The 128,837-nt window shown below is 48.4% G+C and overlaps 1 protein-coding gene across 1 annotated transcript; it reads left to right on the top strand.

Moving 5' to 3' along the window:
- The first annotated feature begins 28,192 nt into the window (after window positions 1-28,192).
- On the top strand, window positions 28,193-118,529 carry PDIA5 (protein disulfide isomerase family A member 5). The gene is made up of 17 exons (XM_028091322.2): window positions 28,193-28,372; window positions 49,205-49,331; window positions 52,281-52,368; window positions 62,068-62,151; window positions 62,401-62,446; window positions 66,481-66,573; window positions 70,506-70,566; window positions 78,424-78,491; window positions 86,061-86,152; window positions 86,246-86,317; window positions 92,426-92,562; window positions 105,070-105,140; window positions 105,665-105,825; window positions 107,300-107,430; window positions 111,544-111,614; window positions 117,781-117,915; window positions 118,298-118,529. The coding sequence occupies exons 1-17, from the start codon at window positions 28,328-28,330 to the stop codon at window positions 118,376-118,378; spliced, it is 1,563 nt and encodes a 520-aa protein (XP_027947123.1). The 5' UTR covers window positions 28,193-28,327; the 3' UTR covers window positions 118,379-118,529.
- Window positions 118,530-128,837: the final 10,308 nt, after the last annotated feature.

A 128,837-nucleotide genomic window follows, 5' to 3' on the forward strand; every position in this document is an offset into this window, starting at 1 on the left:
TCTCCTCTGGTGTTCAGTGACCTCGGAAATCCTTCTGCTGGGGAACAATAGGTTGGCATAATTGCCTTATCTAGACAAGTAACCCGTAAATTAACGGCTCTTTTGCAGGGGTGGGGATAAACAGTAATTCCTTTCATAATATCTACTGAGCACACCACTGTACTGGACCACACAAGGCCCCCCCAGAGCCCTAGCCCAAGGAGAAGAATCATTCCATACATTGTTACTCATTGACTCTAGGAGGGATATAGTAGGGGGTGATGCCCGAATGGACTGTGAGCGGGGCCACATTGGAGAGGCCTTGGATGCCGTGGAAAGGAGTTGGATTTAGTCCTACAAGCCAGGTGAGGAGCATCATCTGAGGTTTGGAGCAGGAGCCTGATGAGTTGAGATGGGTGGCAGTGGGTGGATGAGGGAGGGAGGCCAGCTAAGAGACTGTTATAACAGCCCCTGCAACCCGCTGAGACTTTGACTAGGGCTGAGATGACAAAAAGCATGAAAACCCATGTCTACCTTTGCTGCATGAGGTAGGAAGCTAAGGGATTAGAGTGCAGCATGGAGAACGGAGACAGAGAGGGGTGAAATGAATAGGAGCAGGAATGTAGGTGCCCAGGAAAGCTGGGAGCAGGAGCCAAGTGAATAATAAGGGAAGGTCTGATGAAGAGAACTTTGCCACCCCCACCTCACCCCCAGTATGGCTTAGCGTTGGCTCTTCCCCAAGTCTGGGAAATGCAGGGGGTTAGGATGTGCCCTTAATGCATCCTGGTGACACTGCAGGCAGCTAGGATCTCAGACATTGGCTGAGAGGCACTGATTCTCAGGGAGGGGCAGCAAACACCTTCATTTCAATTAAATAAGAGTTTTTCCCCCTCTGTTATTTGCTCAGTTCCACAGCGAGGCTAGAGAAGACAACAGAGGATGAGCAATACTTAGGGGATGATCACGTTATTGGGAATGCGAGGTGTATGCAAGAAGTAAATAGCAGGTAAATGCCAGACTGCAGGCAGTAAACACCAGACAAGCTCAAGAGAGAAGGAGCCTGTGGAGCTGTGTCTGGGAAGGCTTCCTGAAGATGGGAATTGCCCTGGACCACACAGAAAATGTAGGAGTGGGCAGACACCGGGGAGGGAAGAAACACACTTAGTGGAGTTCTTTGAGACAGTAAAAACAGTAAATATAAAGGAGAAATAACAATAATCTACTTAGACTTTTTCAAAACTTTTGACCAGCTTCTCTAAGAAAGGCTCTTTTAAAAGGTTAAGTCACCCTGTGGCTACAGGAGGGAATGAGGTCTATTTTCTTAAGATTAGTGAATGACTTAGACTCAGAAAACAAAATTAGGAGCAAATTTTGGTCTCTCCAAATGGTGCACTGTTCAAACTCCCTCCTCAAGTATCGATGCAATGCATGGATAGATAAAATGTGGTATAGACATACAGTAGAATAGCATTCTGCTTTAAGAAGGAAGGAAATTCGGTCACACGCTGCAACATGGGTGAACCCTGAGGATATTACGCTAAGTGAAATAAGCCAGACACAGAAGGACGAAGATTGTATGATTCCAATAATATGAGGTACCTAGAATGGTAGAGCAGAATGGTGGTTGCCAGGGACTGGGATGATGGGGAAATAGGGAGTTAGTACTTAATGGTATAGAGTTTCAGTTTGGGATGATGAAAGAGTTCTGGAGATGGATGGTGGCGATGGTTGTACAACAGTATGAATGTACTTAATGCCACTCCACTGTGCATTAAAAAATCATGAAGATGGTGAATTTTATGTCATGTGTATTTCACCACAATTAAAAATGGGGGAAGAAACCCTATATATATACATATATATATAGGGTTATATATATATATATATATAATGATCCAGTTTATACTTTAAAAAGGAAATATAGGGCGCCTAGGTGGCTCAGTCGTTAAACGTCTGCCTTTGGCTCAGGTCATGGTCCCAGGGTCCTGGGATTGAGCCCCGCATCAGGCTCCCTGCTTGGCAGGAAGCCTGCTTCTCCCTCTCTCACTCCCCTTGCTTGTGTTCCCGCTCTCGCTTTCTCTGTCTCTGTCAAAATAATAAATAAAATCTTTTAAAAAATAAAAATAATTAAAAGGAAATATATTTTTTAAAGATTTTATTTTTATCTTTTTAAAGTTTTATTTACTTAAGCAATCTCTACACCAAATGCAGGGCTCAAACCCACAATCCCGAGATCAAGAGTCACGCACTCTACCTACTGAGCCAGCCAGGAGCCCCTAAAAAGGAAATATTAAAAAAAAAAAAGTTAACATGCCAAATTTTATATTACATATACTTTACCACCAACACCTCCACCACCACAACAAAAGAATCTATGCCGACATTGACCAGATTTAACGTGTGTATACGTGTTCTGGAGGGAGGAAAAGTCACAGGACAGACCTCCACATAGCAGATGACTAAATGTAATCTTCTGGCTATGGTAGAAATAAACTAACAGGCTTTGTCAGTAGAAGGCCCCAGAGCAATGGTCCTCAATCCGGAACTGAGGATGGAATTGCCTGGGGGAGGTTTTAAAGATAGCTATATCCTGGACCCCAGCCCCCAGAGAGTGGGGGGAAACACCAAAAAAGAAACACCAAAAAATTGGTGTTTTTTCAAAGCTCCTGGATGATTCTAACCTACAGCCAGGGTTAACTGCATAGAGCATTCAGGCTGAAAAATCTCAGCCTCTCTGGGTTTGAGCCCAGGCTCTGCCATTTGCCAGCTGTGCAATGACCAATTACTTTTTCTCAATATTTCTTAACACTCTCATTTCTCAATGTTCTCAATATTTTGCTTCTCAGTAGTCTCGTCTTCAGAATTGGGTGATAATAATCCCTACCTCAGAGGGTTGCAGAGAGGATTAAGAAAGATGCTGCACGGGGCGCCTGGGTGGCTCAGTTGGTTAAGCAACTGCCTTCAGCTCAGGTCATGATCCTGGAGTCCCGGGATCGAGTCCCGCATCGGGCTCCCTGCTCGGCGAGGAGCCTGCTTCTCCCTCTAACCCTCCCCTCTCATGTACTCTCTCTCTCTCATTCTCACTCTCTCAAAATAAATAAATAAACCTTTAAAAAAAAAGATAAACATTATATAAAGAAAAAGAAAGATGCTGCACATTTAGCATGGGGCCTGGGGCATTTTCAGAGCTCACTAAAAGTTAATTATTATTGTTATTGACTGACTTTGTATAAATTGGCAGAAAAGGGGCAGATGAATGTAACATGGCATGTGTAAATATGTTTAAAAATAAACAAATCCAAACTTTGTGACTAACACCTCTGTCAAAAGCCAGGAAAGAGCCTGTGTCTCTGGAAGACACGAATTTGAAAGCCTGCTTTGTTCCCAAGGCCAAGAAAACACAGATCGGGCATCCTGAAGGCATGGGGGGAGACTGAGAATGACTGAGTTCACACCCTTGCGTTTCTCTAAACACCATACATTCTCCCCTCATTGATTTGTGGCAAGTTCTAGTCAGCAAACCTCCAAAGGGATGTTCTCACCCCAGAGAAGGAAAGGACATAGAACAATTGAGGTTTGCAGAGGGAAGATAGGCCATAAAGGTAAGAATTCTCCAGCCTGGAAAAGGACATGATGGAAATCAGTAAACTCATCAATAATCAGGAGAAGGTGAACAAGGACTTATTCAACCCAAACACTCGCTGGAGGGGAAGATGAGTGAAGAACAGTTAGAACAAATAAAGGCAATGGGTAATAAATTCGTGGAACACATTACTCCAAGATGTAGCACATGAGGGAAATATAAATGAATTCACAACGGATCGGGACAAATTAATGTCAGAGATGTAAACGGATGCCCAGGGGAGCTGACATATGCCCACTTTGAAGGTCAGCACTGGGGAAGGCAATGAGCTTGTCCTTTCCAACAATGGCTGCAGAGACGGTGGTCTGACCAGGATGTATACTGCAATTTTCTTAACGTCCCTATGGAGGGATTTGGCAAAGGGTCAAGAATGAATATGAATGTGCTATGTACAGCGACAGTGAGAAAACTGGTTTGGCTAGAGTAAAGGGGCTGTTTTAGGAAGTGAGGGGGGTTTGTCTGGATATACATGGCGGGGTCAGATTATCGAGAGTGCCCAGAGTGGAGCCGAGGGGCTAAAAGTAGTTCCAGAACCACAGAATGTTGTAGCTCTTCTAGTCTATCCCTTTCCTTTATAGGATGAAAAACCTGAGCTCAAAGAGATAAATTCACTTGCTCAATGTCCAACAGTGTGTTAACAGCAGAGCAGAGATGAGAATCCTGAGGCTTTTGTACTAAACCACATGGTGGACTGGGTCTGGGAAGGACTTTGGAGAAAGAGCATTACTAAATCAATAATCTTTAGCAAGGGTTTTACCTCCTCTGAGCCTCTGTGAAATAACATAACCCTCCCCAGGCTGCATTAGCCTGGGGCTATAAGCAGAGACTTGGCAGAAGTCACAAAGCTGTATTTCTCCGACTCCACCCTCAACAGCTTGTGGGAATTGTAACTTTCCCCAAATTCCCTCCCAGTTAGTCCTTGCACACTCCAGCAGAGATCTGAGTCAAGTCCTGGGCTCTAGATGTATTAGCTCTTGCTTTATCCCTCCTCCTTGCTTTGGTTGTTGGGGCTGATGTCCTCAAACTCTACTGATGTCCCATCTTGGTGTCCAACAGTATCTACAAGTCCTGTCTTGATGCTGGTGTAGAGAACATTGTCCCACAGGGCGCAGAAAGCACTGTTTTCCTCCCACTGCCCTTTTGTATGGTTTTTCAAAATGGAACCAAAGTGATTTTTGGTGTTCGTTTACGTTGTACGTCAGCTGTCATACCTTGGGAGTGGGGTGTGGATGACAGGACAATCTGCGTGGTTCACTCCCTGCTGCACTCAGAGTTCATGCTCCCCTCCAAAACTGGCTCATTGCCCCTTTAATTTCTCACAATTGTATCTGTGGTGCCCAGCATATTGTAAGGGCTCACCAAATATTTGTCCAGTGAATTAGTGTGCAAATTTCTCTTCCAGTGGATTCTCTCTTTAAACTTAGAGAATTAATTTTTTTTCCCCAGGAGGTTCAAACCAGCCCCTGAATACTTGTTCACCTCATTCTCTCTTCAGACTCCAGATGGGCTTGTCTGAACCTTAGGGTAAACATGGCTTAGGCTTCAGCGAGGACCCTATAAATCTAGGGTGCATGCAATGAGATAATGTAGATAAACGTGTCCAGCATAGAGTCTGGGATATCATAGATAACTCAACATTGTTATTCCTTTTCTTTCTTTTGCCTAACTAGGATCACTGACTCAGAAGGGGGGAAAACATCAAAGGCTTCACACAAAGAAACTGATTCAAAATGAAAGCAATTTGGAATCAGGAAAATTATGGTGCATCCACATATGACATAATGTGGGTAGTTCTACTCATTGAACCTTAAAAAGGCTACATGGATTTTATTTATTACAATTTTACTTTAGATGCTCATCTATTTCCGAAGAGGACTGAAGGCAAGTAAAAAAGTTGGAAAACAAATGCATATATAAGAAAAGAAGGGAAAGAAGAATGACTATGTCACTATGTCAGTGGGGTAAGGTTATATGATAAAGGAATGGCAAGAGTGATGCTGGGGACAGAATGCAGGTGCAGGGCCCAGTGGCTGGGGAGGGCAGAGATGGTTGTCAGTGGATGAACCCATCATCCACTGGGGCTGACACTATAGAGGTATATCTGTGGGAGCTCCTGGGTGAGGGGAAAGTGCTCAGTGTTTCTTTGGTCAATCTAAGAACGAAGTAGGAATCTGGCTAAAAGGCAACAAAAAAGGGCACCTGGGTGGCTCAGTCAGTTAAGCATATGCCTTTGGCTCAAGTCATGATCCCAGTTAAGCCTCTGCCTTCGGCTCGGGTCATGATCCCAGAGTCCTGGGATGGAGCCCCGCATCGGGCTCCCTGCTCCTTCCTCTCCTGCCGCTCCCCCTGCTTGTGCTCTCTCTCTCTTTCAAATAAATAAATAAAATCTTTTAAAAAAAAGTAAAGGGCAACAAAAAAGGTATGTTGACCGATTTGAACTTGGAAATGAAAAATACTACTTCTTGGAAGAAGACAATTTGTGCAGATGCAACAGAATGATATTTGAGATGTTAACCACCGTGTTCTTTTCTTCTCCTCTTTTTTCTCTTCTCCATCTCATTCTGGCCTCAAGGCAAGAGAAGAGAAAGCCCCCTGGATTTTCTAGACCTTGGGAGTGGCGTGAGAGGGCATGTCTAGTTCCTATGAGTGGGGCAAGAGAGTTAATTGAGAGAGTGCCAGAGAGCACTCCAGAGAAAGCTGGAACCGTGGGGCAGAGTGTCTCAGGATGAAGAGACAGGCATCAGAGGGATGTGATCTGGACAGTCTCCACAGAGAATCTGATGAGGCCATGACCACAAGTCAGGGAGCCCCAGCACCAGGACAGTGCTGGGGAGGACCATTCAAAGGAGGACCAAACACTACCCCAGCCAAGCCCAACTATAAGGGCCTTAGAAGCTACAGAAGGACATCATCATCGGCCTCACAACCCCACTGAAGGGGGAGCATTTGCAGAATCCCATCTTCCTCCAGGAACTCAATACCATCCCCAAGGGGAAAGGGGAAGTCATCTTAAATTGACTAAATGTTAAATTAAAAATGGCAGAGAAATCTGAATTTTATTGAGTTTACTTCAAACTGACTAGAATACATTTCTTGCATCAAGCAGAAAATGAGAGCAGAAATTAACCTGAGTTATAAGAAAATGAAGTTCCGTGTTTGCACATCCTAATCTGTGGATGTGAAATTTGTACCTGCTATTTTGGTTTTTATTGTCGCTGTTGCTATAGTAACACTTCAGTTAACCAGAGAGCAGCCTTCCAGGCTTTTAAACTTCAGGCATAGCCCCAAAGTGGAGATTAAAGCTATTTCTAATGACAAATGTCCCTGGATGTGGAGTGACAATGAAATGGTAAAAGTAGGAAAGGTCTGAAGGGCTCACGCTGAGGTGGTTGATTTGTATGCCAGAAGCCTTCATGGTCTCGTCTCTCTTCCACCACATCTTAGTTGTGTGACCTTGGACAAGTCATCTAACCTCTCGGAGACCAAGAACTGCAGTGGGAGATGTGTGAGCGCACTTGGGAAACCGTGATGAGCTATACATGTGCAATGAGTACTTTCCCTGTCAGATGATGACTTCCAGGTCCCACTGGGCGGCATTTGCCTCTCAGCCCCTGATCCAGTGCTCAGCATGGCTACATGCTCACTGTATGTAGCTTGAACTGAACTGAACAGGTTGCCCACAACTAGTAAGGCCAGAATGCTCCTTGGGAAAATGAAGAATACAAGAAGAGGGGTAAGGAGAGGAAGGAAAAGAGAAAGGGGAGGAAGCAGAGCTGAATGAACAGAGCAAGAAACAGTGGAAAAGTCTGGCAGGAGCACTCCGGAGCCAGACCCACTAGCCATGTGACCTTGGCCAAGTTAGCTCACCATGCTGGACCTCATCTGTCAAATGCGAATAATAATAGTACCTATTAAAATAAATAAGATAAAATCTTTAAAAAGAGGGTGGCGGTGCCTGGGTGGCTCAGTTGGTTAAGCGTCTGACTCTTGGTTTTTGGCTCAGGTAATGGGCTCCTTGCTCAGTGGGGAGTCTTCTTCTCCTTTCCCTTTGCCCCTTCCCCCTGATCACACTACACACACACACACACACACACACACACACACACTCTCTCTCTCTCTCTCTCTCTCTCAAAAAAATAAAATAAAATCTTTAAAAAAATAATAGTACCTATTGCATAGGGTCTATGTGAGGCTTACATGAGTTAGCAGAAGCAAAGTAACTAGTGTATAATAAGAGCTCTGTTAATTATTTTGATTATTAAACACATCCACAGGGCATATGAAAAATGGGTACTTATTAATAATTAAAGAAATGCAAATGAAAACAAAATACCATTGTCACCTGTTGGCAAAGATTATTTTAAAAAAGTAATTCTTGAACCCTTCACATTCTATGAAGATATAAATGAAGTACAGGGGATGGTGATTGGGGAGGAAATAATTATTTTAAGAGGATTTCTTGGAAAGTGTGCTGAGAATCACACACACACACACACACACACACACACACACACACACACACACACTGTCAAGGGTAGGATGCCAGTGCCTACCCATCAACTCAAGCATAGGGAAGGGGATTTCAACAGGATGGCTCAGAAAACTAGGTATGTGACCCCTACAGTTGGAGGAGGGGAGTGCGGGAGGCTGGTACCTGTTCCCATGAACCTAGACGGCAAGCGAGATGGATGGACCGCTTGGGAGGCTGAGAGCAGGAAAGTTGCAGTCAAGGAGACCCAGCAGGGAAGCCTCAGAAAGATACATGAAAATTCCCCTAGGAGAGTCGGCTTTAAATATTTGCTGTGCTATGAGGGGCACAAGGCCAGTTCATGATAGTACCAGTTAAATAAAAACTTTCTTTTCCTCCTTCCCACTCCCTCTTCCCCTGCTGTGACCACGGAGAGATGAGAAACAGCAGGTAGTGAGAAGGAGAGAAAATAGGCTGACCACTCTCATTGCCAAAGGCAGACAGCTTGCCAGCAAGTGATCCCAGCTGGGCAATGGGGGAGAAGTCTTATCTTTGAATGAAGATTAAAGGGCTAATAGCATTAACATTCTATTACTGAATTTAAGACTATGCTTGCCTCTTCCAGTGATCACAGGCTGTTTCGCTCTTTAAAAATGAGTAAAGTTTATACATTCAGGGACAGAAAGTCGATTTCCTCTGCTAAGAAAGATTAAAGAGACATGGGAAGTAGGAAAAAAATGTTGTTTTATTATTACATCCTGTGATTCCTTTTTCCTGGGTATGTATTGTTTTGGGGCGGCGATCCTCTGTTGCTGTGGATGGCTGTATTTGCCTGCCCAGCATCCACCCGCTCGGGTAGCAGCTCCTTGATTTCCCTGTGGGGAATGCCTTCCTCCAGGTGGTAGTTTGGGAAGACATGTTAATCAAGGCGCCCCCTCGCTCTGGCTAATAGAAGGGCATGTACCCAAGCTAAGTCTGTTGGACTTTCTCTTCAGAATCTTGGACCTTGAAGGCAGGAGGACTGGTATGCTGGAGTTACTTCATCCCTGCCACTCTGACTAGATCCTCTACCCAGGTCTCTGGAACTTTCCCTCCCCTCACTCTAAGGGCCACCCCATGTCCCTCAAATATATTTCTTTCCCACATATATTCGTCATTGCCAGTTTCTACTGCTTGCAATGGAAAGATCCTAAATGTCAAACCGGAGAGAAATCATACGTGTCAGAACAGAGCTGGCGATGAGACGAGTGTCCTCCTATGAGGGGGATTCCCAAGTTCCTCCAATGAAAATGTCACAGAGCACATCTCAGCTTTTGTGTCATAAAAGGTGGCAGGAAGGGAGGGAGGTAGCCACACATATATGTAGATATGGATAAAATTTTTATTTCATTTATCGTATAGCCATCTCTCTAGCCCCGTGCTAATGGAAATGACATATGGATGTGAACCAGCAAATGTGGTTGATGGAGTCATGTACTTCCTGAAGAGCTGCTTTGGCATTTCAAAATAAGGCACATAGTTAGAAGGTTTTACCAAGTTAGTGAAAAGTAATCACTTCGTCATGAAGCTATAGACCAGTTTTGTGGCTTTTTCAAGAAACTGTTTTCTAAATACTGTCTCTCTTGAGCAGTTTTATAGTGTTTCTGAAACTGGTTTGTTATTATGTGAGGCTTAATGATCTCTGTCCCAGTAGGTGTCAGTGAATCAAATGCCCTGAGTTTTAAGCAGAATAAAATAGATTAAAATTAAGAAACGTGTTGAACCCTGTGGCAGACATTGTCGGTGCCCCGCTAATAGCCATCCCCCTATCGTCACTTCTTTGCTAATGGAATATGTGTGTTGATCAGATGTTAGACAGTCATGTATTTCAGAGATATGTCACCCCGGCCCCAGTCCAACAGGCAATCTCAGTCCTTTAAACTAATTCTACTTATTTTGTTAGTGATCAGCTTTGAAAAGGACATGTGACTGAATTTGCTGAGTAGAACATTTCAAGAGAGATTGCTGAGTCTCAACCAAAAACGCCAGAAAGAGATTGCCCCTCTTCTGCCTCTGGATGGTGGTGTGTGAGGATGTGATGCCTAGAGATAGTGCAGCTACCTTGTGCCTGTGAGGAAAGCTAGGTAAAAATCCTTGGATAACAGGAAAGGTAGACAGAACTTGGATCACCGATAATGTTAAGTCAATTAATTGACCGACCCTAAAACTGTCTTACCTTTAGACTTCTGTGAATTAATGCTAAATCTTTTTATTTTTTCCAGTCATTTGGAGTTGTTTTCTGTATTTGGAAGCCTTGTTCCTTGAGGATTTTATAATCTCTTTTAAAATGTTTGCAGTTGCTGTCAGAAGAAGTTATTTTTCCTAACTGGTACTAACATCCTTTGAACTTTATATGAAAGATTACTTGAGAACCACAGAATTCCCTAGGTAAGCAAAGCTATCCTATTACTAGATAATTATAAAATGCTCCCTGAGGTTATGGTCTGATAATATTTTACCAGCTTCCTGCCATCCCCCATCACCCTCCCCACTCCATGTTACTTTCCTGATCTGGCCCATGGACCAGGGGATATGCTGAATATGAAATATTATTACAAAACAAATGTCATGAGCAAGCTGCTTTATCATGTAGACACTATAGAGGATTTCTTCTGTCTTGTGACAATATTAAAGATATGGCTTTCATATTGCTTGTGCCTGAGAGTCTGTCAGAAGTCAAACATTTAAGAAAAACTTGAGGAAATCATGATCAGTGGCGTATTTGGAGAAAAGTGCCACCTGATGAGAAAGAGGATGATAATATCAATGATATTTTGAATAAATTGGTGTCAAAACACTCTTGCACAACTTCTTGGCGATGGCAAAATATAATCTTCCTTCACATCCCAACACAAACCTCCCACACATGTGAAGGCATAGTGGGTCCCAGTGTAGCTCACTAGGTAGAGATGCAGAATAACTGATGTGGTTTCCATGCCTGCCAGAAGGTTAAAAGTCATGGATGGCTATTCTGGAGGACCAAGCAATCATAGGGGGGGAGGCAGCTCTGACCTTTGAGTCGCTAATTAATTTTGCAGAAAAGCAACGTGCAGTACATTGTCCCCAAGAGCAGGCAGGATATAACCTTCACCTAGCTTCATGAGAGAGAAGCAAATAGCCAAAAAGCAAGTTGACTTTGGGATTTTCCAGGAGAGCAATTTGCAGGGTTTCTTGGGGTCAGTGATCATTTAGGCCTATGGCCATCGTGTCTGCCACAATTATCGCAGTGCAAAGTGATGGCCAGGGTTTGAGAGGCTGACGGAGACTGCATGGCATGGGGGGGGGGTGGGCACCCCAGGCTTTGATGTCACCTATCTCCTACCACTCCTGTCTGCAGTCTCCACCCATCCCCAGCTGTGTGACCTCTGGCAAATTCTTGACCTTCTTTTAAACCTTATTTTTTCCCCTTGTAAAGTACAGATAACAGGCTCACCTGCCTGCAAAGTTTATTATAAAGATTGAAAGAGATAATCTGAATGTTGTGGATGCCTGTTGTTTCGTGGATCCATACCCCTTTGTCTTGGGACACTCCCCTCCACCTACAAGGTTTTCAGAACGTTCATCTTACTGGTACCAGGACCCCACGGCCATGGTTCACTGGCGCCAGATACACAGGAACCTAATGGAAGTTTAGGAACTGAAACAACCCAGAAAGAAAGGCTCGTCTCATTCTGAAACTGAGAACCAATACACTGCAAAGAAGGTAGCCGTATTCTGCAGGGCAGAAAAACATTGTCAGCCATGAGAGAGAATAAGGAAGGAGAAGCCCAAGGCTAAGTAGAGATGAGAAGAAGGAATTTCCCCTGCTCTCCCCAACTTTTCCCACCCCCACCCCCAGCCCCGGGGCAGGGTCCAGCCTGGTCTCAGTCAATTCCTGGTGCTCAGACTGCAATTAGAGACCCCATAAATCACTCTGATCATCTCCATTTTTACCTAGCTTAGCAACAGTCATTTTCTGATAGTAGCAACGGAGTCCTTCACAATAAGGCGTATTATAAAATAGTGGGTTCTCACTCATTCAGCACGTATGTCTCTGTGCCCACTCTGTGCCAGGCACGACTTTAGGGATGGGATATACCATCCCAAACTTCATGGAACTCTCTGTTTAATGGGGAATACAGTCATTCACAGATAATCACCCAAATAGATATCTAATATACTCTTGGTGCTTTTCCCTTGTGTTATTAGAAAAAGGCTAAATTATGCCCCAAACAGACACTGATAAGATGGAGGAACATCTTAATGGGGTTAAAGGTCAAGTCCTGGCACTTCAACAGTTAAACATCAGTCATGTGGAAAATGTACTAATCCGAACAGAGTATCCCCTCCTGCCAGATGAGTGAGGACTCCTGTTTCCCATCATCACCTTTATTGCTCTCTTTAAATCCCGGGTTTCAATTTCCCTTCCCAACAGAATGATTCTTCTTTTAACAACCCCAGACCTTTCTCCCTGTTATTCTGTAGCCCCAGGCTGGTGCATCCACATCATATAAGAGAGCCATCTCTCCCGAGCAAAGGGTTGCACAGACCCCAAGGAGCTGTATTGTCACTGATTTATGACTCCCTGTCCTCTGCCTGTTGAGGGAAATCACTTTATCAAGATGAAAAGTCAGGGGTGGGGGTGGAGCATGGTTTCCTGTTTGGCTCCACACACTCTCCTGCATGTTCCAGAAGCACTTATATTTACAAGTCATCAGGACTGCATGTGAGTGATGGGGAGAGAAATTACCAAATATTGAACAGAGGTGTGTGATTTGCCTTACATTTATTCAGTTATGCTTTTAAGGATTCCAACACAGGATGGGGAGGGACAGTGATTCTGAATGTAGAAATAAGGAGCAAAGGCATCTGGTCTGCAGACATTTTAAGGAAGATTCTTTTCTGTCTCCTTAGTCTCCCATTCAACGAATCCGAATGCACCTGTGGCTCATGAGCATCATCTGCATTGTCACATTTCAGAACCAGGCATTTCTTGTGCATCCTCCTCGTTAAACCCATTGTTTCACAGATGAGAAAACTGAGGCTCAGAATGGAGGAACGATTTGCTCACGGTCATCCTGTAAAATGCAGGCAGGGACTAAAAAGCAGATCCTTTGACCTCTGACCCATTATTATCAGGACTTTTGTGCTGGGTGAAGGTGCTGTACAGTGGCCTCAGCATGGTGTGTAGCGACTTCATCATTAGGGTGTTCCCAGTCTCAGACCGACATGTGAAAATACACACAAGGCAGAATTTTCTTACTATTTGTTTCCATCGAAGTAGCGATGCAATCACATTATAAAATCTTGGGGAGTAAGGAAGAGAAAAAATGATCCCATCATCATCATCATCACACAATCTATGTTAGCATTTTGTTCCTTTCCTTCCTAATTTGTTTCTTTTACATTTAGTTTTCCCTGTATGCAGTTGTGAATACCGTCTATCTGCACAACCTTGTGTCCTGCGTTTTCATTTAACTTTATGGCACAAGCATTTTCCATGTTATTTGTTTCTCTTCATAGCCATAATTTTAATGATTACTTAATATTTTACCAAATAGACATGCCACAGTTTACTTACCCATTCCTGTATAGCTATTCACCTCAGGTCCTTCTCTCCTGCTTGTATTGTGTGTCTCAAGCATGTGTTACTTTTTTAAAAAAAAGAACATGTGTTACTTCTAATTGTAGGTTTAAGAAAATATTATAAGGTTTTCCAGTAACGAAGGGGCAGGAAAAAGAGACAATAGTAATAATAATTTTGTACATCCTTCATAGCAGTACATTAGAGTTCTAAAAGAACTACTACTATCTCTGATGAGATGAGTTGGGTCAGTATTTTTCCTGTTTTAAAGACAAAGAAACTGAAGCTCAAAGAAGTAAAGAGCATTGGGACAGCCAAGAGTAGAGTTCAAGGCTCCGGACTTTCAGCTTCTGACCCCAGCATCCTTTTTACAATTCCATACTTCAGAAATAAATTCCAGAGGAGCAGGATTCCGAGGTCCCAGAAAACACTAATTTTCATTTGCCATAGCTTCTCCTGCCCCCGCCCCATACACTGTGGAACCCCGCGTAGCATCGGGAGTTGCCAAGGGCCTGGCTCCCGGAGGAGATGGGAGGTGAAGAAGAGCTCAGTAGCTCATCTTCCAGGAGGTCAATGGCAGAGATGAGACCTAAGAGGCAAGCAGGGCTTCCCCTGGAGGGTCTACTGTGATAGGTCCTCTGCTCCCAGCCTGTGGGTTGAACGAAGGAGAGAGGCAGTCTGAGGGTGAGCTGGCTGGAAGGGTGTGAGGGGAGAGGAGGAAATACGATCATTGACAACTGAAAAGGCAACGCATGACATGAAGCTTACCGGCAGCTCTGCAAGCAGCCAAGACCTGGTTTCCAGCCCAACCCTCTCCAACCTGGCCAGAAACGGTTAACCGTCAGTCACCACCTGAGCCTGGGCCTGAATTCCCCCGGGCCTGGGCAGAGCCCTCCTGAGTAGGAGAGAGAGACCGAGTGATACAGAGAGAGAGGGAGAGAGAGAGAGAGAGAGAAGCAGAGAGAAGAGAGAGGGGAAGACAGAGACACACAGAGACACACAGAGACAGAGAGACAGAGGAGAGACAGAGAGACAGAAAATAGCTCCAACTCTGTCAGAGCCCCATAACACACCACAGCCCCAGAGAGTATGTTCTAAAGGTCATCTGTGTACCTGGCTTCCATGCGGTACCCTTTCCCCCTCTCCCTGCTACATCTGGAGTGCTGACGGTGGAGGGGGAGGAATGCCTGAGGCCACCAAAGCTCGGAGGGCGTCCTGGACCAGATTCTCCTTCACAGCCCTCAGGAGGACCACCCTGCTGACACCTTCACTTCAGATTTCCAACCTCCAGAACTGAGACAACAAATTTCTGTTCAAGCCACCGGTTTGTGGAACTTTGTTATGGCAGTCATAGAAAACTTATCCACACCCCTTTTGGTGAAGGGCTCCTCCTCTCGCAAGCCTGTGGTTTGAGGAAAGGTTACTCTTCTCCTTTCGGGTCCCGCTCGCTCCTCAGGGCCGTCGCTGTCATGATAACACAAAGCGAGCCGTAGGTCCTTTGTGGTAAGCGCCGTTCTAAGCACTCTAAATGTAATCTTACTAACAATCTGTGAGGTGGGTCCTATTGTTATCCCTATTTTACAGGCAAGGAAACCGAGGCAGAGAGATCATAAGTGCCAAGTGTCACACTGCTAATTAATCGCAGCACCAGGATTTAAATGCAGGCAGCCTGACTCCAGCATCTGTGTTCGATCCTCCACCCTGGTCTGGCACCCGTCCCACCTGGCCCAGGAATGACAAGACATGCCCCAAACTGGATCAATTCGAGTGCCCTCTAAGGATTTTCTTAAATTGGATTTTGTGGAGAAGAGCCAACCTTCTCAGGAGCCAAGATTTATCGGGTGCCATTCGTGTCCTTTACCATGTGGAAGGACGAGGTGTACATTAAGGAAAGGACACTCACGGGCAGAGACGAGAATTGGAGAGATGAACGACATCCAGTCCTGTTACCCTCTGTCCAGGAGGCCTCGTCTCGGCCCTGCCCGTCCTGAAGCTTGTTTATCGGAGCCATAAATTATGCTGTTGTCCAAGCTAGTTATGTTGGGCATCCATCATTTGCAAGCAGAAGATCCCTGACTAGCACACCTGCAGACTGGAACCCGGGACTGAGAGACTCCATTTCCACTGGGGCATAGTCGCTTGAGTGGTGGGGATAAAAATCAACCTTGGCTCCTGTGAGGCAGCAACCAGACCAGAGAGAGCTCGGTCTGCGGGGGAGATGCAGAAGCGGAGGCTGAGAAAGGCAGAGAGGGGATGGAGAGCAAACCCCACGGACTCCCGAGAGTGATCCAGTTGAGATTTGGCTGCATTCCTGCCCTTAGGTTCTAGGAGGTCTCTCCTTATCTGAGTAATCAACTCCTGTTCTTAGTTTAAGCTGTCACACGACCATTTTAGTAGGCTGCATGCAAAGAATCGTAAGTAATACACACACAGTAGGAACTCAATACTTCGGCTATAACTGAGAGGCTGAGTAGGATGCGGACTATTCCTTAGGAATCTCGTTCTGGAGCCTGTGTGTGGAGATTACTTGGGGGAGCAAGGATCAGAAGCAGGGGGAGCAGTGGAGAGGTGCCTGCAGAGGCCAGCTTGAGAGGGGGGCTGGGCCTCAGTGACCCGAGAGACATGGGGGATGCCAAGGGAAAGGACATGGGATGTGAGGGTAAAGGACAAGGAATGTTAAAGAGGACAGGGAATTGGAGCCTGGTTTCCAGGACAAAAGATGGTGCCATTAACAGAAAGAGGGAGGCAGATAAGAAGATGAGCAGGCTTTCACACCCTGATGAGCTGAGCCTCCAGGGACAGAGTTAACTAACTGAGCCACTGAACAGAAAGAAGTGTGTCCTGCCATTCGGGAGAGGGATCGGCAGTAGAAGCAGAGACCCAGGGTCACCCTCAGCTGAGAGGCCAAAGCAGCTTAAGGAGAGCCTACCAAAGAAAAGACAGAGGCACCTTGCTCAGGAAGCCAGAGAAAAAAAAACAGAGCAGCTGAGGGGCAGGGCAGGCCCATGGCACGCGCAGTGTGGAAGAGATGGGGGAAGGAGACAGTTTCCAGAAGCAGTTCTCAGGGGCCAGAGACCAGGCGCTCTAACTCACCGGGGAAGAGAGCATGGGAACCCCCAGGGAGCAGTGAGGCAATGATGAGGGTGGAAGACAGATGGCAGGGCACTGGGGAGAGGCGGGCCGTAAGTAATTTAATGCCACAGCAGTCCGCACCTGCTTTTGCCTTCTCAGGGAGTGGTGGGAAAATATCTGGACAGTCCGCTTGAGCGAGAAAGGTGAAGCCTTCAGGACAGAACCTGGATATGCCTGCGAGATCACGGGAAACCTGAGTCTGTACTACCCCGCCTGATAAAGGGGGAGGGGCAAGAGCCTGGGGCTGTGGACTGGGGGCGGAGGGGGATGATGTGAAGAAGTGGTACCAGCCAGCACTCTTGGTTGCAAACAGCAGAAATGGACCCTAGCTAACTTCCACAAAAAAATAATTTATTGGAAGGTTTTTGGGTGGCTTACAGAATCCACAAGTGCATAAGCTATTTATGCTACATAACAAAATGATCTCAAAAGTCAGAGGCTAAAAACAATGCACATTTATTATCTCATAGTTTCTGGAGTCAGGCATTCAGGAGCAGCTTAGTGGGGTGGTTCAGGTTTGGGGTCTCTCAGTAGGCTGTAGTCAAGATCTGGGGGTGGGGGGCTTCAGTCATCTGAAGTTTGACTGGAGCTGAAGGAGCTGCTTCCAAATTGGCTCACTCACTTAAATGTTGGCAGGAAACGCCAGTACTTCATTGGCTATTGGCAGGAGGCCCTTTTCCCTTGCGTATGGGTCTCTCCAGAAGGCTGCCTGAGTGTCCCTACGACAAGGTAGCTGGCCCTCTTCAAGAGTGAGTGATCTAAGAGAGAGTGTAAGGAGGGAGCTGCCATGCCTTTCATGACCTAGTCTTGCAAGTCATACATTGTCGCTTCCACCATATTCTGTTCATGAGAAGCGGGTCACAAAATCTAGCCCATCCTCAATGGGAGGGGAATGAAGCCCCAGCTCTTGAAGAGAGGAGTATCAAAGAATTTGTTGACATATTTTTAAGTGAAAACCATTTCAGGAAAGTTGGAGAACTAGACTTGAAAAACAGGCTGGAAGGAGTGCCACAAATGGAGTCCTCAGATGACCCACACTTCTGCCTGGCTGACTATAATCTTGGGGGTTCCCACAATTCCTCTCCTTTGATGGGTCACTAGAATGACACATGGAACACAGGAAAACACTTATGTTTACTGGCTTATTATAGAGGATATCCTTCAGAAACAGCCAAAGGAGCGCAGTACGTGGGGGGAGGGCAAACAGAGCTGTCATGTCTTCTCCAGGGGCACCACCTCTCCAGAACATCAGTGGGTTCCCCAACCCAGAAGGGCTTCCAAGTGTTATTATTCGAGAGTGTTTATTATATCTCAATCTCCAGCTTCCTATGCCTCCCTGGAGGTTAGGATGGTGGCTTGGTGGCTGTAAGTTCCCACCCTCTAATCAGGTGTTGGGTCTTTTGGTGATAGGTCCCATCTGGAAGCTATCTAGGGTCCCTACCCTGAGTCACTACTCCTTAGCATAAGCTCAGATATAGTCAAAAGAGGCTCTTTATGACAAAAGACACTCCTGTCACCACTTGGGAAATCCCGAGGATTTCAGAAGCTGTGTGCCAGGAACCAGGAACAGAAACGGAACCAGGAACAGAAATATATATATATATATATATATAATTATAATATAATTATATATATTCATAATTATATTATATATAATTATATTATAATTTATTTATATATATTTATATAAATATTTATTTATTTATTTATTTATTTATTTATTTATTTTTGTGGGGCTTGAATCCAGACCCTGAGATCAAGACCTGAGCTAAGATCAAGAGTCAGATGCTTAACCGACTGAGCCACCCAGATATATTTTGATTATACCGTAGTTCCAGACAGAGGGGATGTTGCAGCATGGTGAGGGGGACGGTAGGGGGTCTGAGGAGAAACCCCAGCCCGTGAGGATTTCCCGGGGACAGATGTCACAGGCTTTTATTATTTATTCCATTTAGGTCATTTGCCATTTGTGGTGTTGCCTGCTAGTTGCATAATGCAGCTCTCCTCCATAATCAGTAAAGCTTTCAATAAAACTCTGCTGTATCCTTGTGTTCATGCTTGCCTCAGAGAATGGGAGGAAAAGGGGCTACATCACGTTTGTGCCAGCACAGGGTGGAGAGAAACCAAGGTGGCAGTGAGATTCAAATGCTTCAGCGGAAACCAGATTTGAGTTTTCATCCCTGAGATTTCTCAGAATCCCATCCTTGATTGTCCCCGAACCCTCCAGAGGTACTTGGTGGGGGAGGCTCTTGGGTTTTCCACCCTCTTTGGGATGAGGTTTTTGAGTCTGTTACATGTAACTATTAACAGAATGGTGACCACAACAAGGTAGAGGATATGAGGACATCCTGGCTTTTGATACTGGGCTTTAAATGTAGACTTGAAGTCTTCAGTAATGTGAATACCGTTGTTAAGGAAGAAAATGGCATCATCGAAGGTCAATTTGGGATTTAGTTTTAACAAGCCAAAAAAATTTTTTTAAATGACCTAGAGCCTCAGGCCCTGTAGGCGAAGTCATTTAGAGAGCGAAGTTCTGAGAAGAAAGGAGAAAGTGAAAAACAGAGAGGTCAGGGACATGACTCTCTAGGACATCTTCTGACCAGGACAAAGGAATCGGGGTGCACAATTTCAGGGTGCTATGGTCTCACCCGGGTCCAGGCCTCTAAAAAGGCCTAAAAGCTCAGGCTGGAGGACAGTCACATGGGAAGGAAGACTGTTCCAGCCGAGGGCCAAGGGGTCAACTTGAGGGGCCTCGGGTTTAGGCAGGAGCCTGCTAGCCATAAAGAGAGGCAGGTGGGATGGAGGGTGAGGCAGTCAGAAAAGAGGGATCAGTCTCCTAGAGGACAAGCAGAAAAGGGCTCTCACTAACTTGAGAACTGGGCCTTTTAATGTGATTTTTTTTTTATTTTTTTATTTTTTTTAAACTTTTTTTTTAAAGATTTTATTTATTTATTTGAGAGAGAGAGAGAGAGAGAGAATGAGAGATAGAAAGCACGAGAGGGAAGAGGGTCAGAGGGAGAAGCAGACTCCCTGCTGAGCAGGAAGCCCTATGCGGGACTCGATCCCGGGACTCCAGGATCATGACCTGAGCCGAAGGCAGTCGCTTAACCAACTGAGCCACCCAGGCACCCGTGATTTTTTTTTTTAAATGAAATGTCAGAGGGAGACCCTGCAAATGAGTCTATGATGAATGTTCAGTCAATGTCCAGTAATGAGTTACTAATTATCATTCGATGAACAAGCACACTCTTTCAAGGCCTGCCGTGGAAATGGGGGGCTGACCATCTTAACCATTTTTAAGTGTGCATTCTGTAGTGTTCAGTACATTTACACTGTTGTGCAACCCATCTCTAGAACTCTTTTCACCTCACAGAACTGAAACTCTAACTACGAAACAACTGCCCATTTCCCCCTTCCCCCAAGCCCCGATAACCACCATTCCACTTTCTGTGTCCATGAGCTTGACTACTCTAGGTATCTCATATAAAGGGACTCACAATATTTGTCTTTTTTGTGACCGACTTATTTCACTTAGCACAATGTCCTTAAGATTCATCCATGTTGTTCACATGTTACGATTTCCTTCCTTTTTAAGGTGGGTCATACTCCATTGTATATACAATTGAGTCTTGAACAACACATGGGTTCTTCTGCCACAGTCAAAAATCCATATATGGGGGCCCCTGGGTGGCTCAGTCGGTTAAGCATTGGCCTTTGGCTCGGTCATGAACTCGGGGTCCTGGGATTAAGCCCTGGGTTGGACTCCCTGCTCAGCAGGGAGCCTGCTTCTCCCTCTCCCTCTGCTCCTCCCCACCGCTCGTGCTCTCTCTCTCAAACAAGTAAATCTTTAAAAACAATCATAGAGAAGAGAAAACACATTTATAGTACTGTCTTGTAAAAAATCTGCATGTGAGTGGACCCTTGCAGTTCAAACCCATGTAGTTCAAGGATCAACTACATATCCCACATTTGATTTATCCATTCATCTGTTGATGGACACCTGGGTTGCTTCCACCTTTTGGCTACTGTGCTGCTATGAACACCTATGTACAAATATCTCTGAGATCCTACTTTCTATTCTTTTGGGTATATACCCAGAAGTGGAATTGCTGGATCATATGGCAATTCTATTTTTAATTTTTGAGGAATCACTATACTATTTTATATAGCGGCTGCAACATTTTACATTCCCACCAACTGTGTGTAAGAATTCCAAATTCTCTACATCCTTGCCAACACCTATTTTGTTGTTGTTGTTGTTTTTTAAAAAATAGTAGCATCCTAATGGGTGTGAGATAGTAGCTCACTGTAGTTTTGATTTGCATTTCCCTGATGATTAGTGATGTTGCGCATGTTTTCATGGGCTTGTTGGCCATTTGTATTTCTTCTTTCGAGAAATGTCTATTCAAGTTCTTTGCTTATTTTTTAATTGTTGTTATTGAGTTGTAGGAGTTCTTTATAATTCTGGATATTTACTCTTCTCGAAAGAAACATTCAGAAAGCTTTACTTGGTATGAATATTTTATTGAGCAAGAAACAAACTGTTCAAAAACAAGGGCTTCAAACCCAAAGTGGTTAGAAGCTTGCTTTCAGCAGTTTCAGCTCAGTTTTTAAAGCATGAATGAAGGGGCACCTTCTTTTCTATTGCGATTGATTACTAGAATCTTATATTCCTTCTCATGGCATAAGCTTGCTTATTTGTAGCTGATTGGCCAGGAAGCTAGAAGATCATACTGATCTGAAGAAAGCTTAAGTTTTAAGGTCAGAGTCAGCATTTGGGGAAAATGAGGCCAGTTTTAAGTTGGTTACGAGATTACGAGTGCTGGGTCTCGGAGTATATTCAAACTGTGTCCTCTGTTCTGGTTTTTCTTTAATACCTTCTTGGATACATGATTTGCAAATATTTTGTTCTATTCTGCAGGCTGCCTTTTCACTCTATTAATGTCCTTTGATGCAAAATTGAAATTTTAAATTTTGATGTTGCCTAATTTTTTACTTTTGTTGTTTGTGGTTTTGGTTTCATATATAAGAGATCATTGTCAAATCCAATGTCATGAAGATATGTTTTCTTCTAAGAGTTTTATGGTTTTAGTTCTTACGTTTAGCTCTCTGACCCATTTTGGGTTGATTTTTGTATATGGTATAAGTAAGGCTCTAACGTCATACTTTTGCGCGCGGATATCCGGTTTTCCCAACACCATTTATTGAGAAGACTATCCTCCATTTTTAACCATTTTTAAATATACAGTTCAGCCATAGTAAGCACATTCACACTGTAGGGCAAACATCATCACTATCCATCTCCAGAACTTTTTCATCATCTGACTGAAATTCTGTACCCATTAAACAAAAACTTCTCATCCCCCTCTCCCCCTCAGCCCCTGGAAATTACTGTCCTACTTTTTTTTTTGTCTAGGAATTTGTCACAGTCCATGCTCTTAAGGACCACACTCCAACAGGATGGAATTAAGTGCTCTGTGCTCTGTGGGAGCACAGAGAAGAGACACTTAGGCCCAGACTGGTGGGGGTATTGGTGGGAGGCTGGTGAATGTCCCAAGAGGCGTTTGGAGGAGGGGGTGCCCAACCTGGGTGGGTACCAGCCCAGCAGAGGAGCGTGGGGGGAGCGGCGCATCAGCAGAAATGATAAGCAGAGGCAGAGCCCGGTGAGCAGCCCCAGGTGCTCTGGGCACTAGGAGTCGTCATGTTCAATCTCTCTTTGGGGGGACGAGCTGCTCACCCAGGTGTAGGGATTACTGAATGATTTCCCAGCTATCTCTTCTTTAGAAGCCCCCTTCTTTTCACCTTTCCTTTTCAGAGCTGACTTTTCTTTCCCTCCATCTCGTGCCTCCTCTTTTTTTGTTTTTAATTGTAAACTTAATGAAATAGAACATATATACAGCATCATCCACGAATGGGTGTGATGAATTTTCACCACGTTAGCATCCCCAGGTACTCCGTACTCAGAATCACAGAACTCAGCACGCCAAGAGACCCCTTCCGGGGATTCCCCACACCCTTCCCTCAAAGGTGACCACTACTTTGACTTCTCACAAAATAGGTAACTTTTGCCCTCTTTGTACCTTATATACGTGGCATCATATAGAATATACTCTTTGTGTCTGGCTTTTTTGGCTCAATATTCCTCCTATTTTGTTCTGGCCAATTCTCATTTGTGCTTGAATGTCAGAAAAATGGTCATTGTGCTAGTCCTCATCCCAGCCGAGATGATGGAGAAGAACTAACTACACAAATTTAAGGTGACAACACAATTCACAATAAACCGCAGAACAAGAAGTTTCCCTGGCCTGGCCCTGTGGGGCCGCTGCTAGAAAATGGATGGCTCCCACTGAGGGCTGTAATGGAGGAGGGACTGCACTTGCCCTGTGCTACTCTCCTAATATTTCAAGGAGAGTGGAGCTTAGAATTGTTAAATATTCCCAGAAGGGCCATAAATCTCATTTTAGTTAGTTTCAGTTGCAGAATGAAATGGCCTGTTTTTACTTGGCAATTTTTATTTTCCCCTCTCAGTCCCTTGCCCTCTGGTTCTCTGGCTCACAGACTCATGACTTCCTTCCTTCCTTCCTCTCCCGGACTCTTTCCCTTTTGGCAGTTACATTGCTGCAGAGTTCAGCCCTCCTCCCAACCCGGGAGCTTTTAGACAGCCCTGGACTCCGGAGATACAAGAGTTACAAGGGATAATCAACATTAGCCGATTTGTCCTAGCCTTTTTTTTTTTTTTTTTGACTTTTAAAAAATTGAGCATGATTTACATAAAGTGCACAAATCTTAGAGTACAGCTCAAATAATCCAGCTCAATTAATGAGTTAATTTTGACATGTGCAGACTGTTATGTTACTATTATTTAATCAAAACATGGAACATTTCTAAGCACCCAGATTTGCTAATACTTTTTCCCACTTGATCTCCCCTCCTCCCCCTCCCTCTCCACTCCACCTTCCCCCACATTGGTAATTCCTATTTCTCTTCTAACACCATAGATCGCGCTTGCCTGTTGAACTTCTGATAAACGGAATGATACAGTGTGTGCTTTTTGTCTGGCTACTTTCATTCAACATCATGCTTTTGAGGTTCGTCCACGTTGTATACCTGTCCATTGTTCTCTTTGATCGCAGAATATGCTATCATTTATTTATCTATTTCTCAAGGGCATTTGGACTGAGTCCAGTTTTGGTTACTGTATTAGTTTGTTAGAGTTGCCATAACAAAGTACCACAGACAGGGTTGCTTAAACAAGAGAAATTTACTCTCTCACAATTCTGGAGGCTAGAAGTCCAAGATCAAGGTGTCAGCAGGGCTGGCTTCTTTTTTTTTGAGTGGGAGAAGAAACTTTTTAAATTTTTTTTATTGAGGAATAGTTGACATACAATGTTATATTAGTTTCAGGTGATTCCACAATTCTATACATTACATAATGCTCACCATGATGATTGTAATTACCATCTGTCACCATACGAGGTTATCACAATATTATTAATTATATTTTCTATGCTGTACTGTTCATCCTCATGTCTTACTTATTTTATAGCTGGAAGTTTGTACCTCTTAATCCCCTTCTCTGTTTTGCCAGTATTCCCTATGCTGTACTTTTTATCCCTGTGACTTATTTGTTTTATAACTGGAAGTTTGTGCCTCTTAATCCCTTTCACCTAGTTCATCTGCTCCCTTTCCTCTGACAACCAATGGATTGTTCCTGTATTTATGTTCTATGTATTTATGGTTTTGTTTGCTTGTTTTGTTTTTTAGGTTCCACATATAAGTGAAATCATACGGTATTTGTCTTTTTTTTTGCCTGGCTTATTTCACTTTACATAATACTCTCTAGGTCCATTCATTTTGTCACAAATGGCAAGATCTCATTTTTTTAAAAAGATTTTATTTATTAGAGAGAGAGAGAGAGAGAGAGAGAGAAAGCACAAGCAGCGGGAGTGGCAGGCAAAGGGAGAAGTAGGCTCCTCGCTGAGCAAGGAGCCTGATGCGGGACTCGATCCCAGGACCCTGGGATCATGACCTGAGCCGAAGGCAGATGCTTAACGGACTGAGCCACACAGGGGTCCCAAGATCTCATTTTTTTCTTAAGATTTTATTTATTTATTTGAGAGAGAGAGAGAGAAAGTGAGTGAGACAGAGCTCGAGCAGGGGTGGGGGGAAGGGCAGAGAGAGTGGGAGAGGGAGCAGCAGACTCTCCACTGAGCAGGGAGCCTTATGCGGGCCTCGATCCCAGGACCCCAGGATCATGACCTGAGTCAAAGGCAGATTCTTAACCAACCAAGCCACCCATGTGCCCCAAGATCTCATTCTTTTTTTATGGCAGAGTAATATTCCATTGTATATTATGTGTGTGTGTATGTGTATGTGTGTGTATCACATCTATCAATAGGCATTTAGATTGCTTCCATATCTTGGCTATTATAAATAATGCTGCACTAAACAAAGGGGCACATATATCTTCTCCAATTAGTGTTTTCATTTTCTTTGGGTAAATACCCAGCAACGGAATTACTGGATTGTGTGGTAGTTCCATTTTAATTTTTTAAGGACCCTTCATACTGTTCCACAGTGGCTGCCCCAATTTACATTCCCACCAATAGTGCACGAGGGTTCCCTTTCCTCCACAGGGTTGGTTTCTCCTGAGGATTTCTCTTCTTGGTTTGTAGTTGGCTGTCTATCTCTGCGCCTTCACATAGTCTTCCCTTCTGTGTGTATGTTCTACTGTCCCTTTTTTATAAGGACACCAGTCATACTAGATAAGGGCCCACCCAATGAATCCATTTAACCTTAATTACTTCTTTAAAGACCTTTTCTCCAAATAGTCACATTCCAAGGTACTGGGGGTTAAGATTTCAATATATGAACTTTGGGGGACACAACCCACAGTAGCTACTATGAATATAACTGCTATGAACATTCTGGTACATATTGTGTACCGTTGCCCAAAGTAGTTGAGCCAGTTTTCACTCCTATTAGCAATGTATGAGAGTACGGCTGTTCTAACATCCTCACCAGCCCCTTCATCGTATAGATGAGAAACAGAGACCCACAGAGCTGAAAGGCTCGCTTTCCCATATGTAGATCATGAGCTTGAGGTTGCAGAGCAGAGCATGCAGAGGAAGCCCTGTTCCCAACCTGCTTCAGAATTTTTTGAAAGTCCCCAACATATCACCTCATTTAATCATTCAGTCACTCATCAAGAACTTGGAGAAACACCAGAGGCTCAGGCCCTGTGCTAGGCTCTGAAGGTAGGTGGCAAACAAGAGAGATGTGAAACTTACATTTCAGTTGTAGCAATAGACAATGCAACTAAGTAAGTACTTGCAAATTGTGGTAAGTGCTGGGCAAGGGATGAACAGAACCTGAGCTAGAGGATAAAGGGCTTAGGAGTGGGGAGGGAAAAATCTCCGGGAGATGGGTGGCTCTAACGGACTCTCTGAGGGGAGAGAGCCATGAAGGATTTGAAGAAGCCTAGCCGACCAAAGGCCAGGGAAAATGTTGAGGCAGAGGGATATAGGAAGAGTATTGGCCCGGAAGCAGGAACAGCTCCCAGGGGTGGGAGATGGGCAGGAAAATGATGGTCTGTGTAACTGGAACCAAGTGCACAGGGGTAGGGGAGGGGCAGGAGATGAGGTCTAGAGGCCTGGGCCCAGACGATGCAGGGCTTACAGGTCGTGAGGAGGAGTTTGAATTTCATTCTAAGGGCAATGGGAAGCCACTGGAGGGTTTCAGGCAAGTGACAGGTAAGCTCCAACTAACATTAACAAATGCATTATAGGAGGTATGAGAAGGAAGAGGCAGGAAATGCATCAGGAGATTTTACCCTTGCTTAGGTAAGACATGTTAGTGACTTAGACTCAGGAGGTGGCAGAAGAGATAGACTGTAGAGGTAGAAATGACAGGACATGGTGATGGGTTGGATAGGCCTGTTGAGAAGTGACGGTGAGTCAAGGATGACTTCTAGGTTTTGAGCTTTGAACCTCTAGACAGTAAGCAAAGATCTTTCACCTATAACCTACTAAGCCCAGTCTGTGCACTTCCTCGTCCATCTCACTATGGTATATATTGAACCTCAGGATGTAGTAGATGTTCAATGAACATTTTTTAATGTGTTTTAGCACATGGAATGAGTTCAATAGAGTTTTTTTTTAAAGATTTTATTTATTTATTTATTTGACAGAGAGAGCAAGCCCAAACAGGGGAAGTGGCAGGCAGAGGGAGAAGCAGGCTCCCCGCTGAGCAAGGAGCCCAGTGTGAGGCTGATCCCAGGACCCTGGGATGATGACCTGAGTCAAAGGCAGATGCTTAACTGACTGAACCATCCAGATGTCCCAATAGAGTTTTGTGGGGTTTTTTTGAATTTTGAGGTAAAATTCACATGATATAAAAGTAACCATTTTAAAATGGACAATTCAATGACGTTTAGTACATTCACAATTTTGTCCAACCATTACCTCTTCCCAAAATATTTTTATCACTCTCAAAGGAGATCCTGTACCCACTGAGCATTCACTTCACAAACCCTCCTCCCCACCAGCCCTAGGCAATCTCTAATCTGCTTTCTGTCCCTATGGATTTACCTATTTCTGGATATTTCATATAAATGTGATCATATAATATGCAATCTTTTGTGTCTGGCTTCTTTCTTAGCATAATATTGCAATAAATAATATTATCTAGGTTCACCCACATTATAGCCCACATCAGTACTTGCTTTTTATGCCTGAGTAATATACCATTGTATGGATGTACCATATTTTGTTAACCATTAATCCCTCAATGAACACCTGAGTTGGAAAACTCTTGGCTATTGTGAATAATGGTGCTAGGAACATTTGTGTACAAACATTTGTTTGAATACCTATTTCCAATTCTTTTACGTATATGCTTAGAAGCAGAATTTTTAGGTCATATGGTAATCCATGTAACTTTTTGAGGAAATGCCAAACTCTTTTCCAGTAGCTCAATAAAGTGTTTCTGAATGAACAAAAGACAGGGTAGGTGTGAGCTTTTCCTACCCTCCACAAGCAGCACTGGACTCTCCCTTTTGCAAACTGTGTGATTTGGGTCAAATTACTTAAATTCTCTGGGCTGCCTCTTCGTCATCAAAGTGGGGAAAATGAAACTGACTTTTGTGAGTTGAATGAGGTCTTGTTTCTGAGACTTCAGGCACAGCCTTAGCCCTGCAAATCAATTGCCTTCCCTTACTGGCTGACTTTGCTATTTCGCGCTCCACTCACGCGCCTCTGTGCGCTTAGGGCCAAGTCCACGCTAGAGGCCCCCAGCCCAGCCTTGCAGCAAACTACGACTCCCAGCAAGCACCTCTTCCCGGCCGCCTCTCCCAGCCCGGTGCGCATGCTTTGGCAGACGTGGCACCGGGAACTCGGAGGCGGGGAGAGGCTGGGAAGTGGCCGTGGCTTGTTGGACCCGACGGAGCTGCGGGCGCGGGAGCCTGAGTGCAGAGCGGAGCCCGCCGTAGGCAGCGGCGGCAGGGATGGCGCGGGTCGCGCGGGCATGGCTGCTGCTGCTGGCGATCTCGGTGAGGCTGCGGAGCTGGGGTCCGGGCGGGGGCGGCTCGTGAGCCCCGCGTTGGGGTCCGCGCTCACTGCTCCCGGCCCTCGCGGGACGTGCGGGGAGAAGCCTCCAAGTCCCGGGGTGGGGGCGTGCGGGGCAGGCGGGGAGCCGGTGGCCGTGGGGGAGGCAGCGGGGCGGCCCTCGTGCCCTCCTGGCGGAGCGCTCCAGGGCGCGGGGGTTGGAGGGAGCCGCGCTGCATGCTTGCGCCGCTGGCACAACTTTGCGGGGGTGCAAGTCAGGGGGCAGCCGCCGCCCAGGGCGGGACACCCGCGGATTGGGAGGTGCGCCGCGCCCAGACTCTGGGCCCTGCACCTGTGTGATTGCGGGGTGGCATGGGGGTGCTTTATACCTGCACTGCCGGAAACCTTGCTTTAGGGCCACCTTGTTCTTGGTTCCCACCCCGAGCAGCCGGGAAACTGCCGGTCACCGCCTGGGTCCCCGCCTGCAGGCGCCCTGGGCGGGCTGGGTGGGGTCCGCGGAGGAGTTCTGCTCCTACACCCAACTGCCGTTGGCTCTTCCCTCAGCCACTTTTCTAGCTTGTGACACGGGGTATCATTTAATATATCTGACTTAGTCTCCTCATCCTTGAAATGGGGACGGTAAAGGCACCCCCCTCACAAGGCCATTTAAGGGGGTCGGATGGAGGAAGTTCTGTGAATTGCACCATCATACAAGAGTAAAAGACGGGTGGGCCAGTGTGCTGGGAGTGGTGGACCCTGAGAGGAGTTTGCTACACTTGGAAGGGCGGGGTTGGGGGTGGGGGTGGCTCCAGGGCATCCCTAGAAGTGGCCAGAATGTGTGCGGCCACAGTGCCCTGGGCGCTCCGGGTTTGGCGGTGGTGTTACTGTGGGTGTGTGATGGGATAGTGTGGCCTGTTTCCACATGTCTCCGTAACTTCTGGTCTCCCTTGTTTTAGGACAATCTTGGTTCCTTTTTTTCTTTTTTCCTGAAGTTTCAGGGAAAAACTTTCTGCTGCTAGCACCCTCTCCAGCCCAGATTTTTCAGTTTTTTTCTTTTGGGTGTGGCAAGGATGCTGGGCAACATGAGGAGGAAAACTGGAGTGTGGATTTAGTTACTTTGAACACTTCCATCTCCAGATACCCTGGCTTCCATCTCCAGATACCCTCCAGATCACCAGTGAGGAATGGCCCTGTCTTTTCTGGTTGTCTGGAAGTGGGTGGGAAAGGAAGCTCCCTGTCCCCTAGCTCTGACCTTTCTCCCTCTGGGAGAGAACTAGTCTGGAGCGGGACAGTGTCCCTTCACCTGCGTCTGTGTGTGGATGATCTCTTTTGCATTCTGTTTTCCGGAGCCAGCTGGCCTGGGCTGGTCTCTAGGCCAGGTGGTCCTGCAGAACTGGGCAGAGGGGGCCAGCTCCAGCGGGAGCCCTTATCAGGCCTTTGCACTTGGCCTGTTTTAGGGGGTCCTGCTTTCCTCTTTTCTTCTCCCCCTCCCCGCCTCCTGTAAAAATACAGGACTTGGGAATCTGACTGGGAAGAAGTTTCATTCAGCAAACATTTATTTATCAGCCACATTGTTTGGCGCTGGATTGGATTTTGGATGGAGAGCAAAGCACAGATTGTCCCTACCTTCCATGGTGTTGCCCTGGTTTGGGCAGAGGAGTCAGTCCTGTGAGCAAATAAAGACAGGACAGTGAGCACTAATACGCGAAGGGCTGGGAGCCTCCATTGAAGGGGGCCCACACATTAATTTGGCAGGAATGTCCGCCCTGGCTTTCTTGAGGCAGTGGGTTGTACAGTCTGGAGGGAGTGTGGGGGAGCCAGTAAGGCCTTTGAGGTCTGCTGATGCCCTCCACCTGTAGGTACAGAAGGGTGGGTAGGTTTGCCCAGAGCACTAGAGCTGGGAATCTGCAGCATGAAGTTGACATTGTCCTTTCCCCACTCCCTAGCTCGGCTCAGCAGGTGTCATTGGTGCAGTCTCCTTAATGAGTGGGTGGTGGATACCAGGGTGGGCCTCTGTAAATTTAAACTCTATGTCCATCTGATAAGGGCTCCCCAGGTCCTTGGGAGCGTATTGGGTTTCCTTGTTCACTCAATATTTACTGAGAGCTGATATGTGCAGAGCACCAGGCTGTGACCCAAGGGACATGAAGCAGTATAAAGGGGTCTACAGAGATTCATGGACAGTGATACATACCTACCACATTTTTTACAATAGCAAAAATTTGGAAATGTCTTTTTTTTTTTTTTAAAGATTTTATTTATTTATTCATGAGAGACAGAGAGAGAGAGAGAGAGAGAGGCAGAGGGAGAAGCAGGCTCCCAAGGAGCAGGGAGCCCGATGCGGGACTCGATCCCAGGACCCCGGGATCATGACCTGAGCCGAAGGCAGATGCTTAACCATCTGAGCCACCCAGGCGCCCCAGCAAAAATTTGGAAATGTCTTAAATGCTCAACAATAACGGCATGGTTTAAATGACTTTTGGTCCTGTCCATGCCATGGAAAGTGATGTTTATAAAGAATGTTTATATTTACTAGAATGCCATGATTATCAAAATATTTTATGATGCTTATGAAGACAATCTAGGGATGTGGAAAGGTGCTTGAGTGTGATAATTAGGGGAGAAGCAGGGTACAACATGAATCCCAGGGTGGCTGAAGATACAGCTACATAAGTGGTTGAGGAATTTTGGATGATGTCAACAAAGATTGTTCAGGAAGGCACAGCTGTGGGGGATGTTTGTTTACTTCTTTTGTTAAAATGTTTATTTTTTTTAAAGATTTTTATTTATTTATTTGACAGAGAAACACAGCGAGAGAGGGGAACACAAGCAGGGGGAGCGGGAGAGGGAGAAGTAGGCTTCCCGCCGAGCAGGGAGCCCGATACGGGGCTCGATCCCAGGACCCTGGGATCACGACCTGAGCCGAAGGCAGACGTTTTAACTGACTGAGCCACCCAGGCGCCCCGTTTGTTTACTTCTTTGCTTGTGCTTTTTTTTTTTTTTCCTGTTTCCCCAAGTTTTCTGTATGAGTATGTATTAGTTTTTGTTCAGAAAAGTTAATAAAGGAAAAAATGTTCCTTTGGGGCCGGACTCTCAGCCTCCCACAAAAATATGGGGATGAAAAGAGTCACAGTCAACTCTTGGGACAAGGCGGTTCTAGCCCCTCCCTCCCCACTGGCTGTCTCTGCCCTCAGCCTGGGGAGGCTGTGTCCTGCCCGTGCCCCTGCGGCTGACTGCCCCTTCCTGCTGCCCAGCTCATCTCCTCTCTGCGGCTGCCCCTTCCCCAGACCATCCTCGCTGCCTGTGGTGTAGTCTACCTCCAGTTCTCAGAGTGGAGACTTGTCGGAGCCCGAGAGCACGTGAAGTCACCCAGCTCAGTTGGTTGAGAACTAATGATGTAATAACTCAGCTCTTTCATTTTAGAAAAGTGAGGCTTAGAGAGAGGGAAGGGTCTCAAGGCCACTGTGTTTGTTAAGGCAGAGCTGGGCCTGGTGCCAGGCTCCTGAATTATAAATCAGGTTTCTTCCTGCTCCATCTCTGCCATCCCAGTCCCCCCATCTTCCACCTGCTTCCCTCCTCCCTAGTCACTGCTCTGGCCTCTGCCCTTGACCGTGGCTTGACGCTTGCCACCTGGTGGGACGGTGGGGGAGGGGGCGGTGCAGGAAGCAGGAGATGTTGGTCCCTGGTCTCTCCCACAGAGCTTTTAATGTGCACGTATTTAGGTTCTACACCATTATATATTTAATAGGCTTTTGTGGGCTGGCCTGGGGACCTAATTGCCATTTATAATGCTTTTTGGAACCTGGAGTACACTTTTCCCACAGAAATAAACACATTACAGAGGAAGTTTTAAAACGGAGCTGACATGTGAGCTGGAGGAATCCCTGGGGGCCGTAAGGGTGGCAGACACTGGGCGCTGGGGATTTGGGCAGGGGTGGGGCCGAGGGGCACCTAGTCACAGAGAAGGGTCCTAGCTCATGCCTCACAACGAGGGCCGACTCTGAGCTCTGAGATGGGGGGTGGGGGGGTGTCCTCCCTGTTCTGTCCATTGTGTCCTCAGCACCTAGCCCGGGCCCTGGCACACAGTCGTCCCCAGTCCATGAACCAGTGTTGCAGGCAGAGAAAGGAAACTGTCTGAGACAGAAATACAGGCAATGAGGAGTTATGGGCCAGGCTGGGTGGAAGGAAAGATTTGAGTCTGGGGAGGGGGAATAAGATTGGAAAAGTGGATTGTAAAGAACCTTACATGACTAGCAAAGCTTTGGGGACTTGCTTCTATAGGTAATGGAGAGACATGATGAGAGCTGCTCTTTTAATAATAAGAGCAGTCAGTCCACGGTGTAGGCTTGGGTTGGAGTGGAAGAGACTGGACTAATTTTCCCAGAACAATACTTTCTTCTCTGTAATCTAGGAGATAAAGTCAAGTGTGATGCCGTGGATAGAACATGGGTTTTTAACCAGCCTGACACTCAGGAGCTGTGTGACCTTGGGCCCTGCCTCCGTTTTCTTGTCTGTTAGTGGTGCTATTGATATCCATTTGCCTCTTTGAAAGCATCCAAGATAATACAGGAAGCACCCAGCACAGTGCCGGCCTGCGGGAGGGCCCAATAAATGGGAGTCATGACGGTTACCTCAAGCTGAAGGAGAGGTGCTGGGGGAGCCAGTTGGAAGGTGGTGGCAGTAGAGGGCTAGAGGGGGTGTGAGCAGAGGCTTCAGGCTGGGAGTTGGGGGGCTCTGCTGCTGGTACTCTCCCGGTCACAGTTCCTCTGAGCTGGGCTCTGGACTCTGTCTCGCCCAGTGGGTCCCTGCAGAGCCTCTGGATGAGGGGGTGGGGGCTGCCGAGGGGCTAAAGATTTAGGTGCTCTGTGTTTCTCTTCCCTTTCTTCTGGAAGTGGATCCTCTCTTGAGAATGATGAGAGTAACCACACTGTCTCCCTTGAGGGTTTGCCCCAGCTTTGTGGTTTTGTTCTGTGGGGCTCTCGGGTCTCATTTGGTGGTGGTGGCAGGTTTTGGAGGCTAAGTCAAAGAGTGATGCATGGGATGTAAGGAGCCTAAGTTCTCTTATGTTACTAGGACTTCCACGGTTTCTTTGACTCCCACCCTCCCCAGACCTAGCATCTTAGGTCCCAGTGGGAGAAGGGAGGAGCAGCGATGCCCACCCATGGCTGGGCTGTCTGGCGCATCCTGCAGCACTGAATAGAGCCTCTGGCTACCCAGTTGATCTGCTGATGAGAATTACACAACACTCGGCACATTTGTAGAGGGCTTTAGAGTTTGCAAAACATTTCCACGTATTCTGTGTTGGTGAAACCACTTCTGAATATTAGCTTTTAATCATGTGGTGGGGGGTTAAATACACTCAGATGGACTGTAGGGTTAGAATACCCTTTTGGTGTCTCTTATTCTCCAGGGTCATCCTGAGCCCCCAGTTTGACGTGCACTCTGTTTCCAGATGGCCTGATGGCGAGCCTGTGCCTGATTTCATTGTAGCTGTTTGGGGTCGGGGTAGAGTGTCCACTTCCCCCTCCAACCCTTTGGCTTGAGCAGATGCCTTTAACGTATGAGCAGATGCCTTTTACTTATGAGCAGATGCTTTAATCCTTGCTTTAGAAGGTATTAATGGAGATCTAGGTTGAGGGCCCTCTGCTGGGGCTGAAACATAGAGGTGATCTAGTATCTGAGCTGAGAAGTGGGGTTGGCTGGAAAGTTCTGTTGTTGGGCCAAGTAGGGCAGGCTTGTGAAGAACAAGTGAGTTTGCTTTTGTCAAGGGGTCTGACTTTGTTAGGTCCTGGGCAGAGTATGGTACATGCTCTGTATCTCTAAGGAATGTGGACAAGCATCTGCATGCTACCCATGTCACAGATGTTCATTCATCCCACAGGTCTTTCTTTTTTCTTTTTTTTTTTTAAACAGATATTTCTTGACAGTCTTACGAGTCAGATATACCATGCTGAGGCAGTAGGAACATAATGATAAATAAGATGGACACCATCCCTTCCTCCCATTGCCTAGTGGGACAGCCACTAATTTATTAATTCAGGTAGTAAAATGCTGGAAAGAGGAAATACAAGGTGATAAAAGAATGTGTAACACAGGTCCCTAACTAATGCAGAGAGTCAGGAAAGGCTTCTCTGAGGACTTATGGACAGACCCTTTCTTAGAATAATGTTTTTAAATGTATAAAACAATGCATAAGATTACAAAGCAAACCGATGATGCTGAAATACAGTTATCAAAATATTATAACAAGTATATGATAAAAATAATATTTATATTCATAAATGCATCATTTAGGAAGATCTAATGGCAGGTTTGGTATTTTCTGTAATATTTAGTGATGAGCATAAACAGTGTTTCAAGATATCTGCACCTTTTGTTATGAAAAAATGTGGCTTCTGGGGGATAAGGGCAAAAAAATACATATGATTTCTGCTGGTGGCAAAGTCACAGACACCTGCCAGTGCTTCTGTAGTTTGTTACCTACATTTGTAATAAAGGTAAGGCTAAATTTCATTTAGAGCTTAGTGAAAATAAACATAACTTTTCCCCACCCAAGTTCACAGACCTCAGTGTAAAGAAGAATTATCCCAAAACTTGGAAAGAAAAGCTGATTTAGTGTCTTTTTAATGTCATACTAGAGCATTGTGTAAGAAGGCCACCTAAGGGCCACCTGGTGCTCTAGGAAATATACCTTTGTGTATTATTCTTTAGGACCCATACTCTACAGAAAGATAGGATACAAATGATTTCTCTTTGGTGGAGAAGAGAGACCCAGAGGTGATTGCCTTGCAGGACGTTAACCAGTTTTATATCGAATTTAGCAGTCTTCTAACAGGATTCTTCCCCCCCTCCACCCGGAACTATATGCATATTAGTTTCTTATAACTTCTTTTTTTGACATATTTTTAAAGTCTTTTTTTTCTTATATCCTTTTTTTTCCCCTAAAGATTTTATTTATTCATTTGAGAGAGAGAGAGAGCACAGGCAGGGGGAGAGGCAGAGGGAGAGGGATAAGCAGGCTCCCCGCTGAGCTGGGAGCCCGATGTGATCCCAGGCCCCTGGGATCATGACCTGAGCAGAAGGCAGATGCTTAACTGACTGAGCCACCCAGGCGCCCCCTTATATCCTTTTTTGACGTAACTATTTTAGTGGGTCCCTTATTAAGAGCTCAGTAACACTTTGAAAGAGGCTCAGTATCTCTTTGTATGAGATTTAGGTTTTTAGCATTTGAGAAGTCTATGTGACCCCAGTTTAAGAAGCACTGAGTAAGCAGGATGTGAGGATATGGTGCCGAAGAGGGAGGTCTGAGCTGGACATGTTAATTTAGGGGTGCTCCTCTGTAGGTGGGTGAGACCCCCATGGAGAGTGTAGAGAAGGAAAATAAGGTGGAGCAAGTGAGCCCTGGGGAACTTCAACGTTTAAAGGCTGGGGACAAAGGATTGCAAAGAAGATAGGAGGTGTGGCTGGAGAGGTAGGAGGGAGGCCAGGAGTGTCCCGCTGGGGTTCAAGAAGTTGAGGCACAGGAGAACAGGACATGCCTGTAGGGTCATCCGTGTGGAAGTCACTGCGAGTCCTCCCTCAGCATCTTCTTGGTGTGGTGGTAGGGGAAGATCTGAGGGGGCTGGGGAATGGATGGGGGCTGAGCGGAAATGGAAAATTCTGGCTGTGAAGGAGAGCAGAGTGACGTGGAGCCCAAAGATGGGTGGGTGGCAGAGGTTTCCCAACCTGGCTGTGGATCCAAATCCCCTTCAAGGGGATATGTGTACAGTTGGATTCCCAGCCTCCCCGGATCTGTGGGATGATGTTCTTCAAGGATATGGCTCAGGAGTCTATTTCTAAAAAACCTATACTTAGAGCTGTTGTGCCTACAAAGCAGGCAGATTTACAAGTTTTTGTGCCTGGTGTTTTGCCAGCCGAGGCCATGGGTCTGGGCTGAGTGGTGTGGCATATGCTCTCCCGTGTCATGGCCCATGTACACTGGGGACGCTGCAAGGTGGCACTGGGCTGGAGCATGCACTGCTCTGCTTTCCTCTGAAGGCGTGTGGGGAACTGTGGGCAAGCAGGAAGCAGGGGACGATGGATCAGGTTGTTGCTGCAGCTCTTTTCAGTTGGTTGCGCTTGATGGCTGCACCGGAGGGGAAAGCGGACTTGCTGGACTCTCCAGTCTTGTTTTCGGTGGAGCTCATGGGAGCCAAGAGGGCTGGAGGGATACCACTGGGAAATGTTCATATTAACTTGCACGCTCAGAAGTCAAGCAAGTCTTAGGCTTCCCCTGAAGGCTGTCCCTTCGCTTCTGTGAGCCTCAGTTTTCATGTCTCTAAAGTGGGGATAGCATGACCTCCCACGCAGATTGTTTATGAGTTTTTCAGGTATTTTTACTGTGACTGCTGCAAATACAACTGTACATTTCACATTATAGCCAAGTATATATGTACATCAGTACAAAAGATATAAATGTTTTACTGAACACTTAGTCTTGCTATTTATGGTACATACTGAGGTTTTCTAGTTAATGTCATTTTAAAAATGCTGGTGGTAATCCACTGAGTTGATTTTGTGACTCGGCTCGTGGGTGACGCCTGAAGTGGGTGGGAAACACTGGTTTAAACCCTCAACGTTAGAGAACTGCGAGAGATAACGTATGTAAAAGCATGGATGTACACCATGGGTCGTGAATTGTTATTTTCTTATCAATTAACTGAGCTTTGAGGTAGAGTTGGATTTCCAGAGTAGGAATTTACCTGCTCTCCCTTCCTGCCTGCTGCCTGATTCACTGTTCCCCCAACCAGCTCTTGCTTGTTAGCAGGCCTGGCACACCAGGCTGGCAGGCAGCCCAAAGCCCTCTTGGCGCTCGGAGAGGTTTTTCAAAACATTAAAAGCTTTAGGGACTTAAGTCCTGGTTAAATGCACTGCAGTTGCAATCTCAGGATAAGAAAACCTGTTTTTATAAGCTCTCGGATCAGTTGTCCTGACCCTGAGTTGTCCCTTGTTGACAGCCACATGCTGTGGGGAACGCAAGGGAGGAACCCTGTACTGCGTGGCCCACGTGTAAGGTGTAGCTTTTAAAGGCAGCAACGCAGAAGAAACGTACCAGGCTTTGTATTTAGAAGAGCAAGCAGTGAGGTGTGTGTGGCTCCAGGAATCTGTGGTCTCTGTGCTCCAGCCGGGGCACCTGAGCCTGTGGGACTGGGCTCTGGGTCACTGCACTCTCACCTATTTGCTGTGTGATGCTCAGCAAGTTTCTTAGCTCCTCCTTGTCTCAGTTTCCTTACCTATAAAATAGATATACCAAAAGGACTTACTGAGTTCTCTTGCCAAGATAATTAAATGAGATAGGCATGTGGATTGCTTAGCTGCTCCTGGTCACAGAGTAGGCACTCTGTACTTGGAGGATTGTCATGATCATGGGCTCATCTCTGGGCCCTGGATTTGGGGACTGAAGAATTCGTTCTTGGGTTCTGTTCCTTGCCAGTGCTTTCCCATCTCTCTCTCATTTTTAATAAGCACATTTAGCTCCTCAGCTGCAGCTAGTCAGGGGTGCACAACTCAGGGCCAGGCCCTCTCTGTGTGTCTGACACACACACACATGCACGCACGCACGCGCGCGCACACACTGCATTCAGGGACTCACAGTGCTTGTTTTTATTTCAAAGGCTGCTGGGTAGACATTTGCACGTTGGGAAGGATCAGTGGTGAAATTCCCAAACTTGGTTTGTGGTAAGGCCTTCATTCCTGGCAAAGAGTGCCATTTAGCCATGGTGGTTGGTGACAGATGCTTAAAATTTGTCTTATTAAGGGGCATACATTTCCCATATTTAAAAATGAATGTTCTTTTGTATTTCTCTCTCTCTCTCTCTATCTCTCATCAAAGCCATTCTAGGTATGTGCCGCATGCAGAGTGCTTTGCAGATTTCATATAATAGATCCTATAAAAAACTACAGTGTCAGGTAAGCAGAGGAGTAGAGTCAGCGGGAAGGGAAGAAGGGCAGAGCAGCAGTCTCCTTACATGGGAAAGTACCACCAGTGTGTGCTGGCTGGCCTGCCGAGGGTTTCAGGAAGAGGTGGGGACAGTATCTTGTTGTGTTCTGGGCATCTTTTTTTTTTTTTTTCTTTTTTTAGGTAAGTTTTTTTTTTTCTAATTTCAGACTTACAGAGGAGTTGCAAGAAGAATACAAAGGATTCCCATCTGCTCTGTACCCAGATTCCACACATATTAACATTTTATCACATTTGTTTTATCACATTCTCCCTCAACATTTATAAAGTTCAGATACATGATGCTCCTTTGCCCCCTAAATACTTCAGTATTTCCTAAAAGGCAAGGATATTCTCTTACATAACCACAGTACAATGATCACAATCAGGAATGTGGCATTTGGCTCAGAACCCAGTTCAGAATCACACGTTGAATTTAATTGTCCTATCTCTTTAGTTTCCTTTAATCTGGACCGGTTTCTCAGTCTTTGTCTTTTGTGACCTTGATAATTTTTAAGAATGTCCTTCAACTTTTTTTTTTTAAGATTTTATTTATTTATTTGACAGAGAGAGAGAGCACAAGTAGGCAGAGTGGTATACAGAAGGAGAGGGAGAAGCAGGCTCCCCGCTGAGCAGGGAGCCCGATGCGGGGCTCGATCCCAGGACCCTGAGATCATGACCTGAGCCGAAGACAGACGCTTCACCAACTGAGCCACCCAGGTGCCCCTCAACTGGAGTTTGGGTGATGTTTCCATTCAGTGTGTTCTGTCTGGAGGCATAGGATGTCAATTTTACCCATTACCAGTGTTGCTAGCATTGGTCCCTTAGTTAAGGACGTTTCTGCCAGGCTTCTGCCCTCTGAAGTTATATTTGCTTGTAGGGTGATACTTTGAGATTGTTAATTGTTTCCATGTTGGTGTCCAAATGATGATAATTTCTTTTTTCTTTAAAGATTTAAATTGGACATGCATATTATGGTGACTGAGAAAAATAGATAAAGGGGAAGAAGAATAAAATCTATCCAAGGATATAGTTTTAGTTTGGTGCGTTTTTTCTTCCAGTCTTTTTCTGAGCATAACTTTGTGTATGGTTGTAATCATACCATGTACATTTGAATTGTTTTTAATTTAATTTTTATTTTAAAAAAATTTGTATTTCTGTTATTTGAGAGAGCAAGTGCCCGCACACAAGTGGTGGGGAGCGGCAGAAGGAGAAGCAGACTCCCTGCTGAGCAGGCAGTCCAACACGGGGGCTCCATCCCAGGACCCTGGGATCACGACCTGAGCCGAAGGCAGACCCTTAACTGACTGAGCCACCCAGGTGCCTCCCTGAATTTTGTTTTTTAATACTTAATATTAAAACAAATATTTTTCATTGTGCAGTCTTTGAAAACATCATCTGAATAGCTATGTTATTCTGTTGAGTGGTTTCCTCTAAATAACCATTCCCCTGCTCTTGAGTATTAGGTTGTTTACAATTTTTGACTCTTACGAGTAGGACGCTGTGAGTCATCTGTCAGAACCTCTGCTAATTTCCTCAGGACAGAGTCCCAAAAGTGGAATTACCAAGTCAAGGAGCATAAGCACTTTTAAGATACTTGATACATGGTGCCAAATAGCTTTCCAAGAGAATTGTACTTTTGCCAGCACTGTATGACATTTGGGCACCGTAATTTAAGAGATTCATTAATGATGTGTCTCAGCTTTTTTCTTTTTAACTGTGACCCACCAGTCAAGATTTGTGTTGAGATTAATTTTGAATTATGAAAGCAGAGGTATTTATTTCCCAAAATAACTTCTAGTAATATAGCACATTATTCTTTCCAAGCTCTAAAAGTCTGCTGCCAGCCTGGGATAGCTCTGAGAGTCATGAGCACAGCTGTGTCTAAGGTAGATCATTCAGGACAGCGAGGGACTTGAGGGTACAGGTGAGGAACTGAGGTATTTCACTTACAGAATCCTAAGAAGGAACGTGTTTACCACCTTCAGAGTGTGGTGGGCTGCTAGAGTGGCCTGGGATGGGGGGCAGTTTATGCTTTCTAATGACCGAAGCTATCCAGGATTAGATGGTAGTGTGGAGGACATGGACATATAAACATTTAGTTCTTAACAGCCTTTTGGGCCCACTATGTTGAACAGCCTCCGGCGTTTTGAATCCTTGGCTCTGGAGGGCTACCTGGAGGCTGCAGATGGCAGGAATGTGGAGAGGAGTCCTGTATCAGGGAAACCAACCAGCCCAGCTCAAGCCTGGGAACTGCAAGGCCTTTTGGTCTCCTGCAGTGTCCCCCCTTCCCCCCCCCCCCACACTTAGTAGTAAAGGGCTGAGGTTGCAGGGAAACTGAAGAGCCACCAGCTAATTTTCCTTTCATTTGTGGTTAGTTGTCACCAAGTGACCAAGATACCTGATGAGAACAGGCATAGTGAAGCTCGGGTAATTGGGAAGAACACAGTAGATCAAGGCTTTGATAGTCCCTCTGTCTCCTTCCTTATAGCAATTTATCTGAAGTACAACACATGATTTAATGCCTTACACACTTTGAAATATCCCAACTGGAGCAGGTGTTAATATTTCTTTCTAGTTTTTGTTCCAGTAGGTGCTTAAGATCTATTTGTATGTCTGCCAGAACACCCAGAATGATAGTACCTTACAAAGATCATATATTTCACTCATGTTGAAGGCTAGAAAGCAGTGTTCTAGGGCCAGTATATACCCCTGTGGGTCAGGGACCCAGGTACCTTCTATCTTACTACTCTACATCTTTTAACAGGTCCATTCTCCCCATTGTCTGAAGGTGGCTGCTTGAGTTCCAGCCATCTTGTCCTGATTCCATCTGGCAGGGGAGGAGGGGACTAATACCCAGATGTTTTATCAGGAACAGTTCCTAAAAGTTGCACATCACACTTCTGCTTATATTCTAGGGACCAGAATTTAGTTACATAGCCACACTTGCTGTAAGGGAGACTGAAAGGAGTGGCTTTTAATGAGGGTGGCCACTTATTCAGAGAAAATCAGCAGTTTTTTTCACAAGGTATAATTACCTTGCGGTACTTCTCTGGTAGTGGTCATGAGGATGGATTTGCCAAAATGTCACAGTTGCAAAGCACTTTGGAAAAATCATTTAGGCCCCTTCATTTTACAGACACTTAGAGAAGAGAGAGGACTTGTCCAAGGTCACACAACCAGTCAATAAAGCCAGGTACAACTTGGGTTTCTGGCTGTTTTCCCCGAACCTCCAGCTCTATATTCTCAGCCAGCTTGAGTTCTCTGACCTTTGGTTCAGGTCATCTGTTTTTAACATTTTTCCTGGATCCCTTTACCACCAGCTTCTTAAGAGTCTAGACTTTTAGATTCTGACATTTGAAAACTATTTTGAGCAAAATGTGGGTTACACTAAATTAAACCGGTTTCTTCACAGCTCCCAACATAAGAAGGGTATCTTTTTTCAGGTGACAGAGCAAAAAAGGTCAAGTCCCACCTCCACCCTTTTTCCTAAATACTAAACTTCTGTCTTCAAATCCTCTTCCTTTAGCAAGCTGCTTTTACATAACTAAATACCTCTGGCTTCGTGGTCTGCATTGAAAAGTGAATCTGTAACACCAGCCTCCCCGGCTACGGAGAACATGAGGGTGCTGGCATGCACCCCGGAGATCTGGAGCTTTTTCAAGCCGAGGATGTAGTGTGACAAGGAGTGTTCTCCCTATTATTTTCTAGAATTGTACCACTCTTTATCTCGTTAGTCAGGTGGGGATGGTGGGGGAGGTTAAGTGAAAAGAGATGAGCTTGGGGCGCCTGGCTGGCTCAGTTGGTTGAGCAACTGCCTTTGGCTCAGGTCACGATCCCAGGGTCCTGGGATCGAGCCCTGCATTGGACTCCCTGCTCGGCAGGGAGCCTGCTTCTCCCTCTGACCCTCTCCCCTCTCATGCTGTTTCTCTCTCTCTCTCTCAAATAAATAAAATCTTTGTTTATTTATTTTTTTTCAAGGGGAAAAAATCTTTAAAAAAAGAAAAGAGATGAGCTTATGTGTGCCATGTGTTAGAGAGGGAGAGAAGGAGCTAGAAAGGGGCATAGTCCCGTACATGAGCTCTGATTAACAGCGCATCTGGGCCAGTTGCCCCAGTATCCTGAGAACTGGGGCAGACAACAGGGCACTGTGGCCTTACAGGAAGCAGAGGGTTAGAAATCCCTTCTTGCCATGGGATTCTGGAAGTTTGGGGTTTTTCCAGCCTCTCTGAAGGCCCCTGCCTGGGAAAGAGGTGCTCCTTTTCCACTTGGGTCCAGGGAGCTTGTGGGGTTGAGAGAAATAGACTGCCTCTGGCCAGGAGCTAGGAGACCCGAGGTCTAGTCCTAGCTCCGCCGCTTACCTACTGTGTGATCTTGGTAAGTGATATAACCTCTCTGAGCCTCAATTTCCTTTTCTGTGGAATGAGGCTAGCCCCACTTGTTGGGTTTGGTGAGGGGCAAATGGGCATGAAATCTGCAAGGAGTGTTGTACATGTGCTGTGTGGCCTCTTGGTCTGGGTTGCCATGCGGATGGGTGATTATTTCAGGTTTTATATCCTGAATGTGTGTACGTGCATGCTCCTTCCTGCCTGGACGTGCTGTTTTGCCTGATTGCAGCCAGGGCCCTGGAGAGGAAGAGGTGGTGCCTGTTTCACTGTTCTTGCTCTGTGATTTGTCTCACTAATAGTACTAATAAGGGTAATTACGATTATTATGTACTTCTGTATGCCAAGCATTATGTTAGGTTCTCTATGTACTTTCTCCCCCTCATTTAATCCTCAGCCAGCCTCACAGGGGAGGTATCAGTACTATCCTCCCCACTTTATGGGTGGGGAGATGCCACCCCGAGAGGGCTGCTAACATCTGAGGTCATGTTGTCAATGATGGCGCCTGGGTTTGACCCCAGGTCTGTTGGGCTCCAGAAGCAGTGCTCTTTCCCTGGTGTCTGAGGGGTGGGAATCGCTCAAAGCGGGAGGATGAGGGCGGGCTCCTAGGCTGGCCCTGATACGAGGGGCAGGGCAGGAGAGCACTCGGGGCGTCTGGAAGATGAGAGGACACATTGCTTCCAGCTGTGGTGGAGGTGGGGCAAGGGCTCCCGCGCTCGGAAGAGGGGCTGGGGCGGAGGGCCAAGGCGGCTCTGATGGAGGGGCCTGGTGTTCTGAGGGGTATGCACTGTGACGGGGTTGAGGGTGGCATTGGGGACCTGGATTCCCTGGCAGCAGAAATAGGGGCAGCCGTCCTTCCTGACAGTGGTCTGCTGTGCATGGGGTGTGTGTGTGGGGGGTGCGTTATGGGCCTCAACCCAGCCCATGGGGCAGCTCAGACCTGATGTAAATACTGTTGAAGCTGAGGGTTGGTGAGCAGAAAGAAAGCAATCATTGGGAAAGGTCAGAAGGAGTTTGGATGGTGGACAAAGGGGATATTTTTTTTCTCTCCTCTAACACCAAAGCTAGTAACTTAGAATGTAAAGAGGCTGCCATACCCAGGGACAGTTCCATGGCTGGCTGGGAAGGTGGCTGGCTTCTCAAACGCTGCCTTCTCCCTGCTGAGGGTTTGACAAAGCAGAGAGTGTGTGCATCATTACCTGTTATTCTTGTTATCAGGGTTTGTGGGTTGTGACTTAGGAAGTCTGCAGGAAGGTGCTTCGCAAGGCGATCCGAGGCTCACTGGAGCTGCATCTTAAGGAAAGGAAGTAGCATGCACACTGCAAAGGTTAAAATAGACGGACGTGGAGGAGAAGGGAGAATGTTAAGTGGCTGGAGGTGAGGCTTAGGGGAGGGAGGAAAGGGCTGTCCTCCTGGCCGCCCTGTGGTTGTGAGCTAAGGGGATAGTCCGTCTGAGGCCAGGCACCAAGGGGCCTTTCATCCTTCCCCGTCTCAGCGATGCCAAGCCTGCCATCTTAGCTCTTAGCACACCAAGCCTTCTGGTGCCCCAGGATCTGGCTCTCCTGACTGTTTTCTCTCTTGCTCCCAAATCTCCTCATCCTGCCTCTCCAGGCCAGTCCTGCTCTCCCATGCCCACACGCGTCCCTCTGCGGTGGAGACCGCCCATCCTTCTCCTGACCGGCTGGGCCACCTCTGCTGCTGCCTCTTGTCACTCCAGCTCCCAGGCTGGGTGTGCTTTCTCTGCCAGGCAGCTCGGCTTCCGGCCGCCCTCCCCGCATGCTGCTAGGATTCGCTCATTATGTCCCTGGGGACTTTGCCATGGCCTTGCCTGCAGATCCCTCACCCGATTTTCTGTGTGTCTCCTCCCCGGTCTGTGTTGATGCAGCACTTCCCACCTTCTCCTTCCTGACCTTCCTCCCGGTCCTTCTTCCTCCTCTCAACTGAGGTGTTCCCTTGTCTTCTCCCTCTGAACGCCGACCCTGGAGCCTTCACTGGCCTCAGGGCTCACTCTCCAGCCTGGAGGATGCCTGTACTGTCCGCATGTCCACATCTGAGCATATTATCTACCACCTTCCTCAACAGAAGACGAGAGCCTTTCTGCCACTGCTGCTCAGTTCTTCCATTTTGACTTTCGTTCTGCACACCTAGCCAGAACCCTTGGGATCATTTTAGCCTCTTCTCTCTTCCCTCCTTGCTTACATAGGAATAATCACTGAGTTCTCTTGTTTTCCCCCTGAGGCTCTTGGATAGACCCATTTCTTTCCCCTTGGGCAGCCACCCAGCTGGTTCTTCCACCCCCAGCCTCCCTGGTGGCTGCCCAGTCTAAGGGCATGGCCAGAGGAGGCTCTTGAGCCAGGCTTTCCAGACCCCTAGGTTGGCTCCACCCACACTCTCCCACGACACTTGAATCCAGATGATCACTGTGCTGTTGTCTGTCTGCTTTCAGTGGTCCCTCTCGGGTCTCCCAAGAGCTGCCACGGACTCACTTTATGACATGCTCCTAGTGGGTGAACTCTGTAGAGGTCAGCAGTGTGGTAACCAGTGTGATTCATCGTGGTTATGATGCTCAGCAGACATTTCCTGGGGGCTTTCAAGGGGCTAGGCACTGTGCTGGGCCCTGCCCTCCAGGGCTCTTAGTCAGTCTAGGGTTGGGGTAGGGATGGGTACAGGGGGGAAGGAGACACCTCCATAGGGAGTTGTAAACCAGGGTGGCTGCAGGCAGTGCCCAGTTGAACCCTAGCATCATACTGGGTGATAGTGTGCAAGCAGTCAGTTTGCTCCGGCGTTCCTTATTGTAAGCTTAAGTTCTCTGCTGTGTGAGGGTGAACGCCGGGTCAGAGACTTTGGTGGCTGGCTGGAAAGTGGTTTGGTTACTGTGAGGGTGGCTGTTGGTTAGATGATCTAAGGGATTTACTGGGTTTGATAGAAAGGAAGCTGAAGACTTGATGCTTGAGGTTTCTGCTGTAGACACTTTGCTGTCAGTGGCCCAACGGCATGCCACTGCACTGCACAGGCAGGTGGGCACTGGGCCTGGCCTCGTTCCTTTCCCCTTCCCTTCTCCCCAGTTCCAGAAGTGTAGGTGCCTGCCAGTCTCAGGAGGGCTGGTCTACAGGTCAAAGTACTGAGGCACTGGGCAAGGGCAGTTGTTTTTCCTGATTGACCGTATTATCTGAGGATTAAAACCGGAGCAACATCAGTGTGTTTTTTCAACAGATTCTTTTCTTTTTTTCCTTCAATCATGTGCATTGAGCTATGGACTTTTTAGTCTGAAGTCCATTAGTTGCCTGAGAGCAGGAGAATAACATGTAATAATATAATGGAATGAACTTTTTGGTGAGCTCTCAAGGTGGGTTACGTAAGGGCAGTGGGTCCTCGGGTATTGTACCCAGCTCTGGCAGGGCAGGATGAGGGATCCTCAGCTCCGCCTCCTGGATTGTTTTACCCTGGGGAGAAGGAACGTTTGCATTCCAGTGGCAGATTATATTCAGAAACACTAGAATATGGCCACGTTTCTATCTTCTACTCTGTGGGGATGGAACATCGTATTATATATTATGGTAACTGGTGCTGTTGGAGTGCTTTATGATTTATAAAGCATGTTCAGTAAGGTACCCCATTTCATCCTCACAGCAGTCCCACTAGGGAGGTATCATTATTTCCATGTCAGATGCAAGGCACTAAGCCGTAGAAGGTTGAGTGATGCTGGCTAGGCATCTTAGCTACTGAGTGGTAGAGCTCAGCTGCAGCTCAAGACTTCTGGCTGTAAAGAGGCAATGGACTGAGAGGGCATCAGGTCAAATAGACTAGGGTTCCGGTTCTGGCCCTGTTACTTATTAGCTATGTAACTTTGGTCAGATTGTTTAACTGATCAGTATAATCAAGCATATCAGATAATCTACAGTTACCTCATTTTATTGACCAAATTCATCCATAGCTCTTTGTCCTTGCTCCATTATGGGCTGGTTGCTCTGTAGACTACGGGGTATATGTCCTGGACTCCTGTTCACCATCAACATGATAATTCTCCTTGCCTCTCTTTGTGGGATCCTTTGTTTCCTAAGTTCCATGTCTTTCTGATTTTTTTACTCATTTGTTTTGCTAGAGCATGACTTCCAGTATTTTCCTTAGAAAGGGTGTATTGGTAAGTTTTTCACATCTGAGCTCTTAAGCCTAAGTAAATCTGTACTCACAATTGACAGTTTGGCTGGATATAGAATTCCAGCTAGAGATCATGTTGCATGAGAGTCATGAAGGCAACACTTCATTGTCCTCCGCTGTGCTGATGAGCAGTCTTAGGTCAGTTTTGACACCTGATCTTTTTGTATGTGGTCGGTTTTTTTTCTTTGAAACTTTCAGAATCTCCTCTTTGTCAGCAGTGTTCTGAAAGTTTTCGGAGTTGTACTTTGGTGAGAGTCTTTCTTTATTCATTGTGTGGGACCTTCTCTCTTTAAGTCTGGGGTATTTTCTTGAAGTATTTTTTTTTTTTTAAGTTTCTTTTCCTCTGTTTATTTCTTTTTCTGGAGTTACTTTAATTTGACTCTTGCACTTAATGGATACATTTTCTTATTTTTCTTACCTTTTTCTTCTATTTTTTATTTCTTGATTTTCTTTTATTTTCTAGGAGTTTTTTAAAATTTTACATTCAACAGTATCGAAATTTTTTAGTTCTGTGAGAGTTTTTACTTTCCAAGAATTTTTCCTGATCCTCTTTGACTATTCCTTTCTCGTAGCATTTTATTCTTTTTTTTTTTTTTAAGATTTTATTTATTTATTTATTTATTTTTTAAGATTTTATTTATTTATTGATGAGAGACAGAGGGAGAGAGAGAGGGAGAGAGAGAGAAAGAAGCAGAGGGAGAAGCAGGCTCCCAAGGAGCAGGGAGCCCGATGCGGGACTCGATCCCAGGACCCCGGGATCATGACCTGAGCCGAAGGCAGACGCTCAACCATCTGAGCCACCCAGGCGCCCATTTTATTCTTTTTTTTAATTTAATTTTTAAATTTTATTTGACAGAGAGAGAGAGCACAAGCAAGAGCACAAGCAGGGGGAGGGGCAGAGGGAGAAGCAGGCTGCCTGTGGAGCAGGGAGCCCGATGTGGGGCTAGATCCCAGGACCCTGGGATCATGACCTGAGCTGAAGGCAGACGCTTAACCGACTGAGCCACCCAGGCACCCCACTTTCTATTCTTGTTTTATGGATGCAGCATTTCATTTCTCTGAGAATAATAATTATAGTTTTGCTGTTTTCTGTTCCTTTTCTTCTGTCATCCTTTTTTAGTTTGTTTTCATCCCTTTCTTTTGTGTTGAGGGCTTTCCTCAAATATCTGGGGAACTTGGGTTATCTGTATTGAATAGCAAGGCACTGGCACATGCATTGGAGACTGTGAGAGTGAGGAGGAGGTGGAGGGTGCTTGTTTACTGAGAGGGCCTCACAGTGGGCATTTCAATGGGAACTCAGTTGTTTCATTGGAGGATCTCCAAATCACCATCTTTAGGCTGTTTTTCTTGTGCTTCTCAGTTTCCACAGAGAAAAATTCTCTAATCTCCTGCCTGGGGGAATAAGACTGGCAGCATTCTGGAAAATGGAGGGGAGATGTCAGGGAAGAGTGGGGGCTCAGAGGGATGGGTGATCTCAATGTTCAGTTTGTAGACTTTCCGTTAATCCCCTTGTTTTCTCTCAGGGCCATACTTCTGCTGTCTGCCTGGTGTCTCCCAGCAGAACTTTTCTTAGTCTCTCCATATAGTAGCCCCATGTTTTCTGCCAGCTAGGCAAGGAGCTGCTGGCTAGCTCTGTGGGCTGGGTGAGGGGATCTGCTGTGTGACTGTTCCTTATTCAGACTTTTAACACACCTCCTCCCCAGCCTGCTTCCAGCCCACCCCTCCTTGTGCCTGCAGAGGTGCTTGGGGCCTCCAGTATCCAAGGCTGGTCTCCAGGTTATCTGGGAAGAATTGCTCGTTTCTTGTTGGCTGGCCTCCTGAGATCATTGGCTGAGTGGGAAAAGCTGAAAACCTTCCATTCCCAACCTAAATATGAGAAGTGATCTTACTTCTCTGTGGCTTTGTGCTTCAGTGCTTCTAGGTGGGATGGAGTTTTCACATTGCCCTGGTGTGTGGTGTTGGAGTGCAGTGTGGGGTACAGGCACTGACTTCCCAGAGGGGCCTGGAGTGAGTAGGTGACTAGTGCCTCCATGCAGCCTGCTTGTGTGGTCTGCAGCTCATGCAGCTTTGTAAAAGGGCCTGAAGACGAGTGGCGAGTTGGAGACTGGGAATGGGCTGGGCAGTGTCCTGGGGGAGGGTTGTTGGTGATTTGGGGAGGGGATAAGGTGGAAAAGTTGGTGCAGTGTCCTGAGAAGTGTTGGTGTGCCCTTCTCCCTCTGATGTAAAGTGTGTTCTAGGCAGTGTGTCTGCAGGCAACCACTCTTCCTTGGGCCTGGCAGGAAGCTGGGGCTCATGGTCCTTGGCTTCTTGATCCCCAGGTGGTCCTGCCGATGTGGCTGTCCTCCACAAAGGTCTCCTCACTCATCGAGAGAATTTCTGACCCCAAGGACTTGAAAAAACTTCTCAGGACCCGGAATAATGTGCTGGTGCTCTACTCCAAATCTGGTGAGTGCCCAACCTGGCCTTGGGGGTCATCCATCGGGGATGAGACGGTTTGAGTTCGGGGCACAGATGGGAGGCAGAGACCTCAGGACCACCCACGGAGGGCCTGAGGGTCATCAGGCTTGTCAGCTTTCCCCAGAAAATGAGGTAGAGGCACCAAGGAGTGTGCATTCTGTCTCTTTTGGGTCCCTGAGAGGCTATTTCAGTTCCCTGTAATCAGTCTTTCTTAGGAAGAGCCTCTGGAGCCCTCACTACGTCAGGAGGGAGAGGGTGTACGTGAAGGGGGATGGAGGATGGTGGTCACTGGGGATGGATGTTCTGGCTTCCTGGACAGGCACGGTCTGGCCATGATAGGGCATGCTTCGCCAGAGCTGTTGATTAACTGACGGGGCTGGCCTGTTGCCAGCTGAATTGGTCCCAAGCTTGGGAGCACGCACCCAGGCTGGCAGCCCTGGCCCTGCCTGGTCCCCATCTGTCCTACTCTGGGGTCAGAACATGGGGCTGAGTTGGCATTGGGCTCCAAGAGCAGGACAGAGCAGTTTCAGTGGGGGTAGGAGCCGTGGGCAGTTTCAGTGGGGGTAGGAGCCGTGGCTTGCCTCTTGTGACCTTGAGGCTGGCAAGGGCATAGTGGATGGAGAGAGGTTTGCTTAGCTCTTGGCTGCGACTTTGAACATCTGACTGTTGATGTTGTTCCAGCAGAGTTAAGTGTTTTCACTGCTCCTAAGGATGCCAAGTTTTCTGTGCCCTGGAGAAGCAACCAGTGGCTGGGCCAGTTCCGGGCATAGTTCTCCCTGGCAGCTCATCCTCAACACTCATTGGCACTGGGGCTGATGGATGTTTTGGATGTGTGTCTCTCCTGAAGCCTGCATCCTTTAAGCACCCTGGCACTTGCTACTTCTTGCCCTTTTGAGGGCTTGGCACACATTTCCTGAGGTGGTTGTTAGGAGCCCGGCATGTGTCTAGCATTCTCCGTTGTCAAGAGTAGGGGGAAATTGAGGCAAGGGAGAAGCAGAGTTGCTCCTGAGGCCCGGGGTGCAGGGCCCTGAATAAGCATGGCTCACTCCCTCGGATGCTCGTGGAGCCAGGCGGTTGCCAGTGCAGAAACCCTCAATTCCTTCTCTGGCTCGGTCCCATCATAGAAGCTCATCATCTTACACGGACTCTGCAAGGAACTCCTGGGACACACTCCTGTTTGCTCCTTGCCATGAGGGAGGCAGTGCAGGTTGTCAGAGAGCTTCCTGTTTACCCGTGGGGAAGCTGAGGCAGAGGGAGACTAGCTGACTTGTCTGACGGCCACTGGCTGGTAGATGATAGAGCTGGCCCTCTCTGCTGCCCCCACTTTGTTTCCTCTGCTGGAGGGTAGGAGGAAATGTGTTAATCCTGCAATGACGGAAGGGCTCTGAGATCAGGAAATGATTATGGTAGTTGTGGGGCAGGACACCGGGCCCGGACCACTCTTACTTTCTCTTCTGCCCCTCACCTGGCCACTGGCTCACTCATCGGCAGTGGGGTTCCAGTGCTTCCTGGGGTCCTCTCTGCCTGGACTGCTGGGCGGCAGGACCCACGTGATGGTTTTACCTTCCTGCCCCTTTGCCTGGACCTGCTGCAGATGTGTGACCCTCAGTGGGCTGTAGAGTAGTGCAGTAACTGGATTTTCTCCGTTCCTATCCTCCCAAGCAGGGGGGATTCCTCTCCCCTGCTGAAAGGTGGGGTTCAGAGGGGAAGTGCTTCATATAGCTCAACTTCAGCTTCCGCCCCCTGCCCCAGCGAGCCCTGTCTGAGCCCCAGTGCATGGTGGGGTGATGGCTTTCTCCCCCTCTGCTGCCCGCCCCTCCAGTTGGGCTTGTGGGGGTTCCCGGGAGTGCCTCCTTCGGGTGGCTCCGTGCAGCTCTCTAGAAAGATGCTTTTTGTTCACTTCCATAAAAGGCTCAGCATGCTTTGTATTCACACACAGCTACCATTATCCACGCTAGAAAAGGAGATCTGTGGAGCCAGATAATTCAGACATCATTTCTGCTCGGCTTTGGGATGTATCTTACGGTTTTTGGTGGGGGAGGCAGCAGACCTGCTCTCCTTCCCAGTGTCTGCATGGGGGGCCCTTCAAGTGAGCTCCCAGGTGTGATGAGGAGAGGTGATGCATGGGCCACAGCCCCTCTGCAGCAGTGTTGGAATCCTGGCCGGGAGCCTCTGCCCCCAAGCTCCTGCCCTCCCACAGTAGTTTCCCATGCTTTGCCCAGATGCCTGGACCCATGGAGAACTTCCTTTCTCGTGCTCACTCCACCCTACCCCAAGGCATGGTGTGTGTTTTTGCAGCTGACCCTCCAGGTACCGCGAGGGCCGTCTCTTCTGTCGCTGCTGGGGAAATGGATTGTGAAATGTGACTTGGGTCCACTTGACAGTGGTCCGTCTGAGTCTAGTGTCACATATAAACCTCATTTAACCACCAGGTTGTACTGAGCCCCTGCCAAGATGAGGATGTGATGCACAAGTAAAGGAAGGGTCTGGTCCCTGCTCTTGTCAGCTCCCAGCTTGGGCTCCAAGTCAGAGGAGTGTGGAATTGGCAAACTTGTTCCCTACGTTAGTTACAGAATTGTAATCGTTTGGTTATAGAACTTTCACAGTTTGTCCCAGAAAAGTAATGAGTCAGAGATTCTACCGAGAGTTGAGCATCTGGCCGAGAGATTCTTGGAAGAGCGGGGCGTGAGGTGTGGCGTAAAGGAGGGGTGAGTTGGGGGCTCGGTGTCTGTGAGGAGGGCTCCGGAGGCTGGCGGAGATCAGGGATTCTGAAAAGCATTCTCACCGAACTATAGAGCTCAGGGTCAGTGTTGTTACTGGTGCCCCGGACCTCCCCTCTGGGACGGGTCTCCATCCTTCCTTACCCCTGAGGGAAGATGGCAAGAGGTGGTCCTGGGGTGCTCGGACACAGATGTTTACCGTTTTATTTTTTTACAGAGGCTGCAGCTGAAAGTCATCTCAGGTTATTATCCACTGTGGCCCAGGCCGTGAAAGGACAAGGCACCATCTGCTGGGTAGACTGTGGGTATGTCCTGGGGACATGGGGCATGGTGGCTGGAGGGCAGGGCCTCCTTCGGGGCTTTGGAGGGTGGGGTAGGGAAGCGTCCCTGAGGAATGCTCTGGGAGAGAGGGTGTGCTGGAGAGGTGGCAGTAGGCGAGCCTCTCTCACCTTACTGCAGGGTCCCCTGTGGCCTGGAGAGGGGGCAGTTCGGGCTTCCCGCCTGTTCTGTCCGGTCCCACCACTCTTCCTACCTTTTTCTGTAGCGTTTTTACTTTTTACTCTGTTGTCACGTGTCACGTGATTTTTTTCTTCCCAGTAGGTGGGAGAGGGGGCCTTGATGCTCAGAGGCAAGGTTATTTTCAGGGTCACCCAGTGGGCTTGCTTGGGGGAGGGGTCTGCAGCAAGAACCATGGGCTTTACCCCCAGCCCAGGTCATTCATAGAGCTCTCCACCGCCCACAGCGTGAAGGTGGTGGAACCAGCTGGTCCGACGGCCTGCTGCCTTGCCTTCTGAGGTGGCTCCGTTAGATCAGGCCTAGACAGGTGGCTTTGTCCTTCCAGCGCTCTCTTCTGACCCGTGTCTCCCTGCCCGCCCCTGCCTGTCCCGGTGCCAGGGCTGCCCGTTCCTCCTCCTCCTTCTCCTCCTTCCCGACCTCCCCCTGCCCAGAGACGTCCTTGCCCGTGTTAAGGTGACAGGACCGAACACAGCCCACAGGCAGGTGTCTGTAGGAAGGGGGGCTACTTCTTAGGGTGGGGAAGCGGTTGCTTGATGGAATTCTCGGATTCTTCTAACTGTGGGAGTTTGAATCCAGGGTGTGCTCAGCTTCCCTTTCCTTTCAGTCATTAGGAATAATTTCTACACCTGTCTGTGCACGTGTGTGTGCATGCACATATGCACACACCTTCATCATATAATTAACTCCCAATTTGGTATAGATTGGCCCAAGTACAGAACAGGCACAGAGAGTGAATGAACGTAGGAAGAAAGGTAACGAAGAGCAGGTTTGTCCTTTGTCTGTTTGAGCACCTACTGTATGCAAGGCTCTGTGTTGCACTTGGTGGATACCAGCATTTACATCCGCTTCCGACTGAGGACAGGAAGTGTTTCCAGAGTCACTGTGTCCAGCCACTTCTCACCTGGACTTCGGGTCTGTCAGGGGTATGGGCTTGGGAAGAGGAGGGGAAAGGAGAATATTGCATCGTTGTTAGTACGGGGAAGAGGTGGGGCTCTGCTGGGAAAAGAGGCAGTTCTTTTCCTGGACGGCCCGCCAAGGGCTTTGTAACCTTTCCTGTAGCTGTTCTTGCCCGAGCCACAGCCTGGCTGCTAGCCTGTGGGTTAGCTAAGCTTCTCGGGCTCAGCTCCAGTGCAGTCTTCTTCCCTTCCAGTCGGAATTCTAGATGGCCGTTTTGTGAATAAACTTCTGGGACACCCTGATTTATAAGTTTATGGCCTCAAGTTTGTCCTGCCCATGATTGGAGAGAAGTGATGGGAGATTTATATTTTGACAAAGCCCTGGATGAGACTAGCAGAAGTCGTAGGTGAGTGGTGTTTGCTGGAGGGGTGTGTGTGCACGTGCACGCTCCTGTCTCTGGCCTCACATCTCCTGATTTATCTGACATGTGGTGAGATCTTGGCTACCAGTTAATTCTAGTTCATAGTTGGTCCAAAAGTGTTGTCTCCTAGGTGTGTCTCAGTCTCCCGCGTTTTCCCAGGAGTGCACCATGTGACTGGCAGAACGACAGAGCCTCTTTGAGGGGACAGGGCACTTTGGAATCTCCATATCTGGAGATGACACTGGTCGGCCAAGCTGGTAGAGCCTATCACAGGGAGTTCATAGACTTGCAGGTGGCAGAAGTGGGAAGGAGAGCTTTGATGTAGTAGCTGCCTTCTCCTGCAACATTCCTAAGCACTTACTGTATGCCTTGAGGTACACAGACGGAGAATAGCGTCCTCAGGAGCTCAGCGTGCAAGGCGGAAGCAGACACTGAACCCGGTAATTACAGTCCATGTGAGAAATGCAATCGATGGAAGCTGTGGGTGCGAGGGGTACCCCTTTAATCTGCCTGGAAAGGTTGAGAAAAGCTTCATGGTGAAAGTCGAGTTACAATTTGGGGGAAAGACCTTTAAGTACCAGGTCTTTAAAGTGCCCTGGGTTTCCCTGCAGGCAGCTCCCCGTGGTGTGGGCCCCGAGCACTGCCTGGGGTCCTCTGCTGCTGGGTGTGGAGCCGGCAGTCCTGCTCTGCTCCCTGCAGAGGCAGGACTAAAGAGGGGGAGGCCAGGGTTAGAACATTAGAATCCAGGGCTTTTTCGGAGACATGACGTCTGGAGTCAATAAAAGTGCCAATGGGAGAAATAATCCTGTGACTTTTGATGTGCTATGATGAAAATCTAGGGGGGCTCCTTAGAGCCCAAAGAGGTAACCTTAAGACAAAAGGACAGACCGTTCCACATAGTCGCCACTCAGTTCATCCCTCTAAGAGAGGAAGTATAAACTGAAATGTTACGTGGCTTTTAAAATAGTTTAGATAAGTAGATGGATTATGGAGCTCTAATGGGTTGTGTTGGAAGCAGGAGTATCTGGGTCCAAGTTTGAAGTCAGAGGCAGGGTGCAGGGAGATCTTCCCAGCGCAGCCCAAGGGACAGAACTTGGGGCTCTAGTCCACGCGGGCCACTGGGGGTGGCAGTTCTCATGGACAAGCATTACACAGGGAACTCCCCAAGGGCGTGAGCTGGTTCTGCCCTGCTGGTCCTAGACTTCTGAAAGTGCCCTGTAAATCACTGGAGGAACCCACCACGTTAACCCTAGGGCCCGGTATGACAGCTCTCATTGTGTCCTAAATGTGATCAGTCTGTGTTTATGAATCTGAATGAGATGCTTCCAGGGATGGGCAGAAGCGCTCTTGGGAACACTTTCTCTTGCTGTCTGCAGTGGAGTGAGCAGGTGGAACAGAGCCAACGTCTACTCACTTTTTATCCTTGCAGCTATTAAATAGCAGGTAGTCAGCCAGAGTGTGTCTCCTCTCGCACGGGCCCTCCTGAGGTTCCCCGTCTCTCATCCTTTCCAGCTGTGCTTCCTGCCTTGCCAGCAGAGGGTTGGAGGCTAGAATGAGGATGCCAGGGCTTGGGGGGGGGGGGCGACAGGAAGGCCTCGAGTGAAGAGCCCACGCTGCTTTTCTCCCTTGAAGGGCAGGTGAAGGGAACAGGGGGCATTCTAGGGCAAGAGAAGACAGTGCTGTGGTGCGAAGTGTCCACTTTGAAGGTATGCGGGATAAAGGCAGAGGCCTGGGTTGAAGGGTCAGCTCTGCTACTTAGGAGCCCTGTGACATCGGACAGGTCTGTTTCCTCAGACAGGTCTGTTTCCTCATCTGTAAATGGGACAATAGTACATATTCTGCTGCCTTTCCAGGTCTGTGGTGAGGAGCCAGCAAATGGAAGTTCTTTCTAGAATATAATTTAAATGTGAGATCCCATTTTTACTGTTACTTTTCAACTGAGCAGGATTGTTCAGGCCATTGCCAGAAGAAGCCGAGGGGGAGAAATGGTGCGTGCATTCTTCAACGGTACTTTCTTGGGGGTGGGTGTTGAGAGGATGCCCCTGAAGAAAGTTCTGAGCATGAGAGTCAGCCCCAGTGCACAGGCTGTTTTGCTCTGACCCTTAAGAAGTTTGGGGGTACAGTGGGACTTGTAGGACTATAGGTCATGGGGCCAGGCTTTGAGTCTAGACGGACAGCTAATAGCTGCCTTACCTTTGGCAAGTCACTGCCCCTCTCTGGGCTGCAGCGTAATCTTGTGTGAACCATGGAGTTCAGTCTTCCAGTTTGTTCTCATCCCTGAATAGCCTGGTTCAGAAAATCCTGGAAGCTGCCAGGTTTGGGGTGTGTGTGTGTATGCATGTGAGTAGGTGGCAGTCTTTTTTTGGGGGGGGTCTTTCTCTGTGTCTCCCCCCGTTCTGGGTGTCTGCTCCTTAGGTCTCTCCTGTCCTTCCCTCAGAGCTGCTGGCCTCTCTTCTGCTTTGTTCCCTCCTCCTTACTAGTTTCTGTCGCCTCTCCCCCATCACTGGGTCCCTGCCTCCCCAAGTTTTTTAGTTTTTCTCCTCCTCTCTTCTCTCTCTGGCTGCTGCTCTTCCCCCCTTTTCTCGATTTTCTGGCTCTTCCCTCCCTACCCTTGCACGTGTGGCTGCAGGCACACGCACCCCTCTGTGTCGGTTTTCTCCCAGGTCCCAGGCCCTGTAGCTCGTAGCTGTGAGGTGTCTGTAGGGTGTCTGGCGTCTGTCCAGGGATTTGTCAGCTCTCCCTTTCCCCTCACTCCACCTCCTGGCTCAAACCTCAGCAGCCACGCTCGGGTTGGCTGGTGGTGGTTGTCCGGCTGTGAAGGGGGTTGTGTGTGAGGCAGTTGGTATGCCCCTCGTGCCCCCCAGCCTGGCATCGGGCTCAGCCCTGGCGCGGAGTGCTGCTGTCGGGGCAGCTGAGCTGGAGCCAGCATGCGGGAGCCGTGCCTGGTATGCTAATTCCTGAGGCTGATTCTCACTGGGCCGACACTGCATATCGGGAGCTCACGGCTTGCTTTTCCTGAGGGTGTAAGGTCATTACCTAGCCACGGTTTCCTTCTTTCCTGCTCTCTTTCTCCCATCTGCTTTGCTTTCCCCGGGGCAGTGCTGCCTTCCCTGATCCAAGACGTGGGGCCTTCCAGGGCAGGCATCACGTATTTTGAAGTCTTAAATGTTTTCTTCTAAAAATTCTTTGAGTTTAGCATTTGCTTCTTCATATGTAAGCATGTTTAACATTACTTACCAGGGGATAAAGCAGACTCCCAGGAGAAGTGCCGTGTTTATGTTGAGGCTTCAGATGCCTCCCGGCACATTGCCCCATGCTCAAGGGGGGGGGCCATGACCCTGCTGGGGAGCACAGCCTAAGAATCTCCAGGCTGGGGGGGGCGGGCAGGAGGGGGAGGAGAGGGCACGGCCCCCTCTCTTATTCCTATCCCTTTTATTAACTACGTTGTGTACATTTTCCTTCATCCTGTGCCTTCTGGAGATAGGTGCCCTACAGAACAGCCAAACCCGGGAGGATCCCTGTTGTCCCAAGTCCCTCATCAGAGGGTGCTCCTTGGCCCACCAAGGCTGGTCCAGGTTTAAGACCCCGCTGTTCCAGGCTGTTCTCTGTCTCCCGCCTCATGCCCTCCCCCTGTTCTTTCAGGTTGTCCTGGGTACGTGGCACCTAGCAGTCACTCTGTCAGCGTTTTCTTGCTCACTCGCTCCTCGTCCTCTCCCATCTTCTTCATGTCTCAGGAGTGAGGCCCTTCCTACATTTTCTGACCTGCCCACCCTCAGGGGCCACAGGTCCATCTGCTCAGAATCCCACCATGTTGGGTTGGACCTAGCAGATGGGAGAAAGAGATTTATTGCTGCTTTGATGGGGCAACAGAACCTGGAAAGGCCAGGTCAGCCAGGGGCACGCCGTGGCCAGGACAGTGTGCTCCGCGTCCTGCCCGGCTGCAGGAAGCTGCCCCCAGCTTGTGTGGCTCTAAGGATGCCAACTTGCTGAGCGAGGACCAAGTTGGGGGGCTGGAGGGAGATGCCTGAGGCTCTGCTCTCTCTGAGTCTCCCATCTTCTTTCCTGGGGTCTGGCTCCTGATTCACCTGTCAGGATATAGGCAGCGTGCTTTATGTTTTAGGAGTACTGGGCTCTGTAGAGGAATTGAAAGCTCCATTCACCTCGTGTGGACAGCTCCTGCATTTTGCAGCTCGGGAAACCACGGCACCCACCTGAAGTGACAGGCTGGCTGATTGCAGAGCTGGGTCTAGAAGCCGTCGGTCCCTCCAGCTGGCAGCTGGACCTTCCTCCAGGGAGGGTGTGATTCCATAGGCTGTGATTTGAGAAAGGCACAGCTCCCCTCCCTGAGCCTCCAGCACCTTGGTTTTTCTCTTCCTTCCTGCTCTCGCCCCCCACCTTTCATCCCTGGGTCTGATTCCCTGGAGCGGGGGTGGCCAGCCTCTTGGACGACTGTGACCACACATGAAGATCTAGTAAACACGGCGGCACGCGCGGTAGCAGTCACCATGCTGCTTGCCGGCCAGCCCACAACACCTAGAAATACACGTGTGTGTGTCTTTGTCTCTCTCGCCTGGGGGTGGCGAGGGGCGTGTGTACAGGCCTCTGGAATCTTTCCCCCACATTCTCTGTAGAGGAGGGCCGAGGGGGGGTGGGGCAGGACAGGATGTAGCAGGTCTGGGTGAGTCAACAGCCGAGGGAGGCAGGGCTCCAGCCTCCCGAGCACACAGACCGGCTGGACAGTCCGCTCTTGCAGGACAGTCAGGGAAGTGGCAGGTGAGGGCCTTTGCACGGCAGTCCACTCTCTGATCCATGGTGGTTTTCTCCCTCTCTCTGCATCCCAACAAAGCCTCTCATTTCCCTGATTGCTGCCTTTGTCTTCCTGCCTTTTTCCGCCAGAGCCTCACTCATTGGATGGGGAAGGGAGGCAGAGAGGGAGGTAGCCAATAAATCAATTAATTGTGCTTAATCTATCAACCCAGATCCTTTTAAGGTCCCGAGCTTGGGTAATTTCTCTTCCCTTCTTGAACTCGTTAAGACTTTTATTGTCTGTACTGAATGATTAGCACGTGCATGTGCATGCACACACACACACATACACACACACGTTCTCTGAGAAACGGGAGGAAGGGGAGCCAGTCGGAGAAAGTACTATTAGGAATTGTCACCTGGCAGGACTCCTGGAGCTCAGGAGACAGAGCCCCGAGAGCTAGAAGTGTAGAGCCTTACCCCAGGAGTGACAGGACACCATCATTCACTCCCTCACTCGCTCAGGCTATGTAGAGTACCTGGTACATGCCAGTTGCAGAGTCAGCTGTGAGCCAAACAAAGGCCTTCCTGGAGCAGACATTTCCGACGGGGGTGACAGTGGACACGGTCGGATGTGGAGCTGCACCGCCATGGACAGAAAGACTGCGGGGAAGGGTGTGCAGGACTGCGGAAGGTGCGTGGCTGAGGCTCTGGGGTCTGGGCCAGAGGTGCTCAGATAGGCTGGGACGCCGCCTCCCCACACACCCCTCTGAGCATACATGCACTGGCATTCGTGCACAGCTGTGTGTGAGTGTAGGGAGCAGGGGCGAGGTGGCAATCCTCGCAGAGTTTCAGAACCCGAGGAGGGAAGTGGGTTGCACCGAGTCTGCACCAAGGAATCCTGTGGCAGAGACAGCTGTGACTGGCTTAACTAGAGCGGGGGCCGCAGGCTGGGCCAGACCTGCAGCTGGGGGTCCATGCTGAGGAGTAGGCAGGGGCAACCTCTGTGCCCTCTGGGCTCCACTTAGCCCAGTCAGCTGTGTTAGAGCATTAGCCCCTATGCCTGTCCTGAGCTCACCAGGGACCTACGGCTGCAGCAGCAAGACTTTTCCTTGGAGCAGGTTCTGCCAGATCAAGGCAGGGACTGGGGTTGGAGTGATTCTGAGCCCTGTCCCACCTCTCTGCTTTGTGGAAGTCACAGGAAGCAGCTGCCAGCCAGGTTCGATGGAAGAGAGCCAGCATGGGGTGGCGCTTCTCCCCTCCTTTGGCTGCCTGGTGAAGTCTGAGCGGCGCCCGCAGGTGTGGCAGTGGAAGCAGGCAGGTTCGGTGGTGTGGGATGGGGCTGAGGGAGGCCTGAGCTGCTCAAGATCGCTTCCTGCTCCGGCTGCTGTTTCTTGTTGCAGTTGAGTGAACAGCAGGTGGTCACCCAGGAACAGTTGAGCCCGGCAGAACAAAGCTGGACAGGGCAAGTGCCAAGTGAATGCTTGTAAACACCCCGAGTGGAGCCCTCTCTCCTGGGGGATGAGCTCAGGTAGGGAAAGGGCACCTTAGATGCAGTCGTTTACAAACAAACCTACCACCCGTAGGCCTGGCTTCACCACGGAGCCCCTGCGGGAAGGGCAGGCCCAAGCTGTTAAAGCTCTTGTCAGTGGAGGTGTGTACGGCATCCCCACAGGGCTTTAGCGGACCGGTTTCCAACTCCAGGGATCCCGTGGGCGGCCCTTCTCGGGGGCTTCCTGCTGTATCCTCTCTGTCCTTCTGCATCTCCTCACCGTCCCTGCTGATCCCTTCTCTCTGGATTCCCTGTCTCGAGGTGTCCTTGCCACGTTGCCATGGGATTAGCCTTTCCTTTTGGAATTCATCATGCATTTTGTTTGAGTCCTGCTATTTGCCAGGCCCGGGGCTGGAAGCTGCGGTGGCTGCAGTGATGGCTGCTCCAGGTAGGACTAGATAGGGAGGGAAGAGCCGGGGCCTGGGTTGGGGTGGGGGCAGGAGGGTGGCCCCCTCTCTGACCCACACACATCTCTCCAGTCAGACAGGCTTCTTGCATTGCAAAGTGCGTAGTTACACTTGAAATGAGGTGCCACAATGTTGCTTGTCCAGTGATGAGTGTTGCTTTTAGAATTGAGCTGACTGGTTTAATTTGTACTGGGGCTGGTGCACAGCTGTGTGGAGCCGATGGCTGTAGAAGATGGTGAGGTGTGTGCATAAGTGGAGGATGAAAGGACTTCCCTCAAGTGGCTGTCATTCCTAGCAGAGTTTCTCGTGTGGTGTAGTCAGAGGGGACCAGTGGGGACTGGTGGCCCACGTACCCTCACTGAGCCTAGGCGGATGTGGGGCAGGGGCCCTGCGTGGGTGGGGTAGCCGGCCGCCTCTGGCTGGCCATTGGTCAGACTTGGCTGACTATGGTGAGGTTACGGGGAAAGCCGTGAGACAGATGAGGTCGCTGAGCGGCTGGTGGAGGCCACAGGGGAAGCCAAACCTTGGAGAGGTTGGGGAGAGGAGGAAGAGCCCGAACAGGGCAGTGGCCTACATCTGGATCACCTGGAAGGCTCCTTAAAACACAGTTGCTCAAGTCCCCACAGAGTTTTGATTCAGTGGGTTTGGGATGAGGCTGAGAATTTTGCATTTCCAACAGGTTCCTGGGTGGTGCTGATGCTGCTGGTCCAGGGACCCCATTTTGAGATCCATTGATCTAACAGGAAGGAAACCAAGTTAGATGAAATCAGGCACGAGCACTTTGTGAGCCATCAATGGCACCAGGCTGACATTTCTTATTAGGAGAACTGCAAGCGTGTACATATTGCAGATGCTGCACTTCACGGAAGCTTTCTCCTTTCTCCCTGTGGCTTCTGTCAATACCTGGTCCAATTTCATAACTTCGTCAGCATTGTAGAACGTCTTCCTCTTATCCGGGTCAGATGGTATCTAGCAGGTGGCACATGGCACACATTTGAGCTTTAAAAATGAAAACTGGCTTCGGCCCGAGGCAGAGAGTCTGAAGTAGTGATCTGGGAAGGGCCAGGTTAATCCCTATTTTTTTAAACTTCCCCAGATGATTCTGATGAGTGGCCAAGATGGGGAGCCACAGATGTATGCTGTAGTTTGTTTTCCTTCTTAGAATGGGCTGTCCACCCACGGTGCTTCTGGGCACATGCTTTGTCCAGAGCTGTCTGAGCTGCCCCCCACGTGTGGTGATATACCCTCCTCGTCTGCTTGTTTTTGTCTTTCTCGCTCAGCCCAACTCCTGTTGGCTACTCTCCTTCCTTCAGTTCTCTGAATGTGCGTCTGCAGTCAGGGCCTTACCTGCTATTGAGGATTCCCAGGTACCAGGCTTTTCGTAGGCCACCAGCAGATTCTACTCTGTCAACACCTTTGTGAGGACCTCCGGTAACAAATGGTTCCTGACATTTGTGTCTTTCAGTGATGCCGAGAGTAGAAAATTGTGCAAGAAGATGAAAGTTGACCTGAGCCCAAAGGACAAAAAGGTTGAATTATTCCATTACCAGTAAGTACATGTGGGCATTTCCAATTTCCAAGTAAGTGCTGAAAGCTTTCATTGGTATTCTCAGGGAATGGTGGTTTTTAGTTAGGTGAATTTTATTTCAGAATGATTTTTTTTTCTGTGTTTACAGTTCTTTTTTTTAATCTTGAACCATGTTCAATAGCTGAATGTTATTAAGATGCTGCAGGAAACCAAAGGTATGTATCTTCACAACCATTCTTAAGTTAACACCTTTTTCTCCTCATTTGACAGGGATGGTGCATTTCATACTGAATATAACCGAGCTGTGACATTTAAGGTAAATTTACCTCCCTCATTCTCAGCAGAGGTAGCATCTGAACAGATGCCAAAAGCCTGGCAGGTTCTCTCTGAGAAAAGGAAGGGCAGATTGCACAGATAGCTCTTCCAAATGACCTGAGGGATTCTTATCTCTAGAGCACATGTCAGCAGAATACCTGGAGAAGTTTGTAACTGTTAACACAATGGGGATGACCAGCCTCATAGATAAGTGTGTGAATCTATCAGCTGTCATCCAGGGAGGCACGTGAGGGTATGCCTCTCCCCTCCAGAGGCCTGGGTCTCTAGTGTCCCTGCTAGCTCTCCAAAGGCTGGGGGGCGGGGGGGGACTTGCTGTGCCCAGGTGAGCACCGGGGGGCAGGACACAGGCAGGTAGGCACATGTCGGCAGATGCAGCTCATTTCGGATGACATGCCGATGTCACCGAGTTCCTCCCTGCTACAGATGCAATTTAGAAGTAGATGGAGAAAAGCATCAGTGAAAATAGATGTGGAGGCCCTGTGACCCGCAGGTGCTGTTATCACAAAGCAGCTGCCCCCGCCCCGAGTCCTTCTGTTGCCCTTGGATTCTCTTCCTCCAGTGTACCCATTCTCTCCGTCATCCAGTCTCCTCCTGTGTCTGGTCCAGGCGGCATTCCCCTGCCCCAGCTGGGGCCATGTATTTCTTCTCTTCCCAAGATAGATGGAACTTACTTTTTCAGACTCTTCCTGCTTAGCTGACTGGCTTGGACCCCGCGCTCCTCTCTCTCTCTCTGTCTCTCTCTGTCTCCTTCCATTCTTTCCTGTCTATCCATCTGTCTGTGCAGCCATAGGGCCCCTCTCCTCTGCTGTTCTTCTCAGCACCCCGGTCATTTCCTGTTTATCTACCAACACTCGTTCTTTTTGAAGTCGCTACAGCTTTTACCTTATACAGACCCGGCCTGATTACTCATCTTAACACCCATTTAGACACTTAGAGAAAGTTCTACCAACTAGGGTTGCTTAAGCCTCTTATTCTGTGTTAAGACGTCAGCTGAAGCCCTGGGAGAGAACATGTGCTCCCCGGGAAGAGGTGTGGCTGGGCGGGGGCGGGGAGGGGAAGTGCTGTGCAGGGATGGAAGGGGGGCTGGGGGCTTTTTGTTTTAGTTTTGGAGGCTGTGTTCAGTTTACATTTAGTGGCTCCCTCTGAGTCGTCCTGGGATCATGGAGCAGGAAATTGCAGCCGCTCAGAAAGAACTGTAGTAGCTGGGAAGAAGCAAGGAGCCGGAGTAGTAGGAGCTTGCCTAGGTAGGGGAGGCTGAGTCCTGGCCTTTGTCCACCCCCTTACTGGGACCAGGTGTGCGGCATCTGCTCACTCTTCATCCTTCCTGTGATTTGCAGCTGGAGAAGAGGGCTAAGTGTTGGACAGGGTCAGAGTCTTTAGTGGAGAGAGAACATCCTTAGTCCCAGGGTCCCCAAAACCCCCAGGGCCATCAGGGACTGGGGTAGAGTCCCTGGAGTTCTCCAGAGCAAGAGTGGCGTAGTGTCTCCCACGACTGCCTGATGGCTTCTGCTCTTCATTCAGCCAGAGCGGCCAAGACCAAAGCCCTCCTTGGTCACAGGTTGGTTTTCCTCCCAGGGATCCTCTTGGGCCTCGATCTCCAGAGAGACAGAGGAGTTCCTGGCAGGGTTGGGTGCATGGTTGCAGGCTCATGCTCTGGCTGTCATTGCTGTCATGCTGGGTGGGTCGGCAGGGACCTGGTCACAGGCACTGCACTGTGGCCCCTACAGAAGCCAGAGGCCGGACAAGTGAGGGGAAAGAGGGGACCTTCCTGTATAAGTGGCCTTTTGCGGGTCAGCAGTCTGTCCAGCAGAATCCTTACCATGTGTAAGTGGTGAGGACCGGAGGTGCGTGGAAGCCAAAACTCAGATGAGCCTCTGATGGCCTTCTCCCAAGGCCGTGTAGCTGTGAGGGTGGTTTCCCAGTCACCAAGATGTCCTGAGAACCAAGGTGTGAGTTGTGGGGCCATTTCCCCGGGATTCAGAGCTCCCAGAGCAGGAGGGCTGAGGGAGTGAGGCCTTCCAGGTGCTGCTCCCTGCAGACTTTTCCACCTAAGACCTTGTCGGGCAGCCTGACTTGGAGAGAACCTATGGATGGGATTATGTACCTTTAGTTAAACAAGAATGATCACCTGAAAAGCAAGAATGATTATTTCAGTTAGTACATCAGCAGAGGTGACTCCTTTCCTTTTGGCATCCACGTGTCTTTTCTCCCTGATGCTGAGGTGGGGCTGGGGCTGGGGCTGGCGGTGGGGGAACCGGAGTTCCAACAGTGCTCATCCTTTAACTCAGCTTCCTGCTGATGTGCAGACAGGAGCCCCCTGAGAGCAGTAGTTCCTAACCTATTTCGGGTTCCTAATCCCACTGAGAATCTACTGAAAGGCGTAGGTCTTCTCCCTAGAAACAGTATGTTTGCGTAAAGTAAATGTAAAATGTGGCCATGTGAGTAAATGTAAATGCTTAGTAAAGTAATGTATAAAGTAAGTGCTTTCATGGGGGTCTGAGATCTTACAGGCTCCTGAAGGCTGCCGTGCACCCTGCATTGAGAACCGCTGCCCCAGGTGTTTCTGAAACAGGTGGGCACTTAGAAGCATCTTTTTCACATGGCCCAGGCTGGGCAGGTGCCTCTGCAGCTGTGGGTGAGCATGGGTTTCAGGAGGCCCTGCCACTTCCATTTCAGCTTATATTGTTGCAGCGAATCTTTGACAAGGACAGAGGAGAGGCGGGTCTGCCTTTGCCAGGGTGGAAGTGGCCCCTCTTCTCTTGCCAGGAGGCATTTCACAGCTCCATTTGGATGACCAGGGAGCATTACTTGAAAGAAATTCTACGAAATCTTAGCTGGCTCCCATTCTTCCATGGTAGCTCTTTCCAAATGGAGTGTCCAGAACGAGTGGGCCTCGCCGAGGGCCTGTGTGTGTGACCAGTGGACGGGCTGAATGCACAGCCTCGCGAAGAGGTTCGTTTCCTTTTCTCACCTCCGCCCACTGCCCTCCCGCCACACTTGTGGACACAGCCAGCTTGTCATCTGCTCGTTGGAGCTTGATCGAAGTGCACAGAAATCACAAAATCTTGCATCCACTCTGGAGGCCAGCAGCTCCCCTCCAGTGTCAGAGGGATGGAGGTGGGCTGGTTTCCGGTACTCATTCCTGGCTCTCACAGACTTTGAGCACCATTTCCCAGAGTCGCTGTCTGAGGGAAGGGAATGCCGCTCCTGTCCCAGACCGGTGGAGTGTGGCAAGGAGAGAAGGCAGTGGAGGGGCAGGACCCCTGTTTCCCACCCCACGTGTGTCTTCCCCGGAGGGGGTGAGATTTGAGGCAGTTGTCCACACAACAAAGGCTACCGAAGCCCTTTAACCTGAAGGGCTTTGTCAGATCTTCATCCTGAGCATCTAGAAGGCGGCGGGTTGCGGGGGGGGGGGCGTCTTCAGGGAGAGAAGTACGGTAACCAGGCAGCCACAGAGATGAGCACCCTGCCTGAGCCCGACAGAGGATACGGTATTTAACACACTCCCAAACCAGTTTAGATGACACAGTACTGAGCAGGTGACAAGTAGGTGTGCTTACCCACTTGTGCAGTTGACAGTTTTTGTGCATGAATGTGGAGTCCTTGGGCAGGACTGGAGAGCTTTATTCAAATTGGCCAGAGAGTTTCCTGAAGGAGATGAGACCTAGCCAAAGCATGAGTGTGTCTCTGGTTTAAATAAGCCAATGAATTGTCTCAGATCTCCTCTCTGTCCATGAAGAAGCACAGAGGTATGGATCAGCTGACCAGAGTCAGGTGTCACATGGCTGAAAAATTTTGGTGGAGGTGGTGGGGGTGCATTTTTAGGGCCCTCAGCAGTGATGTCAGTGGGCAATGGAATTGCACCTCCGCCCCCGCCCATGCGGTTGGCCACATGCAGACTCTTTCCACAGGCGCGTGGGTCTCCGGGCAGGGAGATGGGGCAGGTTCCTGATTTCCCCACCTCCCTCTTTGCCTGGCTAAAACGAGTTTTCCCTTCTCTGTTCCTTTCCTCAGTCCGTAGTGGCCTTTCTGAAGGATCCAAAAGGGCCCCCACTGTGGGAGGAAGATCCTGGAGCCAAAGATGTTGTCCACATTGACAGTGAAAAGGTAATTTATTCCCCATCAATTCTCGTAGACACTGGCAGCCTCCCACAACCAGGTGCTCCCTAGGGGAGATGTCCAAGGAAATGAGAAAGGGGAGTCTTCGGGGACGAGTTGTGCTTTCCTCCAAGGGAGCTGGGCTGCCAGGCCCCTAATATTTGTTCTTGCCAGCTCCACAGTGGAACCCACAGGAGATCACAGGCTGGCCGCCTGAGAGCTTTCTCCCTTCTTCACTGCCTTATTTAATGTATTTTAATGGGTTTAGATTTTCCTTATAGGAATATCCATTTAAATGTCCTTTCCTTATTATGTAACTCAGTCGTTGCTGGGATTGGCTGTATGTTTTTAAAACTGGGTTTTGTTTTTTGTTTTCTTTAAGAATAATCTCAGAGGTTTGGGTTGGATTGCCAGAGACTTGGGTCGGGTCTGTACAATTCTAAGTAATGTAAATCTGAACAAATTATTTATCCTCTTAAGCTTTCAATTCTGGATTTGGCTAGGATGGGGGGTCGGGATAGAACAGTGGTGGAATCATAGCCTCCGTACAATCCTGACCCTCCCTCTTTCTAGGCCTGCCTCCCTGACCTGAATATGCATCTTTATCCATGGGTACTTTACTTGCTTGGCTGTGCCTTCACATAGGGTGGGCAAGAACTTCTTTGTTCTATTCCCCATGGTCTGTGAGGCAAGCAGTGCTATATTGTAGGTGGAAGGAGAATGGCCTTTTTTTTTAATACGAAATACTCTTGACATACAGTGGTATTTTAGTTTCAGATATGTAACAGTGATTTGACAGTTCTGTATATTCCATAGTGCTCACCATGAGAAGAGTGGTTGCCATCTGTCATGATACGAAGTTATTACAGTATTATTCACTGTATTCCCTATGCTGTACTTTGATTCCTGTGACTTATTTATTTTATAACTGGAAGTTTGTACCTCTTAATCCCTTTCACCTAGTTCATCACCCCCCACCCCCTTTCCCTCTGGCAACCACCAGTTTTTTCTTCTCTGAATTTATCAATCTGTTTCTGTTTGGTTGGTTTTGCTCATTTGTTTTGTTTTCTTAGATATATAAGTGATATAAAATATAAGTGAAATCACATGGTATTTGTCTTTCTCTGATTTATTTCAGTTAGCATTATACCCTCTAGTTCCATCCATGTTGCTGCAAATGGTAAGATCTCTTTTTTAGGGCTGAGTAATAGTCCATTGTGTGTGTGTGTATATATATATATACACCTCATATTCTTTATCCATTCATCTATGGATGGACACTTGAGTTGCTTCCACATCTTGGCTATTGTAAATAATGCTGCAGTAAACATAGGGGTGCATTTATCTTTTCAAGTTAGTGTTTTCATATCCTTTGGGTAAATACGCAGTAGTGGAATTACTGGATCATATGGAATTTCCATTTTTAATTTTTGGATAAACCTCCCTACTCTTTCCGTAGTGGCTGCAGCAATTTATATTCCCACCAACAGTGCACAAGGGTTCCTTTTTCTCTACATCCTCACCAATGCTTGTCATTTGTTTTTGTGATATGAGCTGGAGAATGTTTGTTCTTATCTTGATAATATAAAATGTACTTTTTATCTTCTTCTGCCTTTCCCCCCCTTTTCATTTAAAATCATTCACCCTTAATGCTTGTTAGCCCAAAAGAAAAGGGTGCCATTTATACTTTCTGGAGAAGGGATCCTGTGTGATCATTGTGGGCTAACCCAGTAGGTCTGTGGCGATTTGAATTAAGGGGCTGGGCATCAACATTTCTCTGGGATAGACCATGCCAGTATTGTCTGAAGAGAAGAAGCAGGCACCTGGGGTGCTCAGTTGGTTAAGTGTCCAACTCTTGATCTCAGCTCAGGTCTTGATTTCGGGGTCTTGAGTTCAGGCCCCATAGGGGGCTCTATGCTTTTTTTTTTTTTTAAAGATGAAGAGCATGTTGGGGGCAAGGGAAGATGGACAAGTGTCAGGAGGTAGTGACATCTGTGCTTGTAGTTATGAAAATACAAGCAGCCTAAACTCACTGTTGCTCCTAGGTAGATTTTGTGATAATGTGCATTTCTAGCCTTTCTGGAAACGGAGTGCCTGCTACCTCCCTCCCCTAAGATGTTCATGTCCTAAAACTCCAAAGATCATTCTTCTGTAACTAGAAATATCAAGCAGAAAAATTTTTTTCACACCTGTGGGCATTACTCTTATTACACTTTGTGCTGTCTTCTGTCCCGTAAAAGTCTAAGGTATAGCTGCCCTTCTGCTGATCGAGTCCCTACGATCAAATTCAAGTTTGAAGTGCCGATTCGTATTTGTGAGCTTAGAACTCCACACTGTTGAAGGCAGTTAAGCATCTTTGAATGTAATATTTGTTTCTACCCAGGGTATGAAACCAAATTTTTACAGGCTCAGAAAAAACCTTTTCATCTCAGATCTTTACCAGGTTTTATCTCCAGGGATTTCAGAAGATCATTTTCAGAGCTTTTGCATTTTCTACCCATTGTCAGGGTCAAAGATCTTAAGTCAGTAATTCTTCCTTACCATGAGTAGAATTACATAATTACAGTTACTTAAACAAGAGTGAACATTTTCAGAATTTATTATAAAATGTTTTGAATTCCTACAAAATATTTGTAATATTTTTTATCTAACTGAAAAATTACAAGTAATACATATGCATTGTTGAAAATTTGGAAAATACAGTTTAAGGATAAGAGAAAAAAAAGTTACCCTATCCCTTCCCATTGAGAGATAAGTGCTGGTATTTTCTCTAGCCTTCGAGGCTTTCGACGTAGTGCATATATAAATATTTTTACTCACAAAAGTGTCGTTGCATTTTATATGCTGCTTTGTAACTTGCTTCCCCCCCCACTTAATGTAACATGCATATCTTATTGTGACATTAAATACGCCTCTTCATCGTTTTTAATGATGCACTAGTATTCCATTGTGCGGGATGAACCGTCATCTACTTACCTAATGCCTTGTTGCTGCCAGAAAGGTGCATTTTGTAATCTCCTTTTATTTTCTTTATTATTCAAAAGAGAAAAACCTCTAATTGTCTTCTGTGGAAACCAGTTAGAGAAGCAAATTATTTTAATCAAAACATGCTCTGTCATTGCACTTTTCTGCAGTCCTTGACAGATCTCCTTTTTCCGGAACATCGTTGACTCTTGTTGGAAGAAAGGTCTCCAACCCTGCCTTACACTGAAGTCTCTCCATTAGCACTGTTGTGACCATTTGTCTTTTTACATTTATTGTATTTATTTAAGAAATAATTATGTATTGCCTACTAATGTACCAGGTGCTATTCTAAGGGTTTTACAAATACAAATGATCTGTTTAGCTTGTAACCTCTGGGGGCTCGGGGACTCGCCTCATCTGTGTGCTTCTGTGCACACAGTGGACTCCTGGGCACATGGATGGTGGCAGCAGGGCTGAGGAAAGAGATGAGCGGGTGTGGGTTAACCCTGTGTTACCGTAACGAACAGCTAGATCCCCATCTGGCCAAGTTGGGCTATAAGAAAACAACCCCCCCCCAAAAAAAACAAAGCCACTCCATAAATCATATGAAGGGGCAGCCTCATTGAACCGCATGGGACACGAATAGCTCCTTGCAGTCTTTGAATTGTTCAGGCGGAGCTGAAGGTAAAGCTGGTAGCCTGGTGCTGACTACTTCATCACACTAAGTGGCCTTGGGAGGGGCCTCAGGTTCCCTGTCTGTAATATGCGGGGATGGTACAGATTGTCTCAGTCATCCAGCTCCTGATGGGCCATAACTCTGACTGCATGCCCCACATCTCAGGTCAGACCTCGGGACTTCTAATCCCCCCCCCACCCCCGATGCTCCTCCGGCCGAGGCCGTGGGCCCCTGAGCAGGTGTTGCCTCCCTATCATGTTCTTGTGTATGTGACCTGCCATGTTCTCTGTTTGTGCCTCAGGACTTCAGACGGCTCCTGAAGAAGGAAGAGAAGCCGCTCCTGATGATGTTCTATGCTCCCTGTGAGTGACCTTTCTCCTTTGGGCCAGAGTTAGTTGTTCAGACTCTTGCAGGGGCAGCTGGGGGTGGGAGGCAGGGGACTGGGAGCTCGCCCCAGCTCTCTGAAAGTGCGAAGGGTGTCCTTCACCCCTCTCTCTCTCTCTTTCTCTCTCTGTGCCTCTTTGCCTTTTCACCTGGCTCCTCTCTTCCTGCTGTCCACATCAATTTTTCTCCCACTAGAATCTGCATCCTTCTGCCCTCTTTACCCTGAGCTCTACCCAGCGACAGCATGGCTCTCCTCTCCAGATCCTCCCGCCATCTCGCCATGTCCCATTCCCTGCCCCTCTGCCTCCTGGGGGCCTGAAGCCCTTTCCCCCCAGCTACGGGCCTGGGGGAGCCAGGTACCCCTGGAGCCGTGCTCTGTCTCAGCGTCCTCTCTCAGGTGCTGGGGCCGCTCACCGTCCAGAGCCTGGCTGGCCTCCCGGGGCAGCTGTTTGCCCAGCTCTGGCTCCACCTGTCAGGTGTGGGGGTTCTGGACCAGGGAGCAAAGGGCCCTGTATTTTGGCTCAGTCTCTAGATGAGGCGAGAGGCCGTAGGAACAGCAGAAAGACCATTGAGATGACAACCAGAAGGCCTAGGTTCTAACTCTAGCTGGGCCATCATCGAGCTGGGTGACCTTGGTCAAATCCTTCACCTCTCTGCCCCTCAGTTTCTGTTTCTGTAAGAGAAGGGGTTGGGTCAGAGCCGTGACTTTCAGAGTTTTTGACTGTATTTCATAGTATTCATGTAAAAATATTTGTCATTGCAACCTAGCACTATAAGTATGCACAAATTATATATATACATATATAGGTAAAAATTATATAATTTGTGTGTACTTTTAATAAGTAACTTGAATAAGTAAATAAGCTGAAACAAGTTTTACAAAACCATACTTACCCTTACTACTTGCCGTACACTCTGCCAGATGCAGTACACACTTTTTTTTTTCTATTTTGTTTGATTTAGAAGTTATGGTTTTTCCTACTATGTCATAACCCTCTAATAAAGTGTCTGCAAACTATGGCCCATGGACTGTCCATCTTTTTGGTAAGTTAATTTTTGTTGGAACATAGACACATTCATTTGTTTACACATTGTCTATGGCTGCTTTCAGGCTAAGCAGAGTTGAGTAGTTGACAGTATGTCCTGCAAAGCCTCAAATACTCTGCCTGGGCCACCCCTGTGGTCTAACGGGTCCCAACCCACCGATCGAAAATCCTCGGATTATAGCCTGTGGAAGTCCCCTAATGACACTGTGTACTGCATATGCCCTTCTGGAAGCCAGCGGCCCAAAGGCTGGGGCCATGCGTGGTGGGAGGGGGGTGTACTGTGGCCTGTCCGTGGCTTGGATGAGTATCAGAGGCTATAGCATCAAGGTTCTGTTTAGTTTTTTTGTTTTGTTTTGTTTTTTTTCCACTTTGGAACTGGTTTGTTTATTGCAGTAGTATACATAAGACACCGTATAGGTGCTCAAATCAATTGTATATCACGCTGCCTGGACTGGATTTCTGCCTAAAAGACATATGGCATATGGTGTATTTTCTTTTTCCTTTTTCCTTTTTTTTTTTTATTATGTAGGTTTCAGGTGTACCAATTATAATTTGACCTCTGCATATACAGCAAAGTGGTCACCCCCAAAAGGCTAGTTACCATCCAACACCCCACAGTGGACTCCCTTCACCCACGCCCAAGCCCCTTTCCCCTCTGCTAACCACTGAACTGTTCTCTGTATCCAGGAGTTTGTTTTTGTTTTGTTTTTTAGATTCCACGTGGAAGTAAAGTTATGTGTTTTTTCTTTCTCCTTCTGACTTACTTCACTTAGCATAATGCCCTCAAGGTCTATCGATGTTGTTGCAGTTGGCAAGAGTTCATTCTTCTTTATTGCTGAGTAGTATTCTTTATCCATTCATCCATTGATGGATATGTAGGTTGTTTCCATATCATGGCTGTTGTAAATAATGCTGTGGTAAACATGGGGGTGCATATATCTTTTCAAATTAATGTTTCTGTGTTCTTCGGATGAATACCCAGTAGTGAACCAGCTGAGTGGCTGCACCAATTTACGTTCCCACCAACAGTGTACAAGGCTTCCTTTTTCTCCACATCTCTGCCAAACTTGTTACTTCTTATCTTTCTGATTAAAGCCATTCTGACAGGTGTGAGGGTGGTATATCATTATGGTTTTGACTTGCATTTCCCTGATGACTAGTGATGTTGAGCATCTTTTCTTATGTCTCTTGGCCATCCGTATGTCTTCTTTGGAGAAATGTCTGGGCAGATCCTCTGCCCATTTTTTAATCGGGTTGTTTGTTTTTTTGTTGCTGAGTTGTATGAATTCTTGATATATTTTAGGTATTAACCCCTTATCAGGTATCTTCTTCCATTCAGTAGGTTGCCTTTTTATTTTGGTGATGGTTTCCTTCAGTGTACAGAAGCTTTTTAGTTTGAAGCAGTCCCATTTGTCTGGTTTTGCTTGTGTGTTCCTTGCCTTTGGAGTCTGCACCACAAACACATAGCTAAGATTCATGTCAAGAAGCTTACTGCCTACATTTTCTTCTAAGAATGTTATGGTTTCAGGTCTTACATTCAAGTCTCTAATCCATTTTGAGTTGATTTTTGTGTGTGGTGTAAGACGGTGGCCTAGTAGTGTCATTCTTTTGCATGTGGCTGACCAGTTTTCTCAACACCCATTTGTTAAAGGGCCTGTTCTTTCTCTGTTGTATGTTCTTGGCTCCTTCTCACAAATTAATTATCTCTGTATGTGTGGGTTATCTCTGAGCTCTCGATTCTTTTCCATTAATCTGTGTATCTTTTATGCCAATACCATATTGTTTTGATTATTATGGCTCTGTAGTATAGTTTGGAATCAGGGAGCATGATACCTACAGCTTTGTTCTTCTTTCTTATGTTTCGACTATTTGGGATCTTTTGCGGCTCATAAAAATTTGAGAATTATTTGTTCTAGTTCTGTGAAATATGCCATTGGAATTCTGATAGGGATTGCACTGAATCTGTAGTTTGCTTTGGGTAGTGTGGACATTTAAACAATATTAATTCTTCCAATCCATGAGTGTGGAATATCTTTTATTTGTGTCATCTTCAATTTCTTTTATCAGTGTCTTATAGTTTTCAGTATACATACAGGTCTTTTACCTCCTTGGTTAAATTTATTCTTAGATATATTATTCTTTTTGATGCAATTTTAAATGTGATTGTTTTCTTTATTTTTCTATCTGATAGTTTGTTATTAGTGTATGGAAATGCCACAGATTTCTATATATTGATTTTGTATCCTGTGGCTTTACTGAATTTACTTATTAGTTCTAACAGTTTTTGGGTGTTTTTAGGGTTTTCTATATATAGTATCATATCATATGTAAAAGTATTTACAGTTTTACTTCTTCCTTTCTGATTTGGATGCCTTCCATTTCTTTTTCTTGCCTAATTGCTGTGGGTAGGACTTCCAATACTATGTTGAATAAAAGTGGCAAGAGTGGGCATACTTGTCTTGTTCTTGATCTTGGAGGAAAAGCTTTTAGCTTTTTCCTATTGAGTATTATGTTAGCTGTGGGTTTGTCATATATGGCCTTTATTATGTTGAGGTATGTTATCTCAATACGCACTTTGTTGAGGGTTTTTATCATAAACAGATGTTTAGTTTTATTGAGTGCTTTTTCTCTATCTATTGAGATGATCTTGTGATTTTTATCCTTCATTTTGTTGACCTGGTGTATCATGTTGGTTGATTTGCAGATATTGAACTACCCTTGCATCCCTAGAATAAATTTCACTTGATTGTGTTGTATAATCTTTTTAATGTACTGTTGAATTTGGTTTGCTAGTATTTTGTTGAGGATTTTTACGTCTATGTTCATCAAGGATATTGGCCTATAATTTTCTCTTTTTGTGGTGTCCTTGTCCGGTTTTAGTATCAGGGTAATTTTGGCCTCATAAAATGTGTTTGGAGGTATTCCCCTCCTCTTCAATTTTTTGGAAGAGTTTGAGAAGGATGGGTATTAAATCTTTGAATGTTTGGAAGAATTCATCAGTGAAGCCATCTGGTCCTGGACTTTTGTCTGTTGGCAGGTGTTTTATTACTGATTCAATCTGCTTGCTAGTAATTGGTCTATTTAGGTTTTCTGTTTCTTACTGATTTAATCTTAGAAGATTGTATGTTTCTAGGAATTTACATATTTCTTCTAAATTGTCCAGTTTGTTGGTGACCAATCACCCATACTAGTGTCTTACGATCCTTTGTTATTTCTGTGATGTGAGTTGTAACTTCTCATTTCAGTTCTGTTTACTCTTGAAAGCCTGCCTTGAATCCACCTTCTTGAGAAGTTCTTTGAGCAAAGACTCCTCCCATTTCCACCTGAGTGATCATGCCTCCCTGGATGGCTACCCTTCTGTGAGATTATGGTGGTTCTGCCTGACTTGGGCCTGTGGTTTATTCACCATGACAATAGCCTTTCCCCTGCCCCTGTTGATTGCTGGGTGTCCCTCTAACCCAGCCTCCTCTCAGACACCTGGCTTGCCTATGGAAAAGAGACCCTGGTATTCCACTTCTTGTTAGAGCTGGCTCTGCTCAGAATGATCTGCACTTTAACCCTGGGTCATTTTTTTCATTAATGTTCACTGGTTGGTTTCACCCCTTTTTGTTTCTCCTTGGAGTGATCTTATTAACTGCCCAGCTGTGAGTTGCTTCAGGAATTGTCCTGCCTGCCCAGCCGCTTGAGGACAGGGCCTCCTGTGGTTTCTCTCAGAAGCCTTCAGAACTGAATGCATTAGGTTAAATGAGACTAAAACAGAGTGTGTATCAGTATACGGTATGTGTCGCAAGGCAGGATCATGGTATAGCCGTGTGGGTTTCAGCATAATGACACTGGTTGATCACTTACCAAGGGTGGTTCCCTAGCAGTCTGCGTTAGAGTGTGCGAGCCACCTCTCCACATCCCCTCCCCGGGCTGTCTGGCAGTGTGCCCCCTCACCACAGCAGGCAGAGAGGCAAGCATACTTACTGTGTTTATATAATGGAAAGCTGGGGTAGGAGAAGTGAGACCCCTTGTTGGTGTCACAGAGCAATTAGTAGTTGGGGAGGGAGGGAGAAAACTCGGGGCTGTTAAGTTCAAATTTGTGGAGGGGTCAGATTGGATGGCCTCCTGGGTCCCAGGTAACCCCAGGACTCTTTTGTTGTTGTTTTTATTGAAACAAACTTGTGCTTTTATTATACGTGTCCACTCAAGCCTTCATGGCTTCATAATTCAGCTTATTCCTGGAAACACACCAATTCCCTAAGTGGGAAGTCTTTTAGGACTCTGATCCTTTGATCATGATTGGGGTGAGTGAGTCTGAAGGCAATGGGAGGCTTTACTTGTGACAAAGTATCCGGTTCCTCAGGACCTACTGCCTATTCAGTAGATGTTTGCTGACTGAATTAGTGAGAAAGTAAAAGGGTGACCGCTCTAACTTTGGGGAGTTGAGAGTGACAATTAGTCTTACTTCTTCCACTGCCTCTCAGTCGAATCTGTTGGAAGATAAATTCAGATAGGGATCACAGTACCAGCTCTATTTTTGGTGAAGTTGAATTGGAAACTGGCTTGGCCCAGAGCTTCCTATTACTCTTCCCATCACCTCTTCACCTCACTAACTTCTTCTCCCAGGACTGCTGGGCTCCATCCACGGGGAGTTCGGGGGACGCGGCGGGTAAGGCTGCTGCAGGCTGCAGGCAGGCAGAGCTGGACGAGAGACGCCAGCCCTGTGGGGACAGTTCATAAGTTAAGCTTCTGACTGATGCACGTGGCCATCAAGTCACCAAGTGAAGAGTGGGTGAAAGCAAGTGCCCTCCCACCCCCACTCATTTTTCCTCCTGAGAGTGACAGCCTCTGTCCACTGTGGAGGGGATCCCCCACGGCCGCAGACCCCCTGGGGGTACACACTCAGGTCTTGTGTTCCTGGGGCCTGCCCTGCTGAGTGTCAGGCGCTGTCTCCACTCCACAGAGGGCAAAGCTGAGGCTCAGACTGTGTGGCCAGGCTTAGAGAGGCAGCAGATGGTCAAGGGGAGAAGCAGGCCCGGGTCTCCTACTCCTCGGAGCCGAGCTTCTTCCTCTGCTGTGCGGCCTCCTGTTTGTCTCTACTGTGTGACATCCAGCTTGGGGCATGGGCACCTGGCCGAGGCGGCCTTGTTGTCCCTGTGTGCAGCCTCTGTGAAGTCCCACAGTGGGAACGGTGTCCCCTGACAGATGGCACATTCCTTTCTTCATGGGGATGGTGCTGTGTGGGCTGCTGGAGGGAGGTACCTCGTCTTCTGAGGGCAGAAGCTGTGGGCTTGTGCTGTGTGCTGACCTGGCAACAGCTCCCACTCTCCTGAGTCTCCCGGAGTCTGAGCCTGTACTAATGGCATGAGCCTGAGCCCACGCTTCATATGCTGCTGTGTGTCCCGTTGTGTGTTCATCTGTCTGCCAGGCAGGGATGTCAGGGAGGGGCTGTGGGCGCTTAGGGAGCTCCATGTCAAAATAGCCTGTGTCACATTTGGTCCAGTAGACTTGGTCCTGGGGAGGTTCCAGTGGTCCCAGGGTAGCTAGGACCTGCTCACAGTTCTCCAGAGTCTGTATGTGGCCCAGGGGGTAAGAGCACCTTTCTGATCTGTACTACTCTGCCCACGGTCGGTCTGCCACGGCGTTAGCTAACATGGAATAGAGCTTGTCAGCCTGCCGCTGCATGGCCCTGTCCCCCCTGTGTCATGTTGAGATGAGATCCAGCCTGACACGGGGTTCTGGGCAGCTCTGGTGTCTGCGGCCTTCACGTGCATCTCAAAGCCTTTTTATAGCAGAGCGTCTGTCAGAAAGAATAACAGCTTGTCATGTCAGAGTTCCTTATGTCTGAAGAAACCAGTGCGTGTGCCCTGTGGGGTCAGTGCCAAAATGTGGCCTGCTCCGACTGATGCAGGGTGGGGCATGCTTTTAAATCAAGGTCACTCTGAAGTACTAGCGGATCTTTGGGGCTTGGCTGTCTGGGCCCCGTGTCCCCCAAGGCTTGGGGGGCCTTCACCATCCCAGGGAGAGAAGAATGTGACCACATGGTAGACCACAGAACCCCATAGAGGGTTGAGCCAAAGACATCATAGAATCGTCCGATGTCAGAGCTAGAGGGGGCCTGAGGTGGTCTGCTCCAACCCTCATTTGCCAGAAGGAGCCATCAGGCAGAGAGGAGAGGTGACCTGTCCAGGGCCGTGCAGTGCATGACGGGAAGACAGGCACTCAGGTGTGCCGATCCTGGCCTGGCGCTCCTCCCACGAGGCCTCAGCTGGTACTTTCACACCAGCCCGTCTCCACTCACTGCCTAATTATTCCTGTGGATGGAAGGAAAGGGGCGTGGAAATCCCAAAGCTCATCGTATCTGTGGTTGGACAGTTTTCTTCCTAATGGCATCTGGTTCATGTTCATTCGTAGCCCCTGACCAGGCAGTGAGGGGAGGCTTTTAGCTGCGCTTTCCTGTCGCCTCTTCTGGTTCCCGGAATTCCCGGTGAACTCATGATCAGCCCTAAATTATTTCCTGCTTTGCCCTTCTCCAGCCATGTTGTGTTTGCTTCGTCAGTCCCACACTTATTGAGGGACTGCTGGGCTGTGTCCTATCCTCTGCCATTGAGACTGTAAGCTCTTTGGAGGGCAGGGCCTCTGCCTCCTGTTCCTTCTGTGTTCCCACGCCCTGGGGCAGTCCTGCCCTTCTGCAGGCTGGGTAAAAGTTGGCTGCCAGAGGTCGGCCTGAGGGGAGGGAGGGCAGGGCACGGGGGTCTGGCACCCGCTATAACCATGTCTGCTTTCTCTCCTGCCCGTGACTAGGGTGCAGCATGTGCAAGAGGATAATGCCCCATTTCCAGAAGGCCGCGACCCAGCTGCGAGGCCACTTTGTAAGTGAGGCCCACGGGCCTGGCCGGGCTGGCCGGCTCACCTGGAGAGTCGGTGGAGGCGGGGCTTAGGGCGGGGGAGGGCAGATTTGAAAATTGTGAGGACTTCCCCTCCTACCGCTGCCCTGCTCTCTGCGCCCGTGATCCAGACCTGTCCTTGGTGGATGCTGAGAACTCCACAGGGTTGCTGGGACCAGCAGAATCTGGCTCTTGTCCAGCCAAGGGCGGTGACGCAATAGCCAGGAAACCAGCAAGAAGCACAGGTGGTATTGCTGGGTGACCAGGGGCCATCTGCAGACCATCAGCGCTCCAGAATGACCGGGGCGGGGCTCCAAAGTGGGCCTAGGCTCCTGGTGCTGGGTAGCCCAGTGGCAAAGAAAGGGGTGTTGGTGACCAGTGGTGGGCCCAAAGCACAAGCGGGTTCCGGGGGCAGTTTCCTGCCAAGCTTGCCAGGGCTGTGGTTCCTGTGTGGTGGGACAACAATAGAAATGACAGCAGAAATAGGTAGTCCAGGCAGGGAGCTGGAGACCTGAGCTTGCAGGTGCTCTCTGAAGGACGGTGTGCAGCGTGTGTGGGGATGGGAAGCAGACAGGAGCCAGGGTTGTCTCGGGGATGCCCACCTTTCAGGGACAGGAGGGGGAAGAGGAGCCATTGAGGAAGTGGGCCTCAGGAAGGAAGAGCACCCGGGATGGTGCAGGAGGGGCGGGGGAGACCGGGCAGTCAAAGCTCACCAAGCTGAGGACCCCTCACTGATGGTCCTGGTCATCTCTGTGCGGCCCCCACCCACCAGCCTTGTCTCTTCTCCGCTGTACGTCTGTCCAGTTTTACACTTACCCTGAGCCACAGAGATTTGGGGGTTTTTTTTGTTTTGTTTTTGTTTCCATTGGCGGCAAGAGAAAAAGAGTTGCTGGCTCCTCCAGGGAGCGTGGAAAAATCCATACACGTTTTATGAAAGGTTGTGGGGAGGAGAGCCATCACGGTGGGGCTGGCCAGAGTCCCATGAAGGGAGTTCTGAGGTGTTAAGTCTGAATCATGATATTTATGGATCAAACTAAGTTGGTGATTAGTTCAAAGTCATTTTAAAAAGTTGACATGGCAGCACCTGGGCATGGTGACAGCCCCGCCAGCTGGGCTGCCTGCAAGATTGGGTTGCAGAGAGCTGGTGCTTTCTCTTTTGACCTCATTCTGGCGCAACACCAAGGTCCTGCTTGTTTCTCACTAAGGAATTTTTAGCAACTTGCCTAGAGATGTTTGGCCTCGGGGCACAGATACATCACTTGGGGGGAAGTTTCACTGCATTTTGGGGCCTCAGTAGATAGCATATTTCACGATTATTTCGCCTGGAGAAAAGGCTTAATTACCCAGTGTTCTCCCTACCCACACTCGTTTACCGTTAGAAAACTCACCTCAACTTCCTAACTCTGTGGTGTGATTGAAGTCAAACAGCTCCAGCCCCGGTCAGATCACAAATGCCTGGCCAGCTCCATCAGAGCAGGCGAGGTCTTGGGGCCAGTGTTGTGCGACATCTGGAAGATGCTCAGCCAATGGCACATCTCCCTGCCGAACTTAGTATTCTTCCCAGCCCCTCCTGTGCTCCCACAGAGCTTGTCTCTGCCATGCATGGCCAGGTCTACTCCTCTTTGCTTTCATTCCAGATCATGTTGTTCACCCGTTGATACTAATTATAATATGGTTTTCTCACTGTAGTGTGAGCTTCTTGAGCACTGGGGCCGTGTTTGGTCCGTGTCTGGTTCTTCAGCACAAGCACAGAGCCAAGCTCATAGTGGTACCCCATATGTGCTGATGAATGAATGAGTGAGCGTGTGGCTTATCACTCCTGAGGACGTTTTATTTTAAGCTCTGCATTTACTTAAAAAAATGATGCTCCTCTTTTTTTTTTTTTAATATTTTATTTAGTTATTTGAGAGAGAGAGAGCACAAGCACAAGTCGGGGGAAGGATATAGGGAGAGAGAATCTCAAGCAGACTCCACACTTGATCCCACGACCCTGAGGTCATGACTTGATCCAAAACCAAGAGTTGGATCCTCAACCGAATGAGCCACCCAGGTGCCCTGATGTTCCTCTTTTTAAAGGACGTCAGAGCATCAGTTATTAAGGACAGAGACAAAGTGGGAAGGATGTTTGTGGGACGAGGTCTTTCTCCTTGGCCTTGGGCTCACATGAGGCTCTTTCTCAAGATTAGCCCTGAAGATAACTTGTTTTAAGGGTACTTGCTTCCAAAAAAGAAAACAACAATAACTACAACAACAACAGTGCCTGCTTCTGCCTGGGCCCAAGTCAAGAAACATAAAAAGTGACCCTCCCAGTTCCCTAGACAACATTACGGAAGACTAAGTGGGGTCGTCTGGGTGCCTGGAGCGCCTGGCTGCTCAAGCCCAGCTTTGGCTAGGTGTTAGTTACCTTGGCCTAAGGCATCTGTGTTGTGTGAAATCATTCATTTCCTTGCTTCTGTGTTTTCTTGCTTGGGGTACGTTTTGTTCTGTTTCTTAGGAAAGCACCTTTAGCAAGTTGTCATCCTTTCCCAGCTCCATAACTGGGGAAAAGTGTGGCCACATGCACACGACCCGCTGCAGGAGGCCTCTGGAGGCCAGGGCTCATGGTACAGCCACAGCTCCCCAAAAAGAGGGCGACCAGAAGCGTGATTCCTTTCTGTCCTCACCGCAGGGCAGAGATGGGCTGCTAGTCCCCAGAAATCAAATGCTTGCCCCCTCACCACTGCTGAAACCCAGCTGGACTAGCACCTCCCGTCTTCTCTCCGTCTCGGTCATCTGTGAGCCCTTTTTGGCTAGCCGTGTCTGTAGCAAGGGTCAGAAACCCTCCTCCTCGACAAATTTCTTGGGAGGTATCCAACTTGATGATGTCTTTAAGATGTAAGCTAGGCCAGGTCAGCGATGCTCAGCTTTTGCCATTTTCCAAACTCAGATCTGCCTCTCTTTGCTGTCATTAACATCTGGTGACTCATCGGTATCTGTCCTGTGTACTGCTGCTAATTGACATCTTGTCAGCAACCGTTGCTGTTCCCTGTCTCAGAGCAGCCTTCAGAGCCTGTCCCCATCTGCCTCCTCTTCCCAGCTTTGCTAGTGACTGAGGTCCACCCTGAGTCTTTTGTTGACCTTGGCCATCATGGGCCATCGAGGTGTGAACACCGTGACATGGGTCGGTCATGGTGACAGACTTGGGCAGATTACACTCTGGGGCTGGCCCTTTACTAACCAGCTAGGAGATCTTGGGCAAATAGCCTTGGAGTCTCTGGTTCCCTGTCTGGAAAATGGGGATGATGATGCAAACCCTGTCTAACTCGCTAGGTTGTTATGAAGAGCAAGTGGCTGGTGTGGGGAAACAGCTCTGTAACCTACAGATACTTCACGGATGCACATGATTGACCCCCTCCACTGCTCTTGTGCTTACTGTTCCTCCCACTCGCGAAATGAGGGTGCTCCCGAGCTTCCTCTTTTCAGCCTCTTTTCTTATTAGCACAGTGGAACGAGGGCTCGGCACTGTGCTTTCCTTATTGTGATGGTCTCTCCCTCAGTGATTTTATCTACGTCTGTAGTTTCAACAAAATGCAGCTCCGTGGAGCCTGAGTCCCTAAGTTCCAGGACCATGTATCAGACTCCCTGCTTGACATCTTGGTCTGCATTTTTCTCCTTACATCCCAAATGCAGGATGTCTAAAATAAAATTCAGTATCTTGCCACGCAGCGGACTGCCAGCTTGCTTTCGTGACTCTCCCCAAGTACCCCAGGCTCCTCTGCCAACACGCCTTTTTCCCGGGGCCTCATCATACGTCTCTCTCCCTCACATCCTCCATCCTCTCTCTGCCCACCACCCTGGGTCAGGCCCTGGTTAGCCCACCAGGGTGATTGCAAGAGACTGCTGACTTCTCTTCCTGACCCATGACTTGCCCCTTACAGCCTGACCTGTTTATATTTAAAAAAGAAAAGGGGGGTGGGTGCCTGGGTGGCTCAGTCAGTTGAGTGTCCAACTCTTGGCTTCGGCTCAGGTCATGATCCCAGGGTCCTGGGAATGAGCCCTGCTCAGCGGGGCGTCTGCTTCTCCCGCTCCCTCTGCCCCTCCCCTGCTCATGCTCTCTCTGTCTCTCTCTCAAATAAAATAAATAAAATCTTAAAAAAAAAAATGCAGCTGGAAAACTCTCCAGCGCCCCCTGAATAAAGTCCTGCTTGCTTAGGCATTAAAAGCCTTTTCCAGAGTGAGCTCAGTGGACTGGTCCAGCCTTCTCTTGTAGCCCCCTTCTGTGTCCTACTGTCCGGTTAAACCAGCATATTCCCCGCTTCTTGGGCTGCATCTCGTTTTGTCTCACTTCCGTGTCTGTGGAAATCTTACCTTCCCTTGAGCACCAGCTCTGTGAAGCTTCCATCTTGTTCCTGTCGGATCATGAGGCAGAGCGAGTCACGCCACCGAACGGCACCAGCACCTGTGGCTCCAGGTCAGGCCTTGTGGCCTTAACTTTTCGGTTGAGACCAGTTTTGCCTCATTTGGCTTTACAGACTCCAAAAAGTGTTTGTACGCAGTTGTTCAAGAAATATTTATCTCAGGGCGCCTGGGTGGCTCTGTTGGTTAAGTGTCTGCCTTTGGCTTAGGTCATGATACTGGGGTCCTGGGATTAAGCCCCGTGCCAAGCTCCCTGCTCAGCAGAGAGTCTGCTTCTCCCTCTCCCTCTGCCCCTTCCCCCTGCTCGTGTGCTCTCTCTCAATAAATAAATAAAATCTTTAAAATAAAAGATTAAAAAAAATACTTATCTCATTAATAAATGCCCCCAAGAGGCACAAGAGTACTACAGAAACCCTGAGAACTAAAAGTTCATCACAAGCAAAGATGGTTTGGAAAGGCTGCACAGGAAGGTGGGGTGAATAAATCTTAGGTAGTAATTGTGAGATGGGGAGTGGGCATCCTAAGCAAAAAGACTAGAAGACACAAAGTAAGGGCCAGGGGAATACAGCATGTATTCTGGAAGTTTGGGCAGAATTGCAGAGCTTCTTAGTAGTATTAATGAAAACGGCTAACATATTTTTAAATTTATTTTTGTAATTTAAATTCAATTAATTATCGTATACTGTATTATTAGTTTCAGCGGTGGAATTCAGTGATTCATTAGTTGCATACAACGCCCAGTGCTCATTACATCACATGCCCTCCTTAATGTCCATCACCCATTTACCCCATCCCCCCCAACCTCCCCTCCAACAACCCCCAGTTTGTTTCCTAGAGTTGAGTCTCTTACGGTTTGTCTCCCTCTGATTTCGTATTGTTTTATTTTTCCCTCCCTTCCCCTATGATCCTCTGTTTTCTTTCTTAAATTCCACATAAAAATGAGATCATATGATAATTGTCTTTCTCTGATTGACTTATTTCACTTAGCATTATACCCACGTCATTGCAAATGGCAAGATTTCATTTTTTTGATGGCTAACATTCCATTGTGTGTGTGTGTGTGTATATCTATATCTATAGATATAGATATAGATATCTCACATCTTCTTTATCCATTCATCTGCCAGTGGACATCTGGGCTCTTTCCATAGTTCGGCTACTATGGTCATGAACGGCTAACGTATTCTGAGAGTTGTAGATACTTTACTTTGAGTGTTGTAGATCCTTTATCTGTACTACCTTTCAGTAATCACAAGAGGTAGCTGCCGAGGAGGAAACTGAGGCACACAGGCAACTGACTTGTTCAAGGAAATACATCTACTGAGTAGGGATTTAGGACCCAAACGAACATCCTGACGCCCGCGCCTGAGCCTCCTGGCCGCCGTGGTATATTGCCAACTGCAGGGTGCCTTAGACGGCAAGCAGTCCAACTTCCTCCCTGTGCAGCGGTCTCAGACTCTCCCATTCCTGGGAGAATAAAAAACCTAGACCCTAGCAAGTACATAACTAAGAGTTTTATAAGAAAGAAGAATTCGAAATGAGTTAGGGACTGTACGGTCTTTGAGTGTGGTGTTAGATGCTAGCCCGTATTCCGTGGAATTGAAAGGTTTTGTGCAGGGGAGTGATGTAATGAAAGAGGAGGTTGTGGAAGATTAATCTCATGGTGGATGTGTGCAGACGCTAGGGAGATCAATTAGAATAAAAAAAGAACTTTAAAGTAGACAATTATTACTGGAACAGGCTGCTGAATCAGTCTGGGGAAATGAGCAGAATGGCTTTTAGAGGGTCCCAGGGCTTCTAGTAAGTTCTATTTCAGGCTTATTCTCCCCGTGTTTCTTGCAGCATCCCACAGATGAGCTGGGGAGAAAAGTCAGTGATTTAGTAAGCATTTATTGTGTGCCACTGTATGCCGGGCATTGTGCTAGCTACCTAAGACTGTTGGAAAGACATGTTTAGATGCCTCTAGGGATGGTGCTGCCAGAGGTACAGGTGGCTTCCGTCACCAGGAGGATTTGGTAGGAAATCAAGAACTTGACGATTATTGAGCACCAGTTTGGTGCTGAGTCCTCTGACATGGGTCATCTCCTTCAGTTCTCTTGAGAGCCCTATGATTACTTTCATCACCCACGTCTCCCACACAAGGATCCTCAGTGAGGGTGAGTGACTTGCCCAAGGTCACATGATTCCTAAGTGGATGCAGTCTTTGGAATCAAGTTTGTTGTCCATTGAGACTACTGTTTTCCTTTTTCTCTTCCTATGTTTCCATATATATTGTTCAGCACAGTCAGCTTCCCGGGTTTCTTCTCTCTGCTTCTGTGACTGCTCCTGGCTTTCTGAACTTCCTTTCCTCTCCCCTCCATGCTGCCCTGCTTTGAGGAGCAGTCTTCCTGTGTCTGGCCACTCTGACTTCTTTCTCTCTGGGTTGTTCTTAGTATTTAGTAACATAGCTACTAAAATTCTCCTTTCCCATTAGGTGTGTTGGATAGGGGGGGCCCCTGCAACCAGAACAAGTTCAGACTTCGGAGGTGGTCCAGTCAGGCTGTAGGTAATGGTTACAAACAGGAGGAGAGAAGCGAGGGATCTAGCAGTCTGGAGGGAAGAGAGTCAGGCAGGTGGATTGTCATGAGAGCCACACTCTCTTCTGGCCACATAGGAGCTGTGAGTTGCACACAAAGCCGAGGTGGACAGATGGAGGCAGGCCACGAGGACGTTGTGGAATGGCTGAGTGGTGACTCAGCAGCTTAGGAGAGGAGTACAACCTTGGTTGACATGGGCAGGGAGAAAGCATAATGTGGACTTGGGTGCAGTAGCCCCACTCTAGGACCTATTTGAACTTGGTAGCAAGGCCAGGTGTCTTCTTCAGCCCTCAGAACTTTGTTTTTGCTCTGGGATGGCTCTCCCCTACAGGGCAAGTAAAAGAAACCCCTCTACAGAGGGCCAGCACCTGGCCCAGACCCTGCATCTTCCAGAGCTCTGGGCCGTCATTCCCAGCTGGGTTAGCTTGCTTTGCTCCCCCGCTGCCCAGGGCTGCACGTCAGTCTGTGAGGCTCTGTCCCCTTCATCTGTTTCTGGTGGGACGGATAGATGGGCTGTGTGTGGACAAGGTGGGGGTGTCTGCAGGGCAAAGTGTGGATAGGTCTGTTCTCCCTTTGCTGCTAGGTGCTGGCTGGGATGAACATCTACCCCTCGGAATTTGAGAACATCAAGGAGGAGTATAATGTGCGAGGCTACCCCACCATCTGCTATTTCGAGTAAGTCCCCCGCTTCCCTTCTGATGCTCACTCCCCTCCCTGATGGCGTTTGCATCCCTGGCTGAGCCCACGTTGTCTGTCCACATTTCACAGGAAAGGACGGTTTCTGTTCCAGTATGACAACTATGGGTCCACAGCTGAGGACATTGTGGAATGGCTGAAGAAGTAAGTGGGATGGTTGCCTCGGGGGTGTATGCCTAGAGGGTGGGACCTTAGCTAGACCCTGGGGTGGCCCCTGGTCTCAGGGCTGTGGCTAGGGGCCAGGAAGAGAACCAGGAAGGGAAAGGTCCCGCTGTGCTGCCCAAACGGTGGTTTCTGGGTTGCTTCTAGGTGAGGATGGGGTCTTTGTGGGTTTAGGATATGGGAATCAGGAGGATTTGGTGTGACTCTGGCCATGGTGACTGCATTTCAAATAGTTCTTTTCCCCTTACTATCTATCTGATGGGGTATTTCTCATCGAGGATGTTAGTTTTGAGAGAGGCTTCACTGCAGGTCTTTCTGAAAATTGGATTGTCAATTGAGCACTTACTTCAAATACAACAGTGTATGAGGTGCTGTGAAGCTCCTAAGAAATACTCTGATACCTTAGATTTGCAGAGTGCTTTGCCATTCATGTGCACTCCCCACAGATGCTGCTTCATGGCAACCTTGTGATCCCTGTTTGTAATGTGATTGGATCCTCCTAATCCAGAGTACCCCTTATCTGGACCCCCCACCGTGCTAGGTGTGTGACTGGCATGACCTTGACGGGTGTGTTGGAAGGGGAGTCTGTCTCCCCCACCAGGGGAGCTGGGGAGACGCCGCCTCTCCTGGCAGCCTCCTCGAGCCGTCCCAGCCAAGCACTTTCCCTGCTTGCTTTGAGCTCTGCCTGTCATCAGTTTGGCACATACCAGTCACTGCCATTGTGTGGCTCTTTGTGCATCGTTCTTGGAATAATACCAGCTAACATTTTTTTGGGCTCTACTTCGTGGCCGACCCTATTCTAAAGACTTTATATGGATTCTCATGTAATCCTCAGAACAGCCCAGAAAGGAAGACATTATCCTCGGCCTTATTTAATGAATAAGGTAGCAGAGCACAGTGATAAGGAGCTTACCCAGGCTCCTGCATTCGACAGGGAGCATGGCCAGGCTTGCCCTGGGCAGCTCCCCGGAGTTCTGCTCGGAGCCCCCTACCCCTTGCCCAGGTGCTGGCACAGTGGATATTCATTGACATTACCTGAGGGGCACAAGGTGAAAGAATTAGTTATCCAAAGATACGGAGGTTGAGAATGTGTATTTTCAGAATGAGGAGGAGGATGAATTTTGTACCCCCGCCCCCAACAAACAAAGAAACAAACTGTCAGATTCTAAAGGCTGAAACTCCCAGTCTTCTGTTCTGTGGGTCCCTGGGAGATAAGATACAATGGTAACACCATGTGTGCACGGCATCTTTTGTTTCTCGGGAAGCATTGTCCTATCTCTGTCCTCATCGATTCCCTCATTTCCCACCCCTGCCGGGGAAGGCGGCCCCCCATTCTCATGTATTCATTGTTTTAACCTGGGCCTTCACTCCCCTGTTTTCCTTTTTCATTTGATAATAAGCATGTCCTCTCCTCTAGCCAGACACATCTTACTCTGCTTCGGGAGAAGGTTTCAACAAATAGCAATCTCATTTGTCACCAGAGCATAAAATCTGTCTGCCTCCCTCCCCCTTCTCTAACCTTTTCTGGTTTCAAAATACACTCATATCTTTTTGGAAGGATAAGGTTTAGTTTTAGTTTTTTTTTTTATTGAAGTGTTGAGAATTGCTTGCTAACCCTACACAAGGGGAGCGTGTCAGCGGAGTTTGTGAGACAGGTGATTATCTCCCCACTGGGGCCTGGCACTCTGTCCCCGACCCACTCCTCTGTGCCCACTGCCACCCAGCTCCTCCACTACACTCTGTTCTGGACAGAGACCTGGAGGCATCCCCGGGCTGGCGGCCCCCCACCCTCCATTTCCCACCTTTCCTTTTCTCCCTCTCCTCACCCCATGTGGGGAGGAAACCTTGTTAGCAGTTTCTGGTTCAGTCCTGGTCTCCAGGCTGAGAAGGTTGGTGGGGTGACTCCAGGGAGGGGGTGCGCAGCATCTGGGTCTCCCTGGGCAGCCCTGTCCAGCTGTCTGACCACCGGTGATCCCTGGGTCAGGGGCACTCGTGGCAGCAGCTCTTCCGAAGGCCTAACTGTAGCCCCCAGCACAGGAAAGGTAGTGAGACCACCTCCTGAAGGACCGCCAGTGAATCCCCTCCATCTCGCACCCCAGCAAGAGCTAGTGATGTCGCTGTGCTGGCAGTTGGCTTAGTTTTTAAAAAAATATTTTTTTATTTCAAGGCTCTTCAAGTGAGATATGTTATTATAGAAAAACTTAAAAATATATTTAAACAAAAGGAAAAGCCCTCCCTTCTTCCCTACCCAAAGATAATGTGTTGTAATATTTTGGTGAATTTCCTTCCATTACCCAGCTCTGTGTGTGGTTTTTCCCTGTGGCAGGTGTTTTAAGTCTTTACCGGTCTTGTCCCACATCCTGGTGGTTGGCAGTGTTCCCACCTTTCCTGCTTCCTGGCACCTCTTCCCTGGGCCTTCCCATTCGTTGGCTGCTCAGGGCTTGTGTGTGGCCAGGTGTAGAAGAATGAGCATGGATCCGGCCTTGCTAACTCTCCAGATGACTTTCAGAAGCCCAGGAGAGAGGAATCCAGATCTCGTGCCACACCCCCGCCCCCATGAGTGCCTGGCCAGTGGGCGCTGGGTGAGGCCAGGTGGAGACTCCGGGGTCTGAGTGTGCAGGGACTCTGGGGTAGGTGCGTTGATCATGGCAGGCATGTCCCCTTGTGCTCCCACTGGCTCCGTTCCTCATTCTTCTCTCTGCAGATTTCATGCTGCTGGGTTGGGCTTGGCACCTAGGGGTTGTATGCACGGTAGTCTGTTTTGACTGAGCCGCTTGTTTCTGCCTGTGTGTTTTTATTTCAACCAGGAGTGAACTGAGAGCAATCACAAAGTTTTCTTGACTTGCCGTGCTTATTGCATCTTATCTACGGCACGGGCACCTACCTCAGATAAGTGTCTGATTTATGTGAACTTCCCAGTCTGGAGAGCCCAGTAAATTGGAGTCGCAGGATTGGAAGGGAATAGAAACATCAGCGAATATGTCTCTAGCAGTTTGCCTTGTGACATTTGCATTACCTCTAGAACAGATGCAGTTAGCTCAGTCCCACTCAAACACCTTGGTAGAACGAGGCCTTGACTCATGTTGGGGTCACCTACTCCTGTTTGAACCATTTCTGGATTTCAGTCATAAGTGATCTCTAGGAACATTCGGGTAGTACTTACACATTTATGAAGTATCTTACTCCAGAGCATTATTTGTCTAGATGTAGCTGAGAGGTAAAGAAAGGCCTCCAAATACACTGTCTTGTAGATGTTTGAAGTGAACTTGGTTGCCTAAGCCCTAGAGCTGGTAAGTGGAGGAAATGGGGCTCAAACCCAGCTCTTCTGACTCCCAGCATGGCTCTCTTTCCCTCTCATCTGTTGTAGATAGAAGGTTCTTCCTTCCAGTGACTGAAGTTTCCTTCTCTGGAGCTTCCACTTGTTGGCATTGCTTCTCTTCTTCAGAGCCACAGAAAATAAATGTTCGTTTCTCTTCCTGATGCAGTCTGAAATATCTGAAGATAGCTGTTGTGTTGCCCACGTCTTCTCTTCTCCAGGTTAAACACCTCCATTGCCTTCAACCATTCTTCTCTCATTCCATCATTTATTCAGAAAGCGTTTACTGGGTGTGTTCTGCACGTTAGGTGCAGGAGCGATCAGAGGGAGCCCCGGTCTTCGAGGAGCCCGATGGTAAAAGGCATAAGTCAGGAATAGTGTTTGGCTTCAGACTTCTACTCAGTCCTTCTCTTTGCAGTGAGCCCTCATGCCACTGTTTTGCCCAGCTTTTATGCCCAGCTTTTCAGTCCTCTCCAGAAAGTAAACGGTTGTCTCCTGCGTGGGACAGGGGTGTTCACCTGGCTGGTAGCCTGAGGGCCAGGATCTGAGGGCCTAGCTGCTCAGGCTTTCGATATATGCCCTGTTTCCAGCCTCTGCCATGGCCCTGCTTCCAGGGGTGGTGCCTTGGGGTCCTTCAGAGACTTCACCTTTGCTCCTGGTGTGGCTGTCGGGCCCCCGGCCCCTGTATGTACCCTGCACCTCAGGTCTCTGCCCTCTGTTTTGCTAGGTCACTTTCCTAGCTTCTAAAATTGCACTGACCTCTTTTCCTCTCTTCATGTTGTCTTTCCTATTCTTTTTGCTCCTGTGGGTTCTTCTGTTTTTTAAGTCTTGTTCTGTTATTTTAGTGGTTTTAGAGGGTGTTCTCTGTGTTTAACTAGAAGTTTCTCAGGCACTTTCTATGCTTGTACTGCAGCTAAGCCGTGGCTTCTCCATTCTGTGCTCTCATAGGATGTTTAAAAGTTATTTTAACTTCTGAATAAATTCCATTCATTTAATTAAAATAATTTTTTAAAAGATATTTGAAAATTATACATTGAAAAGCCTCGCTCCCACTGGTTTCCTTCATCCTGTTCTACCTCCTACCCCCTAGAGGCAACAACATTGATTAGTTTCTTTATGCAGATGCAAGCAAATATGGATTACCGTTTTTTATCTCTCCCTCCTTTATGCAAAAATTAGTACATTGTGGCCTGTTCTGTGTGTCCCAGTGGTCTATCCACGTCAGTGCATCGAGAGCTTTTTCTGTTCTTCCTTATCTTGCTCAGCCCCCGTTGTGTGGATGCACTGCAGTTTATGTAACCATTTCCTACCAATGAACACTAGGTTGTTTCTAATCTTTGGCATGGCAGATCATCTGCGGTGAATGCTTCAAACATACATAGTTTCGCACGTGTGCATTTGTACCAGCAAGATAAGTTCCCTGAAGTGGAATTGGTGGTGTTTGGAGCCCAAGTATGGGAGCCTCGGTCTCCTGGTGTTGGTCTGGGACCATTGTCTGGCTAGTGACTAATCCCAAAGCACGATTTTGCCACCAGCGCCATCTGACATTGGATGTACATGGGCTGGAAATGGCTTGCCCTCTTCCCGCTGAAGCAGCGGGAAGTCTGCTTGGGCCCAGGGGGCCCTGCTGAGGCCACCAGCAGGGAGGGCTTCTGAAGGTGACATTGAACCCGGGCTCTCTATGGGGTGGGGGCGGCAGATCCCATTGTGTCGGCCATATTCTCTCTCATGATTCCTAGCCCTGGCTGCTGGCACTGTATACTTTTTTTCTACTGTAGGCTCTCAGAGGCAAGAAACAATGGTTGTCTTTTCACATTTGTCATCCTAAAGGATTTTTTCAGAGCGGCAGTTAAGGGGCTCTGAAAAAGGTGCTTGTGGCGGCAGAGCATCTGGGGCTCGTGTCACCGGCAGCCTTGTCCTCCGCTCTGGAGCAATAGAGGGCCCCTGCGAGCCTCCCCCTGGAGCAGCTGCAGTGTGCCGTCATCCCTGGGGAAAGCAGACTCCCGGGAGCTTAGGCAGCAGCTTCCTGAGGTTTTCAGCCAGCAGGTGGGCAGTGGGCATCTGGACTGACCTCCAGGCCCGGCTCCTCCTGATCCAGCTCTCTGCCTTGGGGAGAACTGGAGAGCTTTGTTCCTGGTCTCTAGAAAGGATTAATGACGTAGGGTAATTGCTGCCAAGGTTAGGGTGCCCCCGGCCCCACTCTTCCTCCTCATGACCCTCCTCCCACGCTGGTCAGCCTTGCAGCACCCATGTGGCAGGCCCCTTCCCCCGCCCAGATTTGGTCTTTCTCAGACACTCGGCCTCTCTTTCCTCCTAACCACTGCACATACGCCTGCCTCCCCCCCCCCCCCCCCCGCCCCCACCGCCGCCCCAGCCCTTGGGGAGCTACTAAACACAACAGTGAGCTTCGCCAAAGGTCACTCCTTGTCGGTGCTATTTATTCCTGCCGGTTTGCTGAAAGTTAGAAACAGCCTGAGACGCTGTCAAACCCCCAGATTCCTGGGAAGAAGGGGATTTCTTGAGCTGCCTGGAGAGCTGTAGCTAAAGCCACTGTTTGTGAGGAGACATTCGGCTAAGCACCTCTGGGGCTCTGCGGGGATGGTTAGGTGGGTAGGGCCAAATCGCTCACCCCCTGCTCCTCCACTGAGGGGTTTCCGGTGAGCCCCGGCAGCAGGCCACGGGAGCCATGGGGGCTCTGGCCAGGGGGCTGGATTTCATAAGGGCTGCCCCAGCCCCGGGCTTGCTCTGAGCTCTGCCTGTTTTTGGTCTTCCAGTCCGCAGCCGCCACAGCCCCAGGTCCCCGAGACTCCCTGGGCAGATGAGGGCGGCTCCGTTTATCACCTGACCGACGAAGACTTTGACCAGTTTGTGAAGGAACACTCCTCTGTCCTCGTCATGTTCCACGCCCCATGTGAGTGGAACCTTGCTCCTCCCGCCACATCCTTTCCTCCCTGAGCCTAGGGCGGGCACTGCTCTGGGACGCGAGTCCAGTGAGCACTTGCCTGTCGGACGCCTCCTCGTGCCGGGATGCCCTGGTGCCGGGCGAGGTCCCTGCCCTCACGGCGCACACAGCCCACCCTGCGTCACCATCGGGGCAGCACCCACGTTGTGCTCGGGTCACAGTGTCCCTCAGCTCAACCTGGTGGGCCTGAGCGCCTTCCTGTCAGCATGAGTCAGGAAATGCAAATGAATTTCCCAGAATTGGACTGGAAGGGCCCTTAGATACCAGCTAGAACAGTAATCACCCCTAATCTAGGTGGGGAAATTGAGGCCCCCAAGAGGGCCTGTATCTTGCCCAGCAACTGAGAGGGTACAGTGAGGCCAGGGCCAGAGCCTTACCTCCCCCAACATCTAGAATGCCTTCCTTCTGCTTCAACCTGAAAGTTTCGTAGCCTGAAGCAGCCACAGTTGGATCAGGGAAGGGAAATGTGTGAATGCTGTAAAAGGCGTCTGCAATAATGGCTGGAAGGCCTGTAGCTCAGGAATTTTCTAGGCCAGTGTCCTCCCCATTCCCATGGAGAATGGAAAATTGATTGTTGTTTGTTTCCAAGAGGGAGAAGGCTGCTCCTGGGGAGGTGAGCAAGGGGATGACAGCCCAGGGATGCAGAGTTCCTGGGAAAGGAGGGCCCACCCCCCATGGGTGAACAAGGTGGGTCCTCAGCACCCTGGGACAGGTGCATATGCGGGTGGTGGGGGGCTCTTCTCTCAGAGCTTCTTCCCAGCTCTTAAGGCCCAGTGATGGTAGGGAAGAGATTGTGAAGAAGAAAAACAGGCAAGAAATAACCGCTTTGTAGAGCAGTGCCATAACCATCCAGTCGATGGAGGTACATTGGGCGAGGAGAATGTCGTATTCATCATCGCAGGGGTAGGAGGGGTCTTTATGCTAACAGCTGTGTATCACCCTGTGGTGATACAGTGGCTCCCCGCGGGGTCAGCTCCTTTCATGTTCCCCACAGCGCCGCTAGGCCAGGATGACGAGCCCCGTTTTACAGATAAGGAGACTATCTCACAGAAATGGCCCGAATTGTTCACTGCTCCGTAAGTGCAGTACTGCTGACCCCCGGGTCTGCCGGCGCCCCCCCCCCCCCGCCCCCTGCCTCAGGGTATCACACGGGTTTGGTTAGTCAGGATCCCTCACTGCTAGGGATTTCCCCAGCCCCTTCTTTCTGAGAAGTGCCAAATTCTTGAGAGAATCCAAAGGAAAAATCTTCCTATGACCCTTCTTCTGAATTTCTAGAAAACTGACAAAACACCCCCAAAAGCTAAGTTCCAAAGAGCCTCCTGATTAAGGGCCATGATGGGCCCTTAGGAGCACTTCACCCCCAGCCCTGCCCAGGCCTTAGTGAGCGTGTCACAGTGTCCACCTGGCTGACATGTGCTCTCCCGGCGCGTCTCAGGGCTGCTTGTGGAAGCCAGATCAGCGTGAGGTCACGTTGCATGTCCAGTTGGGGTCAGCCCGCCTGCATCCCTGTCCCATTAGTGCAGGCGGGCAGTGGCTGACTGTTTACAGTTCCTCCCTGGGAACGTCGCCCCTTGCAGCCTGACACAGTGCAGAGTGGTTTGAGCAATGGTTTGTGGTTGATGCATCTCAGCGTGCAGAGTGTATATCCCCTATGATGAATCTGGTATATTATCCAAAAACAATATGTACTACATAGATTGGAATTTTTTGTCTGTGTTCTTTCTTGTAGTCTTAGGTTGTGAGCAACCCACTGTAGGAGCTGATGCTTGCAGGGTCTGGGGCCTGGAGCTTATTCGTGGTGTCCCTCCTTTTCCCTTCCCTCATCACTCCTGCTCTTCGCTCCCTGAACCAGAAGGATCTTGTTCATCACTTCCCCCCTCCCCCACCCGTGCCCCACTCTGTGGGCACAGAGTAAGGGCTTAATGGGTGAGAAACAGACCAATGAATTTGTTTAGAGCTAAGTTAGAGAAAGAGAAATAGGAACCAGATAGCAACTTTTGTTTTCCCCATCAGTCATTGTTATTAATAAATATTTTGAAAGCCACCCTGCTCCGTGCAGAGCCCTGTTGAGGGGGCTCTGATTTCAAACTTAGCAAACGGAGACATCTGAGGCTTCCGTTGGTGGGTGTCTGCTTGTGAGGAACTCTGCGTTCTCTGATGAGGTCCCTGCCAGCCGCCTGGCTGTGCGTGCGTGCATGTGTGTGTGTATGCGCACGCGCGTGCGAGTGCGTATATGTGTGGGCTTATTTCTGCTCGAATGACAGTGACAGGGATCAGGGCAAAAGCATGCAGTGAAGCTTCCTGTTAAAGCTCCCACTGAGTCATCTCTCTGTGTAGAGACTCCCTCCGTATCCAGGAGCATGGTCTGTCACCTGGGAAGTGATGGACCGCTTGTGGTTTTTGAGAGAATTCGGAACCCAGGAGAGGACAGCTGGGAGCAGAGAGCTCTTGGCTGCCTCCCTGTGCAGCTCATGCGAGAGTACTCCAGAGAACCCACAGCGCTTGTGAAACCACTTGTGTGGTGTTTGAGTGACCGGGAGAAAAGGACAAACGTCAGGAGGCCAGAGACTGGCAGCACTGTCCGAGGTTTCCCAAGTGCATAAAAGGTGAATTCTGGAAATCACAGCAGTCTGACAGGTTTCCATCCCAGACCAAACAGGGAGTGGTTTAGAAACAGACCATACTGGAGACTTAGAAAAACAAGTTGGGATCTATCGACAAAGAAGACCATAGTTTCTATGAAGGATGAAGGATCCCTGGATGTACTTTGTTTGTTTCTTGTGCAGATTAGATTACTGGGTTGATGAACTAGTGTGTCTTTGTTTTATCAAAAGCGAGTCTCCGCCTTCCTGACTGTGATGGGGGAAAAAGGGAGGGATGGGGCCAGCCTGACTGGAGCACCTTCTTGATGCTGAATGACCAGGAGTCCAGCTTGGTTCAGTCTGGAGGGTGGTACTTGTTTTTTATTCAGCAGTTTTGTTGAAACTATAAAAAACAAGGCATACTTCTAAATCTGCAAAGTTTAGAGCTGGAAAAAGGAGCTAAAATATCGAATAATTACATTTCAGGTTTCTTTAAAGATGCCAACAGACTGAAATAGTAAGGCTCAAACTGAGAAGCTGAATTTATTTTTATGACTTTCTGGTAATTAAAGAGGAATGCATGTACATTTTATAAAGGGATAATATGGGAAAATATAGAGAAGAAAATTCACATTCATGATACTGACTCCCAGAGAGAGCCACAGTCCCTCTTTACACTGTTATTTCTATGCACAGAGTATATGCTCAATGTCTGTTGCTTCCCGGGTTCTGCTGTAAAAGGCCAGGAAGAAAAAGGGTCTTCAGCTTTCCACCTGGCTGGTGCCTGCCCCGGGGTGGGTGCTCCCTGGCATATGTAGGTTCCAGAGGCAAATTACTTGGTTCTGTGCCTAGAACTTTCATCGGGCGCCTCCGGAGCTACACTCCTGGGTTCTTGGCAGGAAAGGCACCCGTGCCCCTCATTGTTGCATATCCTCCACTGTCCGGTGGTCTGCTTCTTTACCCTCTTTTCCAGCTTTCCTGCCACTTCCTTCCCACCTCAGCCTCATCACCTTCTCTCGCTTCCCCTTCACTTCTAGCTGGAGTGGATTAGAAACCTCACACAGATCCTTCTGCATCCTCTACATCTGATACCTGAGTCATCACTGAGCAAATAAGCACAGGCCCAGCACACGGTGGGCCCCTCCACGTACCTGAGCTCCAGTCCTGGCCCGTGAGCAATGGGCTCTGAGAGGAGGGTGTGCACTGCACAGGGCAAGGACAGAGCCTGGGCCTCGGTAGAGCCCTGGGAGCAGCCCTCCATCGCTCAGCACTTCCACCTTTGTCATCCATCTGGCCCCCAGTGTGGGGCCTGGCATGGGTGTGGGAGGCTGCAGCACCAGGCCCAGCTCTGTGGTCCCCCAGAGGACAAACATAGTGTCCACAAAGGGTGTGGCAGCAGGACGCGGACTCCTGCTGCTCCGTGGGGCCTTTTGTTTCTTTCTGCAGCGTCCTGAAGGAGAAAAGTCAGACTATACGTTGTCATCCTCTTGTTACCGTGTGCTTTGCTGCAAGCACACCCACCTGCTCCTCCTTCTCCATGTACCTCCGTGAGGCCAGGGGAGGACACAGTGCTGTAATAACACTGTCTGAGAGAGCATTACTCCTGTGGGGACAGCAGAAAGAACATGGGGGCTCCCAGGGAGGGTGTCCCTGAGGTGCAGCTTGTCTCTCCCATGCGCCCCTGCCCCATCCACCCCCTTTCCTTGGCAACAAGCCCAGATGTTTGCTTGCTTGCTTTTCTTTTTCTTTCTTTCTTTCTTTCTTTCTTTCTTTTCTCTTTCTTTCTTTCTTTCTTTCTTTCTTTCTTTCTTTCTTTCTTTCTTTCTTTCTTTCTTTCTCTTCCTTTCTTTCTTTTTCTTTCTTTTCTTTCTTTCTTCTTTCTTTTTAAGGTTTTATTTATTTGAGAGAGAGAGCACAAGCAGGGGAAGGGCAGAGGGAGAGGGAGAAGCCGACTCCTCACTGAACAGGGAGCCCGATGTGGGGCTCGATCCCAGGACCCCAAGATCATGACCTGAGCCGAAGGCAGGTGCTCAACTGACTGAGCCACCCAAGTGCCCCCCCAGACGTTTTCTTGGAAGTGTGTGCTGGAGGCTGCTGGGCCTGCCTTCCAGGAGCTGGGCTGTCTCTTTGGATTTGGTGGCAGATCCCTGTCAGACTCCACATTTTCTGCTTCTTAGTTTCTGCCTTATTCTCAAGTAATATGACCTTGGTGAAAATCTGGAAAGTACAGAGAAGTATAAGTGACATTGGGGAAGAAAACTAGCTATAATCCTATTATCCAAAAGCAACCATTTTTCACTTGGTCTCTAGTTTCTTTTCTGCCCCCTTGTTTTTAATTTTTTTTAATTAACATATAGGTAATTGACTTATTTTTCTGACATGTGTAGATTTGTGTAACCATCATGCCATAAAACTCCTTCGTGTTATCACTTTTATTTTTTAATTGCACAAATAAAGTAAGGATAATACTTACGTCATTTTTGTTACTGGCCATGCGAGGTTCAAGGGAGACATAAGACTGTAGTGCACACGGTGAAAGCCCGGCTCCCCACCCTGTCCCCTGACCAGAGTTGACCATTGCTACCAGTCAGTACTTCCTTCTCCTTCTGTGTTTCTACCAAAATAACAGTTTTTCTTTTTGTTTTTTTTATGTAAATAGGATCATTTCCTGTCTTTTTTTTCTGTGGGTTGCTTCTTTTCACTTACCAGTGGGTCCTGAGGATGTTATTATGTACATGTAGATGTTGGGGTATAAATCTACCTGGGATCTTTCTAACCATTGAATAGTCTTTAATAATTGAGACAGAGATTTTTAATTGTTCCCCATTGATAGACATTTGCCGCCAGCCTTTGGTTATTCAAACAATGCAGTGAACGTTTGTAAACATACGTATTTGGGAACATGTCTAAGTATTTATAACTAACTCTGGGCCACAGGATAAGTGTGTTTGAGCTTTGATAGATACTGCCAGCTTCCCTCCAGAATGGTTCCACCACCCCTGGCAGCGTGTGACAGAGCCTGCACCCCGGCGCTGTGTGACAGAGCCTGCACCCTGGCCGTGTGTGACAGGGCCTGCACCCCGGCGGTGTGTGAAAGGGCCTGCACCCCGGCCATGTGTCACAGGGCCTACTCCCCAGCCATGTGTGACAGGGCCTGCTTCCCGGCCGGGTGTGACAGAGCCTGCTCCCCAGCCGGGTGTGACAGAGCCTGCACCCCAGCGGTGTGTGACAGGGCCGGCACCCCCTGCACCCCGGTAGTGTGTGACAGAGCCTGCACCCTGGCCGTGTGTGACAGCCTGCACCCTGGCGGTGTGTGAGAGAGCCTGCACCCCGGTCGTGTGTGACAGAGCCTGCACCGTGGCGGTATGTGACAGGGCCTGCATCCTTGCCAGCTGTGGACACTGTCCGCTTCTTATGTTCCTGCCAAATTGGGCAAAAGGGCAACTTGTCCACAGCTCCCTGGCCTCCAGAGAAATCGAGTGTCCTTTCATGTGCTAGTCAGCCTTCCATATTTCTTCTGTGAACCACCTATTCATATCCTTTGCCCATTTTTCTACTGGGTTGTCCCTTTCTCCTTGAGCTGGTACTCTGTACTTATGGGTAGTAATCTTTATCTGTTTTCTGTGTTCCAGATGTTCTTTGTAGTCTGTGGCCAGGTTTAACTTTCTTTATGGTGCCTTTCATTGCACAAAAGCTTTACATTTTGTGTGGCCAAATACTAAGTAGAATATTTATGGGGACTTACTATGGATCAGGCATTCCTTCTAAGCACTTTCCATATACTAACTCATTTAATATTCCCAACAAATCTTATGAGGTAGATATCATGATTGTCCCCAGTTTACAGGTTAAGAAAGAAAGGCACCAAAAGGTCGAGAAACTGGCCAAAGGTCGCTAAGCCAAAAAGGTGGTGCCAGGATTAAAACGTGCACGCCTGAGCCTTCTGTAAGCCTGCCTATCCCCACCCCGACTTCTGGGATTCCTGCTTGCTTGGGAAATCCACCCCTTGGATATAAAACGAGTGCTCTGTATTTTGTTATAATATGTTTGTGTTTTTCATCTCATTCTTTAATTCATCTGGATTCTTCATTCCGTTGTGCCAGATGGGAGGAAAAATTTCATTTTATTTCTCTAAGGCCTTTTTTTCCATGCGTGTTTTTCCTTTTCATTTTTCTTAAGATTATCTTGTATTTTCTTATGTTATTAAAAATGCTTTTCTGTACATGGTTTTTGTGGTCACATAATATTCCATTGTATAATGGCACCATAAATTACTTAACCAGCATGATAATGTTGAAGGTTCGAGTTGTTTACCGTATTTCTGCATTATAAATCACACTGCAGAGAACAGTTTTATGCATAAATATTTGTCCACACGTCAGATTATTTCCTTAGGATAGAAGCCTGGAAGAAAAAATGTAAAAGCTTGTTATCTACATTTTCCACTAATATAAAGGAAGGAAAAAAAAAAACCACTCTCTTTTTGCACAAGAAGAGGGCCATGTGATGGATGGAGGCATCCATCAGTGTGTGAGTCTGCCCCAGAGTATCTGTGAGTGTCTCCAAGTCAGCTTTGTTGTGTAGATAGCTGGAAGCCTCGAAAGAGCCCTGAGGTCTCTGGGGGGCTCATCACAATGTTAAAATACGAGTGTTTCTGCTAGCATCTGTAGGAGCCCCACTTCCCTGACATGCCCTCAGCCATGTTCCAGGCAAGGTAGCAGGAATGTGGATAGGGAAATCCAGGCTTCTATAGAGCCTCAGCTTTAAGGGAACTTTCCAGATTAATCTTGGTCCCCTGGAAAATTCTGGCTCCAGGATCCAGGAAAGTCTCCATGGCTGGTCTGTAATAAAATCATGGGTGTAATTAAAGTTAATGTAATCCAGAGGAATTGGAAAGCTTGGGGTTGATGGGAGGCTAACATTCCCAAGGCCGGGAAAGAGTGTGCTCGAAGGGTTGACATGCAGCCTCTGTGCCAGGTCATGAAAACCAGCATATGCGCACTTACACAGATGATAAAAAACCCAACAAGGAAGTTTGGCTCTAAAACTTAATGGCCTATCAAATCACAATCAGGACACTAAAGCGCAGTGGGCTGGAGTCCTGCTCCTGCGTTATAACCTCCTTCTCTGGCTGTCCCACAGCCCATGCCGCCGGGACATCCTGAAGGCCAGGCCCAGTGTTCTGGGGCTGGGGTCAAGGCAGGCACTACCCATGACCCGCAGGTCTCCAGAATAGGTGGGTACCGGCAAAGGAGATGTTTGCTGGGCCAGACCTTTCTCCTCTTTGAGGCCTGGCCAGTCTCCTTGTCATAAACTCTCTTTACAGAAGTTTATTGCTTAGCCTTCCTATCTTGTTCAGGGAGCAGAGGGAATTGGTGCTGGAAGCAAAAGCCAAGACCGTTGTAGGGTATGAATGAGAGGCTATAGAACAACATCCATAGATGCTGGGGATTTCCAGAGACATTTTCCAGACCTTGTAAGGAGCAGGAGAAGTGTATAAATGGTGGTGGGGAGGTGAGGATGCATGCATAGTGACTGGCTTGGCTGCTAGTGATGCTAGATAGAGGTGTTTAGTCAAACTAGCAACTATTCAGGTACAAGCATGACTCTTGCCCCCAAAGAATTTAGTCCAGTTAAACCTTGTGTCCTCAGGTGTAAACCTGAACAATATACCATGAGGTTAATTCATCCAAAAAGTGTGTGGACTCTCATCCTCAGTACCAGGGATGTGATGGTGAGCTAGACAAGACAGCCAAGCCTGTAAGGAGCTTACACTCCAGTTGGGAGGGACAGGTTCAAATAAGCAGATTACGCCAACTGTTTTGAGTACGGTTGAGAAAATAAACCAGATATTGGAAGAGAGCATGCTGTGTGAGGCTCCTGTGGGTTAGATGGTCAGAGGATTTCTCTGTGGAAGTGAAGTTTGAGCTGAAGCCTGAATGATGTGAAGTGGTCAGCCATGCACAGACCTGGGGGAAAGATCGTGTTCCAGGTAACTGCACGACGTGAAGAGCCCTGAGGCAGAAACGAGCTTGGTCTGATAGAACAGAAAGAAGGCCACGGGCTGCGGAGCGGAGGACAGGTAGGAGAGTCAGATGGTGTGCGGCTGGTGGCCATGGTAGAGTTTGACTTTTAATCTACCTGTGATGGGAAGTCCTTGCAAAATTTTAACCGAGGGAGTTTGATCTGATTTATGTCTTGAAAAGATGTCCTGGCTGCTCTTAAATATCAGAAGACAGCAAAGAACAGTCACAAGGCAGTCCAAAATTAAATGCCATGGAAATGTATGAATAAGAAGTACTTTGTGAGTAGAAGAGGAGTGGCTGGCTGGGTGGGAATGAACAGACGACTCGAAGCAGGGGCCAGGGCTTGGTAGGCACCGTGTGGAGATGCCTGGTCCATCGGGGCCGTGGCTGTGGCAAGAGGAGTGAGGGCTGGTGGACAGACAGGAGAACTCTGGAGAAAAGGTGGGCTCGTGTGGACACTGATGGGGACTCCGGCCAGAAGATCCAGCTTAATCCCATCCTGGGGCCCCAGCTTTATCACTTCAGCTCCCAGAGCCACCATTTCTGGCTCTAAGGAGCTTTGTCTTGTCTGTCTCATTGGGCTGCCAAAGAAAGTGTGTGGAAGCCCAGGACAGAGGGCAAGTACTTTCTTATTTGAAGGAGAACCCTGGGAGACAGGGCTGGAAGTTCAGGAGAGAGGCGTGAGGGCAAGCTCAAGAGTCTGGACGTTTCCTGGAATACCTTCTACCTGTCCCTCCTATGTCCGTGACAGACCCTTCCTCCCAGTGAGCCACTTCTCAAGCTCAGAGTCCATCTCAGGCCCACCACTCAGAGAAGATGGCCGGTGATATGGAGTCAATTTACCACCTCAGCAGGGCAGTGGCATCAAAGGGCCAGAACCTCATAAAGGTTTGAAGGTGAATTTTCTCATCTTCGGGGCTCCTGCAATATGGACAGGGATATTTTAGAAAGAAATGGTGGTTTTCTGTCCGTGACAATGGCTGGCTTTTCTTCTCCTTCCCCCGCCCCCACTCCATCACACTCCATCCCACTGCCCACCTTGACTGTGGGCCCTGCTGGCACTGGCCTGACCGCAGCATTCATATCCTGTTTAGGGGAGAGGGTGGTCAGGGGTGCATTGCCCTGCCTCTCCTGCCTTCTTTGGAGGCCAGTTGGATCCTTGAGCCCAGATCCTTTTAGGCCTGCCCTGGTGTTCTCCCTTGTGCCTCCTGGGCTGAGTGGGTCTGACTCAGGCCACTCACTCCCTCCTCTGCAGGGCAGGCTGAATTCTTGGGTGACAGATCAGTATCAGGAGTGAGCTTCCCTTTTCTCAGCTTGTCTTCATGTAAGGTGAGCCTCCACCACCCCAGTCAGGGAAGGCCACCCTAGCATCAGGAGAATGGGGTGGTTGGCACCTTAGGACAGGTTGCAGGGAGCTGTCAGCCTGGAGGTAGGCCTGGGGGTGGGGGGGAGGGGAATCCCCTTTAAGAGTTCTAGAAACCCTTCATCTCAACCATAAGCTCCCAAAGAATGACTTATTCCTTTTATTTTAGTAAGAACCAAAAAAAGGTTCATTTTAATATATTCCATATTATGTCAGTAGAATCTTCCTGAGAATATCTCATTACATGGATCGGTGTGAAAGGGTACCCAAGCCTGGACACCTGTGGGGACAACTCTGTGCTCTTCTGCCCCACCTCTCATGGGAAAGTGAATGCCTCCGAGTCAGGCCTCGTCTGCCTTGGCTTTTAACCTGGGGTCTGTGAGCCAGTCAGGGGATTGGATCCCTATGAAGTGATACATAAATTTGGACTATATAGGCATCAGTATGGGAGAAGGGAAGAAGAAGCTTTATTAAATTCTCAAGAGTGTCAGTGACCCAAGAAGGCCCAGAGCCCCAACCTGAGCCAAGGAAGACATTCTCCCTTTTGCTGCTGTGGGTAGCTGTGGTGTGCAGGGAGCGTGGGGAGAGGCTGGTGAGGTGGACTGCGGGCTGCGTGCTTTCCATCTGGGGGATGGTTCAGTGAAGTAGAAATAGCACTGCATGCTCTGTATGCTTCAGGCACATTCTCTTAAATGGGCTTTTGTGGTTGTTCCTGAGAATCTGCAAGGCATCTTTGTTTGAAATTGTTTCTTTGGGGAAAACACATTTTCAGTTCCAAACAACCAACTTACCAAAACAAAACAAAAAACCTTTGTAACCTGATGGCTTAGAAAGTTAACAAATGGGTTGTGATAGCCCTAAATGTTTCTTTCTAGAAAGTGACATTCTTAATGTTTCAATGTCATGACAACCTTGATACCCCTATGGTTCATGGGGTCCCGAGTGGGCTCTAGTCAGACCATGAGCCCATAGGTGTCCCTCATCCTTGGGCCCATTTGAGAAGGACCAGCATGCCGGTGCAGCTGAGAATCGTAGCTGCTCCCTGGGCTGGATGCCATCAGGGACTATTCCATCCACTGATCGTCTCATGGCTCCCGAGTGCTCCGTCCAGAGGAGGGGCTCGGCAGCTCTCCGCCCTCGGATCTGGATGATCACTTATGGTTTCTACTATCAGTGTGCGTGGGGTGTGCAGCATAGCCACTGTGGAGCCCCTTGTCCCTAGAAGGGATGGGTGTGCAGGGACTGAGGAAGCTGGGGACGGGCAGGAGTGGAAGGCACATGTTTGTGCCCCAGTGCCACCTGGGGCTAAGCTCTGCGGGAAGACCTGGAGGAGACAGGCATTTTTGCCCCAGCCATGTGCTCTGATGGAAGCAGGAGAGCCCTTTCCGTGGCTCAATGGTTTCTGCAGGCTGCCGGAGGTCCCCCCTGCTGATACTGGAGTGTCTGTCTGCCTCCCTTTTTCCCAAGTCAGTTATGAGAATCGCGGTGCTGTCGGGCTGCCACACAGCAGCACCCATCACGAGAAGGCCAAGGTTTGCCCTTTCCTGCTGCTTAGCCTGCTTCCTGCCTGGAAGGGTGAACCTGGCTGTGTGGGGGGCCTGAGCCAGTCTGGACCTCCTCGCTTCACGGGCCTGGCAGCATTAGAAGCCAGGAAGTACTCGCTCCAAAAACGAAAGCCATGTACAAATGTCCTGATAGCACTTATCAAAGTACTTGTTTGCTTTTTAATGTATCACATTTTATTATTCTCAACGTTACTGCATTTGCGTGCTGGTAAGGACAGGGCAGAGCAGTCTTTATACCAAGAAAAAGACATTTGAAAATGACGAGCCAGATCCCTGTGCCCATCAGATCATACGTCCTCCCATGTGGGCACATTTGGAATGTATTCTTGCTTCTCTGAATGCTTATTCCCAATTCAAGGCGCAGACCCCCTTCTGCCCTGGCGGGGGGATGGCGGGTAGTGGCACGTTGCTGGGAAATACCTACGGACTGTGGCCGTGGCCTCAAGCCACATTGCTTAGGTTCTCAGCCCCGCTCTGTGACCTGTGGCTGTGTGTGTAGCCTTGGCCAGTCGCCCACCTTCTTGGTGCCTTAGTTTTCTCATCTGTAAAATGGAGATAACGTCAGCTTATACCTTTTGGGGCTGTCGTGAGGCTATAAAGCCCTTAGAGTAGTGCCTGGCACACAGGACACACACACACACACACACACACACACACACACACACACACACACACACACACACACACACACGTACGTTGCCAGTATTTTTTATGTAGTTACTTCATTTTTGCTTCTTGCACTCCTTCCCCCTCCCCCACTGAGTGGATTAGGGAAAAGATTTCTTTCCTCTGCACTGGTGCTTCTTTTCTCTCAGGTAGCCCTGGTGTCTGGGAATAGGGCGCAGCTGTCTTACAGAGGCAGGCGACATCACTGGAGCCTCCATGCCATGGGAGTGATTTCTCTTGATTTCTTCCCACAGGGTGTGGACACTGTAAGAAAATGAAGCCAGAGTTTGAGAATGCAGCGGAAGTCCTCCATGGAGAAGCAGACGTAAGCTTCCTTTCCTTAACCTCCCCCAACCGTTTTCCTCTAAAGACTCAAGGACATGGATCCTCATGGTGACTTTCCCCTGCAAGCTCCCGTAGGCCTGCAGTACTTCATTGTCCCCAACTACACGTCTTAGATCGGCGGGGTCCCTACCAGGGATGGAGGGGTGCAGAGAGACTCTAGGGTCGTGTTCCCACACTGTCCATGTGGCCTCTGCCAGGTCCTGGCCCTGGGGTGAAGCCCCAAAGTTCAGCATCTTTCCTCTGGGACCATGGCTATTGGGAACAGTCATCGTCTACACAACCTGATTGGTGGGGTGGATTTAAACGTCTCGTTTCAGCCCGCAAATGAGATATCATGGACATTCCAGTGGATACATCCTGGGGATATATCTGAGCCCAGGGGCCAGCCACCCCCAGTGAAAGGCTGGCAGGTCCTGTGTGGGTTGGGGGCTGATGTCTGGGCTCCTCTTCTGCCAGCACCGCGTCTGAGGCTGTCATGCATGGTTGGCCTCTCCCCCATCCCAGAGCTCTGGTGTCCTTGCAGCTGTCGATGCCACTGTGAACAAGGCCTTGGCAGAGAGATTCCACATCTCCGAGTTTCCTACATTGAAGTATTTTAAGAACGGAGAGAAATCCGCAGTGCCTGCGCTCAGAACAAAGAAGAACTTTATTGAGTGGATGCGAAAGTAAGTGTGGTTGTCTCAGCACATCCTGACTCCTGGCTGCCCACCCCCGGAGCTGGCCTGGAGGACACAGAGGACCGCTTAGGGGCTGCTGACCTTGGCTCAGGGCCACGGGAGCCGAGGCGGACTTGACTTCCCCAATTCTAGAGCCACCTCTGGTGTGCTGGCCACATGTCCCCATCCAGCACGTCACTGGCAGCCTCCCTGGATGCAGCTTCACTGGCAGCAGCGGGTGGGTATCGAGGTGCTTGTTTAAAGTGCAGATTCTGGGCCTGGATGCAGGTAGTGAGTGAGCACCGAGGATCTGTGTCCCTTCTGCGTGTCGTCCCTGCTCCTGAGTGCCTGAAAAGCACTTAGGGTAAAAGCATGGGTTTTGGAGTCTGAGAACCCTGCACTCAGATGGTGACCCTGGGCCATTTACTTGACCCCACTACGCCCCAGTTTCCCATCTGGAAAATGGAGACAGCACTTTCCCAAAGGCTTGTCTAGAGAATTAAATTAGACTGCTGTGCTTAGCACGGTGTGTAGCGTGGCAGTACTCAGAGAGAGGAAGCTGTTTTTATTGTTGACATCAGCTGTTATGTGGGGCTGTAATTGACAGCATCGACGCATAAGTGGTGATACCTTCCCAGGCTTTGCCAGTTGCTTTTTTATCTGCTGCCCATTTCACGCGCAGTTCCTATGAGGTCAGAGGTTTTTGTTTCTGTTTTTTTTTTAAGATTTATTTATTTGAGAGAGAGAGTGTCCGTGAGTGGGGGGAGGGGCAGAGGGAGAGAATCTCAAGCAGACTCCCTGCTGAGCGCAGAGCCTGACATGATGTGGGGCTCGACTGCACTCGAGATGACGACCTGAGCTGAAACCAAGAGTCAGAAACTCAACCAACTGAGCCTTGCAGGCGCCTCCAGGTCAGAGTTTTTATTCTGTTTCCTTGACGAAGGAACTGAAGCTCAGAGAGATTGCCTAGACACAAACAGTAGCTCTTTTGGGAGCTTGGAAAGAATCCTCAGGCAGAGCATGAACGGCAGATAGCTCCGAGATGGAGGACCTTGTCACCCAGGAGCAGGGTGAGCAGTGTCGGGTGAGGCCGGTGGCGTTTCCAGGCTTGTGCACAAGTGCGGTGCTGTGGGTGACTGAGACACGCTCGCCAGCAGGCTGGCCTGCGGAGGCAGGGGCCTGGGCAGAGGAGCTTCTGTCCCTGTGGCAAGATTATAGCTGATACCTGGAGGGCTGTCCTGCCCTAAAAGGGGCTCGAGTCTTCCACACCTTCACAAAATGGCTTCCTGATAGGCTCCTCAGAGGGAATCAGAATATCTTCATGGATGGTTCAGATTTGTTCATGTTTAAACTCAGCTTTTGAATTACATTTTAGAAAGGATGCGAAGTGACTTTTTCCTGAGTGCTCCTCTGGGTGAGGGTGGAAGTGCTTGCCTTTACGCAAGCCTCTCCTTATGACTGTCTCCCTTCCCCGCCACCGCAGCCCTGAGGCCCCGCCACCCCCGGAGCCCACCTGGGAAGAACAGCAGACCAGCGTGTTGCACCTGGCAGGGGACAACTTCCGGGAGACCCTGAAGAAGAAGAAGCACACCTTGGTCATGTTCTATGCCCCTTGTAAGTAGGTGGGTGTGAGGCAGAGGGGCGGGCCAGACCAAACCAAGAAGATCCTCCCCAGGGGCCAGGGCAACCACAGGTGGACTCTGGGCTCCTCTGTACTGTGAACAGGGCTCCCCAGTCTCATTCCAGGCTGAGGCCCGTCAAAATCCAGGACCTCCTTCTGTCAGCTCTGTCAGGGTCTCTCCCTCTTTCTGAGGAGCCTTTCTCACATCAGTCCTAAAGTCCTCTGCTTCTGTTTGTGGCAGGAACCTGCCATGAAATTATTCGGTCTCCTCCTGTCCCCTGGAATCTTCTAGGCTGCCTGCCTCTCACCTGCCGCTTCCTTCCACCCCTTGGCTCCCTCCATCTCACCGGGCACTGACTTCACCTTCAAACCTTGGAATTTAGCTGACCCATCTTGGCCTCTGCTTTTCTTATCTTCCTGAGCATCCCCAGCCCAGCCCTCTCCCTGACCTCCCTGACCTCCCCATGTGGCTTTGACGCCATCGGGTTTGAGGCTGTGGGAAAAGCACACCACATTGTTCTGAGCTAGCTTCCCCTCGATCCCCATTTTTCATGAGTTTAAGTTGAGGAAGTGACACGAGTGTTTGTGACCTTCGGATTTTGTGCGTTCCACACAAAGTGAAGTTCATTGATACTTGAAGGGAAGGCTCTTGAATTTCCCGCTCTTCTGTTGCCCTTGTCTCTCTCCCCCAGGTTACAGCTCAGCTTAATGGAGTGGGGATAATAAAGCTTCGTGCCACAGAGAAGCCAGGCAACTCAATCTAGTCATAAACCCGCTTGCTTGTAGCCAGCCCTCCTGTTGGCTCTCCTCCTGCCCCACTTTTCACGTGTCAATAGTCTGTAATGTCTCTTCTCCCTCTCACTTTCTGGGAGGGGTTGCCTCCCGCCTGCTTTTCCCAGCCTCAGACCTCCGCCCTCAGGCAGCCCATGTGTCCCTCTCTTTTTGCCTTTCCTTCTGCAAGTGGGAGTGGGACTTGGGCTCTTTCTTGCTGAGCTTCTCGCTGTCCTCATCTGTCCTTAGGACATGCCTGGAAGGCTGAGTAGATTTTAAGAGGTTGTCTTCCATCTGGGCAGAAGGGGGTATGTAGGACCGAGAGCAGAGGGTGTGTGACTTACCTGAGGCCTTAGAGCAATGTATGACAGAGGCCTCTCTGCAGCCTGGGCTGGTTTTCTTTCTGTCAACAGACGTCATTCAGAGAGGAGCAGCTTTCTCAGCAGCAATGAAAGCCTGGCCACAGAAGTCAGGGTCCTTGACTGGCTGCTGGGTGGACTTTAGTACATCCAGACTAAATACTTTGCCCCAGAAATGCTCCCTTCTTTCCCCCAGACCTCTGGGGTCAGGACTCCTACCCCCTGGGCTGCTAAGGACCCCCCTCACAGAACCACTGTGTGCTGGGTGGTATCTGGGGCCCAGGATACAAGGGAAGGAGGCATGGTCCCTGCTTGGCCTCAAGGGCCTCATAGTCTACTCTGGCAAGAAGCAGCTCGAGACAGCCCATTCAGGGCCGCTCCACTGAGCGACTCAGCTTCTGTCAAAGGGCCTGGCACCTAGAATTTCCCTTTTCCTCTACTGCATGTTCCTGTCCCTGAACTCAGCTCCAGATTCCCAAGACATGCTCATCAGGGAGGTGGATCTTTCCAAAGACAAGTCTTTTAAAATTTTTCAATTATAAAAGTAACATATATTTTTATTTATAATATATATGGTATATATCTTTTTATGTTTATTTACCCATAAAGAACCTAATACTACAGGAAGGTCGTACCCTGATAAAGGTAGGTATAAAGTAAAAGCAAAAGCCAACCCCCATTGCGTTCCCCAATCTCTACTCCCTCCCACCTCCTGCCTCCCCACCCCACTTCCCACCATGTCCCTTAACTTCCCAGCCCCCCCAGCCCCCACCTCCCCCCACCTCCAGCTTCCCCAGTTCCTACACAGATCTTCCTCCAGCTATTTCATTGTCCTCTCCTGTTCCACGCCCCCCCGCTTTGCTCTCAGTGGTCTGGTTCCAGTGACTGCCCTTCGTAGGCCGGCTTGCTGAGTCTCTAGCATTGGGATTTTCTGTCCTGTTCTCGGTCTTTGTTTCTGACTCCCCACTCTGGGAAGCTTCTTTGGTTTCCTGCTTCACAAAGGTGGTGCCTTTTTAAAGAGCCCAAATTAAAAAATCATGCCTCTTCTGGCCCACCTGACACCCCTTGAAAACATCTTCATGCCCTTTCTAAAACAATCTCCCCTCCAGTTATTCATCTGCCTTGCTCTTTCTTTTGGATCATGATAAAATTAGATGCACAGAAGGTGATTAATCTGAGACCTAGATACTTTAAATTGATGGTAATAGGAATTTGCACTAGGCTGACAGTTGCCTTTATACTTTCAGTAAGCAGAGAGCTTAAAAGGAAAAATTAATAGTGATACCAGATTTGGGGGGAGGGGATAACTTATTTCCAGCCGGCCTAACGCTAGTGGGCATCCAAGTGCCACTCAGGAGGGACCTCTAGGTGCCGCAGGGATGGTGCTCTGACAAGCCTTGTCAGCCAGCACATTGTGCCCTCTAAATATTTTGGAATGTATAAACCGTCATTCCTATAGAGTGTAACATTTTCATGAATTTGAGCTATTCTTCCCTCTCCTGGGTCAAATTAGTAGAGTGTTTTTATAATTGCCATTGAGGCAGTTAAAAAAAATCATCTTAGTATCTGCCACAAGTGAGGCTGTGCTAGGCACTCTGTGGCATTCTGTTCTGATAGGACCCATAACCAGCCCAGCTGTCCTCTCTGCACCTGCAGTGGGTGTGGGGAGAATCCCTTGACTGCCCCTCCCCATCACTGTCCACACCGTTCCGGGACCAGCTGGCTACTCTGCCAGCCGCGCATCTCAGGAACTGGCTCAAGTGCTCAATTCACATTAAAGTTGTAGGCTAGCCTTAATTTGGTTTCACACAACTCTTTGAAATGCCAGTCATTATTATCTTATTTTAAAAAGAGAGAAAGCAGATGAGCAAAACCCATTTCTGGTCCCCACCTAGGCTGGCCCGACCATTGGCCAGCTCTCCCCATGGGGCATTTGGCCTCTCCCACCTGTGTTTTGGTCAGAATTAATTACCAGTGTCAGGGAATTCCTCCCTCAAAGCAATTCTGTTCTCCTGGCAGTTGTGTTCAGCGTCTGGGGAATGGTTGGAAGAAGGGGGCTTGGGTTTGGATCAGCTAATGCTGAGGAAGGGGCCAAGAAAGGGGGTCTGTCACATCAGGTGACAGTAGCACCACTGTCACACACAGGGCCTCTGGAGTTAGGGGTCCTTGTCCATTGTGATAGGTTTGTTCCCTCAGTTCCAGGAGCCCAGGCCCTGAGAAGCGTCGGGGACTTGCTGTAGCTGATCCTCCTCTCAGCCTGACCTTGCACCTCCCGTCCCTGAATCCAAGGTTCAGGTTGATTGTAGAGCTGCAGGTAGAAGGATAGCATGAGGACCAGGAGCTGGGTTTGGCCACTTGGTCTGGGGTGGGGATTTGCTGGGAACGGAGAATTTAGCAGCAGGACATGAGCAGTGGGGGCCCAGGTGGCATGGTTCCTCCTCCCTCCACCTTTCCCAGGCCCATTCTCTCAGGCGTGAAATGGACAGTGGGTACCGCTGTCCCTAGGGAAGGAGAAGGGGACTTTGTAACCTGCTCAGAGAGTCCTGCGCACACATCCTCCTTTTCCAAACCTGAAGGTCCCCTCTCTATCCCAGCTCCGAGGGCAGCCCTCTGTGGAAGGAGCTTGCAGAACAAGACCCCAGCAACCGTCTCCTCCACCCCCAGCCTCTTTGGCCAGGTGTATGATGGGAGGATGTGGGGTGGGAGGTCCCGGGCAAGAGCAGACCTGATGTTTGCACAGGAACCTCTACAAAGTCCTTGTGCTGACAGCAGGCACACGGGGCAGTGTTTGAGTGGCAGGGTTGACACGTGGACCCTGACAGTCTGGCGTGCAAGGGGTGGGAGTCAGATGAACCCCCACAGTCTGTTGGGTGGAGGGAAGCTCCTGGAAAGGCTTCTCTGTCAGTGCCAGGGAGGGCCCCTGGCTCTGCAGCCTCCCCTGCATGAGCAACATTCGGTCCTTCCCCTCTCCTGCAGGGTGCCCGCACTGTAAGAAGGTCATCCCACACTTTACCGCCACCGCCGACATCTTCAAAGATGACCGAAAGGTAAGGATACCCTTCTTCATCTCTTGTCCTGCCTCTGACTTTGCTCTGCCCCCAGTTCTCTACCTCCCTCCCTTCCATTCAGGTCCCCTTGCTGGATAGACTCTGCTGAGGTCAGGGAATTCCTGGGAACCAGGACATTCTTTTCATAAGGCAGGACAGGGCAGGCTGAATTTCTGCTGTAAAATCAGCTAAAAGGGATACAGTGCACTGTTACAGCCTTTCCTGGGAAGAGGGGTTTGGTAAAGGGGTCATCTATTTATTTTTAGCGTTTGAATCTTTTTGCGGTAGGATTTGTAGTCATGCATTACTTATATAATTGAAAATACAAATAAAGAATATCCAACAAAAGTCAACCAGAGGCAGCCAAGGTGGAGGAGAACAAGGCTGTCCTGCAGAGCCTCATCCCGCCGAAGTAAAAAGCTCCTGCTGATGAAGCATAAAGTTAACAAGCTAGAACTACAGATTGGATTAAAGTGTGGGGAGAAGGCACCCCCAGGCACCTCCCTAGGCAGCTCCACCAGCCAGGGCAGCGCGGGCTGCTGCCAGGTGAGGGCAATGTGTGGCTCCCGGGCCGAGGTGTGGTGTGGCAAGGGCAGACCCTGGAGCTCAGGCCCGGTGCAGTTTGAATGCTGCTGAGCTGCGTGGCTTGGAGAAGTCCTACCGACTCTCCAGGCCTTGAGTTCTCTTCTCGCCAAGGTTGGGGTCCTACTCTAGATGATCGTGAAGACTCTTCCCAGCCTGGGACTCTGTTGTAGGAATGTGTCCCCCAACAGGCCTCAGAAGCATGCTCATACACACCCAGACCCAAAGTTGCACGCATGTGCACTGGGTGAGATGTTTAGGTGCAGCTGGGGCAGGCTGGACACACATGCCAGGAGGCGCTGGAGTTGGCCCTGGGGGGTTCGCGGTGATGGCATGTGAGCGCTGTACAGGGACAGCAGGTCAGAGGGAGCCAGGCTGGAGCATGGGCACATGTCTGGGGAGGGGGATAAACTCGGGACTCAGACCCCAGGACCCTTCCCTGGACTCAGGATGTCCCGTTGTCACCCCACAGTCTCTGTGCCCCTGAGGCTCCCTTCACTCCACCAGGACGGAGTATAAGGACCAGAAACCTTTTCTCCTTTGCCTGCCCCTTGGCCTGTATGGAGAGGGGCATGGCAAGAAGGGGCTGCCTGTCTTCCAGCTCCCTCCCCACCCACCGCCCTCTGCCACCCAGGGCCAGTGCACATGCAGGAGCTCTGGGGAGGTTCGGCCAGTCCCCTAGGACTCCCTCACAATCTGGGTGTTGCTTGGTGTGGGGAAGCCTTTCCTCCCTGTAGCCAGCACGGGACTGGCAGGCATTCCACATTGACTCCCATCACCCCATCCCATGAGACGGGAGAGTGGCTGAGGCGTGGGGTCTCCCTGTCCCCTGACTGCTCAGGTCTGTGTGGCTCCAGGGTCTGTGAAGGGATCGCCTAAGTCCAAGCAGGGCCAGGCTGGCTGTGCCCAGAGTGGGCAGCCAAAGGCCAGTCTTCCTCTTCCTCTCTCCCATCTGCTGATGCACAGGGATGCCATTTCCACAGGGACCCCGCTGAGACACTGATAAGCCTTCGCTTAATTGTCTCAACTTGGGCCAGAAACGTTGCTGGCCTTTTCCCGCGCTCATTCCCTCTGTCTGTTATGTCCTCTCTCCTCTCCTTCCAGCTCCCTGTGTTCCAAGCCAGAGATCACCCTCACTCATTTCCAGGAGCACACTTAATCTCTCTGTCCCTCTCTGCCAGGCACTTGGCAGGCCTGGGTTTCCTGGACGTGGCTCTCAGTAACAACAAGGAAACATTCGCTCTCTGCCTGGGGGACTAAAGTTGCTGGTGTCACGATTGCTGGGTGCCATCCTAGAACTGTCACATCAGAGGTCCAGGGATGGTTCTGGGAATCTGTAATTTTTCCTCTTTTTTCTTTTTTTTAAGAGAGGGGGAGAGAGCAGGGGAGGGGCAGAAGGAGAGAGAGAATCCTAAGCAGGCTCCATGCTCAGTGTAGAACCTGACGTGGGGCTCGATCTCACGACCCTGAGATCATGGCCTGAGCCAAAATCAAGAGTTGGATGCTTAACTGACTGAGTCACCCAGGCACCCCAGGAATATGTAATTTTTAAGAGCTGCCTCTCATAACTAACCACTGGCTGGTGTTTGGGGACTGGTGGCCCATCCCTCTCCTACTCATGAGGGATCAAGGCCCAGAAAGGAACTATGTCCTTTGCCCAGAGACACGCAGCCGTGAGTCATGGACAGCCAGAACAGAGTCTCTTGACTCCCATTTCCGGATACCCTGTGCTGCCACCTCTTAGCTAGAATTATATTTTTCCCCCCAAGAAGCCAGTCTCTGTTCCTTCCCCAATCAATATGCAGTTGGTTGTTCACTTCCATTTTCATAGCCAAAGTCAATATTAGCTCCTGCAGAGATTTATTTTACTGAATCAATAAAGCCGCATGAGGCAGCTCATATTTTAGCTGGGGAGCCTCCACCCCCTCCCAGGAGCTTACTGGGGAACTTGAGCAGTTGACACACTGGCTGGAGAGAGGGCTGCATGCTGCTCGTGTTGGAACCAATGGCGGTAGGGAAAGGGCCACGGAAGACACGGGCCTGAGGTGGAAGGCTGGGTGCAGGCAGGGGTCAGGGTACCACTGGGCCGGCAAGGTGGGGCTCATCTCTCACTGCACATCCAGGTGTCCCCAGCCTGGGAATCGGGCTGGCCAGCAAGGTGTGAAGGCGCCCTGAGGCAGAGGGGTACGGACCTCATTTGTCCTTGAATTCCCTCCAGTCTTGACGCCTAAAACCTCTGTAAATGCTGACTGAATGAAGAAACAACAGCATTTGATATTTTCCGAAGACTCCTCTCCCACTGGTGCTTGAGAGCATTATGTCACGTTTTCCTCCTAGTAGCGTAACCAACTGGGTATTATCAATCTCCCATTTTACAGAAGAAGAGATTGAATCTTCGAGAGGTTAAAAGTCTCTCCCAAAGTCGTCCAGCTGGGAAGGGGCTGCTCAGAACCAGATAAACAGGCATTGTCAGAGGTCTCCCAGAGGCAAACTCAGGTTCTGGGACTCGTGTGTAGGGGGTTTATTTGGGAAGTGGCCTCAGGGATAGAGGAAGGGGGAGCAGTCAGGAAAGGAGCCGGAGCAGGTGTATTAATGAGCAGATTAGTGCATGCGTAATTAGGTTCAGTCCCTGGAGACCCCACCACGGACAGAATCCCCTCACCCAAAGGTCCAGGAAGCCAAGGGACATGTCCTCAAGCCCTGTCCATCACTGGCTTCCTTTGGGGCTCCCTGCAGCCGAGAACTGTGGGTGCCAGTGGCAAGTGTTTGGCCAAGGGGTCATGGCAGGATACCGACCACCGTGGAGCAAATCTTGAAGTGACAGTGTGCATTCAGTGCTATAGTTCAGTCAGTGTAAATCTGGAGTGGGTGTGGGGGGGCAGGCATTTAGATAGGAGAAATTGGGATAGGTGATAGAGGTTTATTTGCTGTCTTCTTTCCAGAGTCTAAGCCGCTTCCTTCAGAAAGAGCCGCGCTCGACTCCTCTGCTCCCGTAGAATTGGAGTGTGGAGGAGCCTTTGCAGCCGGAAGTAGCCCTCGGTGTGTATGTGGCTGGCAGCTGGTTTAGGGGATTCAAAATAAGTACACATTTTTAGTTTAGTCAATTTATAAAACTGTACACTGTATTTCCCACGGCTCCGGGGCATGTAGACAAATTAAATTCATAATTTAAAGCAGAAGCAGGGAGAGCAGCAGCCTGGAGCAACCCTCATCAAACACGTCCTCGGCGTAGCAGAGGCGCCTTGGCCTCTCACCAAGGGCCGGACACAGACGGCTGCCCGGTGGGCGCCGTCTCCCCTGGGCTGGGCCCCAAGAGCTGGAACACTGAGGACAGCCAGAGGAGCACCTGCCTCTTGTTTCTGAATGATTCAGAAGGCGTTTTCGAGGGTGAGCTGGGGTTCTCAGAAGCCTGCAGGGGCCCGCCTGCTGGCCGGGTGGGCCAAACCCTGTGCAGACGCCAGCAGACAGCACGTTGAACCCGCCAGAAGGAGACGGCTGCCCCTCCACTCCGGCCGCATGTTGCCTGTGGGAATGCAGGGCAAATGCCATCAAATCTGGCTTTTAAACAGAAGCCGGAGAGCCACACTGCTATATAAAATCTTCGGGCTCTTTTTCGAGGTTGGCAGCTAATTCAGGTTTATTTTATTTTATTTTTTTTAAATTCTATGTGGGCCAAATAGAACAGGACTGAGAGCCAGATATGGAATGTGTGCAGCGAGTTTGCAAACTCTTCTCTAAGAAGTCTCATCGTGCAGACGTTCTGTAGCTGAAGTGGGAGGGAAGCTGAGGGCGGGGCAGGGGCAAGCACGGCCCGCTGGTGACCAGAGGGCAGGCTGTGCCTCACTTTTCACTGTCAGGCCTGCTGCCGGCATAGCAGTGGCCCCTCTCACCTGGGCACAGGGGCAGTGAGCTGCGAACGTGACTGTCGGTGGCCTGCAGGGTTCTTCTACTTGGAAAGGGGGCCTCCCTCCCCATGTGAATAACCCGTAGCCGTAGAACCATGTGAATTGTGGCTACTTAACGATTTGAAATTTCAGGCATGGTGATAGTTCAGTCGGAATGCCTCATGGGCCCTGGTTCTCATTCCTCTCTCTGGTGCTGGTGTGGGCTGCTCCTCCTGGGCCGGTGCTCCCTGCTCGGGCCTTCATGCACCTGCTGCGTCGTCCTGACGCAGGTTGTAGATCCAATACCGTCTCCTCGGAAAGGCCTCCTTGGCCATAAAGCAGCCCCTCTGGCTATCGTCCTCTTGAATCACCCTCTTTTAATTTCTTCAGAGCATTCCCTGGGCTCTAAACGATCTCATTTGTTATGTGTCTATTAACTGCCTTCCTGCAGTAAGAATGGCAGTCCCTTAATGGCTGGACTTTTTCAAGGTCACCAGTGTACTCCTAGCACAGAGCAGCCCTTGGGTTAGATGCTTCCTCTTACCAGAATCTGCCCTCCCCTCTTCTGTAATGCTTGTGTTTGGAGTATTGCCGTACAGCGACCTTTTCCCCTCCTTCCCTGCTTTGTGACCCTCAACAGAAAGAAGGTTCCCCAGGTCTGCTTTTTACCCTCTTATATTAAAAGAACAATAAATAATAAGGGAAAACTACCAGCCTGTGGAATTTGTTAGACAGGCACAAAGAGGCCAGTGGCCAATTTGGGGACTTCTGACCGAAAACTCTGTTTGCTTTCCTCATGCTGAACTCTTGCGGTTCCTGGAATGTGCTCCTCTGGCTGGAACTTCTTTCTTCTCCTCCTCCTCCTCCTCAGGCCACTGCTCAGATGGCAAACCCTGCAGAGCACCTTTGTGCCCCTCCCCTTGGCACCCTGGACCACCTCCATCCCTCACACCTCCTTTTGTGCCTTGGAATTGTCCTCTCTGACCAGACGCTGAGCCCATACTAGGGACCGAGCTTGTGTCTGGGGCCCGTAGGAGTGATTATGATAGCAGCAAACATTTCCTGACTACTGACCACGTGCCAGGTCCTGTGCCGAGTCACCTCCCCTGGATTCTCTCGCTCGGCCTTCATAATATCCTGATCACCTACGTGTTGTTATTACCCCCATTTTACAGATGAGGAAACTGAGGCACCAAAAGGCTAGGTCATTTTCCATAAGTCTTAACTATGCTGCCAAGCCAAGATTTGCACTTGGGAAACCTGACTTCAAAGCTCTTGTTCTTAACCTTGGTACTCGACTGCCTCCCTGAACAGATGTTCAGAAGTGTTAGTTAATAAATGAATGAGTCCCACCATGCCTCACAGAAAGCATCACAAAACCTGCGGTGTTTACAAAGGCTCTCAAGTCATCATTTCCTTCATGGCCATTCTACTCTTGATTTTAAAGGGTGGTCTGAGGGCACCGCAAGCTGAGTCCCCTAACCTTACCTGTCTGCCTTGAGAATTGGAAGCAAGCAGCGGCAGTCTTCAATGGAGCTCTGAGCTGGGGAGGCTTTGGTTCAGCTCATCCTCGCTATTGAGAAAAATCAGAGAAAGCACACGGCGTGGGCCTGAAGTGTGGTCTGTGTGCGGAGGGGCCGGGCCTCGGGTCTCACACGGGAGGCCTCCTGCGCTGACCGCGCCTTTCTTCGGGCCCGCAGATTGTCTGTGCTGCTGTGGACTGCGTCAAAGAGAAGAACCAGGACCTGTGTCAGCAGGAGGCCGTCAAGGCCTACCCCACGTTCCACTACTACCACTATGGGAAGTTTGCAGAAAAGTATGACAACGAGCGGACGGTAAGCTGGGGAGGGGCACTCGCCCTGAACTCTTTCTTGTTGGGCAGGGAGACAGCCACTGAGAAGGGCAGCCAACGCCATAGAAGTCAGCCACGTGCACACCGCTGGGAAGGCAAGGGCCACGGGCCTGGTTGGAAGAGTGCCCCCAGAGGTTGTCCCAGAGTCCGGCTCCCAGAGCCTGGCTGGGTTCCGGGGGTTTGGCAAGGGCTCCTCCATAGCGAAGCAGACCCTCTCCACATGGGCAGCCGCCTTCCCCACTGGCCACTTCTCTACGTCCAGCGGAGTGAGCACATGGAGGGTCAGGAAAAGGGGAGAGGGGGAGAGGGTGCACATCCACTTCAGGGGTTAAAGGCTTTTTTCTCTTTCTTTCCCTTACCGACAGGAACTGGGGTTTACCAATTTTATTCGAACGCTCCGGGAAGGAGACCATGAGAGACTAGGGAAGAAGAAGGAAGAGTTGTAATTTCTGCCTCAGAGAAAGCTTTTCCATTACACTGTGAATGATAACCTGTTTTGTTGTTCCTTCTGAATTTCCACATGTTCTGAAGACAAAATTTTTTATAGCCGCTTATGGCCATTTTGTACAATTTTGAAATAAAATCAAACCAATTGTTTGGTGGTGTGGGTCGTTTCCACAGAGCCTGTACTGATAGAGATGGAGAGGTGGATGCTCGTGTTGTCCCTCATGCCACGTCCCCTCCTGGGAGGTAGAGAGCCACACGCCAGTGTCCCATCTGCCCGGGAGAGACGCATAAGGGCGGAGAGTAGGCACCAGGAGGGTGGCATGGAACACTGCCCTTCTCAGCCATTGGAGAGCAGAACGGGGAGATCTGACCACAGCATATCCTGTTGGAAATGACTGGTTTAGGGGGGAAATATGTTAAGATAATCAGGGAAAATGAGATGCCGAAGCTAACGGTCACCAAGTACTAGCTTTTTCTGGATCATTTCAGTTTGAGTTTGGGTGTGTTTTCCTGGAACTCATTTACATGTTTCTCTTCAACTATTTCTGTCTTCTCTTTTCCTCTCTCCAGTCCCTCCGGGCTCTCCTTCACAGAAAAGCTGAGTCTCCAATTCAGGGCTGAGTGCAGTGGGCAAGCCCAGGCTCAAAGGAGCATCTAGAATGGAGTAGGGGAGGGGCCTCTGTGCTGCTACTTGCTCTGCACACCGGGAGGGGCAGACGTGGGTGGCATATTCTCCATAGGCATGCAGATGCTGGGTCAGCCTCCCCTCACCCTGCCACAGTAACCTCCAAACGTTACTCCCATGTTCTCCGTGGATGGGCATCACCCAGGCTCCTGGTCTACCCTGACATCTCACTCTGCCTCCTTCCTCCGTTCCATCTCTCTCCTGACCGGCTTTCACACCGGTCGTGCTTTCTACATCTCTGGGTGACTTAACACCAGCCCTGTGCCCATCAGTGCCACCAGAGACGGAGAACCTTGTGATGTGTCTTGTCTGCCCACAGGGAGCAGAACAGCCCCTGCTCCCTCTGCCTTGACTTGACTTCTAAGCCTCTGTCCTAGCCTTGGATTTGGGCAGTTCAGAGGAGGGGTTGCCTAAGCTGCAGTGCTTAGCTGCTCACTTGGGTGGTTCTGTTGGCTACTTGGCCTTCAGGAACAGCTGTGTTTCCTAGCCTGGCCCCCTCCCAGCGGCCTCCAGCCTTCCTGCTGATGGGTCCACTAAGAGGAGGACCAACAGCACAGAGCCGCAGAGCTCCTCAGGGCTGTGCTGACAGGTGCCATGGCTCTGTTCGGTGAAATTGGAGGTTCTCAGTTCCCCAGTCCACCCCCTGCTGCTTCAGCCTCGCTTTTTTTCTCCTAAGCACACACTTCCTCAGCAGTGGCAGTGGGTCTCGCCCCAGGTGAATGGGCATGAAAGAAAGAAGCATGCATATAAACACTTGTCCTGAGCTCCTGCTGGGTACTGTACGCAGTCATACGAGGAGCCACATAATCCTGACACTGTCGTGCACCCGTTCCTACAAGGGGCTCCTGAGAGCATGTGCATGCACAGACATGCTTTTCCCTAATGCTGATTTGGAGGCTTTGCGGGAGGAACGTATTTGCTTGTGTTTTCAAAAAAATTCGTTTTTAACTGTATCTTTAGAACAATACCTGACAAAAGCCACTTCCCGACTGAGGACTGCTGGTGCCCACCTTCAAGGTGCGGGGCTTTCTTTTAGTCTGTTAGCCTCAAGGTCAGATTGGCCTGGCCTGGCTTCTTGGTGAGGGCTCGAAAGCATCAGGAAATGGCATCCTCTTCACTTCTCTGTTTGCAGGATTTGATAATTATAGGGCTTTGTCAGAATGTCTAGTGCTTACCATGACTTTGGGCATGACCTGAATAAGTTCACCCCAGCTCTGGGCAGTGGCCTCTATGGACAGAGCTCCCTACCTCTATTCCCCACCCCCAGCCTCGTCTATGTACTCTTTCCCATCCTTCACCCTCATTCCCCAATTCTGGAGCTCTGTGCAGATGGAGCAGTACCATGGCATCTAGTTAGTTCTGTTCCTCCTGCCCACACTTGTTTCATATGGAGTTTGTTGATCTTCAGTGCAGACCCCCCTCTACCCCTCGAGGACCTGCTGTCATCTCACCCCCCTCTCTTCTCCTGGATCCTGCATTTGCAGGCAGATTTCTGTGCAGGAGGTGTCTGTGAGTTAGGGGAGAACTGAGTCCCAATCTTTCTGGGCTTTGGCATAACCTTCACCTCAATTTCTCTCCTCCTCCCTGGTTTGCCTTAGCTTCCCACTTTACTCGCGTCCCCCATGCCTCTCGCCCACCAGTGATTCCCTATTGCTGCCTGACTGGAGCTTTCAGAGCTGGCCCCGCAACCTTTCTTATCCTTCCCATGCTACCGCCTCCCTTTCTAGAGGTGCTTGGCTTCCAGAAACTTCTGTGCCAGGCACAGGGAGGTGATGCTCTGGGTTTAAGAAGTGATGTGTGTGTTTTTGTGTTTTATCTCATTGTGGTTTTGACTTGCATTTCCTTAACTGTTAGTGCTGTTGAGCATCTTTTCAGGGCTTTTTGGCCATTTATAGATCTTCCTTGGGAAAATGTCTTTTGCCCATTTGCCAAATGGGTTGTTTGTTTTTTGTCATTGCTGTCTTACAGGAGTTTTGTATATTTTCTAGATATGAATCCCTTATCTGATCTGTGATATGCAAATATTTTCTGTCATTCTGTGGGTTATCTTTCCACTTTCTTAATAATGCCCTTTTATGCACACAAGTTTTTAATTTTGATGAAGTCCAGTTTATCTGTTTTTTCTTTTGTTGTCTGTGCTTTTGGTGTGTATCCAAGAAATCATTACCAAATCCAACGTCCAAAGCTTTTCTCCTATGTTTCCCTCTAAGAGTTTTATAGTTTTAGGTCTTATGTTTAGGACTTTGATCCATTTTGAGTTAAACTTAAAGTAAGAGTCCAGCTTCATTGTTTTACATATGGCTATCCAGTTTCCCCACCACCGTTTGTGGAAAAGACCATTCTTTCCTAATTGAGTCTTGGCGCCCTAGTCAAAAATCATTTGACCATATATGTGAGGGTTTATTTCTGGGCTTTCTATTCTATTGCATTGCTCTAGATGTCTGTCTTTATACCAGTACCACGGTTTGGATTACTGTAGATTTGTAGTAAGTTTTGAAATTAGGAAGGCAGATTCCTCCAACTCCATTCCTCTTTTTCAAGATGATTTTAGCTGTTCAGGGTCCCTTGAAATTCTACATGTCTGTGCCATTAATTATGTGTGTAATTTGCAAAACCAACACTGCAATCAAAATGCAAAACTATCCCACCATTACAGAGATTTCTGCTGGGTCCCTTTATGTTTACTCCTATTCTCCCCTCCTCCTCACAAACGTTGGCAACCACTAACTTGTTTTCCATCTCTGTACTTTGCTCATTTGGGGAATGTTATATAAATGGAATCCTACAATAAATAATCTATTAAGATGGACTTTTCTCACTCAACATAACGTCCTTGAGATCCATCCAAATTGTATGTATCAGTATCTTGTTTCTTTTTATTGCTGAGCAGTATTCCATGGTATGGATGGATGTAACACAGTTTAACTATTTACCTGTTAGGGAATGTTTTGGTTGTTCCCAGTTTGGGACCATTACAAATAAAGCTACCTTTGTCTAGATGAAAGTTTTTATTTCTCTGGGGTAAATACCCAGGAATATGATTGCTGCGTCATATGTTAAGTGTATGTTTAGCTTTTAAGGAAATTGCCAAACTTTTGCAGAGCGGCTGTACCATTTACTTTCTTACCAACAATGTATGACAGATCCAGTTTCCCCATATCCTGCTCAACATTTGGTATTGTCCTTGTTTGTTTGTTTGTTTTAATTTTAGCCATTCTAATTAGGTGTGTAGTAATATATCATCATGGTCTTACTGTACATTTCCCCAATGATTAGCAATGTTGAATATTTTTTTCATGTGCTTATTTGCCATCTATATATCCTCTTCAGTGAGATGCCTGTTCATGTCTTTTGTCCATTTTCTAATTGGATTATTTTTTTTACTGTTGAATTTTGAATGTTCTTTATATATCCTAGATACTAACCTTTTTGCCAGATATATGGCTTATAAATATTTTCTCTTATCTGTAGCATGTTTTTTAATCTTAACAGGGTCTTTTAGAGAACAAAAGTTTTTAATTTTGACAGAGTTAGTTTAATTTCTTTTGTGGATCATGCTTTTGCTGTCATATCTAAGAACTCATCACCAAGCCCCAGTTCCTAAAGTTTTCCTTCTATGTTTTTTTCTAAAGTTTTACATTTAAATACATGATCCATTTTGAGTTAATTTCTGTACAAGATGTGAGACTTAGACTAGGCCTGTGGTATCCAATTGTTCAGCACCATTTGTTGTAGTCTATCCTCTACTGCATTGCTTTTGCACCTTTGTCAAAAAGCAGTTGGCTATACTTACAGAAGTCTATTTCTGGATTCTCTGTTCTGTTGATTATATATGATATAATATATCATATATATAACTATATAACATAAGATTATGCTTATATAATGTACTTAGTATATAATAAGTCTTGAAATAAGTAGCCTGATTTCTCCCACTACCTTTTTTTTTTTAAGATTTTATTCATTTATTAGAGAGAGAGCACAAGCAGGGGGAGAAGCAGGCTCCCCCGTGAGCAGGGAGCCCGATGTGGGACTCGATTCCGGGACTCTGGGATCATGACCTGAGCCGAAGGCAGATGCCCAACCAACTGAGCCACGCAGGCTGTTTTAGCTGTTGCAGTTCCTTTTCCATGTAAATTTTACTTATTTTATTTTTTAAGATTTATGTATCTATTTTAGAGAGAGTAAGCGTGCATCAGGGAAGGGGTAGAGGGAGTGAATCTTCAAGCAGACTCCCTACTGAGCGTGGAGCCCAAGATGGGGCTTCATCCCACAACCCATGAGATCACGACCTGAGCCAAAACCTAGAGTCAGATGCCTAACCGACTGATCCACCCAGGTGCCCCTTCCATATAAATTTTAGAATAATCTTGTCTATATCAAAACTTTTTCTGGGATTTTATCCTTTCAGGTGATTCAGGAAAAAAATGTATTTGTACACATATGTGTGTATGTATGGAGAAATGTATATGTATATATACACACACATACAAACACACAGAGAAAGATAAAACCAAAGACACAACATATAAATAACTGGTGAATCTTAGGCAGAGGGTATATGTGACTTTTTCTAAGTTTGAAGTGCTTCTCTTCCCTTCCCCCACAACCCCCCAATGCCCGCAAAAAAAAAAAAAAATATTGCACATGGGGGAAAAAAAAACAGCCCTCAATATATAAACTCAGCGACCCAGTTTAGCAGGGAGGGCCTGAGTTTAACTGTCTCTAGGCAGCTCTGCTTCCTGTGTGGCCAGGACCCAGCTCCCCTGTGCCCCAACAGAAAGTTGTAGAAGTTGGCTGAATCTGGCTGAGTTTGCTAGAGGGTGTCACCTCAGTGAGATCACAGGCCAGCCTCAAGGGGCCACAGCACCAGCAGGAGGGGTGCCCAGCCAGGATTGGAAAAGGAAGGAGGATGCGTGCGCCCCAGGGTTCAGGGGCAGACAGCCACAGAATACCCCAGAGCAAGCCCACTTGCCTCTCAGCAGCCACCACTCAGGTGCAGTGTTGACCAGCAGGGGGTGCAAGGATCTGCAGGACCCGGTGGGGTTGTAGGTCCCTCCTTGGCTGTCTCAGAAAGCAAAGTGAAAGTTTGTCCGCACCTTGTAGAGGAAAAGGGCTCTGAAAGACTGGACATTTACCTACGGGGTTGTCCTGTAGTTACCTAAAGAGAATTTTCAGTTTATTGGATCAGACTGAGATCACAACTTCTACTGAGTCAACTAATAGGAAAACACACCCACATCCGTTTTTCTCTGCATAAATAGACACTGTGTAAATACACAACTCCTACATTTCTGATAAAATGTAGTGCCCAGTACTGAACACAAGAGTCCAACTGAGAACTGGCCAGTATAGGGGGAAAGGACCATGAATCCCTCATTCCTGATCTTGGAAGATGTATCTTGGCTAATCTAGTCCAAGATTGCAGGCTCACTGTCAACAAAAGCCATCAAAACTTTTTCACAACTGCTTACAGAAAAGACCAACCCTTGATAGTTCATTTCCTTTGAATATTTTTCTTCACTGATCTTCAAGGTACTGCATGTGTTGTAAGAAACTTTGAAAAATGCAGAAAAGCATGCAGAAGAAAATTTAAATTCCTCGTAGCCTGCTACTCATCAGTTATTCAATATGTTGGTGTACTGTGTTCCAGGTTTTTTTTTTTAAGATTTTATTCATTTATTTATTGTAGAGATAGCCCACGTGGGGGAAGAAGCAGAGGGAGAGGGACAAGCAGATTCCACCCCTAGCGCAGCCCCACACGAGCTTTGATCCCACAACACCAAGATCACAACCCAAGTAGAAATCAAGAGTATTTTGCTCAACTCGCTGAGCCACCCAGGCTCCCCATCTTCTAATTTTTTTTTTATCACGCAAATGAAATCTCAGTATTTTATAACTTTTTAAAATTTTTTTAAAGATTTTATTTATTTATTTGACAGAGAGAGACACAGCAAGAGAGGGAACACAAGCAGGGGGAGTGGGAGAGGGAGAAGCAGGCTTCCCGCGGAGCAGGGAGCCTGATGCGGGGCTTGATCCCAGGACCCTGGGATCATGACCTGAGCTGAAGGCAGACACTTAACGACTGAGCCACCCAGGCGCCCCAGTATTTTATAACTTTTAAAAACATTTTACAAAGTGTTTACAAATTTTTCCATATCATTAGGTATTCTTCCTCAACATAATTTTTAAAGACTATAGAGCAGATTTTTCTCGACATTATTTCTTGGTACTATTGACATCTTGGGACATAATTCTTTGTTGTGGGGAGCTTTCCTGTGCATTGGAAAATTTTTAGCAGTATCTCTGGTCACTTTCCCCTAAATGCCAGTAGCACTCCCCTTCCCAACAGATTGTGACAACCAAACTTCGCCAAAGTCCCCTGGGGGGCAAAATCACCCCCCAGTTGAGAACTGCTGCTATACAGCACTTCATCCTGTGTACATACCATCCTTTACTTACAGATCTGTGTCATTAGATGTATATGTTATTTATAGTTATTCTCTGTCATAAATAATGCTGGGATGGACATCTTTGGTTTTTTGTTTTTTAAGATTTTAATTGTTTATTTGTCAAAGAGAGAAAGCGAGAGCGTGCACGAGCAGGGAGAGTGGCAGGCAGAGGGAGAACCAGACTCCCCGCTGAGCAAGGAGCCCGATGCGGGGACTCCATCCCAGGACCCTGGGGTCATGACCTGAGCTGAAGGCAGACGCCTAATGACTGAGCCACCCAGGTGTCCCCCCTGGTTTTATTTTACACATTTTCAGAAGTGACTTTCTGGGTCAAAGAATATACTTATTTTTAAGACCTGCAATATATACTGTCAATTTTCCTTCCGTGGTGTGCCTATTTATACTCTTACCGAGAGTATATGAAATTACCTGTTTTTTTTTTTTAACTGGCCAGCTCTGGGCATTATAGTTTTTAAAGATCTTTGCAAATTACATTTTTAATATAATTATAAGACAAAATTATTCCAGTTACATTTATCTCAAAAATCCATCTTTGTTTTAGCCTGCAAGGATGTTTTCGATTCTGTTTTTGTCTCTGACAAGCTTTCTATCTTTAACTTCATGTCACTTGCACATTTGATAAGAATTAAAATGTGAAAGATAGGGTATGGCCTAGAACGTTGTGACAGGCCAATAGAAATTTCCTGTCAACCCATTAGTTCCGCATCTGTAGGCAGAGTCATTCAGCAAGTTCCTAACCCACTCAGTCGTCCCAGCCTCCAACTCCTATCTTCAACCTTTCCTGAAAAATACAATGAAAAGTGTCATCGCCTGTTCTGTTGAGGAATGTGTCTACTACATTCTTCTGTTCAATCAATCTAATAACCCTGTGAAAGAGTAATAACCTGTGCACAGCCCCTTACTGTTTGGAAGCATCTTTAGCTGACCCATTTCATCCAAGCTCACACCCCTCCATGGTGTTGTGATGAAGAGGCTGAGGCTCCAGGAGGCCAGCTGAGTTAGGCAACTCGTCCAAGTTCACAGAGCTGGTGAGTAGCTGAGCTCAGATGCAACACAGGGGCCCTTTCTCTCCCCTGTAACCAACAGAACTTTCAGTTGGTGATGCTTCTTTCTAGTGGTTATTGCCTCCTTTCCAACAGCCACTAGTCATTACTGAACTAACCAGCATAATGCTGCTCAGTGCAACTTCCCTTTCCTGGACCATGAGTTCACCACGTCTCACATTCTTTCAGGACCCTATGGGGAGATTTGTCTGGGCCAAAAAATTTGAAATTATAATTAGAGCAAGCAAGTGCTTTTCTTCAAACTCTCAACCAAGGTTGATCTTTTACAAATTTGTCCTTTTTTAAAAATCTTCTCCACAAAACTAAATCAACTAATACCTAATACTTAAACATATATTAAATATATAATATATGTTTATATTAAACATAAAATATGTACTTACTTATTAACTTAGTGTGCATATAGTTTTATATATATGTGCATATTTATATATAGAACTGCATATATTTATATATGCACACTAAGTTAATAACCAAATTATATATATACATATATGTAATTGTATATATATAGAGAGAGATTGAGAGAAAGAGGGAGAGATTGTCTCCCTCTTTATTGTCCTCCAGTTTCATGCCCCAGAAATAATTGCTGTCAAGTTTGATGTGTATCCTGCCAAGAATTTGTTTTGTTTTCTTTTTGGGGCTCATAAACAAACATATAGTATGCTTTTTATGTGTGTGTATGTATGTATGTATGTGTGTACATGTGTGTACACAGATTCAAAAAATTATTTTCCACCGAGATCACATACAGTTGACCCTTGAACAACATGGGGATTAGGAACATCAACCTCCCCATGCAATCAAAACTCTGCATATAACTTTTGACTCCCCAAAAACTTAACTGCTAATAGCCTACCGTTGACCAGAAGCCTTACTGAAAGCATATGAAGTCAATTAACAAATATTTGGTAGGTTATATACATTATATACTGTATTCTTATAATAAAGCTAGAGAAAAAATATCATTTAAAAATCATAAGAGAAAACATTTACGATACTGTACTGTATTTATCAAAAAAGTCCATGTTTAAGTGGATTTGCACAGTTCAAACCCATATTGTTCGGGGTCAACTGTATAAATTCATTTGTGTTTTTCCTGGTATTTTAAAGTACACCTCAAATTTATTTCAATTTAAGGAATCAAAATCCAGCTTTTTTTTTTTTTCAAAGTGGGCTAGCCACTTGCCCGCAACACCATTTTGAAGAGTTTATCTTTTCCCCACTGAAATACCACTTCACCACACAGTAAATTTCAAAATCTATTTGGCTGCCGTACATCCTGCCCTGTTCCACTACTTTGTCCATTTTCATTTCATTTTGTTTTTAAAAATCCCATTCTAATTACTTTTTTGCTTTTAGAATTTCCCTGGCTGTTTCTGCATATTTTTTTCAGTTAAACTTTCTGTCTTGGATCTCAGTTCCTTATCATCCGAGATCATCCTATCCTTTTCAGAACAATGATGGTTCTCTCTGATGGAGTAAGCAGAAATGACCGTTGTGGCATTTTACTCTTTTTCCTAATCCATCAACATGTTGCGTTGGCTCCAAGCAGTGAGCCCAGGTCTCCTTCCCCGAACCCCTCATTCTTGGCTTCATTACATCAGCCCCTTTATCTTGGTAGCTCTTTGTTGCAAGCCTCCGTCAGCTGGGCTTCCCAGGAACCCCCTCCAGATCTCCTTATATGCCCTTCTTGTTCTGTTGCTTTCTGATTTGAGCCGGTCTCCCGGCGCAACCCCCACTGGATTCTTCCTTATGTGTCCTCCTTTTCTTTTCACTGAGATCACTTCCAATTGTAAAGTCAGAAAACCACATTTTCAGGAACATCTTCATCCTCTCCAGCCACGTCTCCTCTAAGTATTTCAGCTTAAAGGAAAGGCATTCTTTCTATGACAGCACCCCACAGCCTGAGCTGAGGATTATGCCCCATGGACTCCAGATGCCTTCCTCTCTCCAGCTCCAAGTCCCTCACAATGAGGAAAAGGAAGGAAGAGATGCCACCAGCATTTTGTCATCGGAAATCAGTAACCCCAAGGGGTGAATTCCCTGCGATCACCAGAATTTTCTGCTACTTCACTCCTTGGGAAAAGGATAGATTGACATTTGTGCCCATTTTTTCCCAGGTACAATGGTTCTCAATCCTGGCTTCATGATTAACTACCTGGGGACCTTGAAAAACTATTAGGGCCAGGGTCCCACCCCAAAACCACTGAATCAGAATCTCTGGGAATGGGTC

Source organism: Eumetopias jubatus, unplaced genomic scaffold, assembly GCF_037043125.1.
Source record: "Eumetopias jubatus isolate StellerSeaLion01/CBP00866 unplaced genomic scaffold, mEumJub1_p1.0 scaffold_1, whole genome shotgun sequence".
Lineage (NCBI taxonomy): Eukaryota > Metazoa > Chordata > Mammalia > Carnivora > Otariidae > Eumetopias > Eumetopias jubatus.

What these genes read in the sequence shown, in the direction of transcription:
- PDIA5 (XM_028091322.2), top strand. Translation starts at nt 28,328, where the DNA reads ATGGCGCGGGTCGCGCGGGCATGGCTGCTGCTGCTGGCGATCTCG. An exon ending in ACCGAGCTGTGACATTTAAG is followed by an intron (nt 62,447 to 66,480) that starts GTAAATTTACCT and finishes TCCTTTCCTCAG; the next exon opens with TCCGTAGTGGCCTTTCTGAA. An exon ending in GATGATGTTCTATGCTCCCT is followed by an intron (nt 70,567 to 78,423) that starts GTGAGTGACCTT and finishes GCCCGTGACTAG; the next exon opens with GGTGCAGCATGTGCAAGAGG.